Source organism: Crassostrea angulata, chromosome 10 (assembly GCF_025612915.1).
Source record: "Crassostrea angulata isolate pt1a10 chromosome 10, ASM2561291v2, whole genome shotgun sequence".
Classification (NCBI taxonomy): Eukaryota; Metazoa; Mollusca; class Bivalvia; order Ostreida; family Ostreidae; genus Magallana; species Magallana angulata.
This window is the reverse complement of record NC_069120.1, coordinates 45,209,070-45,353,248: the sequence shown is the minus strand read 5'-3', so window position 1 is coordinate 45,353,248 and position 144,179 is coordinate 45,209,070. Positions and strand designations below refer to the sequence as shown.

The following is a 144,179-nucleotide window of genomic DNA, read 5'->3' as shown; positions in this document are numbered from 1 at the left end:
GTTCGTAACTTAAACTCCATAGTAGGAACCATTTTTGAAATTTCATTCGTAGAAGTGAAAATTTTCAAATATGTTGATATTTTTTTTTCAAGAATTTAAATTCTTCCTTAAACTTAATGTCCTTCGTTTCGAATAGGAAACACTTTTCTTATGATGCACTATTATCTAAAAATAAGTTTTCGCCTTATCTATAACAAATTACGCCTCCTTATGAATTTAAAATTAAATATTCACAGAAAGTTAAAGTTAAAACTGAACAAAATGTAAGATCTTATGGTTTTTATACAAGATTTTTTTTACCGATGCGAAGAATGCAACAGATAGCATGCAGTCATTTCGATGACTTTTGCGACATGAGAGTAAATATACGATTAAAAACCACAACGTCAATATTTAAAAAAGAGTAAAATTTATTAAACAACCTTTGTATAAATGTTATTGCGTTACAAAGTTCTCATATAAAATAAAAGTCAGTATAAAAAATAAACTGAAAAAAGATCTTCATGATAAATCACATCATTTAAAATGCATTACTTGTAAAAAAAAAAAAACGGCTACAAAAAATACAAACACATTTTAAGCTCAATAAATAATCAGCACTTACACACATTCATGGAAATTTCACACATCTGAGTATTGTTGCCAAATAAAATGGCAATTTGAAAGACATTTGGTAGGAATGTACTGTTACCTAGGTCAGACCATTACATGGGAATTGGATCATCACTACCGTTAGATCCTGAGCCCGATCCAGACAGAGCCTCTGTTTTTCTGACACAGGTACAGCCTTCTTGCTTCATGTGGACGGCTGCTGCGTATTGGTACACCCCGTTAACACAGTTACCGGTCCTGGATAGAACTCTCACTGGCCTGTAGACGGGCTCGCAGCGAGTCAAGTCGCTGTGGCCGTTCTCCTCCAGGGGAACACAACCTGAGCACTTGCATCGAGCCTCAGTTATTATCTTTGGGTAGCGGGTGGAAAGGTGGGACGCTACGAGGAAATACGGACAAGTGGTTCTTTCGAACACAGAACTCTTGGGGTCAGTGGTGATGGCTTTGATGCTGGAAGGACAGATTCTGTTACCGTAAATAAGCTGTTCCTCTTCGTCTGAGGCCACTCCTCCAGCAGTTGAGGACTCGAGGTATTCCAGCATGTTTGACACTGTGGCGTTCGCCATGTATTGGGAGTACTGTTCAGCAAGATTCGTGGGCTCGGAACAAATGACGGCCGAGTCTGCTACCCCGGTCAGAAGGACAATCACGCTACACACCACCTGTAGAACAGATTTAAAAATCAAAGTCATTTTATTTGTAAGGCTACTTTTAATTATTTCTATAAATGTGTACTGTTTACACTGCTCAGTGTGTTTTAAGAATAAGTACAAAGATTCGAATCTAATTACATATGAATGTATTAATATTAATTCAATTAAATGCTGTAAAAAAAAAGTATGAATTTCACAAAAAAATAAACTTCTTTATATATTTTTCTGTCGATAAAAAATAAGATGATAAATAAAAACCAGTGAAGGAAAAACTAATTCATAAACTGTATTACACTGTGAAAAAATATTTATCTTGAAGTGAACACACAACTTACCAATGTCATTGCAAAAAGAAAAAAGTTGCCCATTGTGGTTTTTTTTTTATAACTTTGTCTTAATTTGTTTTAGCTTTAGATAGTTGAATTGCTTCTCGAAGAATGCTGCTTCAGAATCAAATTCTGCCATATTTATAGAGGGCCCAAATATTCTTGGACAGAAAGGGGAAAATTTCTTGCTTAGGATTATTTGCCACACATGTGTGTGCCGGAAGCTAACACCCCCAGTGGTTTGTTTACATTTTCTATATTTAGATTACAGCTACACAGGATTCCCGACATGCGATTGGTTAAGATTTAAATATCTTAAGTCCTCTAGCGAACAGACTACCGTACATTTACTATTCATTGACGATTTCTTTAAATTATTGGCTGCACTTAACTCAGACTTCTTATCAATTTACTTCCCAATATCTGGAAGTTGTTTAACGAATCAAGACAAACAATGACCAAGAAATTAAGTTTTGTCTACTTTAAAAAAAAAAGATGAAATTTATATACAAGTTATTCAGACTGAGTTATGATTTACAACTTATTTCAACGTATGCTTACATACACAATTATAATGAAATTGAATAATTATTTCATGTAGTATTGAAATCGTTTGGTCGATCGATTTTTTTTCGATAGATTGACTCTAGAGATTGAAGATATAATTTTTAAGTCACTCTATAAATATACACTGTAGATGATATTTACCTATGTCTTAATCTATTTTATCTAATTACCTTCTGATAATAAAATAGTCTTATTAGTATCCATATACATAGCCTCGCTTGGCCCTTCATCTCGGAGATACTATAAATGGTGTCCTTATGAAGCCAGAAGTTAGACTTCTTAATTATGATATTTATGTATCAAAATGCTTTTTAAACTATAATTTATGTTTTAATACAAAGTTATTTCACCAACCTTAGACACTTGATATCGGAAATGATTCCATTAGAAATTTTTAAATTCCATAGATCACGTAAGAAATTCCAAGCCACATAACGAATGCCTGTATGGGGTTGGAAGACCTTGTATTTGTATAGAGAATATATTCCCTATTCCGGACATAATGCTCTTGTGCTCCTTGAACACAGCTGTATAAGACAGGTGGTAGATTGCATGCGGAAAAACAATCAGTTTTATGACATGAAATCCACGGATAAATAAGTTGATGCTTGTTTGTGTCAGGCATAACTTTTCATTTCATGAATAAATGTCAATTTCATCAAGTAATCAATTATAGTGTGGTGTTTCAAATTTTATCTATCAAACTTCATGTTGAAAGTGTGTTGTTTTCGTTCGCTAATTTTTTTTCAATTGACTCATGTTTATTTTTTTATTTTTCAAGATGAAATATTTTGCTCTTTTGCACCGCGGTTTTGACCATCGTGGTTTAAAACAGAAGCGTCGGGGGGAGGGGGGGAGAGGGGGGGGGGGTCGTTATATTATCATGCACATTTGCAATGAAAAACTGTTACTAACATAGTTACACGTAGATACAGAGCAATGGATCGGTCTTTCATCATATGGAAATCAATCCCATTCATTAATATTAACATCGGATTATGACTGGATGACATAGGACTCTCCTCCGAGTGAATTGACAGTTCCGAGGAGTGCCGATTTCCTGTTTTCATACGGCCTCCATGTCATCGTTTCCTACGGTTAGCATACACCTTTTTGATGCGGCATTCACGTTCTAATTTTCCCCCACTAGTTCATAAATGTGCAGCCATTCAGAAGCTCGGCTCTTCAATGAGAGAAAGCCAAACAAACAGATAATTACGAGTCCTCGCCTCCATTTGTTCTCGTCTCGAGTTGCAAGAGATGACAATTGTACGTTCCTTGTCATAAGTAGCAGATCTTCACTTTATCCAGTGTCTGCTGTTTTTACGCCAAGTAGCCCCATCTTTAGTCTCCACATACGATTTAAGAGGGAAATATTTACCAGCAGAATTCTATTCAAGTTCATATCCTTATCCCGTGATTAATAAACTCACTGGTGTTTTTTTTTTAATTTTTATTCTATTTACCTCGTTTGATTCTGATTCATCTGATATTCATTGTATCACAATCAAAAACTAATTTGATATAATGATTGTTTGTTTTTCATTTACACGTTATATTTTGCTTTTACCTTATTTTCTTTCAACAATGGCTCAACGAAGGGTGAGAACCTTGTAAATTGCAAGAACTTGTGTTCGAACCCTTTGTATATTATATATACAATAAAATATGTTCAAACCAACGATGGCTCTCTTTTGATAGAAAAGATAAATATATACATATATTTACAATAATTGTGCCTTTAACAAAATTAAAGGTCTAATTTGTTTTTTCAGTATGAACCTAATAAATTCTTATTGTACATAACTATATAAAAATATTTTGGGAATAGAGCTGTTAATTCATATGAAATATTTTGGGAATAGAGCTTTGAATTTACTCTAGTCATCCTCATCTTCATATTATTTATTTCAAACTACATGTATATATATATAGTGATACGTTCTTTCTCAACCAGTTGAATTCTGTGCTGTTCAAGCGTTAGGTCCCAGTATTTACACGTTGACAAGTCCCATCCACGACTGTATACAAATATGCGACAGCTATAGAACATAATTTAAATCGAATTCATTTTCAATCAGATATTTACGGTCGCTTACAGAGTTAAAAATCAGAATGAGGAAGTAAACTGAACTCGAGACTTTTGTTTGACCTTGACCTGGTTTTGTATGTATTTGTTAACCGGATATGGTTTAGTTTTAAAATTAGCGATTGTTGGTCTCTTATCACAAATCAAACAGCCCCGTCTTTCCATTCCAATGATATTTAGATTCAATAGACCCCGATTATTTTTCTCCTACAATTTGAATATGTAAGGGTTTTTTTCTTTCTTTATTGATTTATTTCCGCAGTTACGATCTTTCATTCATCCATCCATGGAGATTTAATTGAAGGAAGTTATGTATGAGCTACGAAATGAATTCCCTGTTCGCTGACGATATACTCAGGTATATGGTCATGGAAATCCTGTCAGGTTTTAATTCCTTCTGGATTTTCTTTTACCTGATGTACCTAATATATTAACCCCCCCCCCCCCCTCCAACACAATGAATAGTAAGGATTTTTTTAAAAATTCCTTTGATGTATATCTGGTGTACATTGCTAAATATCTCTTAAAATGGTATTTCCAGAAAAGTGTCAAATTGTTTTCCTTATCTTTTCTTCTTTCTTTTGTTCATAAAAACAACAGCTCCGTTTATTCAAATGGAATTTATGAATTCTATTCTATGTAGTTTTAAAAGGATGGACCCTAGCATGAAATTACATTCAAGTTAGCGACGTGGAAATGATGGCTGCGGGTTTTTTTTTCTCCGCACACCTTTTCCATAAAGTTCAACAATAAATTGTTAATAACAGATAAAAGTATTTATCGTTGGTTGTAAGTATAACCATCGATTCAGTTAACAATATCGGCGATTCATGACATGGAAAGCGGCAGAATATAAAATGAATCAATTAAAGACAATTCTTTGATAGAGAAGACAAGAGGACAGACGACAAAAGGCATGGAGATGTCTGCAAAAGGAACCGAATTCAATCAGTTGCCAAATAGAGTATACATTTAAAGCCATAAAGCAAGCTTTTGATTTAAAATATCTTTGTAAAATTGGGTACCGCTTTATTCTTTAGTTAGTAAAGAATCATAGACTTTATAAAAAAAAAGAAAGCAGAATATCCTTAAAACTGACTGTTTTTATTACTCTAACAGTTGACATTTGTAAATGTCAGGATAACGATAATAATGGTGTATATACAAAGATTACGTGAGAAGGATTCGCTGAATTTACTATTCAGCTCACCCCAACTTTATCGCAAATGTCCTTATGGTATTGCAAAGGATGGTCCCGCATGGACAATTGTATAAATAATATACATGTTTATGTAATATTGTTGATCTGGCTAGAATTGATAGAAAAACATAAAACTTGATTGCGGTATTTATAAACTAGTTGACAGCTGACAGTTCATAAAAAACGCCGTACTCTGATTGGCTAATGTAGACAATTAAAGAAGATCAGCTAAATACTCAAAAATACTCAAAAATTAGAATTACAATTATATTATGACTAGACTATTATTTTTGGTACTGGCATAAAAATACCATATCACAATTTACATAAATGCTATTATTTACAATAATGCTGTAATGTGTGAAAAAAGATCGAAACTGTTGCGATATGTACACAACGTTTTATGGTTCCGATTCTAAGAGTATGTATACTTTGATTCATGATGTTGCAGTACACATCATAAAGCAGAATTCATTTTTTATATCATAAGAATGTTTAATGACTTTTTGGGGATTTTTGTCGGGAAAAGTTTTAATTGGGATTTGGGATTAGAGAATGTTGGCCAGGTTTTAGGACGGGGTACAAAAAGAGGTAATCTGTGTCAATTTAATTTTAGTCTAAATCTACAACTCTTTCTTTTTTTTATTCTATGTTTAGAATGATATTGTAAATGACATTGTATCACTTGAACAATCACATACTGGACAGGAAATAGATAGAAAAAAATACTTAACATTACACCCAAACTATACACGTACGAATAGATTAATAGACTTTATATTTTAAAGAATGGCAGGAATCAATATTGGAATATTTTACCTCCCAATAATTTCCTGATTATCCATTTGTCTTTAACTAATTAATAATTTTCAATTATCAATGAGCCCATGACTAATTAAAAATTGTTAATTAGTAAATGACACCTTTAATGATTGCGCACCATTTAAAAATATTGAGTATTTCTCAATTTGATATTTGAAGTATCTTATCATTTCTTTTGTTAGTGGTAAAGAACATTTATATTACTTAGAAAGTCTTTATTTAATCCAGTTTGTATGTAATCATATACTGTAGACGTACTTTTGTCCGCGTGGTATTAATTTACGCTATGAACGCGGGCACAAATTTTCCGCGGAATTTGTTCCCAGTGTACTTAAAGTGCATTTTGGAATGAAATTTTAAAATTGCATTACATGAATAGGGATAATTGGAGGTTACTACATTCTATACATGTAACACTTGCATATATACGTGTACCCAGTGTATATCGTTTTTATCTATTCAAACTGTCAAATTTGTATTGAGAATTCACTTAATAAAAAATTTAATCTAAAGAATTTGAATTTTCTGTAAATTTACTTGCATGAAATTTAAACTTCTCCCCGCTTGAGATAACGGCACGTGTCAGACGACAAATAGCCCCAAGCGGGTGTGTCTTTCAATGACCCAATTAACTATACGCTAAGACCCGTGTTTTTACTGCAATTTTTAGATCCCTTTGTGCTCTGACTTTTAAGTGATAAAACTGATCAACTCATAATTTAAACTACATGTGAAACCATGAATTGACAGTTGCTATTAATCAAATATGTGGCGTTTCACAAGACGATTTTAGCCAGCGTCGTAACATCTTGACGGCTAACTAATGACTACCGATCAGTCCACAACCGATAATTACTGTTCACAGTGAACAGTTCCTACAATTTAAGTCCAAAGTTGGACAAATTCTAGGTAATGAAAATCGCTCAGAACCAAATTTATTATAATTATTCAAATTATTTTTTTTTTCATTCAAAGAATCCGCGTAAATTTTTACCCGCGGATTAAATTGATATTGTGATTCCGCGGAATTATGACCCCGTGGAAAAAAATACGTCTACAGTAATCAAATTTGATTTTTTTTAATGCCTGAATAATAAAGTTAAATATCTAAGAGTTAATCAACAGTTCTTAATAAAGTGAAAACAAACTCTCTCTCTCTCTCTCTCTCTCTCTCTCTCTCTCTCTCTCTCTCTCTCTCTCTCTCTCTCAGCAGTTGGTTTGACCTAGATTGTTAAACAAACACCTTAAACATTCTAAAAGTCATATCAAAACGATTTCTTTTCCATTTAAAAAGTTAATAGATATGACACTTGGTCAATCAAATTATGTTGTTTGGTTGTCATGACAGCATAGAATATCGGACGCCCGATAAACTTGAGGTGTGAAGTTTGAGGGGATCCACCTGTGACGCCCCGAGAAAAAAGCCAAAACCTCCCCGGATATCTGGCCAGCACAAGCCAATAGTAACAGATTAAGAGCTTAAGTAGGGAAAAGTATTTCATTGAGAAACGTTTACATGTGCACAGTTCCAAAGAACAACAATTGAAAATCAATTAATCAAACATGTCGTTCTGGGTATATTTTAACACACACAGGGGTTTCGATTCTAAAAGGATAAGATCTATGATCTGACCAATTCTTTTACAAGTATTAAAATCCATATTATACATATATATATATATATATATATATATGTGTGTTGACTTATAAACATCTATTTAACAGTAGGAAATGTATAGCACAAGAGTTCTCCAACAGTGTTTTCAATTATATTGTTGTTCATATTGTTTTTGTACATTTTACTCTGTAGTAAAAATGATGATGAACTCACTATGGTCACAAAAATTAAATTTAAAAAATACCTTTTATTCTAAGGTATGTCTATAGATGGCGTCATGACAACGGATATATAGCGAACGTGTAACATATCGCTTTTTTTTAATCCACAAGTTACTATTTATTATTTAGCTTTACCGGATAAGACTTACAGTACTTCATGTCTGTAGGAGGGTCAAGTTCAGTATAAGTCAAAACTACTTCTTTCGATCGAAATGAGAATAAGTATATTAATAAATAAATAAGTATATCAGTTTTATTGTTCTTAACATTTATTACAATGTAAATTAAAATATGAAATATAACTAAAATATATATTTTTAATAAAGACAATTAAATTGATATTATTATATTTACACTCAGTATATATTTCCCCTTTTGATTTCAATGGAAGTCTGTGACGTTCAATTTTCCATAACACACCAAATCTTATCACGGCGTATGAGCACAAGTAAACGTTATCACGCGTTTTGAATAGATTAATTACTGTAAGATTAAACGAAACGTTCAAACTTTCCTAACTAATTTGATATGTACTAATGAAAAATAATCATATCTAGTCGTTAATAAAAAAGAGTTTTCTAGACCAAGTTTTTGGCACTATATTTTTAGCAGCAGAAGCGAACTAAATAACATGTTTTATGGCTGTTCAAGCTATATTTCATATCCCTGACAAAGAGCGTACATAATGGCGATACACAAATATTTCATACTATTGAACATCAATTTAAATTTAATTATAAACACTGAATTTTTATTTTTTGATATCGTCGGTCCTTTAATACGCAGGCCGTGCAGATAAATCATCATACCGCGCGGTATTCAATTCGTCAGAACGACCTATTGTGTTTATAGGACCGAAGATACCCCATAATAAGCATTCAATGCTTAAATCTATCTAATAATACAGCTTATATTATGACAGCTTGTAGAAAACGCATCTCTGCTTGGCGTATTTCATTTGTGTGGAACGCATGTCTAAGGTATGTCCAACTCCCGTATAACACATGAAATGTTTGTTACAAAAATGATAAATTTAAGTTGGATATGAAACGAAGATCGTATGTTATAACGCACTTTGAAAATATACCCAATTTGAAAAAAAAAAAATGTCAAAGTGCGTTAATTTTTGGGACCAAGTCAACGCATTTTGAAAAGAAAAATTTAAAGTGCGTTAATATCGTCGATATTAACGCACATCGAAAAAATATTATTCAGGGTGTAGTCAAAATAACATATAATATTTTATATACCAGGAATGAATGTTTAAACCTTATTGAGCTTAATGGGATATTTTTCAAAAAAAGAACCCAGTGCATTCTTAGCTAACTTGATACACAGTTTATCGATTTGAATTTTTTTTCTCATAAGCTTACGTAGTTTGACAAATTACATAAAGAACAACTCGGGAGATTTGAAATCTCCAAATATGACATAAACTGCATCGCCTAGCAACTACATTTTTCCTTTTGTTTGTGTATGCATGTAGCAAATTCATTTCTTAACTGGTACATTTGGCTTTGGCAGAAACAAAAATGATTTAATTTATCTATTGATAAATGAGATAATGTATAACATATTTCAGATACTTTATACAGACTTGGAAGCCTATCGTTATTCTTGCTTTGTATTGATTAACCTCCGATAGCTAGGGAATAATGTTCGTAAACGTCCTGTGTAAGTTGCATTTACATGTATGAAAGTTAGAAATGCATTACATGTACAAATAGGTTTGGCATGCGTTATATCAAGGCTACATGATTTCTTAGCAGCTTGCCAACGTGCATGATTGTGTCAACACACCGGGGAACAAATGACACTTCATAGATAACCTTTTGTGCACATTAAAGATACGGTTGACTTTTAAACTTTTGCTATCATTCATTGAATGATATTCATGCAAATATTTGATTCTCATGAAGATAAATCACATTATAGTAACACAGAACTTCAGCGTGCTCGTAACTAGTTTCAAAATTATCCAAATCTTGCGTATTCAACGATAACTAACGTCGTTTTCCTTTAATCCATGCTCGTATACGCTGATATAAAGCTTCATAATAAACTAGTAACCGCCGATGTCAAAAGAAGCAGTAAGTGTTATATACATATCATACACTTGCATTGACACCGACAGTAAAATAAATGTACTTGCATGTCCTTTACACTGTTTTTTTTATATTTATTTATCAAAATGTCATAATTAATCGAACAGTGAATAGCAAATGTTAATAATTATGTAAAATTAAAGACACTAACAATAAAAAGATATAATACAATATAGATAGCAAAGTATTCTTTTGGAAAGTAACATTTAAAATGACACATCACAGCCGCAAATTCAATAATTTGTACACTGTTTGACAATCTTGCATATTCTGTCAGGATATTTTGAATTTTGAATATGTGATCACAGTTGCACCCTGTAACCAAACCTTCCCGTGCATTGTCTTGGAAATACCCAAGGACCGAATGATAAAACCAGCAACGATTGGCTGATTTATAAACACCTGGCATTTCAAACATCATACATGTAGTATATTTTAGAACATTTATAAATGACATATAATGCATACGGAAGTCTACTTGGCATGTAAAATACAAAAGATGCATTAAATTAAAATGTTAAATCATTTCCTGGTACAGAATTCTTCTCCTTTTTTGTCCCTGTTAAAGACACAATGCATCGGCAAATTAGAATAGTTTAACATGCTGTTTAGTACAGGTATATATTTTAAACACTATGCTATCTAAAGGGTTAATAAACATCAAGAAATATTCAAGCATAACCACGGATTTTTGTATTCTAACATACACCGGGGGTAGAGAATGAGTATAATGTTTGCAACATAGCCAAGACGAAGAAACTATAGACAAAAGAAATTGTGTTCGTGAAAAAATAACGGAACGACTTATATATATTTACATGATATTATATTATAAAATATTACATACACGTATGACCTTCATCAGAAGTATTGATTGTATGCATGTACATATAGCCCCAGCCTCTCACTTTGACTTTTTCATAGTGTTAAGATCAAAGATATGACCAAAGTTAAACTTAACAACAGTTTGATGAACAGACAGACAGTTTGTTGATGTCTTGAAACATGCTGAATATTATTTTGAAAATAGCAACCAGCAAGACCATCCAGACACACGATATGTCTTTTATAATTCATGTCAATTTTATTACCTGCATTACAATTGTTGTCTATGTTACGTTCCTAAATAGAATGGTCAACATTTACTGAGCGATATGTTTTTTTTTTATTTTAAACAGGATTTACCTGGACACCCCAATGGTAATAGAGCTTTAAATCTTTTACCTGTAAGTTTTTTAATGAACCTTGGTTAAACCTGTAAGAAGTTTTTACAATGTGGGTATCTTACAGAGCGGAAGTAAGTATCAATTAGAATAAATCGTCCTATGGGAGGTCTACGGCTGCTAGGTGGGGTATGTTCGAAGCACAGACAGACATTTAGTCATTTCTTAACTTGCATTTTATGCTGCATGTACATGAATTAACAAACTGCGTGATTTTTTTTTAGCTTTACCGTATTTAGATCCTTTTAAAACAGAAAATAATTTTTAACGTAAATTGATATCACCCCTAAGATGAATAAAATTCTTTTTGTACATGTACAACAAAAATCCTATATACCCTTTTAAGTTAAACTAGTTTTTCATTAGGCGTTAAACCATTTCTTGTATATAAATTCAAATAAAACCTATGAAGTGAAATGTGCATAGTCCCATTGGTTGATCAAATACACGTGACCGATTCGCGTACTCTGTAATACATAGTCTGAATAGTCAACATTAATAAACTACTCCCTCACTTAAAACCAGAGGGTGCTGTGTGCAAGGAAAAACTGAAAATTTTGCTTGAAACTTAGTTTCATTCTATTTTTAATGTTCATTGCACCATTCTCGATAAAGAAATCTGCTAAATCTTCTAAACATTTTCCCTGAATTATGTGACCAGCTTCAGAACAACTTAGAGTAGTACTTAAAGCATTTTCCTGCTCTGTGAGACCGTAGCGTGAAGTGATATTTTAAAATTACTTTCATAACTTTTCAACATATACTAAACTGAGAATTTCTTTGAAATAGTTATAAACCATGAATTATCATTGTCTATCTTTATTCAAAGAAAACCAGGTCGGTTTATTTTATAAAATGAATCATATCAATATACACATACATAATATACACATTACACTTTTTTGCAATTCCAGTATTACAGGAAAATAGACTAGCTGAGATACGAAAGTTTTACAAATCAGGTTTAAAGACGTAAAGTAAGAAACATAGTGAAAACAGTACGAGAATAATTTGTTGATTAATAAAACCCACAGTTTTATAAAACAAAAAAAGAAACAACAAAAATTTATTTCAGATAATCCTCAACACGTGAATTTGCTAATTTATTACGTGTGCTATAATCATAACTCATTAGCTATTCCTTTACCCAAACCTAGTCTATATACGTTTTGATTATATAATGGCGTGGGTTTTTTTTTTTCAAATAAAAACGCTTTGTATAAAAATGAAATTGCAAATTGAAATTTCTTTGATGCCTATGCTCGATCTCAAGTATGGTAAAAATGTATATTGTTTATCAATACAGTTATGTATACATGTGAGAACCCATAACATTGAGCCATAGGCATGTTGCCTGTTGATATACATGTACAACTTTTGATGTAAATGTACTACCAATCAGACATACACCTGCCTCATTGGAGAAATTTTGATTACTGGGTTGAGATTTAAAATTATCTGAAATGACTTGAATTTTATATTGCACTTAAAAAAATCCTTTGAGAGTATAAATTCAAGATTTTCAGTATAACATGAAAATGCTAACAACGTGTTATATTTGTTATTCAATAATTTTGCGCCATCTATTTTTTGATAAAGACTGAGTTGGTTTGATCACATGGTCCAAGTCCGATTTAGACACACTGAAATTGCAGATGAATGTAGCACACTAATAAATCAATCGACGACTTCAATTGTGATGCAACATTTAGTCTTACGCTAATATCTAAACATTTAAATTTTCCTCCTTCTATACACCACTTAATGCTGTGAGGATCCTTCTCTTTCCACCTGTTGGGTTGATAATGGCATAAAGGCCCGATGGAGTGTGTGTAAAGTTATCTTATATCTATAATGTAGTGTATACAAATGTTACTTTACATTTAATAGACATATACATTTACTACTTTTGTTCAATATCATTTATTAGATACGGGCAATTCCCTGAACCAACTTCTAAAAAACAACAAGATTTTAGTTAAAATTCAATAAAGCTTATTTAAAATTCTATTTGCCATTTCAATAAATACATACACTCACACACCATGCCATCGTATGATTTAAAAGGCGTTCTTACATCGGGTAGACTGAGTACATGATGGAATTTCTACAGGAAGACAATTGTAATACAAGATTCCTTAACGAAAAGAAATAAAAAAAAATATTATGCAAGGTTTATCACCCGAGTTTTTACAGTGCGCAAGAGGCCACGCAGACAAGTGTGTTTTCCTTTTTTCGGTGGAAATACCTTGTATCCGGTTTTACTGGTCACAAAATTGAAAAAAATTGGGTAAACGTGTAGTCTTTTTTAATTCTGCAAGTCATGTTTAGCAAGATAGAAATTTTCCAAAAAAAAAATCTTCCCTAAAATAGATATTCACCATGATCGGAAAAAATAGTCACACAAAAGACTTGTGTGTGAAGAATAAAAGTCTTAGAAAATATATTTAAGAAATAATAATTTCACTAGCTTATCGATTTTATATTATTATAAATATAGGTTTTCAATGGGATCAAAAACATATACAATGTAAATGAGATATTGTTCACAGTCTCTATTATTCTGCGAGAACATGTATCTATACTACGGTACCTTTTATTTTTGTTAATGATTGCCATACCTACCGGTATTTCCAAAATATCTATAATAACTATGACAGCTTGGGTCTTGTACTATATATCAAGTTTGATACTCATATCGTGAAAAGGCTTTCAGTTTAAATCAATACTGACACGGAATTCGCTTTGATAATTCACTCTGTTTTACTTCGATAAGGAAATTTTAGCGTTATTTTTTAAGAACATTCCCTGTAATAAAGTTTTTAAGGATGGCTTTTTATGAAAACAAATTTTGAAACCAGTCATTTACATGTTTTCTTTTCAGTCTGTGATGGCTTCGCTAGACGGTTTGATGAACATCGTTACCTCTACCCCGTTGTTCGACACATTCCCTTCCGTAGACACGCGGAAGTGAGAGAATTTAATACTGTGACATTGACCCATTTTACCTATAGCCATGCCCTTTTCAGTCGGAGACTTTAAAAGTAGCTAAAAAGAACACACTTACAAAAGCGAAGCATAGCAGTTTTTGATTTATTAACATTGCCAAACAACGTGTTTCATCTATGAACGTTCTTGTTTTAAGCCTTTGCCTTGGAGATGTTTTTTCATGGGTCGATCAGACTACAATGATTGGCATATAGATTTACAGAGGGTTTTTACTTCCTGTTAGTCAATTCCAATGAAAAAAGAGGTGACAATCATTGTGTATTCATAAAACAATTACAAACTGTTTCATGTATTAGCAAACTTATAGGTTAATTCATATCAGGTAAAACTATTTAAAGTTGAAGTTCGGTCTATTAACGGGTTGTATTGATATAAATTGATATCGTAATCATACTTATTTATACTTATCTAATTGCAATATAAGAGAAACAATGTAAAAATTAATATTGCACGGGGGAAACTTACATTTTGCCGGGCACTTTATTTGATTCTATTTTTATTCTAGTTTTGTTATGTACATTCACCTTCAAGAAGTTTTTAGTTTCTATATTATTCATCATTCAAGTGATCCTTTCTTTAAATTATCAAGTTCGAAAAATGACTTGAAGTGCATTACTTTTTTAGATTCATTTGCTTTTCAATATTTCAAACGTACATTCAGCTAAGAGATTAATTGAACGAATTAACAATAATCACTTTTTTATCACAAATGACAAATGTCTGTATGCACTTTCATGCAAGGACACATTAATTGATACAAATACGTATCTGTGCGTGCGATAACATTACTATCAAGATAACTGTTTTGCAAGCATCACTTATTTCATAATATTGTTAAAGGTGTAATACTTTTTCAAACAAGTGAAGTGAGAGGGTGTACAAATTGAAATCAATTTTGCTGATAAAAAGGAACAAACATAGAAACAGCAATAATTTGCATTTTGTCAGGGAGTCGTGAACATGAAATGCCCTTTTACCACTAATAATGATTCACTATCTACGCATAAATCCGTATTGTTCGTAAACAGGTGTGGATCTACCTGTTACAACCTCGTCTCATCAAATCTTTGTTCTTATTTAGGGACTTAAGGACACAATATCAGATACCTGTATATTTATATATAAAATACAGAAATGTAACTTTGATAAGTAGTAAAAGAGGAACTATGGGTTCACGGCGTTCCTCTTCCCAGTATTAAACATACATGTATAACTAAATGTAATCTATATTATAATACAAAAGCGTCATGGTGTTATTTTTAGATTGACTGGCTTAGTTCTATTTTAAGAGATGAAAGAGGCAAATGTATTATCAACGTGTTGTATCTGCGGTTCATAAATTTTTATTTGCGTCGATATTCTGGGTTGGTTGAACTCGCGTGTTCATCCCGTCGTGGTGATGAAGTCGTGTAATGTGTATGGTTCATCAAAAATTAATAACAATAAAAAAAAATTCACACAGGCTTTCCCATGTGATTTAAATTCTCCATTTTAATAAACATTACGGAATTGAAATATTCAATAATCAATGTGCAAAATTGCAGTTTTATAAGTACATGTAAGTTCAATTCTCCTTTTTCATATTATTTCAAAAGATTAGAAATGCATTTTTTCATATGTATTCTATTTTGTAAAGTTTTACATGTTTATCAAATTCAATACATTTTTGACTCATGTAAAATATAATTTGTTTGATACGAACAATTGGCTACCGAAACCGATACAACAAGTTTTTTTAACATTCTATACAACTAGGAATAAATATTCATTTCCTATTTCATGCCAATGTGTAATACTATCCACTTTATACCGGTAGATTCTAATCTGGGTATATCTACTACCGAATAATTATTTAACAGGAAGACTTATGTGATACGTAAATCTTGACGAAAAAGACATGAACAAAGGGTATATTTAACTCCTTTCACTGCATGTTATAATTTTCAAAGATTGGTTGCTTTGTTTTGGTTTTTCGATTTTTTGAATATATTCAGGATGGGTTCTCGTTTGGGGTAATAGTATCTGGTATATGAAATATAAACAGAAAATTTTTCATAAGATGATAAAACATCATGAATTTCTCTTAATGGAATTTTTTGATGTGCTCTCTCTCTCTCTCTCTCTCTCTCTCTCTCTCTCTCTCTCTCTCTCTCTCTCTCTCTCTCTCTGTTTTGGTGTATTGGATCTATTTAGCGGTATGATTTGGAATTCACTAAAGATATCGGTATTTCCATATATCATCACAGGCGTGGTAACCAAAATTCAAGTTGAATCCTGTTTTGCAATCATACACTGCATGTCATGATGATTTCCAAAGTAGCATATACATCAGATGTATTCACAAAAAGTTTTAAAAAATCAACCCATCTCCACCCCTATCCCTATTCCCCACTTTCCAAATAATTGACATCGCCTTGCACATTTCCTACCGGTACAAATAAGGAGGTGAACAGAAATATGTACAGTGGCATTTGATAATCTTATTTATTATGAAGCAGAATTTATTCGAAAACTTGTACGTGAAAATAAATAAATCACTTGCTATAAATGGCCTTCAACTCAACATTCAGGTATATTGACGACGTATTATCAATAAACAATTACTTGATATATCGCAGCGAACTTGAAATAAAAGATACCACTGAGTCTGCGTCATCTGTTTCATATTGTGATATTTTACTGGAAATGGATATTGATGGTAACCTAACAACAAAACTTGAAGATAAACGCGATGACGTCAATTTTCTATTGTCAACTTTCCTTACTTATGCAGCAATATACCTTCATCACCTGCATATGGTGTTTTTGTCTCTCAGTTAATTCGATACACAGGGGCATGCTCTTCGTATGAACAGTTTCTAAGGCTAGGCAAGTTACTAACAAGTAAGTTGATAAAACAGGACTATCAACAGTTTTGTTTGAAGTCATTTTTTCGTAAGTTCTATGCCCGATACAACGACATTGTCAGCAAATACAATTTTCCACGGGGTTGCATGCTGACTGATGTTTTTCACACTAATTGTCAGACCATAATTAATCACCTAACTGTCTACGGAGTTTCCGTTTTTTCCCCGATTACGAATAAGAGCACACGGCGGATGTGACCGGTCAGCAGATGTTTGGGCTATTTGTCTGACGGTATTGATTTTCATCTAATAGCCTTTTAATTCTTTAAATTGGAGGAGGGGCCAAGAAATGCATTTCATAATGTTAATATAATACTTATGAAAAAAAGAATGCTATATAACGGTGTAGCAGGCAGGAATCTAAAATAAAATTTTACCGGGGTGTCAACATTTGCCTTTTTCACACAAATATTTTCTTTTTAAGCAATTCTTAAACTGAATCATCTTAAATTCTTTTAAGATACAAAATGCTAAGACAGCCGAAGGAATGTGGCTCTTTGCTAATATTACATGTGTTTAATTGCTTATATTTACATTCCAAATATTTTTTGCATGTAAAATGTCTGAAAAGACACTGCAGTTATAAGACCGTAATACACACAAGGTACTCAAAGGTTAGAATGACTAGTTTTATTATGACGTCACAAACGTTGAACGCTGTAAAATGCAACGTCACAAGCGAGAATCAAAGTTCACGCTTGTGGCTGTTAAAGTGGCTCTTCCATTAATTTGAACTTACCCTTAGGATAAAACAGAAATTTTGACGTATAAATCACATTTGCAGACAAGGCAAGATGTTAAAAAAATGTAAATATAAGCATTAAATCATTATTTTTTGAAAGATTTTGTATGCACACACCGCTGCAGTTATGAGACTATATCTTTCAAAAAATAATGATTCAATGCTTAAATGAACAGATCAATTCCTTTGGATACTCCCCTTCTTTGATATTAACAAAGGCAAAAGTCTGATCATAAAATATAAAAATAGAAAAAAGGATCGAAGAATTGAACAATTTATTATAATTAGCATAACTTACACATGTCCCCTAGTGCAAATAAAAAACAGCAATAATACGTACCGCTTGCATGTATAGGTATTTAACTTAATTGTAAAAAAATATTTCATTTTGTAACGGGTCACGTTTTTAAGCGTGTATCATATTGGAAAGATGTGCAAAAAGAGGACATTTCCTGTTTATATCAGATCAACTGGCAAAATTAATGTTGAAATAAAAAAAAAACCCAGGTTTAAACTGTTTTTTTAATGTGAGTTTTAACTGCATGTAAAATGATGTATTTTCTTTTACACTTCGTGATGGATGTTTACGAACTCAACTCGGGTAAGTACTCCTTTTAAATAATTACAAAACAATACCACTTATTTTATAACAAAATACTCGAAATCGAAAAAAAAGTACAGATGAAAAAATATATACCCCGGACCTTTTATGTTAGGCGGACCTTTCCTTATACGGACCGGACCTTTTTAGAGCAACGGCGGACCTTAAATGTTAACATTTATGGTCCGTCCCGGACCATTTTACGGGGCGGACCTTAAATCATACGACACCGGTCAGCAGAGGATGCCCACTCCTCCATAACAACTAATTCTACCTCTATCTTTTTAGAGGTCCGTGTTTCTCTGCTTTGAATTTGTATTTCGTTCTATGGATTTTTTGAAATGGTTGACAGTTTTTTATTGCCAATTTTTTATGGAAAAATTTAAATATCTGTTAGAACAGACACTATTACCTTTTCTAAGATTTTTTTTATGTGCGGATTCTTTCTTTTTCAATAGAAATAGATGAAAAAGCTGTTAATGTATGTTCCTCAAAAGAATAAATTTTATGGTGATTTGAAACTTTTAAAAGTGTTCTTTATAAGATTATTCATATTCAACTCTTTGTTAAAAATTCACTATGTATATTCATCAGAATTGAAAATCGATTGCAGAATTGCCAATCAAATGACCACAACTTCTTCCAACCAATTTCCCCATTATTCGGATCAAATTACACAAGATTCAGACATTATTCTTTTTTATCATTTTCTGTCGTAAATACCAAAAATAACGTGATAGGGATTTTTTCTGATTTTTTTTAATGGAAGAATATAAATGAGATTTATTTATCATGATTTTTTTTCCGGAAATTTTTTTAACAACAAGCAAGCAGTCGTAAAAAATTTTCCTGACCATATGTCGGTTAAAGTTTGCCTATGACAAGATTCGGATCCTCCGTTTGAAATCGATATTCTTTTTGATCGTGGTTACTTGAAAGAAGAATCCATGGATATTTCTATCCGGGAAAATATACAGCACAAACAAACAAACAAACAATTGCTTAGTAACCCAAAATTCACTCGGTAACATATTATTCACTATACCTATAAATATTACCTATGTATACAGCACAAACAAACAAACAATTGCTTAGTCCCCCAGAATTCACTCGCTAACATATTATTCACTATACCTATAGTTCCCTATGTATCACCTAACACGCTTCTTATAATAATAGAATAGTCCACCTCTAACAAATGTACAATACACTTTTATCCGTCGGAACACGGAAGTTTAACCAGCCTTTAATAACCTAAATGAAGTTCGAATGACCTTTCTTTTCTCATTTTGTATATCTGAGCGTGTTTAAATACCTTGCAATTGTGGAAAACGATGTCACAAATGACAAACAACTTGTGTAATGCATGAATTGAAGTTAATTTGAAGTTAATTGTGTGTTTTGTAGATTTATTAACTGTCAAACTTAGCTATATACAAATTCACCTGGTTGAAATTAATTTAATTTCTACCTATACCTCTATAATTATCGTGAACCGGTAAATTAAAAAAAAGGTAAACTGACCAAAGTCATGTTATAGTCGAACAACACCGGTAAAAAGCTTTGGAAAGCATACATAACCCCTACACGAACTATTCGCTACTTTGCGTTTCTTCATTCTTCAATCACTCTGATTTTTTTTCGGGGTGGGAGGGGGATTAAAAATTTCTAGGATTCCTATGTCATGCTAAGGTATTTCTTAAAATTAATCTTATGTTTGCTTGTTTTCTGAACAATTAGCAGGAACTTCATGTTTGTCCTTTTTTTGCGAATATAATTTTTAAAAAAGGAATACATTATGAGGACAATCTTACTACTAGACTTGCAGTTGTCATTTCGTCTATATTTACGCAGATTGTGAAATTCTAGCATGCTTTCTTCTTACGGGTATTCCCTGTCAAAGTGACGAGATAAATTTGTTGCGTATTTGACAATTGAATCAATTACGGGTATAAACGTAATAGGTAATTCTATAGATGGTTCTATACATGGTTTGATTTAGAGTCACGGTACACTTTGTAAATATTTGGATCTCTTACTGCTTAGTTCCCGTGTGTAACACTGCGCGGAATAAATTCTTTCCGTAGGAACAAGGAAGTGATCAGATATACATCCAGTGGATTTGACATACTGCATAAATGTATTTTGGCTAGAGTTTAAAAGCCATGTACATAGGTATCGTTTATCTCATTCTTTGTTTAAATCCTCTAATGTTTTCCATTTAGATTTCCGATCAATTAATATGTTAAAAGTTTAAAGTTTAGTCAAATGAAGACCTTTAACCGAATGCTATTAGGTTAATTGGGATGTGGAAATCAGAAATTCAAATTAAAAAAAATAAGAAAATGGTCCACTAAGGTCCTTTTGTGTATCAATGTCATCTTTTTAAAAAACATTCCCATTTATACCATAAAAAGACTACGGTATATAAGAAATCTAAATTCTTTTTAATTTTGCAACAAAAACATGCATGATCAGCTGTTTTATATGCAAGAATGCTTTTCCACGGCAGTGAAGTTTAAATTGATAAAGGAAAATACATATGCTTTAAATTTCAACGCGGAGGTCTAGTTGACTGTTAAGCTCTGTTTGCAAAAAAAGTATGCTGACTTATATCAATGTGTGGACCAATGAGCGCTCTGGTTAAAGGATTTTTAAATGTGTGTCACGGGTAGATTAGAGAGAATGATTGGCATACAGTATAACAAAGGGTAATCAATTCCTATAAGTCAAGGCTCCTGACAAATCAGATTATATGGATAATAAGAATCGGAATTGATCTGTTTGTTCTCGTCTAATGATTTGTGTCGATATTGAATTATGTACGAAAAAAAACGAAATTGTTTGTCTTCTTATTTTATGTTGAATTCACTTTTTTTTTATAATTCACTAAATAGCTTCAGGCAAACCAATGATTCGTCTTGATACCGAGTTAGTTAATATCAGTTAACAGCAAATCAAACTGCTAGTTTATACCATTTGGCACTTATACACCTCATTTACCTAAGAAATTATTTTTCCCCTCATTTATGTGACCAGTTTCATGACAACTTAGAGTAGTGCTTAACGCATTTTCCTGTTCTGTGATATCGTAGCGTGTCATGAAGTGTTATTTTAAAATTATTAACTTTTCAAACTATACTGAACTTGAAATTCCTTAAACATAGATATAGACATTAAATTATCATTGTCTATCTTAATTCATAGAAAAAAGGTCGGTTAATTACTAAAAAAAATTAGTCTATTAGCACATGTATACATTTACAAAAACTACACATTATAACACATTACACTTTTTGAAATTCCAGAGTTATAGTAAATTAGATTAACTGTCATACGAAAGTTTAATAAATCAAGTTTAAAGACGTGACATAAGAAATAGAGTGAAACAATATGAAATTACTTTGTTAATAAAAAAAAAACCATAGTTTTATATAATAAAAAAGATCCAGCAACGATTACTCTCCGGTAATCGTCAATACATGAATTTAGGAATTATGTATGTGTGTCACATTCATAACTCATTCATTTCTTTACACAAACCTATTCTATATATGTTTTGATTATATAATGGCATGTTTTTCAATTAACAACTCTTTGTATACAAATTGAAATTGCAAATTGAAATTTCTTTGATACCTATGCTCGATCTCAAGTATGGTAAAAATCAAAATGTATATTGTTTATCAATACAGTTATGGATATTTGAGAACCGATAACATTGAGCCAAAGGCATGTTCCCTATTGATATACAACGTTTGATGTAAATGTACTACAAATCAGTCATACAACTGCCTCATTGGAGAAATTTTGGATTTACCGGGTAAAGATTTAAAATCATTTAAAAATGACAAGAATTTTATATTGCACTTAAAAAAATCCTTTGAGATTATAAATTCAAGATTTTCAGTTTCACAGGAAAATGCTAACAACGTGTTATAATTGTTATTCAAAATTGTTGTGCCATCTATTTTTTTTATAAAGATTGAGTTGGTTTGATCACATGGTCCAAGTTCGTTTTAGACATACTGATGTTGCAAATGAATATACATGTAGTACACTAATAAATCAACGACAGCAATTAAGATACAACATGTAGTCTTACACTAATATCATTTATTTAAATAATTATATCTTCTCCCTTCTATACACCACTTAACCCTGTGAGGATCCTTCTCTTTCCACATGTTGGTTTGATAATGGCATTAAGGGCCGATGGAGTGTGTGTAAAGTTATCTTATATCTATAATGAAGGTGGCACGGGACAGTTTTTTTATACATTTCATTGTAGCCATGGGATGTGTGTCTTCGAAACTCTGTAACTAGAATTTGCTCAGTTCCCATTCGGCACAAATACCTTTTATTCACTCTTTATAAGGTCAATAACCAATTTCTGAAGAAAATCTCTAGTCAAAACCTGTAAAATTTTCTACATACTGGTTATAATGAGATTTTGATCCTTTCATATTTTGCTAATTTTTCATGATTATTCAGCTTTTTAGACCCCCCAGTCAATTCCCTGCAAAGGGTTGACCTTCCGTACCGTGTGCATGTTGCACAATCACATGTCAAAACTTACCGGTGTATAGTTTACAATGTCCCATTCACCTACTTTTCGTGTTATTTACCCTCCCGTACGAAAGTGCAATTTTACTGTGTAAAGTCTATGTGTTGCATATTATTTTCAACAAGAGACATCCCTCTAACTAATAATAATCATTAAAAATCATTTCATAAATTTTAGCAACACTCATAAGCTTTCAAGTACAGCAATTCTCAATTTTACAAAAATATCCGAAACTGCCCCTTGCTACCGAAGGAGAGTGCTTACAAATGTAACTCTATTTAAATTTAATAGACATCTACATTTACTACTTGTGTTCAATATCATTTATCAGATACGGGCAATTCCCTGAACCAACTTCTCAAAAACAACAAGATTTTAGTTAAAATTCAAAAAAGCTTATTTAAAATTCCATTTTCTATTTCAATAAAAACACACACTCACACAACATGCCGTCAGATGATTTAAAAGACGTTCTTACATACGGTAAACCGAGTACATGATGGAATTTCTACAGGAAGACAATTGTAATATGAGATTTCTTAAGGGAAAAGAAATAAATCATGCATTGTTCTTCAAGTTATATTCACCCGAGTGCGCAAGAAGCCACACCGACAAGTGTGTTTTCCATTTTTCGGTGGAAATACCTTGTATCCGGTTTTACTGGTCACAAAATTGCGAAAATTAGGTAAACGTGTAATCTTTTTTTTTTATTTGTGCAAGTCATGTTTAGCAATATAGAAATTTTTCCAAAGAAATCTTCCCTATAATAGATGTTCAACATGATCGGAAAAAATAGTTACACAAAGACTCGTTTGTGAAGAATAAAAGTGTTGTACTATGTGCTTACTTACAAAAATATATTTAAAAATAATGATTGGACTTTCACAAGCTTATCGATAAGATTTTATCTTACTATAAATAGGTTTTCAATGGGATCAAAATGCATGTACAATGTAAATGGTATTTTTGTTAGCAGTCTCTCTTATTGTTTGAGAACATGTATCTATACTACGGTACCTTTTATTTTTTGTTAATGATTGCCATACCTACCGGTATTTCCAAAATATCTATAATAGGTGTGACATCTTGAGCATTGAACTATAAATTAAATTCAGTACTCTTATCGCGAAAAGGCGTTTAATTTAAATCAATACTAACACGGAATTCACTTTGACCATTCACTCTATTTTACTTCGATAAGGAAATTTTAGCGTTATTTTTTTAAGAGCATTCCCTGTAAGAAAGTTTTTAGGGATGGCTTTTTATGGAAACAAATTTGAAATAAATCATTAACAGCTTTTCTTTTTAGTCTGTGATGGCTTTGCTAGACGGTTTGATGAACATCGTTACCTCTACCCCGTTGTTCGACATATTCCCTTCCGTAGAAACGCGGAAGTGAAAGAATTAAATACTGTGACATTGACCCACTTTACCTATAGCCATGCCCTTTTCAGTCGGAGAGTTTAAAAGTAGCTAAAAGAACACACATGCATCTTACAAAGGGGAAGCATAGCAGTTTTTTATTTATTGACACTGCCAAAAATATGCAGACCTATACGTGTTTGATCTACGAGCGTTCTTGTTTAAAGCCTTTGCCTTGGAAATGTTTTTTCATGGCTGGATCAGACTACAATGAATGGCATATAGATTTACAGAGGGTTCTTACTTCCTGTAAGTCAATTCCAATGAAAAAGAGGTGACAATCATTGTGTAATCATAAAAAAAGAATGTGTTTGCTATTTTTGTCAAAGGGACTGTCTTAGCGCCAACAGTGGCTTATTACTTTAATTATATTTTTGCAAAATATTAAAATTACAACTTCCTTCTTTTATTTACAAATATACAAATATGTGATATTTTCTCAACTCTTTTTTTTCTATTAAAGTTTTTCGTAATGTTTTGTTTTAAAAAAAACAACAAAATATACAATTAGATTGCTACGGAACTTCTAAAGAATTACAAACTGTTTCATGTATAAGTAAACATAATAGGTTGATTCAAATCAGATAAAACCATTTAAAGTTAATGTTCGGTCTGTTGACGGGTTATATACATGTACTGATTAACATAAGTTGATATCGTAATCATACTTTTCTATACTTATATAATTGCTATAAGAGAGACAATGTAAAAATATAATTTTGCACGGGGAAAACTTACCTTTTGCTGGACACTTTATTTGACTCTATTTTTATTTTAGTTTTGTTATGTACATTCACCTTCGAGAAGTTTGTAGTTTCTATATTATTCATCATTTAAGTGATCCTTTCTTTGATTGATATGATGAGAGGTGTATTCTGTGACTTCGGAATATGACTTCAACTGCATGACTTTCTTTTGACATTGGTTTCCACCATTTCAAACGTACATTCAGCTGAGAAATTTATTGAACGAATTAACAATGTTTATTTGTTTATCATATAACAAACGGTCAGTTAAATCTATCAAATGACAAATTTCGGTATGCACTTGCATGCAAGGACACATTGAAACAAATACGAACACATGCGTGCGTTAACATTTATATCAAGAAAACTGTTTTTCAAGCATCACTTATTTCATAATATTGTTAAAGGTGTAATACTTTTTCAAACAAGTGAAGTGAGAGGGTGTACAAATTGAAATCAATTTTGCTGATAAAAAGGAACAAAAATAGAAACAGCAATAATTTGCATAGTGCCAGGGAGTCGTGAACGTGAAATGCCGTTTTACCACTAATAATGATTCACTATCTACGCATATATATATATTTATATATATGTTTGTATTGTTCGTAAACAGTAGTGGTTTTACCTGTTACAACTTCTCATTAAATCTTTTGTTTTTATTTATGAACATAGGGACTAAATATCAGATACATGTATATTTATATATCAAATACAGAAATGTACCTTTGATAAATGGTTCAAGAGATACTATGGGCTCAATGCGTGCCCCTCCCCTCTAGTATACATACATGTACAACTAAATGTAATGTTATATTGTAATACAAAAGCGTCATGGTGTTATTTTAAGATAATCTGGCTTCGTTCTATCTAAGAGATGAAAGGGTAAATGCATCATCATCGTGTTGTATCTGCAATCCCTTACTTTTAATTTGCGTCAATATTCTGGGTTGGTTTATCTCATGGTCTCAACCCGTTTTGGTGATGAAGTCATGTAACGTGTTTGATTAACCAATACACTAATGAGGGCAGAACAATCACACAGGTATTGCCCATTTGAGTTAAAGTATCGATTTTAAAGATCATAACGAAATCTAGCGATTCCATAATCTAGGTTGCATCAAAGTACCAATGTACAAAATTACAACTAAGTTCAATTCTCATTTTTCAGATTTAAAAATCGTATTTTAAAATAAATTATGTATATCATATTGTAATTTTCTACATGTCTATTAAATTCAATACATTTCTAACTCATGTAAAATATAATTCGTTTGATACTAACAATTGGCTTATTCGACTGAAACAACAACCTTTCTTTAACATTCTATCAAACTAAGAACAAGTTAATTTTCTTATTAATAAATCAACATATCAGGCCACTGTATACTTATTCACTTATTATACATAATACGTCGGATAAATCTGCTTCAAAATGAATTTTTCACTAGATGACTTAATATTATCACGAATTGTTTTGATTAGGGGTACTAGTACATGTATTTGGCATTAAAAATGTAAACAGAAACTTTTTCATTAAATGATAAAATATGCTAATTTTCTCTGTAAAATGACATTTCTCTCTTTCTTTCTCTCTCTCTCTCTCTCTCTCATGCTCTCTCTTTCTCTCTTTGGTGTTAAATATTAAATAGTCTATTCCGCGATATGTTTTGGAATTTACAATACATATTGGTATTTCCATATATCATCATCAAGCCAAGAGAACAAGACGAAAGGATGACATTAGTTCATCACTATGGTACGACAATTTGCCTGTATGTAATGTATATGTATATCAATATTTATTTATATCTATGGGCATGTATTTCTATACATGTCAGTTTGTTTCTAAGTCCACATTTTTTTACCCATTAAGAAACGAATAGAGAATCCATTGATATTTCTCTCCGGGAAAAACTACAGCACAAACAAACAAACAAACAGTCGCTAAGTCCCCCACATATCACTCGGCAACATATTATTCACTATACCTATATATATATTACCTATGTATCACCTAACACGCTTCTTACAATAACAGACATAGTTCACCTCTAACAAATGTACAATACACTTTTCTCCGTGGGAACACGGAAGTTTAATCAGCCTAAAATAACCTAAAGGAAGTTTTCAAATGGCCTTTCTTTTCTCGTTTTGTATATCTGAACTTGTTTAAATACCTTGCAATTGTGGAAAACGATGTAACGAATGACAAAAAATTTGTGCAATGCATGAATTGAAGTTTATTTGAGTAAATTGCGTATTTCGTACATTTATTAACTGTTACATCTCAGCTATATACAAAATCACCTGGTTGAATTTCATTTAATTTCTACCTATACCATCTATACTGATAGTGAAACAGTTTATTTTAAAAAAGTAAACTGACCAAAGTCATGTTATAGTCGTATAACACAGGTGGAAAGCTCTTGAAAGCATGCATAACCCCTACACGAACTATTCGCTACTTTAATTTGCGTTTCTTTTCTTTTTTACTCTCAAGAAACATATTAAATAAATTCAATACAGTTTTTTAAATATTCTTTCTTTCACGCATGCTCACTCTCTCACACTCAATCTAATTGGTAGAGTCTGCTTAAATTGGAAAAATAACCAAAGAAATAAACCAAAACAAAACAACAACAAAAAACTGAAGAAAAGGAAAAAAAAATAACACAAAAAAACCCATAAGGTAAATATAAAAGGGGAAGAATATTAGAACGGATGAAAGCATATAAATTGGTAATTAATAAACAAAGTGTTAATTAAGACAAATAACATGGTTATGATTGAATCATAGTGTCAAAGATAGATAACCAGGGTTGCCAGGTAGTGCCAACTTGATGCATTTCAAAATTTTTACAAGCTATATATTTTTCATCCTTGTATTTGTTGAATAAATAAGATAAAAGACCAGAGAGGCATGGCAGTTTGCCTTTTTTTAAACAAGTAAACAAATATTGCTTCGAACATAGAATAATTAAATTAATAACTTTGTTGTTTTTAGACATTGGAAGTTCACCTAACAAAATATTAACTGCATTAAAACCAAGTCTTAAAGAAGTAGCATGGTAAATATGCAAGCTTAGGTTGCTCCATATTGTGGATACTGTTTCACAGTTTATGAAGACATGCTGAATTGTCTCAGCTTCATGTTTACAAAATGAGCAACAGTCAGAGGACACCACCTTAATTTTCTTTAAGTAATTATTCACAGGTAGAATTCTATGAGGTAATCTAAATTGTAACCATTGTAGCTGAGTGTCTTTGGTTGTTTTAAAGCATACATTAAAAGCATCATTAACACATATTTTGGCTCCATATTGAACTAACTCTGGTTCCCACTTGGATGTGGAAGTAGGAATTATATTACAAGAGTCTATACACTACATTAGTACATTTATTATGCAACAACAAAGATTTATGATATATTGGAATATATGGAGTAATAAATCCTTGGTATGAATTTTTTGTAAGAAAAGGTTTAAGATATCTTGTTATGGCACTTACTACACTGTTATACTGCATAATACAGACATTCATATTAAATCTATGTTGAAAAATATCATGTGGTAAAAGATTTCCATCCACATCAAGAAAATTACTGATTATTTTGACACCCTTTTCATACCAGCTTTTTATAAATAGTGTTTTCATACCCACTTTAATATTTGTGTTATACCAAACAGGAATACTAGGGAGGTTTTCTTTGACGAAACTCCCATTAAAAGATTTTATAACACAGAGAAAGGCATTGAAAACATCTTGCCAGAAAACATTATTTTTTGGAATTACACATTCAGATATGAATGCATCACCAAAATCAAGTAATTTGTTAACAATTTGTACACCATTAATAGCTTCAAAAATATCTATCCATGATTTTTTTTTTTTATCTTTAATCAACTTTTTCAACCATAAGTATTTCAATGACATAATAAATTTGTTCATTTCTAACATTTTTAACCCTCCTTGTTGATAGTCTTGAGTTATAACTGAACGCTTTATTTTGTCACACTTTGCATTCCAAAAAAATCCAAAAATGTCTTTATTGAGAAATAAAATTGTTTCCCTTCTGGGTGTCGGCAATTATATAAATAAGTGGTTAACTTTTGGAATGATTAAGGACTTTACTACAGTCACACGACCAATTGGAGTTAGAATTTTTCTATTCCAGTGTTGTATCATACTTTTTATTTTAGGAATCTGCATAGAGTAGTTTAGGTCAGTAATTTGTTCTAAATTTGCGTTTCTTCATTCTTCAATCACTCTGCTCTTGGGGGGGGGGGGGGGGTAAATTAAAAAATGTTTCCGAGTCCTATGTTATACAAAGGTTTTTCTTAAAATAAATTTCATGTTTGCTCGTAGTTGACAAATTAGATGGAATTTCAGGTTTGTCCTTTTTGCGACTATAATTAATGATAATAAATAAATTAAGAATACAATCTTATTTACGCAGATTGGGAAATTCTAGCATGGGTATTCCCTGTAAAAGTGACGAAATAAATAGTTTGAGAATTTGACAATTGAATCTATATATGGTTTGATTCAGAGTCACGGTACACTTTGTAAATATTTGGGTCTCCTACTGCTTAGTTCCCGTGTGTAACACTGGGCGGAATAAATTCTTTCCGTAGGAACAAGGAAGTGATCAGATATACATCCAGTGGCTTTGACATACTGCATGAATGTGTTTTGGCTAGTGTTTAAAAGCCATGTACCCTGCCGTCATGATTTACCAGGATAGAAAAGAAAGTTTTTTAATTTTTACAAGCATACATATCGTTTATCTCATTCTTGGTTTAAATTCTGAAATCTTTTTTTTTTTCATTCAAATAATCGATATATTGATATTTTAAAAGTTTAAAGTTTAGTCAAATGAAGACCTTTAACAGTATACTAATTAGGTTATTGGAGTGTGGAAATCGGAAGCTTAAATTATACAAAAGAAATTAAGTTCAAGAAAATGGTTTACTGAGGGACTTTCTGTGTATCAAAGTCATCATTAAAACATTACCGTTTATACCTTAAAAAGACTACCTGGTATATAGGAAATCGAAATTCTTTTTGCATCAAGAGCACGCATGATAAGCTGTTTTAAATTCAAGAATGCCTTTCCCTGGTGGAACAGTTTAAATTAATAAAGGAAAATTACACATGCATTTTAATTTCACCGAGGAGGTCTAGGTGCCTCCGATTTGCTCTGCTTGCAAAATCCGTATTCTGACCTATATCCATGAGTGGACCAATGAACGCTCTGGTTTTAGGATTTATAGTGGAATTGTGTGTCACGGGTAGATCAAAGAGCAATGATTGACATATAGTATTACAAATGGTACTGAATTCTTATAAGTTAAAGCGCCTGACAAATGCTTCAATGCATTACAAGAATCAGAATTGATCTGTTTGTTCTCGTCTAAACCGAATTATGCACGATTGAAAACAAGCTGGTTGTTTTCTTCATATGTGTTTAATTCGCTTTCATTTTTATTATCCTCAAAACGGCTTTATGCAAACCAATGATTCTCCTTTATACCAAGTTAGCATAATATGGGTAACAGCAAATCAAACTGCAAGTACATGTATGTATACCATTTGGCAGTCATCCGTCTCATTTAACCTAAGACATAAATGACATTGAAATTCTTAAATGGTATCGATATGGATCATAACTTTTCTATCAACAATGAGAGACTTAATTTTGGTCCACAACAAACTGCGAAGTATTTATCATATGAAAAATGTAATGCAAACATTTTCTTCTATATATTCCTTTAAAATTATTGAAATTCGTGTACAAAAAAACTGACAAAACATTGATTAAAAAATATACCCGATGTTCTTCACAGCTATTATTATGTATGATCATTGTCTAAAATGATATTTAACATTAACGATACAAATATTTTTAATAAATACAAGATCATTAGACTGCATTAAGATAGTTTATGTAAGCATGAAGATGCTTTATCTTGTCATGCATAGATAAATCAATCCTGATGTAAGCATAGAAAACCAAACCCGAACACATTATTTGGTCATCATTTATCTATTATACAGTGAACAGATTACATGGAATATTAGTCCTTGAAAGTTTGATTAAAATTATATCCGTAAGTTTTGTAAGTTTCATTTTGTTTACTATCTTAAACATCATCATGATCTCCGATTGCATTCTTTTACGTTTTAGAGAAAACATCACAATACTCAAACGATTCAAATCAGTACTGCTAAACGCTACTTGTATATCATCATAAGTGTACTCGCGATAATCTCAACACCCTTAGCTATTTCGAATTTAGGCTTTGTCCTTTTATCAATAGCCATAACTAGTTCGTATTTATTGTCCAAAGATAAGGGTTTTTTTCCGTGGGGTTTCCATATTGCGTCGAGCCTCAATACATCCGTATACGTAAAAACAAAAAATTCAACAGTGAATAAAGTTTACTTTTTAAAAGAAGTATAAAAACACACATGATGAGAACTTATCAATTCACGTCTTTGTATATCAACCGGTCAGTCTGGCATAATTACTGTCACCAACCGTGACGACAGCCGCCAGGGAGTACTTCAATATAACCGTTATAAAAACAACTAATTATCACCTATGGGGATCGATCAGTGGCTTCAATATAAGCGATATTTCAAAATAACCGATTTCATTATATCCGTTATATCAATGCAAAGAAAACGAGAGACAAAAACTGGGGATTTATTTCTATTTCAAAATAAGCGGAATTTCAAAATAAGCTATTTCAATATAAGTGGGGTAAGCTGTATGATGAAATGCAAGTAAATTTGTAAATGTACAAAATGTGTCTGTAATTGTGCAAGGTATTTCACGGTCTTCTAGTACTTTGAATATTTTTAAAACAATTCAAGTATTTGAATGCTAGGTTACATTTCAATACGGTATGTAACTGCCTTGGCTTTTCTTGGCTACATTCAGACGTAGCATGTTGTACGTTTGATTTTACTCATGGGGGATTATCGATCAATTAAAGGTTATTTATTTGTTTCTCATGTAATGGTGATGTCCTAGGAACCAAATATGATCTTTGACCTTTAAAAAATATTGTTGGCAAAGAGAAAGACAAAATCTTACAAAACAGATAGAGATTATGACGTTAAAAATGCATTGTAAATGTTACTGTCTCTCAAGTGACAAAAAAGTATACAGTGACCTGCCTAAACAATGACTTCAACTTAATGGGCCCTGTCCTTTCTTTCTTCTTTATCTGTAAGTCAAAGTTTGTCATACCTGTTCTAGCTGAGTTTAAGAAATACAAAAATAATTGCAGAACAGAACACATAAGAAATTATTTTCTGTAGATCTCAATACTTCATGAAGTATTTTATATATGTAAATATTGCTAGCAATTTGGTTATGTTTTACATGACAACTGTTTACTGTCGAGACTTTCATTCACTTTACGGGTATATACATTATCCGCTTTGTGTTGTCCTGAAGTTGTGAAATATGTAAATGTGCAGATATATGTACACTGAATCAAATTTGCCCGTAATGTGTGTATCACAATCTGTATTGTTCTCATTGGATAAATTTGAATTGTCAAGCCTGCAACCATTGGCTGGTAGTAATATTAGTAACATCTGACACAGAGCAATAACGTGGAATAAGCACACCGCAATGCTAATTTTAGAATGAATGATAAGACAGGTTAATAAAATTAGGCCTCTTGCGGAAGTATTAGCGTCCACATGATAAACGTTACATGTTTAGTTGGTTTGTGCAATATTCTTCTTACCCAGATCGGGCCGGAATATATACCAGTTTTGAAGCTATCGACTAAAATGTCTTAGTCATAATATCACGTGTTGTATAATGCAGAGGCAGTATCTGCAATACTTTGTATCTTATATCAAGTAAACCTTACAGTTATAATTAGAGTTTTGTGTAATGTTAGTAGAGAAATAGAAATAGTTGCATGAAAACCGATGTCATTGCTATCGTTGTTAATTGACTTTAGATATGATATGACATCATTAATTAAAACTATTCACATTTATGGACCAAGTTTCTTCACATGAATATCTATACGGATATGTCAGATCTTATTTGCAAATACTTATTTTGAGTCCTTTACACATAAACGATACAGGTATCCATTGATGATTTAATCAGGAAATGGTATTACACAATCTAACAAACAAACAAAATATGTTGTATGGCTTATTCGCTGTTGTTATGTATAAAGTTTATTACTTTAGAGTTTATACGCTTCTTTCATTTAAAAATGCAATGTGTAAACCCGGATGTTTTATCTAAAATTACCTGAATATCTTTCTTTTTATGTAAATGTATTTAAATGTATATATTAATTTTTTAATTTTTTAAAAATATATATACATGAATGAAACAAGCGATAAATTTGTGCAGTGTATGAAAGGTTTAGGTTAAGTAAGTATGTTATACTTATTTGAAAACGCATATTTGGTCTTTGTACACATTGTATATATATTTAAAGTATTAAAAGTAAGCTACACATTTTTGTTTTCGTGTACTGAATGGAATTATATATGACCAAAGGAACGTTATTTAAATGAACATCATCCATGTTTGCATTTATTGTAATTATGCAATTGAAACTTCAAACATTTTAGATGAATGTTATTATTAAAGCTTAGAGGTATAAGTTTATAAACGTATATCTCTAAGTTGCAAGAACATTGAAGTAAGGTCAGTAACATAAGTTATTTAACGCAAATAAGTCTATACCTGGCTACAGGGTTTATATGCATTCGAAGGTAGTACAGTATTTCCAAACAACTCTTGATTTCTTTAGATACATGCTACATGTTAAATATTTCTCTTTTTTTGGGGGGGGGGGGGGGGGTTATCGGGTATCATAATAAAATGTATCGATGTATATTAGGTCGTAACGGCCAAGACATATGATAGCCCCTCTGTGCAGTTTGACTTTTCTATTGCAGTACCTTAAATCGTTAAAAATCATATTGAACCAATGGTTTTGGTAGTATTTAGCAATATCATTTAAAAACCTATAATCCAATTTTTATTTTAAGATTTGACTATATAATATGGGTATACTGTATACATAATGGGATTTCTGCAGGAAGAAAATTGTGAATGTGTAGCAACTATTGACAGGATACATCTCTGTTGATTTACTCATCTAATGCCTTACCTTATATAGTAAAAATCATAACGAAATAGTCAAAAAGAGGGTATCTTATAATATTAGTCTTAATGAGGTTGGGTTATCAAAAAATCAACTTAAAAATCTTAATTTAACTTTCAAATGCGATTGTTTGGACCATAAACTATTATTTTGTTTTGAAAAGAATCCATGTTTTCTAGATATAGATTTTAAAGATTGTTCTATATCTTTATACAGAGATCGTTTAGAGAGGGTAAATATAGCTTTAAAATGGGCAAGACCATCTATCCCTCTTAACCTTAGAATCCAATTCAAGTGTATGGTTTTAAAAAATATAAATTCTGACCGTGGACAAAAGTGTTAAAAAAATAAACATTGACCGTTGTTTGGCCAACTGATGAAATCCAGAAGATTCGAGTAATTCTTTTAATAATTAAGAATAAAATTAATTTCCTGTTTTAATGAATAAATATCTTCTTGTCGTATTTCTTTTACTATTACATGTACACCTGGTATACCTTACACATAATGGAATTTCTGCAGGAAGAGAAATGTGATTTGACATGATGGTAGCTAAAAATTAAGGAAAGGATTTCACAGAAAGTGAGAACTCAATATACAACCATTGGCATTCCTTCCATGTGATTGGGTTTTTTTATTTCTCCGTATTTTATATCTGTTGTTCTTCGAATACTTGGACTACTGTTTGTGTGTTTAAATTTCATTTTTATTTTGTATTTTTCTATATATTTATTATTTAAACCTGTCATTTCTTTTTAATGTTTGTCTTTGAATTCTATATACCGGTATTTCTACAATTTGTAGTTGTAAACCTGCATATATTTTCATTCCTCTAGTTTTAAACTATATTTTTCCTTTTCTTGATTTCAATCATAGGTCTGTAAGTTAGTCTGTTCGTGTTACATGAATATGAAGTCCGATAACGGAAATTATGGGAGGTGTTATTTGAACTTTACAGCTGTGAATATGTAGTTAGCACATACTGAAAGAAATACCCCGGGGGAGGGGTGTTAAAATCTTTTGGGATGAAAGGAGTGGATTAAAATTAAAGTGTCTTTCCGATGTCAAATTTTTCATGCGTCATCAAGCTTTTTCGAAAGATCGGTCTTGTAAGTGTTCGTTATTTACCCCATTAGTTGAAATTCCATTGTTGGTCTTTTTGCAAAAAACATCAAAATAGCAAAAGCAAAAAAAACCGCAATGAATTAAGAAAATAACCCTGCTACAGAACTTGCAATTAATTCTTAATTCCGTTGATTATTTCTAGTATGTGTTTATACGGGTATTCCCTGTGAAAGTAAAAGAATTAATCTTTTAAGTTATAATGTTCTTTTGTGTATATTTATTGACCAATTGAATCAAATACGGATACAAAAGTTCTGACATTGCTTCTATAGATGTTTTGATGTACAGTGTAAATATTTTGTTAACCCAAGTTTAGTTCTTGTGAGCAATATTGCCCGAAATCAATTTCTTCCGTTGGAACAAGGAAGAGACCAGACCTGAGGGCCATAAAGCTTATACGAGCTCACTTTTGATCACAGCCTCACTTTTACAAAAGGTACATATAGTGGAAAAGTGAGACTGAAATCAAAACTGAGCTTTATTAAGTTGTATTGTCCCAGGGCCAGGGCGGTGGTTAAGATTGCAGCAGCTACCTAACCTCAGTAGCCGGTATGATCTTGAACTACATGCTAGCTTAGCAGTAATATTTTTAATTCATTCAGTGCGTTCAATAGGACAAAGATATAAAACCTTACAGCTAGGGTAGCATCTACGATATTTAACCCAGCCGAGATAAACATCCAGTGGCTTTGACATAATAAATACATGTGCCTTGACTTGGATTTATATGCGTTTTCTCTAATGTCGCGATTTACCTGGATTTACCTGGATTTACCTGTCACGCCCCGGAAACATGCATTAATAATCAACAGATAGTTTTTTGTATTACATGTATCAATAAACTATTTTGATAGATTAAAGTTTAACAAAATAAGACCTTTAACTTTTTGCTGTTTGGTTTTTTTTATATCACCACTTCAAATTTTACAATGTTTATAAGGAGGTAGTTGGTTCAAGGTTTTTATCGTTATCTTCAAAACCTTACTGTTTATAACTTAAACATGACTTCAGGCACATAAGAAAATGCATTTTATATGGATCAAGGACATGCTTATCTGTTTTAAATGCAAGCATATTATGTCAAGCAGAGAAGTTTAAAATAATGGGGTAAAAATTCCAACGCGGGGTTCTGGTTGCCTCTGATTTGCTCAGTTTGTAAAAATCGAATGCCAGCCTATATGTAGGTGTTGACCAATGAACGTTCTTGTTATAGAGGAACTTGATGTGGAAATGTTACTCAAGGGTAGATAAGACTGCAATGATTGGCTTAAAGTGTTTATAAATGAATGCATTTTCATATTTATTTCATAATTTATTGTTATCTTAAAATTGCTTACAATCGTACTAAAGGTTAACATTCCTACGTTCCATTTTGTTAAAATATCATGATGTGTAGAACAAAGATTTTCACTTTACGCGGGAAAATGCAATAGCTAAGATATCAATAGCTCGTATATAAGCTTTATACGTGCCGTTGAATAATACGATACGTTTAAAAATCTAATATAAAGAAAAAGGGCTGCAATGGTTGTTTATTTTTCCTTTAATTTTATCGTAAAATTTGGATACACTGACAGGTTCTTTTGGCACAAAAAAATAAATCCAAGGATTATAAAATTTGACAAAAAACTTAAAAAAAAGAAAATGTTATCCATTATTAAATTTAGTTTTAAAGGTTCATATAGGATTATCATAAAAGCACGCTATGGCACTATAAAAATATGCAGCAGATTTTGTTTATGGCAGAATTAGATTTATGTGTTTTCCTTTATATCCCCTTATATACATGTAGTTAGTTAGTTTTTAAAATAAAATTAATACAAATAGAACATTGATTCCAGATCCGCTTACTCATTATTACGTAAATCGCTTTTGATGAAGAATATGAAGCTTTACTTAAGTTGTGTTTACTTACGTAAGTTTACAATATGTGCTTTCGTTGTTGAATAATAGAGAGTCCAAATTAAACTAATCTAGAAAGTATGTACTATTTTTAACAGCGTATTCTAATATATTAAATGAAACCGGTGCTGTAACTTCCCAAATATTCAATTTCTACTAATTTTGAATGTTTTGGATGTGGAATAATTAGTGGAATGTAATGCATTGTACTAATGTAAGAATATATAAAAGAACAATTTTTATAAAGGAAAGTTTTAGTTAGGGAAATCTAAATATATTCATCAAAAATATTGCATGATTATATCAATTCTTCTCTTCTGATATCAATTGGGCTATAGAACAATTTCGCTTAAAATATTCTTAAATGACTACATTTTCTTAAATAAAGATATTTGGTATCAGAGAGCATTAGCGTATGTTCGTTGATGAAATGAACAAATCTATGTAATTGTTAAATGATAAACTAAATTCCTTCATGTCGACACCGAAATATACCGAAGCGCTTGTGCTTTGGTCCAAACACTGTTTCACTTTCGGTTTGCCAGAGTAACAGCATAGGAGAGTTGATTAAAATCAACTCCCAAAAATTATAAATATAAGCATTGAAACATTATTTTCTTTACAGATATAGACTCATATCTGCAACGGTATGTGCATACAAATAGAGGATCTCTTGCTTGTCGGAGATTAACGGAGACAGCTGGGCGTCTGGTTGAACGAGACTGGAGTTTAATATCAATAGTGATTGGATCCATACAATTTTTAGAATTGTTTCGATTACTAATACATAGTTTAAAGTTTATCTTTAAATATTACACAACATGATTCATATGGAGTTTCTCTAAATTCTTCTCTGAAAATTCTAATTAAAATTCATATTATAAAAAAGTGCGTAATTTGAATACGGACTAGAAACTAATTGCCACGCAAGATAAGTTGATTTTAAAATAAATGATAATCGATAAAATCAACTCCCGTCAGTACTTCAGTACTTTGACTTTTACTTCTTGCCATGTCTGCAAATGTGATTTATTACAACTTCAATATACCCTTGTAGTACACAATTTTTAATCAGATTTCCTTGGTTTCACGTGCAAGTGGTTCAAAATATCAGAAATCTAACAGTTACTTTAAATCGCATCATAAATTCCCATTCTATCCTTTACAAAGATTGATATTTGATGTTTGCATAAACGACATATTGTAAACGAAATCCTTTATAAAGTGTGATATACCTCTTTAAAACTCATTTTTGGAGGGGGTCGCGGGGATCTTACATTTGAAGAACTTTTTCAACGTCGTATATTTTTTATTTGTTTCCCTTTTGGGGGTTTTTCCATTATTAGTCTTATGTTTGGTTGTATCTAGATCCATTAGCAAAAAATCCAGTTCTGTTCTCTTTTTGCAAAAAATAACCATAAAAAAGTAATAAATAAAAATAAATTGGAAGAAGAATCATACTACGAGACTTGCACAGTCCTGTTTTATGTATATTTAAAGATGGAGAAATTTTAGCATTGTTTTTCATCCGGGTATTCCCAGTGAAAGTAAAAAAAAAAACTTTTAAAATAGTGGCAAATTTTAGGGCATATTTATTTAATAATTGAATCAATTATGCATTTAAAAGATCCAGAATCTGTTCTATAGATGGATTGATATTGAGTGTAAAAACGTGTTTTTTGCTCATCAGCAGCTTAGTACTCGTGAGCAACACAAATCAGTTCCTTCCGAAGGTCTGGAACCCGGAAGCTTTCAGATATACTGGCTTTGACATACCTGTGCCTTGACTTGGGTTTAAATGCTATGTACTTTAATGGCTCTATTTACCTGGGTGAAGCACGTTATCATAGCAAGCATATATCTTTGGTTGGTTTAAATCTAATACTATCACTTTTATTTTTATCAACTATTAACTACATGTAATAGATCATTCGTTCGGATGTTGGAAAAAGAGATGCCTTTTTCCTTAGACGATAAGGTTTTTTGAGTATGAAATACATAATTATATTTTGTGAACAAGAATAATGCTTTATTAGGGCCTTTTGTATAATTAACATAATCATTTAAATAATTTTACCGTTTAAATTTGTATTGATTGTTTGATAAAAGGAAACAGCATTCAAATTGACTCAAGGACATGCACGCTAATCTGTTTTAAATGCAGACATATTTACCAGGCTGTGGGATTTAAATGGATGATGGTAAAATACAGTTAATATAACCCAATTACAATGCGAAAGTCTATTTGCCTGCATGATTTGCTCACTTTGCAAAATTCCAGTTGTTCACTTGTAGACCAATGCTATGGACGTGTTCGACACGGCTAAATCAGAGTGCAATGATTGGCATAAAGTATTACAACGGTTGTAAATATCACTTTTTCTAAGACAAAGCCCCTGACAAATGAGCCTAACTTACATGATAAATAATTTTTAAAAAATTACAGCATAATAAACGCTTACTTACTTACTAACTTAATTACTTACTTACTTACTTACTTACTTACTTACTTACGTACTTGTATCTGGGTATCGGGTGTATATGCTTTCAAATGTTGTCCAATATTTCAAGCTAAGTCTTGATTTTTAAATTAAACCTTCATACAATTCCCTTGATAGTTTCTTTTGTCCTCGAGAAGCAATTTCTGATTTTGTTGTTTGATTGATTAACTTGTTTGTCCATTCGAGGTGCAGTCAAACCACGCCTTTTTATTTGTTCAAACATTACAGCTTGACAATTTTTACAAGGTGATGCATTTATGATTTCGTTATTTTGCGACAACTTTTTAGACTTAACTGGTTTGGTTGGGTCACACGGCTAATGTATCCTAGTTAAAGTGTACTTGAGTTAATTTTATGTATGGTTCACCGATAAAACAATGAATACTAACTGGAGTGTTTTGCTACCAAAAACTGTGTAAGTTCCTGTTGGTTTGACGCATATATTGCCTTACCCTTTATTGCAAAAATCATATAAAAACAGTCGCAATTAATTAAGGTATTTTACAATATTAGTTCAATTCAATTCTTTATTCACTCAAGACCAGTTCACTGGTATTTGAGGTTCAAAATCAGTATATACAAATGTACACGAATACAGTCAAGGATCACATGTACAGTAGAAGTAATAATGACAAAAAAGGTTAAAATCACAATACAATAAATTGTTAAAGTTGGTTTCTGGAAGAACAGACTTTGAAAATTTTCTTAATAAATATTGACAAGTGTTTTAGTTTTTCTACATTAAAAGTATTCATGAGCTCGTTAAATTTTATGATATTTGGGTTTTCATAATATCTCTTGGGTAAAAACATTTTTCTGTCGTTTACAAAATGTGTACATTCTAAAACATAATGAAATTCATCCCCAATACTATTAGAATCACACATTGTACATTTTCTGAAATGTTTTTCAATATTATGCCATCTACCTGTTTCAATGGGGAATCGATGATTACATGTTCGTAATTTTGTAAACGTGATCCGTAGATCTGTAGGTAAAATCAACAAGTACTTTTCTAAACTGAGGTTTGTTTTAAAAATTCTATAATTAATAGATTTTGGTGAGTTATCTACTATACTTCTCCAATCTTGTACAAACTGATTTTGTAATATTTCCTTAACTATTGACTTAAGCCAGTTATAACTACATAGTGTTTGATTTTCCCATATATATATGACAACCCGCACGAGTTGAGTATATCATGTATACATTTTATCCATGGATGTATAAAAGATCCATTTTTGTAACATCTATAAAAATAACAATAGATTACATTAGTGGGCTGTCAAAACTTTTGCCCAGTACATTATCATTTTAATTTTAACAAAAAGTGACAACGGATACCTTCCAGTTTCTCCATACACCATACAATTTGGAATGTTAGATTTAAAGTTAAGAATAAATTTCAAAACTTTTAAATGTACCTTTTTCAATAATATCTAAATTTTCGTAACCCCACACTTCGCACGAGTAAAGTAAAATTGGATTAATGACCTTGTCAAATAGGTCTAACTGACAATTAATTGGTAGGCTAAAATAACGTATTTTTCGTAAAACACCATATACCTAATGCCTTTGACGCTTGTTCTACTAAATGCTTTTTAGCATTATTAAATTGTCCACTTCTTGATAAAACAATACCCAAATAGCAAAATGATTTTACGTTTTCAATAGTTACTCCTTTATACAAACATTTTCCATCTATCCCACTTTTAAGAACTTTCGTCCATAGTCCATCTCGCCAAACTGTATCAAAAGCTTGCTTGAAATCAATGAAAGCACAGAATAGTTTCCTCTTATTGTTTAGTGCAAATTTACAAAGAAAATCAATAACAAATATATTATCTGATGTACAATAACCCTTTCTAAAACCAGTTTGCGCTTCATTGATTAAGTGTATTTCGTTAGCAAAGGTGTTTAAACGGTCACATATTATACTAGTAAAAAGTTTTCCTAAACAACTGAGTAATGTAATAGGTCTTAACTAGTTCAAAATATATGGCTTAAAGAGCTTAATTGTTATAGGGGACAAATGTGTTAAAATCTAAATGTAATAGTTGTTTGGCTAATTGGTTAAAACAACAAAACTACAGAAAAAAATGTGTTAAATATAAGGAATAAATTCCATTTCCTATTTCAATTAATGAATATCTCCGTGTAGTATTTCTTATTATTTATATTCACCGCGTAAACCAATGACTTACTGCAATTTTTACAAAAAGCGGAATGTGATGTGACATGTTGATAACAAAAGATAAAGATTTGTAGCTGAGGTATCACCTTTTTTGGCAGTAATTTAATTATCTATTCAAGTATTTAGATTTTTATTCTTCAAAGATTGGCATTTTTTATTACTTTTATGTGTTTAACTTCTATTTCTATTTTTCATTTTCGGATATTTTATGTGTCATTCTTCATATGGTATTTATAAAGGTCATGTGATTGTGTGATCTTATTTAGATCAATTGGCTAAAATTCCACATATAACCTCTTTTGGCAAAAATAAACACGTTAATAACACTGAGAAATAAGACCAAACAACTGAATGAAATAAGCAAACAAGAAAACAATTTTACTACGGAACTTGCAGTTGTCATTTCAACGGTGTTCTAACACAGATTGGGAAATTTAAGCATGTTTTTACGGGTATTCCCAGTAACAGTACAAATATAACCTTCATTTAAAAAAGTTAATTGTGGCTCTTTGCCTATATAATTATTTAACAATTAATCAATTACGCATATAAAAGTTCTGGCACCCCTTCTATAGATAAATTAATATTGAGTTTATTTAAACATGTAATTTGTTCCACCCCAGTTTAGTTCCCGTATGCAACACTGTCAGGAATCAATCCCTTCCGTAGGAACAAGGAAGAGACCAGGTATACATCCGGTGGCTTTAACATATTTGTGCCTTGACTTGGGTTTAAATGTTTTGTACTCTAATGTCGCGATTTACCTGGGTAAAACATGTTATCATAGCATGCATATCTCTTCGATTGGTTTAAATGTAAAATAACTTTTAATTTTGATCAACTATTATGTTAAGGACATGTTAACATGTTAATCTGTTTTTAAATGTAAGCATATTTTTGCAGGCAGTGAGGTGTTAATAAAGATAAAATACACACACACTTTAATTGCACTGCGGGAGCCTTGTTACCTCTAAATTTCTTCACATTGCAAAAATCGTTTTACTGGTAGTAAAACTGTTAATTTTAATATTCATAGTGCATAAAAAAAATGAAGATGTTATGTGATCCACTTTAAAACAATTAACTTTCATAAAACAACTGTATCAAAGAAAACAACTTCTAATAAAATTGTACTTACACTCTAACTCTAAGAACAATGGCTAAAATAATCCGTTCTATTTGTCCTTCTTCTGTTCACTGAATACTGTAGCGAACATTCACATGTGTGTTTTGTTCAGGAGTGGTCAGTGTGAGGTGCGAGAGGTTGCAAACATCTTGCATAATAGTAATTAACTGAGCTGATCTTGATGTCTGTTTCCACCACTGACCTACTTAGCACTTTAAGACCATGATGCTAAATATAGAATATACAAAACTGTATATATTTTAAATAAATTTTTTTATTTGTATAATGTGTTCATTCGTACGTTACATATATGATATATCGTTGCTTAAGAATATCAAAGATTTGTACAATTTGGGCAAATACCTATGTAAATGCTCAAAATTACGATAAAAATATAATTATTGTTTTTGTTTTGAGATTATATAATTATATAATTATGTGTATATATACTCTTCATTATCCTGTTTACTTTTATCATGCACATATTGTACACCGCTATATATGTACGCTGCTATGTGCACACGCAGTCTAATTTAAGATTGTTATGTTTTTAAAAAAATGTCTACATGTTTGTTAACTTTACATATGTATATATGTTAAACCTATGAGTCGTATGGTTCTTGTTAATAAACAATACAATACATAGTAATTATAAGTGCTGATTTGAGATATACTCTTAATTAATCCAATATGTATAATTAACAAAACAGCACTAATCTTCCCAACAAATCTTCACAATCTTCCAGCATTAAGAAAGCGAAGGGAGCGCTGTTTCAATGGAAATGTTTTGATTAAACCCACGGTATCCCTTTTTTCACGTGCACGTGTGGAGTAACACAAATAAAAATTATGTCCCAGAAGCTCTAGTATAATTTTGAGCGAAAATAATTACAATTATTATAACTGCAAATTATTTGAAATGTAAATCCCTCTCTTCCTAGATCAAGCATGTATTTTATCATCGATTTATGTTAATACTAACGCCTAATTAATGAATATGATACTCATCATAGCAATGGACCAACACTGAGCCAACTTTGCAAATTCAACACATGTTGACCTACAGATTTACTTACAAAACTAACATGCTCTGAACTAATTGAATTAATTAGCAATGTTTTATGCTAAATATAATAAATAACTTGGTTGGATTGACATTGGGCCAACCACAAATACCCACAAATATATACTGGGGGTTTTTTATGCCAACATATACTACAATATACAAACGTCGGGTCAACATCAAATACCCAAATACCCACCGTTCATACCAACATATCAATAATTGAACCAACGTCGGACCAACATTACATACTAGTACTCAACACAAAGTGGCTAATTTTCATGTCAACATTAGTTCGTTGGACCAACGTTGGGCCAACATTATATGTCCAACAAGGTATTGGCCACGATTCATGCCAACATTTACTACAATGGACCAACATTGCATACCCAACACCGATGGACAAGCTTTCTTGCCAACATATCATCCGTTGGACCATTTTATTAATGTTGGGCCAACGTTCAAACTCCGACGTCAACAGTCGACCAACCATTCAACCAACAACCAACGTCGGCCCGACGCAGTCTTTCTATCTTGGATGTCGACTGATAAAAATAGGGTACTCTATTTTGAGACAAAGTTACTACATCCGTGTGCAAGATTCAACCTATTTCTCAGCAAATGGTTGTAGAGAGCACACCAATGAACCTCTCTCTATTTTTTTTCTTTAGGATTTTAAATCTTCAAAATAGGTTTGTAGCTGCGCTGTTCTACAGCTGTTCTAGGTGATCGAAAAGACATTGTTTTGTTCTTGTATGCGTATTTTGTATACAAAATTACATGTATAACCTCATATGTATTGCTTTGTTATCTTTTGGCAACAGTTTAGGCCAGAGTTGGGCAGAAATAAGCCAGTTCAAGGAATATTTCAATTTTTTATTCTCAAATGTACAAGATGGCCGCACGTCCCCCTTAATTAAAGGGAGAGTTTTGTATAAAGATATAGTAAAAGATTCGAATTCTAAAGCAGAAATATAAATATAAGGGTTTTTTTATTGAGAAAAATTTAAATTTTATTAATTTAGAGTTATATACTTTAGGAAATATGAGCCAAAATACTTAATGAGGGAAAATTTCGCCTCGTTCGTCCTCATTGACAGTGACTCTAGTTAATACTGGACAAGAACAAAGTCTTCTAGACCTACGTAAAAAAAAAAGGGCCGAAATATACAATTGGCTTTGTTTGAGAATAAAATAATTCTGTATACAGTATGCATCACACTGCTTTATGCCGCTATTTATATACATTGTATAAAGACAGGTGAAATAGTATCTTCCTTTTTTTCAAAATTCTCTGATGGATTTGGCCACAGCCTACATATTGACAAGGTAAAGTGTGGATGGCTGCCATATATTGCAGTCCTGTAAGAAGGGCGGATGGCCGTGGCCATTTTGAGATATATCGTTAATCGGTCCAACTGTTCATTTTGTTTATTTATACTGTCCAACTGGAAAAAATACTTGAAAGGTGAAAAAATTGTTTGTTTTTGCTTTTTAATTATAAACTCTTTATTTTTCGAGGGGGATTAGCTCCTGAATCTTCAAAAATCAACAGACTAAGTACAAAAACACTCTTGATATCCATAAAGCATTTTATGAAATAGCGTTCGTTTCAACAGTCATATTTGAACCAAGTATACAAAGAAAGAGAGACAACTCCTGTATTACGACTCTTTACACGAGACTTGTAGTCATTCAAGTATAAGAAATTTAAATAAATGACTGTTGCATTTTAAACTGTCGTTCAATCAGTTCTTTTAATGATCTTTTTTCTATAGTTCATTTATTTAATAACTTTCCTTCTTTTAAAATCATTTCTTAAAATGAACTCTTTCTGTTGTTCGTCGTTTTTTCTTCTTAATTAAGGAGGCAGGGTGGTCAACAAAATTAACCATCAGATCCAACAAAATTTCTTTAAAATTGATTTGCTATGTTATTATTATTTTGTAACGAAAATGTCCATCAATTTTAACTTTGTTTGAATGTTTTCCTATATTTTTATATAGAGCTCTTTTTCATTATGAGATTTATTTGGTCTGAAAATGGCCATAACCATCCATCCCTCTTAATATTTCAAGATGTTAAATTTGAACTCTTTCTGCTTTTCATTCTTTTATTGTTTACTTTGCATGCCTATCTCCATAAACAGTTGTTGACTTTGATGAATAAAAGAGTAGGTACATGTAAGTGACCACGAATGTGCTAGCGTGACCAACACTCTACATTACACACTTGTGTACAAAATTTCACAGCTTAATAAAAAAATAGCTGTCTTCTACAATTTCATTAAGTCACACATTTTTGGATAATGTAACTGCTATAGCTGTAACACACACACACACACATGACATAGATATTTTATAAGTATTTATAATCGTATTCATAGTCGTTTGTTCAATCATCTATTCACTCCTTCTGTTTTTCTTCTTTAATGAATCTGCCCTCTTTCTCTGTAGGCGCTCCATATTAGCTTTGGCCAACCTTTGAATAAAAACAACAACTTTTATTGAGATACTTCTTCATTAAAAAAAAAAATTCAGCCTTATCTTCACAATTTAAATGCTGATCATACATGGGTTTTTTTTACAGTTGAAAGGAATGTTCCAATTTTAATCTAATAAACTGCAAGTAAATATTTGTATCAGGTATCGGTAAATAAAATCAATGGAGATGCAAAATTTCAGTAATTTTACATAAAACAATATTCACAACTTTTCACAAAGGACATAAATTTATTTTTGTTATCTATCAAAATTTGACCTAACACTTTTTTCAATATGTGAAATTTATTTTATGATCTAATTCCAGTTTTGTTAAAAACTGTCCAATTACATGTCTTGCAAAGCAACAATATGATTATATTAAGAAGGGAAGGATGTCAAACAAAAATCACAGGTGGCATTTTTCGACTGGAAATTGGACCCTCTTTCAGAGCAATGCATGTTTATTTTATGAAATGCATAACCTTTTTAACTCACCTTTTTGCAACTACTTTTTTGTATTCCTCTGTCATTTCCACAGGTTTCTTAGCTGAATTATATATCATTTCCCGTACTTTGTCAAGACAATCAGCCTGGTTCAACATTTGTGTTCTTGTTTTCTCTGATGTTACAACTAAGTCACCATCCTTTGTTATTCTACCTTTCTCCTACAAACAAAAGTTCTCACACCATCACTTTATTATCTATATTACAGTAATCAAATTATTCAGGGAAACATTTGCCCTTTTATTTTTGCCCCTTTTGTCCTCATTGGCAGAGGGCAAATTAACATGTCTCAAATTATCTCTCCTTTAACAGAACTATATCTGGGCAAATACAAGACGGGGCATAACTGTTTGCAAGTGAAGAAGGGGAGAAAAAAAGGTGGGATAAAAATAACACAGCTGTATACAGAATAAAGGATTTTCAGTGTGTTAGATTGTACAGAAATGAAAAAATTTGCTGATTATCTAAATCTAATGTAGATTTTAGAGTAGCAAGTAAAATTCTAAAGGTTGATAACTATTAATATTACAATCTTTTCAAAAGGTGCTTACCATCTGTCAACATATTCTGAACTACTCACATTTTCAATTAGATTTTTCTTGATCCATTCTGGTATCCATGTGGCACTCTCAACATGAAAACGTACTTCTACCTTTGAGCTAACTGAAAAAAATTAATCTGATACTCAGTGTTTTAAGTTTCAAACAGTAGGAACTCAGCAAATATTCCAAACTGTAATCTATAATAATTTGTTTTGGGGTTTTTTCTGCAACCTCCAAAACACAGTCTACCTGTATTTGTCTTCTTTCATTCATTAATGTTCAAATTTAAGTAAGGATAACTAAATTTTTTTCAGAGTTTTGTAAAAACTTAAAATAACCATTTGTTTGTCAGTTAGTTGGGAGGTGGCCTTATTAGGTGTTCTTCGCAGTTATTGTATGAGCTTAATCTCATTTATTTCAATGCAAACATATCCGAATAGAATAAACTTGTGCCATACCTTTATTTACATTCTGTCCACCTGGACCACTCCCTCTTACAGCTTTTATTGAAATATCATCTGTAAAATCATATTGAAAATATAACCATTTTTTGTCCACAAAAAAAGAAAATCAAAAAGAGATTTAACAATGCAAAAGTGTTTAAAACTTGATAATAGTACATGTAATCTCAAGAGGTTTGTGATGGCAACTGAATTTTATTCAACTCATTGTGTGTTTTCTATCCCCCCACCAAGGTTTAACTGAATTCATATATACCATCACAAATGATTGCAAATCTTAAATATGAAACATTCAACAGCACATAATTCTAGGCAATATTAAAATTTATACTCAGAAGTCAGAACTAAAACAAAAGTTGCTTAAAACACAAAATTGATTTAATTCCTCAAATGAACTTCCAATATATGCTATCAAATATAACAATACACAACATAACATGCAAACCTTTAAAAAGCAATCTTAAATTCTGTAGTCTAGAAATATTTCTTTGCACTTTTTATCCTTAATCAAACTGTAAATACAACAGTTTCTAAAATCTGCATGTCTACTTTTGTCAATTTCTGAAACAATATAAGAACTGATCTTTGCTTCAATGATATCTAAACCATGTAAAACTATTAAAAATTCACCAAAAAGCAGTTTCAATTAATATGATTTAATAAAAAACAATATATTTTCATGGGAATGAATGGAGTTCTAAATATTTGTTAATGCCCATGTGGTATTCTAAGAAGTGAATAGACATAAAAGACTCAAGAGTAGTATCCCTTATGAAATCCTTACTATCTTGCGAGAATTAGTCCAAGGTTTGCACTGCTAAATAATTTATATATTAAATTAAGAATTTAATGTAAAGTCTTTAATATGATGAAAAAGAAGTCCTTGATAGGTATGTCATAATAAATTTACTGAAGTGATTAATTTGACACACATTCATAAGGTAACAACTCATCAACCTCAAAGGATATGCCCCTGCTATGACATGGTACTTTTAAGAAGGTATGTTCTAATATCTTCAATTTTCAATGAATGCTGATTAACAACACTTTAATTACCTAAAGGTATATATCCTGTAAATTCCTCTTCTGTGTCATTATTATATGTATGCTGAAAGAGAGAAAACGTATTGACAAAAATAATTCGATAAGCAGAAAAGTGGCAACCTGTTTCATCTTAGGGGCAATTAATTTTCAGGGGTGTCATGAATACATATTTCATGGCTGGTTCTTATAAATGCCATCAACGCAACAAACAATATCTTAGTTTAAAAATTATAACCCATTGCGTGGATTTTGGGTGGTTTTTTTAACATCGTTAATGCACTTTCCGAATTTACTCAGTTAACTCGGTTCCATCTTTACCTTAAACTCGACTTTCCGTAGAAAATTCGGATCACTGTTCGGGTAAATGTTTTCTATCGAATATTTGCTTTTATATGTAGATGAACAAAGGCGGACAAAACTGTGGTAATTAGCTGATACATGAAGTTTTGTAAGACATGACCTGAACCGTCGTAGTGCCATATTTTTTTCGTTAACTCTCTTGTAAAAGGAAATTAGAAAAGGTACATTTTATGTGCATCAATTTACCCGAATAGGCCCAAATGAAACCAAAATGAACCTAATTGGAATTCAAATGGACATCCAAATGAAATTGGCCAAAATGAAATAAGCATGTCCATTAAAATAAAATCAAATGATAGTTTGCTGTATTCATTGGATTTTAAAAACATAACAATTTTCGAAAATTTGGCTGGAGTGGAGAAATATTATCCCTTGGAATTTTTCAGATGCCATTGGATGGTCTCAGTTCCATATTAATTTCATGAATTCTAGATCCTTCTTATCATTTACGCAGGGTTATAAAACATCTATTGCGCCCGTGTTGATGAAATGTATTCTCAATATTCATTGGCGGGTCCGGGGGGGGGGGGGGGGGGGGGTAATTATCTCAAATAAATGCTTTTAAAATTGCTTATTTAAAGAATTTCATACTGCATCCCATAATTTTGTTCTTATATGAAAAAAACCCTATTGATTTTTTATCGAAATAAAGTACATCTGGTGTTTACTATACTGAGTAAACATGTGAAAAATTAAAGAAAAAATACATAAAATTCAGTAGTATCGCTAAAAACACAGATTTATAATAACATCTACAATGTATTTCCTTCTCTATTCCTTTAAAAAAAATGATTATAGTTCATACAGTTTTGAACTGACAAGCTATTAAGTATACAAGTACAGGCGTTCGTTTTACTTTAAAAAGCCTATTAATTTCAAATGCATTGTTTAGTTATTTAACTAAAGTAATTATAATATGAGTTTTACTTCGTTTCATACGAAAAGTACAAAGAAAATTACATGACCCGCTTATGCGGGTTATGCTATTTTTCTGGAATGCTAGCTACCTTCATACCCACATGAAACACAAAAGAAAGCCTCTTTTTTTTTACAAGAATCGGAAATTCTGCTACAAAAATACCGTGTAAAGGGTTTATATGTAAACCATTATGAAAATTCCCAGCTTTTCAAAACTTTTCTAAATATGATCGCATCAGTACTAGTGCCGGATGATTTAGCGCACCCAGTACAGAGGTCACTTCAAGTTCCCTGAAACGACAATTGCTTTTACCATTGTATTACACACGTACCATCTTTTCAGCAGATAAATTTATCCCCATTATTTTGTCATATCCTATCATTTAGACCTTTATTTAAGAAGGCAATCGATAGAAATCAAAATCGATAAATAGTTCAGAATTTGAAAACATCAAAGACATAAAAAAAATTACCAAAATATCCATTTTTATAATAGTTTGTCGTAATTAGATTGAGTTATTTTTTGTTTCTTAGTGTTTCTTTTCTATTTAGCATAGACGCACTTTCTCGTTGCTGGAGAGGCTAGATATTATGCAAACCTCCCTTACCTACATATAATTTAACCAAAACGGCAAAACGCTCAATAATGCAGTGCACTCTGCTTTTGAAATAGATGTACATGTGAAATAGATAGTGATTAGATAAATGTAGATTAAATACAGTTGTATACGCACGGAAAACGTTCAAAAAGTCCTTGTTTATTGATAAATGATGAATTTTGCACATATCGGTTTTCATCAAATGGACCCCCCCCCCCCCCCCCCCTTTTCAAAATTGATGCATCCGTCTCTGATATTATTGTTATTTTGTGCGTAAGGTTTTCTGATCCGGACTCCGAAATTGTAGCTTGAGACGATGAAATAAATAGTGACAATAAAATATTACCTAATTTGCCTACATGTAGCTGGCGTCTTGTGTCGACGGCGTCATTATTTTCATAATTTTTCACAGAACCACTGAGCTGTTTCAACCAAACTTGGTACAGACGGCTGAATGAAGTTGAAGGGCTTTTTATAGATATATTTACAATTTTTTAAAAATCATAATACAAAGAGCACTAGAACATGTAGTTATCATGTAATCTTGTTCTCCGTGAAATTTTACGTAGAATAAACCCCAGCAAGGTCTGCAAAGAGGACTATATTATCAAACGACAGGGGTTCTGAACCACCCTGTGTTACGGCTTGCACACAATTAAAAATTTCAAGTAGGGAGCTACATTATAAACATAGATTATAAACATGCAGAAAAAGTTGACCTACGAAAAATTAGGCCTTAACTATCTTTTTTAAATGAAGAGATGCAGGGGTAGGTGGGGATGTGTTAAACCCCTGTATATCATGTACATGTACAGATACAGATGTAATGCATAAATGCATGCAGTGGTCTGTGTTGGTCTCATCCTCGTGCGCGGATCCAGAAATTTTACCCCGTGGGTGTCCAGGAGATATATGTAGTTTTGTTTGCCAGGGTGGTCCAAGGCCTATTTTTGGTAACATTTTAAAGTGAATTTTATAAGTCTTATTTTTCTTGGGGGGGGGGGGGGGGGGGGGGGGGTTGGGGGGGGGGGGTTGACCCCTCCGACCCAATCAATTTCAAATTAACTCATGTTCTGTGTTCTAAAGGGCTTATCCTTGTCTCAGAGCTGGCGTCCCACTTAATCAACATAAATCTACCTGTATTTTACCTGTATTTTTTCAATATGTTGGCTAAGTGGGAAGACACCTAGCGTTCTAGACTGTAGCGTGGAGACCAGTTCCTGAAGTTTATTGATGGAAGGCATCGTTGGAAACCCACGGTCAGTCGCGCTTCTCTTATTGTTACCCTATGGACGGAAGGGGCTAAAAAAGTTCCGTCTACCACACTCATGTTGTCTCAATGTAACAAAAAATAAGGACCCTCCATACACTTATACAGGTATATGAAAAAAGGTTTCGAACTTTAATAAGACATATTGCATATTAAAGGGTATATAACATAGAGTTTGTCATGTTACACAGTACGTGCCATTTTTACGAAGAAAAATATTCAAATACAACAGAGACAGCAAAGTACGATAAGTAAAATTGCTTTTGTTTTTTAAAGTGGAGAAATTTCATGAAATAAAGTTTTAAATTACTTAATTTTTCATGTTTAGGATCAATTACAAATTATGTCATATACTGTAAATTGAAGATTTTTTAATCTTGCATGAAATGGCAGATCAATCTAACTGCATAAAATTTCCTTGATCTTAATCATGTTAACAAATCCTTAAAGGATTGGACAATCAGTATGCAAATAAAAAAAAATCAATATCACAGGGGGATGGTAACACCCCATGCTCATTGGGATGATGGCACTTGATATAAAAACATAGGATATGTTACTGAATCTGTCGTCTATATAGAATAAAACACAACATGAGCAGGAAATTTTTTCAAACTTTTGAAATCATCACCAAGCTGTGATGTTTAAGGACACCCAGACTGGTACATTTATAAATGTATACATCCCTGGCTGCAATATGATACACTCAAATGTCACAGACTACAGCACATTTTTCACTCTGCACACCTCTGCCGATTCCTATCTCGTCTCATCATATTAGTATCTTATCTCATCATATATGATGCAGGTTACGGAATCGGCCGAGGTTTGCCGAATGCACATTTTTTTATCATCCATCAGGAATGACTGCATATGTATCGATTCCATGCAATAAAATCATTAAACAGACAAGAGAACAGTTCAATAAATTTTAACTTGTTTAATAAATTCAGAACAAGCAATATATTGCTATCTATCCATTGTCATCTTGCAGATAACATCATGAACATACATGTATATATGATACATACAGTTTGTCTTCAGAAAACAAATGTATTTCTTAACATTGTGTAAACCTACATGTAAAATTGTTTGGTTATTAGAACTGCAATACATGGGGATGTGTATGCCCAATAATTATACTGACAAATGGACAAATGAATATGGGCTGAATATTTGAAGTAGTAAGATTCTTAACATACAGAAAGTCCATTTAAAAAACAAGACTACAAGGTCTTTCTTGCTGTAATTTTATATACAATTTTAGCATACAATGATAAAATGAGTTTTTATGGTAACTTTCTTTTTCAAAGTCTAAATACTTTATAATGTATCTTATCACCAGAACAAAGTCTCAGAATTAAACAAAATCCATTCCTTGGGTAAATTTAGATTCTTTGAATACATCAATGAAAAAATGAAAATAAAATGCATGCAAAAAGATAAATAATAATTGTCTACAATAAAAGCTTGAATTCTACAGTTTATAATTGTTTTCACCTTTTGTGTTTTTCCCCATTTACCTACAATCATGTGAATATTTAAATTCTTGCCTTAATTTTGACTAAATAAACTCACCAATCCTGTTATACAAAAGCAAACAATTTCCCTGTTTGCGCTAAGCCTATTATTAAATGCCCACAAACTATGTAAATTATGTGTAACCCTCCATTCTTACCAATGGAGTTTTCATTGGTCATTGTTGACAGTCAGAATTAAAATACCCAAACCCTCTAAAATATTAGTGCAGGACTTATTCCTATTATCATAAAAATAATAATAATGGATTGGAATTACATCTATTTTTTGCTTTCAGTGACTGGATATCAAACTTTGTATAAATTTCAAAATTGTATAACTATAAAGTTATCAAATTATAGTGTTTATCTATGAAAAATACTTGAAAATGTTTATCCATCCTTGTTTTTTTTTTTTAGATTATAAAACTTATTTTCTAAGAAAAAATCTATTAACAAATAATTGCTTTAAATTTGGACTGGAGCAATAGATAGTCATACATAAAACTTAAATGTAGAAAATTCACACTACAGACATTTAAATCCTGTACTGATGAGAGGATTTTTTGGAATGTGGAAAAAAATCAAAACAACAAATTCAAAAGGAAAACAAAACATGATTTAGAGGTAGAACCTTGGGGTCAATACGTGGAATTGAAAATATGGCCATGTTGTACAAACAGTGACTGAACACCATATGTAGGCTGCTTATCCCTGAAGGCAAAATTGGAACAGATTGATACAAGACAGTCACCCTCACTGATACAAGGCAGTCATGATTACGGGGCCACTTGTCAGATTATGACGCTGGTAATGTTCACTACACTAACAAGCACCTGCTCAAAGGCGGTGACATTTTGGCAGTCAGCTCTGGTCAGTGGTAATCAACTTGTCTCAGAACAGGACTCTAATGAATTTTTTAACACAGGAATTAACTGAATTGTGATTGATCAATGCTTCCTAAATGTATATATAAATCTCATAAATATCAAAGCACTTTCATACATATACTGATATAGTTGAAGCCATTTGTGTTTTTTTCCCCTTTTACATATATATCAATGTGAAAACAAAATAACAGTGTTTATACTAATGAAAAATATAGATATATGTAAATATAATAATATACTAATAGATAACAATTTTTACACTTTGGTATCTTCATGCATGGGTAGACTAAATATTGATATTAGTAAAAATAAAACAGCAAAATAAACATCAAGTCATAACACAAATAAAATATATCTCAAAAGAATATGTAATACAACCCTTTTTTATGCAAAATTGCCTTAATTTAAAAAAGTGGACAGAAAAGAATCATTAAAATATTCTCTGATACATAACTTATGACTCTCACAGCACACAGAAAAAATTCCACAAAGGTGTTAAATCATTTTTTTCTTTTATGACTTTTCCTTTTCACTATAAGATCATACATAGCATCCATTGCCTCTGTCAGTCCCTCCCCAGTTATAGCACAGGCCCCTATTATAGACCACATCTGTCCTGGGTGGAGATCCCTCAGTCCTAGTAATGTCTCTATCTCATGGAGAGACAGAGAGTGTTGTAAATCCTGTTTGTTAGCTATCACTAATAAAGGAAGTTTCTGATTGTCCGGAGCTTTGAGTAAGCGGATAAGTTCTAACTTGGCCTCCTCAAGCCTTTCTTTATCTTCACTGTCCACTACGAATATAATTCCATCAGAAGAACGCGTGTACTGATTCCACAATGGTCTTTTGTTGTCTTGTCCTCCTACATCCCATATCTTAAAAGTTATTCCCTTCGCACTACCCTCCTTTACCTTGATTGTCTCACAGTTGTAACTAATTGTCGGGGTGGCGTTTGTGTATTGCTCGAATTTCATGTGATACAAGATAGTAGTTTTACCGGAGGAATCCAGACCCAGCATTGTTAGTTGCACAGATGAGGAACTCCCCATTCCTCAAAAAACAAGCCACACACACAGATCACGGCCCATCTCGCCCGGGCTGTTGACTTAGGGTACACATAATCAATTTTAACACGCGGAGCTGGTAATTACCCCATTCTTATAGTACTCGCCGGTCGTAAATAAACACATCCCGAGTCCATCCTAAATGACTAAGTTTTTGACACCTGTCCAATTTTCACACCTATAAGGGGTGGACGGATTAAAGATCAAACTGCCGAGTAAAGATCAAGCTGTCAAGTAATGCTCGTTAACACTGTTCAAAAACCGGTAAACAATCCCAAAAGAAGAAGATTTTTGCTACAAAACAAAAGAAAAGTGCATTGAAAGTATTTCGTACGCTTCAAGGTATCCATTTCCGGTTCACATTGCAGTGCTGCCATCTATATATTTACCTGGCGCATTTATTTTTAGACTTCAATGTACTATTCAGTTTTTGCATCGATTTTAACATGATGGTAGCGTGGCCGAGCGGTCTAAGGCGCTGGTTTAAGGCACCAGTCTCCTCGGAGGCGTGGGTTCGAATCCCACCGCTGCCAATTATTTTTTTTATATCAATACCACACACGATGAACGCTGAGATGCCACTAGTATGGCAGTTTTATCCCACTCAGTGAAAACTAACTATTTTCAAAGAATTGTTAGAAAAGCACTTATTAAATCACTGATTCTATCTGGATAACTCATTTATAACTTGAATAGAATTTCTAGGTATAATTCTGGAAGCTATGTTTAATAAGTTATAGTTTTAAAACGGAAGATGCCTGTTTTGCTCTCTTGTAAGATTCGTATTAAATAAAAGTCAATTCAACCAAAGATATATGATGCAATTTTTTGACATCATAAAAGCACGTTTTTCTCCCAAACATTTTTGGGGGAAAAACGATATAACTTTTTATTTGAGTCACAAAATTTACAAGCTTAATTTTAGCCAAATATATTTGAAGTTGCCCTTGAAGGCGGGAGTAGATTATAGATGAATCTGAATTGGTGCCATTTTACTCAAAACAATGCAGAATAAGCAGGGACCTTATTCACAAAGCCTCCGTAAATTTCGCATCAGGGCAATCCTTTCAACAAACAAAATACGTGTTTTCCATTAAAAGTTGATATTTACATTTTCAACTGTATTTGTCTGTGATAACATTACAAATCATGGCAATTTTGAACCCCAAAGCCCAAAAATTTCATAAAAGATGAGCGACACAAAAATGGTATGTCTTTTAAAAAGCATAACAGATCAAGGGTATTGGCTGCGCCGCGTACATTAAATAAGATGGGGGAACAAGATAGCGCAAATGCCCATTTGATTTGGTCGTAAAAAACCAATTTCAAATTAATTTTTTCCAAACAAATATAATAGTATACAAATATTTAATGCTTTAGCAGTCAATAGACCAGAATATTTTTCCCGAGGTGCAGGGAACAGCTCAGTATGATCTATTGCCCGAGGCCTACAAGGGAAACAATTTTGGTCTATTGACTGTTCAAGCGTTAAATAATTGTTTTATTACCTAATTCCTTTTTTAGTTTTCGGGGTTTACAATTTGCATATTGCATATGGTTTTCGTGCCATTATGCAATATATACTAAGATTTTTTTTTCATCTTTTACATGCACAAAACCTGTTGCATGCATTACAACATCTCAATTTAATATTAGTTTACACAAAGAAGGGGGAATCTTCAACCCATTAGATTTTAAATACATGTAGTATTTTACCTTATATGATGCTTTAAAACTATTGATTTTTTGAAACTCCATTTTGATAACATTGAATTTGGTTTCACCAATTACTAAAAACAGCGTTTATGTAAAGGAATATACGTTCCATGAGAACTATCAAAAGGATGTAACATTAACATACCAGCGTTCTGAAATACGTTGCCGGTCCTATAGATCGCAGTCTATTGACCGGCGGTCCAATAGATCGAAGTCTATTGACCGGCGGTCTAATAGATCGCAGTCTATTGACCGGCAGTTCAAAATAGACGCAAATATTTAACATGTCATAAAACAACAAAACCCCTTTGATTAGGTAATAAATGATGTTATATTACAAGTTTACAAAAGCACAATTTCTAACTATATTCAGTTTTGAATATTTTAACAAACGATAAGAAAACTAAATAAGTTTTGGTGATATCGAACCCACAACCTAAATTAAAACCCTACTTGGGCCCCTTTTGTTTTTGATTTATGTCAATGCTGTTGCACAAAATATGTTGTCCTTTTGTAGATTATACGCAGATGATAATTCAATCCAGTATGCGGATAAAAACTTAAGAAATGTACAAAATGTGTTAAATCATGACCTTAGAATATTAGAAAAATGGTCTAATGATTGGTTACTTCAATTTAATCCCAATAAAACCAAAGTTGTATTTTTTACCAAATCAAAACGTAATGTAACACCAGAACTGTCAGTTAGATATTGTTTCTTGTCATAAACATCTAGGCCTAACGCTCTCTGATGATTTGAAGTAGTCTGTGTACATCAGTGATATAGTGAACATCGCTTGTAAAAATTAGGACTACTTAAGAAACTTAAATTTACTTTAGGCAGAGACAAACTATCAAAATTATATATAACCTTTGTAACCCCAATATTAGAATATGCTTCTGTTGTATGGGATGGTTGTTCTTCCGCAGAAATTTAAAAGTTAGAAAAAGTACAGCTACACGCTGCAAGAATTGTTACGGGACTTCCAATTTTGGTCTTAAGGGAATCACTGTATTTTGAAACGAGTTGGGATTCTCTATCTAAAAGAAGGGAAATAGCTAAACTAACGATTATGTACAAAATTCATTGCAATCTTGTACCACATTATTTAGTAATACCAAAGCCCATTGAGCTCAATTTCGTAGGTAAAAAAAAAATAATTCGCGAATAAACGCGAAACTTTCGCGAATAAACGCGTAACTTTCGCAAATAAACGCGAAACGTTCGCGATATAACGCGTAACTTTCGCGATATAACGCGTTATTTTGCGAATAAACGCGAAAGTTTCGCGAATAAACGCGAAAGTTTCGCGATATAACGCGTTACTTTCGCGAATAAACGCGAAATTTTCGCGAATAAACGCGTAACTATCGCGATGTAACGCGTTACTTTCGCGAATAAACGCGAAACTTAAGTATAAATATTGTTATTTCATAGAACCCCTATGAAGAATAATTACTGAAAACAAATATATTAATTTAAATAAAACAAAATAATATTATATAAAGATGTAAATGAATTAGATTTAACCTTATACAAATTAACATAAATTCAAACGTAGGAAATCTTTAAAATCCTAGAACTGATTTTCAAAGGACATGATGCATTGCGCTTCTCACATTCTAATGGGCGCTGTATTATTGAAAATGGGGCAGCAACATATTTTAATTAAAGCTGCTTGGTCCGATTTTATATCAAATTTTATGCACTCTTTTAAACGATGGCTATGCTTAGTATATGTAATAATAATAGACATTGCAGTAGTTTTACCCGTCATTTATGCCAAATTTCAATGAAGAAAAATACGTACAAAATTTGCTAACAAAACAAACGACATTAAAAGGTACCGCGTTATTTCGCCTCGATCATGTTAAATTTCACCCCTGACGACGAGACGGGTATGGTTGTATTACGAATTTGACACCGCTTTAAATAAGGGTCGAAATGATCAGACAAATTACAAATAAACATGTGTACGTTTTGTTCGCTAATATTTCTAAAGTCTGCTTTCTTTACAATCGATGCATAGCATGCGGATTGAATAACCCCAATCATTCGGGGGACGAAACCAAGCGGTTTCCTTTTCTAAACATTCCCGTGATGCATTTTGGTTTGTTTTTTCGTTTGCCCAAAGAGAAATTATTTTTATTTACTTTCAATATTTCTAACTTAGAAAGGAGACTGATTCTGCTGGTGTAAATAGGAGAAAGTCCATAACTTTCTAAGATAAATGATTTGTATGAAAAAAAATGTGATACTGTAATTACAAAAAAATCGGACCAAGCAGCTTTAAAGGATATCATCGTTTAATACGTTATGATATATGTTATATCGCCGCGACATAAATTACCGTCTATAGTCTGTCCCAAGATATTTTTGCTGCATATTTGAACGATTTTTAATAAAAATACACATACCTGTGACTGAAGTGCAATTAAAATCGATGGAAGGGAAAATTCCCAAGATAACTTCATTCACACATTATCATTTTTCCCTCGTAAAAATTCACAGGAACTGAAACAGATTTCCTACGGAGATTTATAATGGGGAATGTTGACATCTTTTCTCCATTCGGAAATACTCGGGACCCCTCGCGCAATTTTTTAACGTTATCATCCGGGCGTCTTCATCTCCTTGGCAATGGAAAAACCTCGTAGACTTTTTATTTTTAGCCGTGTACTGATACCCGACAAGCTAGAGGGGGCGTTTCAAAGGGGAAATCTTGGGATTTTTTCATTCTATTGAATGAACATCGTCTGAACCAAGAGGTATTTATAAATATTGAATAATTTAAGAAAATATGCGGCAAAAATATCTTGGGACAGACTATAGTTTAATATCAGAAAGATAAGTCAAGCTGTGAATTGAAATTTTTAAGCTTTTGTTCAAATCTAGATGACGTAAATTCGTCCTCAAAATTTATCTCATATGTCATTGAAAAATTGATACTAAGATTTTAAAGGTAATTCATATCAATTTTATAAGAAAAATTTATTATAATAATAAGTATTTTATGATATAAAACTTGAAATGTGTTTGTTTTCAATCGGCTTTCTTCATAAAGGCTTTGTATGAAATGACAATATTTATATAATGGTTTCACGTTAATTCGCGAAAGCTACGCGTTAATTCGCGAAAGTTACGCGTTCATTCGCGAAAGTTACGCGTTTATTCGCGAAACTAAAGCGTTATATCACGAAAGTTTCGTGTTTATTCGCGAAACTAACGCGTTATATCGCGAAAGTTTCGCGTTTATTCGCTAAACTAAGGCGTTATATCGCGAAAGTTACGCGTTTATTCGCGAAAGTTACGCGTTTATTCGCGAATGTTACGCGTTTATTCGCGAAAGTTACGCGTTATATCGCGAAAGTTTCGCGTTTATTCGCGAAAAAATATTTTTTTTACCTACGAAAATGAGCTCAATGGGCTTTCGTATAGTAATATTCCTAACATTTATAGGAAAGATAATTCTCGCTGCAGTACTCGGTATGAAGACAATTATATACCTCCCAGAGTTAAGTATGATATATATAAAAATCATTTATTCCAGATGCTATAGGCAAATGAAACTCACTAAATTCGGATATAAAAAAATCAACATCCATCCGCCAGTTTCAAAGAAGCATCTCTAATAATAGCAGTGATTCAAAAGTTCCTAAATATTTTCTTCATTGTAAAAGAGTAGCTAACATCATTCATACAAAATTAAGACACAATTGTTTACTAAATTATGATTAACACAGAAGAGATATTGTTGATTCTCCAAATTGCATATGTGGAAAGACAGGAAGATGTATATCATTTTTTATTTGTTTGCAAACTATTTTCTAATGCAAGGAATACCTTATTTAATGAGCTATTCCAAATACAAAATTTAGGTATTATAGATTCGCATACTTTACTATGGGGTAATGACAACCTAGATTATAAAACTAATGTTAGAATTTTCACAGCTGTGCAGAACTTTATAATCAATTCTCGCAGATTTATACAAGTATACTAGTTTGTTCTTTTCCATTTTTTTAAAATATATATGTATATACCATGTTTTATGACAATTGCAAATTACTTGTATTAGGGTGAGAACCTAGTAAGTTGCAAGAACTTGTGTTCGAACCCTTTGTATATTATATATACAATAAAATATGTTCAAACTAAAAACCCTAGCTCTATAATGTTACCTAATGTCTGGTCCTCTAACCACTGAGCCATTTCAGTCACAACAAACTCCATTGTTAACTTCAACCACGAATTCACGGACTTGTAGAAGTAATTTTTTAAAACATTCAATTGTTGGGATACAAAATGACATTTTTAAAGTACAGTGGGTCAACTCTCCACGTTTTTTGTTGATCGGAATCGGTTTCATTTCCTTTAAACCTTATTTAAAGATTATGACAAAACTATGGAGCCCAGACCCATTCTATAAAAGAAAAGGCATTGAAGTTCACTATTTGGAGGTTTTGACAAGCATACGCCAGTTTAAATCAAACTATTCTGAATATTTAACATATTTAAAGGCTATAAGTCGATGTTATGGTAAATATACATTGTTTTCAATAATTTAGAAAGAAATTATGAGATTTGTTCATATTTTAATTTTATAGTATCTTATCTATCCCCATATAAGTAGTTTACACGCCTTATTCACCCATCTTCTTTATTTTAAATTTTGAATCTTCCAGCATTTCTGTCATGGTCCAGCTAATTCCCGTTCGTTTGTTTTTTATGGTTTCTTCCATGATCCAGTCAATGCAGAATTTGAAGAGAAGGGGGGGGGGGGGGGGGGGGGGGCAGTGGCGTCGGAAGCAAATTGAAAGTGGGGGAGGGGGGCTAGACTAATTCTCAGAAATCTTGACAAAACCTAATTCCCAAAATCATGAAAATCCTAATCCGTGGGGGGGGGGCTTACTTTGCAAAAAGTGGCTAAGCCCCCCCCCCTCCTAGCCCCCCCCCCCCGTTCCGACGCCTAGGGGGGGGGGGGGCAGACATCCCTGTTTCACGCCTGCCTTCAATTTAAGCTCATCTGATAGGTTTGTTCCCAAGATAACTCTGGCATTTAAGTCTGTGTACAGCATCTTGATAATAGAGATTAGTTTACATGGTATTCCACAATGACTGAGGATTCTTTCTATGGCTGGTCTATTAACACTTTCAAAAGCTTTGGTTAAGTCAATGAAATTGATGTAAAGTGGGGAGTTCCATTTATTACTCTGCTCTAGTACTTGTTTGAGAGTGAAAAACTGATCGGCATACGATCTTCACATCCTAAAACCAGCTTGTTCTGTGCGCAGTAATGGATCTATATCTGTGGTTCTGTCGGCCAGTATTACTCTGCTTATGACTGACAGTAGCATTATGCCCCTATAATAGTTAATTGCTGTTTGAGAGGTCTCCTTTTTTGGTAACTTTACTATAAGGCCTGTTTTCCAGAAAGTTGGTGCATGAGTGCTTCTTCAGATTACCCTATCTCAGTGTGTAAAATGTTTGTGAAGATTATGACTTATGAGTGTCCAAACATCCTCGGTCTTATGAAGCTCTGCACTAATCTTGTCGATGCCTGCTGCTTTTCCATTTTCAAGCTTTGCTATGGCCATTTTAACCTACTCTTTACTTGGTGGATCTGTACTTTTATCCGAAATGTTTCCAGTTGGTGTTATTTCTGTTTCATTTACTGGATCTTACATATTAAACACCTCTTCAGAATGATTTTCCAGCGTTTTAGGATGTATTCCGGACCTCTTCTGATAAAAAATGTTCCCGCTAGGCAATGCATTTAATATTTCAGGTTCAGCTATATATTTTACTCCTGTTATTTCGTACTTTTGGTCTTAAATATGTAGCAAAGAGAGATATAATTAAGTTATTTTACGTTATTTATGAGCCAGTTGATGCATCGTTGACTTGTGTATACTTAGTGAATTATTTCTTCTAAGCTGTTTCTAGAAACAGTGCTTCTCATTTTTATTTATTTATTTATTTATTTATTTATTTATTTATTTATTATTACTTAATCTTATGAATTATTTTTACACAGTGCTTATCAGCTGTCCAGATCTTATATCAAAGCATCGATGCGCGTCAAATCACTAAATATCCGATGTCAGTGCTTATATTTAACATTTTTAGCACATGAGCAAAAGCATTTCGACAGTAAGCAGCTGACAGTAAGCAATAAGCAGATGGAAGTAAGGCTAAAGCAGTCAGCAGCTGACAGTTGGCTGTCGTATATATGGAATCCTATAAAAACTTTAGTATTTTTTTTACATGTCTTCCTGTTTCTAAAATATTCAAACTAAATATCATATGCACCTAACGTTATATATCACTGAAATATAAATTACGAAATGAATACATTTTCAAATTTCTATCATTTATACAGATGAATAAACATTGATGTTTTCGTAAATAAAGACTTGCGGTTAAAAATTTCTTGAGGAAATAAACAGACAAAAGTCAAAATGCACTTGCACAGAACCGGCACCGATCGGGATCGGAAATCAGGAATTACAAAACCCAGACACGAGTTTATCAAAAATATAGAAAATTTAGAAAGACCTTGGATTCCATGATTTGTTAGCGATTGGTAGGTTGTATGAAAATCGTTATACATGCTAGTCCGTAAGAAATTCCTAGCGAGTGTTAAAGATTTTATTCTTTTACATACTTGACAGTCCATAGATTTATTTGCGAAGATAGTGACTGTGATGTCAACACATTCAGATACTGAATATTATGTATTTTTTTTTTATATGAGCATTTATTTATATGGGATTCCCTAATCTCAAAAAGCAAATCATTTGAATTAATTTCATCCCATTTGCTTTCATAACAGTGGGAAAATTCTTAAAATGGTATCTCTCTTTAAACATGTTAAAAGTGTTAAAAGCAAATTCAGATTGAACAATGTTGAAACGGGAAATAATATCTCTTCTGCAAGTGTAAATTGAAGCAAATCACAGGGTGAGGTATGCATCTGTGACGTGTAAATACAGGTAAAAATGTTTGTGTAAGGCATACTGTAAAGCAAATACATTTTCTTAACATGCTTAATGTAAGATTACACAAGTTATCAAATCAATCCACTAGTTTCGGTATACCAAAGTCATGAAAGTAATGACAGAAGTATGAACTTTTAAAATGCAGAAAAATGACAAAAATTTTAATGTTATTTTGGTTTATTATTCAGGTTTTAAACTAAAATTCAATTAAGAAAAAAGATACATTTTAATTCATATCATTATCTTGTAAACTGTACTTGAAGACAGTTTATCCCCTGATCATAAATTTGAATCTCTCTGTATGGAAATTCTGATCTGTTTATTTAGAAGTTTGATAATTTTTTATCTCAAAAATATTATACATACATGTATGTGACTATATCTTACCTCCAGCTAAATTGTAAAAAAAATCATTGGCTAACAGCAGTCACATGGAGACTATGTATATTCCATACATAGTCAGTAGAAAATATTACCCCCTTCAAGCATTATGACGTCATTTTTAGAGCATTATGACGTCAGGTTTTGTACTCAAATTAAAACTTTTAATATTATCATAAAAGCTTTTTTTCCGTTGTTTTATTTACTTTTCATCATTAAAAAAAGACAGTCGGTAAGATATAATTGTTACATGGTTTGTAGTTGACCTAATATGGTTAATACATGGTCAGTAAATTCCATATGGAATTTACTGACCATGTATAAACCATGTCAACTACAAACCATGTAACTAATACACTGTAATGTCAGATACCTTTGAATATTTACATGTATGTGTTGATACTATGTTGTCTTATATAAGTGTATGTAATTCACTGATGATCCTACATGTACCATAGCTGATATAATAGAAGCACCTATGATTTCAACCTTTTCATTTTAAGGATTTTTTAAAATCATTTTAGTTTCAGCTTTCCATAATGAAGTTGTTTGGAAGGCAGAGCTTTTTCCATGGGAAATCTCTAATGGAACTAACAGCTCAACTGAAGAATCCAAAAGGCAGGGTTGTCACGCGGTTAGCTTTTGAAAGATACCCAGAAAAGAGCTACTACATTTTGTCCCATGTTGAGCATGGATATCATAAAGGAGTAAGCAGAATCTCTGTTATTTTTGTAATGTTTGAACGTAGTGTATAGGTTGACACTGTACTTTAATGAAGTGCTTGCTACTCATAGTCATACATTAGCTTGTAGAATATAGCTGATAAAAACATGTTGAGTTAGACAAAGTGTGTAAAAAATGAATACTAGTACATGTATATATTTTCTCTTTGGCAACCTTTGACAGTTATTTCAGTTGCACATGTATAGATTCATTGTAAACCTATTATGCTATTTTTGTTTGTAGAATCTGACAGGCTATGCGTGGGGCACAAGAGTGTTTCGAGGGTACACGTTTCCTGGAGTCAGAAGAATTGATTCTGGAGGAAAAAGGGATTGGCATTTGATTCCAAAAGAGGATGAAGAAGAATTCTGTAAAATTGACAAAGTTTACAAACCAAATTTTACTCCAGAGAAAATTGATACCCAATTACCTCCCTTGATGGAAATTGTGCTAAAAAGGAACTTGAAGCAAAGAAATGTGGCCTTTGAGGGCACCCCAAATTTAGAAGGGTTTTATGACTTCAATTCTAAGGATGAAACAAAAAGGGGTTTGTACTTTAATTCACTCAAAGATAGTGAATCACAGTCTGTGTAAATGATGTTGCATTTAAAAAGGATTGTGTGAGATATTTTTAGTATGGAGTATGTGTGTGTTGTTTACAAACTTTATGAGTAATCTGTTATACTGTAAGAGTTGTCTCTCTTTACATGTCATTGTATTACTAAAAGTATCGTAAGAAATAAAATAAACATTTAAAATATCAGACTATTTATTTATTGTGTATAAGGGGGTATGATACACCGCCATATTATGACGTACTTCCTATTGAAATAAACATAGAATCAAATATTATTTTATTATTTTTTTCTCTCACATAATTGATACATTACAGCATAGTGCAATGGGTTAGAGCATTAACTACGAATCTGTAAATCATGAGTTTAAATCTAGCTTGGATTTTTATAATTTTAACCTTTCCAAATATTTTTATAAAAAACATATTTTTTGGTGAAATATTTTAAAATTTGAAAATTTCAAAACGGTGGAAATGTTTTGAATATACTTTTATCCACATCATTATCGACAGGTGTCCTGTACCACCGCGATTTGAATTAAATAAGAGAGACTATATTTTTACCACGAGCAATCCTAGTAATTCTGAGTTGGCGTATAAGTTGACCGATAGTCTTTAATTTCTTAGCATTGGTTCAAAGACCCAAGATGTTTTGAGTGAAATTGTATATGACATTGTATGGGAAGGAATACTTGATACAGTAGATTGTTCGTTGCTCTCCTTATTTTAGTCAGAAAACAAACGATGCGGAAAAATCAAATTGCTGCATGGTTTTTGCGGTATTTTATGGTATAACATTAATACAAGTTTACTGTTGGAGGAAAACGCCGTTATATGGTTCACGCATGTGCGGATCAAGGGGAGGGCGTCCGGACCCGACACCCATTCCCGAAAACCAATACTTCTTAATTTCATATAGTAAAGTTGCCAAAGATATGCATCAGACACCTCCTATCAAACACAATCATCCCTCAGACCCCACCTGAGAAATGCATTAGCGCATGCCTGAAAGGACCAGTCTCAGACGGACCGGGACAGTCTTTCTTAAATCATTAAGAATTTCATCAATTTATAAAATCTATTAATATGAAACAAAACAAAATATAAAACAAAGCAAAAAATGTTGAATATAAATGACCAAATTTTGGTTTTTTTCTGCGGCACGGCACCAAGGAACACCATGGACGTTTTTTTAAGTCTTCCTTTTTGACCTACGAAATCTCTGGATTCCAAATCTTACGAGGGCTTCTGGACCCTTCAGGGCTTCGAATGGCTGCTAGGACCTAAATACGATGGGCCCAGACCTGATTAATCAACTGCCCCCTGTTAAAATCATGCATCCGCCCCTGCATTAACTTTGGCTTTTTTTTTTGCGGGGATAGTCGGATAAACATTTGCAATTAAACGGGATGTATGATCTAGCTTTAAAAGTAACCGAATTGATGAATAGAGGGGGGGGGGGTGTTTGGTTTTTTGGGGAAGGGGGGTTGTGTGTTCATCTTCTTAATTAGTGAGATATAATGAATAATGCAGATGCTTATTTTCCAGTCACCTCTCATTAACCACCTTAACACGCACTCGTTACCTCTTTGTGCAGTTTTATTCTCAACTGTTTTATTATTATGAACTGAACATATTTATAAACCGACCCCTGCCCTAAATAAAATAAATATTTAATTAACGGATGTCAGGTATGGGAAATCCGCAACAGTAAATAGCAGCGTGTCGTCATGGTGATACCACAGGGATCAGGACGCCATTGCCTTGTACTGGGCGTTTCACAGAGTCAACATTAATTTTGTCATGATAAAACACTAATTTATTTTAATTATTTTGTTAAAATCCCTTTCATGCACACGGCGTAAGGGTGCGTTCAGTTCACGGACCGGGAGCATCCCATGTTTTGGGCTGAACCTGTCGTGGCAGTATATAGTTTATTAATTTCATTGTTGTTGATGCTAACAATTTGAAAGAAAAAGGCGTTTTATAAACACCCATTGAAGACGTGTTTGTTAGCGTGATTTATTTGGGGTTTTGAGTTCATTTTTTCTGACGTCATTTGATGCATATACCCAAGGAAAAACCGGACAATCCACTTCTGTTTTTTGTAACACAAGACCTTGATGTCGTCATTTAGGTTTAAAAGTCACATACTGATGCTCCGTTTTTCTCTTCCAATTGATAAGTTCTAAGAATAAATCAAATGAGTAATTTGTAATTACGCAACCGCTGCAATCGTTTTAATACTTTCCGATGATCTTTTAATATACAGCATACAAACTAGTTGACATGTTTTCTGTAATTTACATTCAAGACATAAAGTCCCTATTACTGTCAGAGCACATTGTATATTACGGTTGTTCGTCTTTGCCTGGGGGTCATTTTATACGAACCGACGACGTTCGTCTGCTGCAGAATTGTTTAAACTTTCATTAGATCAGTGTATTCATTAACACAATGCGCGTGCTACAAATTTTAATTGGACTTTCTTTGCGAACCTTATAAAATCGGACGACAGGGAAGAACCTTGTTTGTTCGGAAAGTTCCACTCTGTTTCCTAATGTTTTGAGGGTAATCCGGAACATGTTTTGTTCTTATTTTCTCCAAAGTCTTCCGCATTTACGTGCTAGTTAGGAGAGGTTGTTAATTGGCCATAAACGGTGTAGGAAAAGAAATGTACCGAATCATCGCTCTTCCCATAGGAGGCGCTTTCAGTCTTTGACAGTTCCGCTCACAGGGTTAAGAGGAACTTGTGGCAGCTCCCTGCTGCAGCAACCGAGAGAACCTGCTACTGTGCCCGTGAAACAGCGACTGACACTGTGTGATAAATATTACATGATAAACACCTAAACCAAAAGCACTTCAGATGGATTACAGCGTGGGGAATAAAAGAAGAAATTTCACTGCGCTTTGATCACTTACTTCTGATAGGCCAACATGGCCACAAGACTTTTTATCTATTGTTGGAATGTTTTGTCAACCGTTTTTTGGATTTTAATGGCGCTCTGTGACTTTTCCTTTTGTTTTCCATCGAATAATGTGAGTATTTTAGAAAGCTTTTTGAAGAAAAAAAAATTTATCCTAAAAAGTATATACTTCTATTCTAGTTCAGACATTGAATTTGGCCTTTGGAGAGGTTTATAGTTCGTACATTGTTTTAGCGTTATAATAGAATAACCCTAAAAGTTCCCTTGTGATGAATGATATCTGTCATTAATATGCTTTTAGTAGATAGATATAAACAATGTATTTTTTGCCCTGTAATACCAATTGGTCATTTGCCGTGGCGAGGGAATGCATTATCCCAGCCATTACCGCCAATGAACATAGGTCGGCTACACCGAGTTCTTGACCGTCAGAGACGCATGGGGTCCGGCGTCCGTAGACTGACCGTCATTTGTGACTGTCTCCACCGAACACACTGCTGTTCTACAGATCATGCTTCTATATAGACACAGCCCCCCCCCCCCCCCCAACCAAAAATAAATGTAATCTTTTTTAAAATTTCATGGCTTTCATTCTGTTACCTATGTTCAAGGTAATCTTTAATCACCACAAAACCTAAGGGGCTTTTTTTGTTTTATTTTTTTCTTTGTTTCAATTCTGAATTATTATACTATAGTATTTGTCTTTTTATCAGTGGTTGCTCATACTTTGGGATTATACAAATGTTTGACATTATTACAAATGTCATGAAAGGGGCATTTGTTAGTTTTTTAGACCATTGTGAATATATCAGAATGCCTAATTATCCTAGGCCAAGCTCTTTGCAAAAATCAACAGTACTTAGCATCTTTTGATCATAATCGGAATGCACGATGCCTTTTTCATCTAAACAACAAAAAATAATTGAATTTATTAGAGAAACTAATTAATGCAAAGAGAAACTAGTAAATATCAAATCACCGTCCAAAGAGTTCGAAAAAAATAACGTGTTCTTTCCGAGGACGCATTATACGTTTGAAGTCCTTTAAGAATACCAAATAATTACAAAACATGCTTTGCATAAATATTTGCAATCTGCGCAACACAGCGCATTCTATATGTACACTAAAATGTCATTGTTTCTTAAAATATTCGCAGGAATGAAAAAGGATCCCATCGTCTTTTGAGTCTTTTGAGAAATTGCTTTATAAGAAAATGAGGACCTGATATAAGCACATAATATAACCGAATAAAGTAGATAACTATTCAGAGAGAGTTCTACGCTAAACCATTTCAAAAATTATATGAGCATAATGATATTATGCAGAAAAACATATTACACATTTTATTTATTGTCTATATTTCAACTTTTCCTGAAATTGAAGCTTTGGGTCGAGTTGTTAATTTGCAAATGACCTTATTCGGACCAGTTCTGAGGTAAAATTTTGTCTCGACAATTCTTGAACTGTAAATCTGCGGTCACTTTTAACGCAAACGGCCCTTGATGATGAAATTTATTATTTGATGAAAAGCCGAAAACTATAGCGTAATTTGCCTTTTTAAGAAAGAAAATGCGAAATGTATTTTAATATACGTGTACAATGATTCAATTAATTCACTGATGACCAATTAAAAACCCGAATGATATCGGTATAAAGAAGGAGAGAGCTGAGCGCATGGTGTATTCACTGTATTTAAATGACCGGTGGGTTGGGTTTGTTTTACTGAAGTCAAGGACTAAGAAATGAAGCATTATATAAATTTTTCAAGGCAAACGACATTTACTGATTTAATTTTATATTAAGATAACAACTTGTACATCTGAAGACGTACTACTGCTCGCATCATCAGGTCGCTGAACTTGAAAAAAAAAACCTTGTACATGTTTAAACGTTTCTCCATGCCCCATGGCATCAAGAACAAGAAACATTGTTAACCATTTCAGATGCCGTGGACGAATGGGATTTATTATTTGATGAAAACCCAAAGCTATAGCGTAATTTGCCTTTTTTTAAGAAAGATAATGCGAAATGTATTGATATTACTATTCAGGTAGTAAGATAAGGATTAAGGACCATGTCAAACACCAGTTAATTTGCAAATGCCAAAAATGTGACAACGGCTCTTGTTCCCGCATCGTTAAATAGCAATATTCAAAACAAAGCTAATGTCTTATATGTATTTTTAAAATAAAAGATTATGATAATGTCATTTTCTATAATAAAACAAGCATTACAAAGGCAATTTAATGATTTCCTGTGGTTTAAAAAAAACGAAGAACTTGTACCATGCAGTCTGTTCAGGTAGACTTTACAAATAAAGTTTATCGATGGGTTTCCACGAATTGTTTATACGGACATGTTGTAAATTTTGAACTTACTAGGTAGTAATAAATACATAAGTTGCTTGTTGTAAAATTTGTATTTACTGCCACCCGAGAAGTTCAACATTTAAATTTACAACATGACAGTACTAATAGATCCAAAAACGCTTTCCTCCTTTTACTCAGGCGAAAGTGTATCGATGATCAATGGTATAGATGTAGATATATAGATATATACCAATATTTATCCCAGGGTAACGTCCTTTCACTACGTGGTCATCCATTCAACGCGTGGTACAGCGCTCTCTTCGGAAGGTTTCGGATGCTTTACTTCAATCCTATCACACAATGCCGGATTATGTTGCTAGTGCCAGCGTGGAACTTTTGCAACTGTATCAGGCGCTCTTTCCAAAAACCCGTAAATATTATTTGATATTCCTTTTCACCGCGAGTTTTGATTTGTGTATGTGTAGAACCTTAAAGGTGGTGTATTTATCTTTATTTTTAAATATCAAAATGTACATAACAGTTTCTGCGTGAGAAATTACTATGTATACGCGAAATCAAAAGTATTGTAGCACTTAGTATAAATCATCCATGAATTTAATTTCCTTAGGATAAAAGTTATTTCCTACAGGAAATTTAAATAAATACCGATAGTTTTCTTATAGCAAAATTTTTTTTTGTACTGTATTTCACGACATAAGATTTTTTTGTTCAAATCTTATTGGAATTAAATTTTCTGTATGAAGTCATTTAACTCCGATACAAAGTTTTATCTTCTAGATTCCATATTTTATTTCTTCGAATACATGTATCTCACATGGCAGGTAGATACGTAAATACTAAATAACTAAGTGGTTATAACCTCCTTAAAGAAATGGTCTCTTACATGAAATATTATGTTTTTGTAACTGCTTCTGAGACGAGTACAATAATGTAACCTTGGCACTGACATAATCATCCCGCACCGTTACAGGCACCTGTCTCTGTGAGAGAAGTTTATACTAAAATGATTTATTTTTCGTTGAAACTTATTTTTATTCATAGGCAATAATTTGATTTCCCTTAGTGACGTTTCATGTCAAAGATTATTCCTGATATGATCTGTGTTATGGATGTCGGTTGAAACAGGAAAAAAACCCATAATTCAGCCACCAGAAACCCCGTATAAAAAAAAATGTGTTTTTCAAGGTAATTGAGGCTTCTTTGCAAGCTAAGGGTTTCTGATCCGGACCGCCCCTTGGCTTGCAAAGATGAGGAAGAGTGGGTGTTTGTGGTAGCCTTATACTTGTTTGTACGCATTTTTTTATGTCATTCTGCAAAAGAGTGATTTACAGAGGCTGTGGTGCAGAAATAACCGACCTCAAACCAGCGTGGAGATGAGCTTTATTACAACCATTTGTTTTGGCGTTCAGAAACTTTTAGTTGATTAAGTTTAGGGGTTCTCCGTGCATCTTAGCTATTAATTGCCTCATTAAGAATGATTAAAAACCCGTTCATGCTTTGTGGTTGTCGCAAAGGTTTTTCTTCTCACACGACTTGGTAACTTGTGAGGAGGAGATCCTACAGTTGAAACATATTTTACGCAGCAGAACAATGCTTGGTGGTCAGCACATCAAAGGAGAAATGAATATTCATGTCTTGTGGGTTATCTATATCGCTATGATATGTTTAATAAAATCAGCTTCGTATGGCAACATCATGACCAAAAGTTGAATGGTTGCGATTGTTTGTTGCTGTTTTTGTTTGTTGTTGTTTGTTTGTTGTGTTACATTCAGCGTTAATTGGCTTGCGTATGTTGTGGCGTCTGCTAAAGTTGCATTTTTATAGGAATCTGACGTCAGCGCCTTTTCCTTGTTTACTTGGGATAGACCCCTGCATAAGATGAGATATTTTACTTTGCCCTCTACTACAAAATGTGGTTAACAAATTAATTGATTATTTTTCTTAGAATCGTTACGATCTGCATGTGCGACATGAAACCGTTTCAAAGGGGGATTTTTAGTGAGGGGTATCACGGGACTGAGACAGAAAGCTAACGTTTATGTATACGATGTTTGTTAGTAGTTTTACAACTAACATGCTCTCTTCTAAAACAATCAATTAAGGGTTAAAAGCACAAAATAGAATTGAAAAGTATTTGAAATCTGAAGAAATACATTGTATAGCCAAGATTGTCGTATACAAAAGTTTAATACAGAAACTGCAGTTTCATTCTTACTAGGTTATCGTTAGCTGCAGGTCTGTAGCTACAGACCTGAAGATAATTTACTGGGTAATGTGTATCACAAGTTGCGTATCAGTTTTTCAATGAAAAATTATACACATAAGACAGTCATTTTATTCGGCTACCTTAAGGTAGAGAATTAGAGAAATACTATGATAAAGTGAATTTTCTGCGAACTGTTGGTGAAATGTGCGACATTTTTATTATTTTCAATGTCATAATAAACATTTAGCGCATATAAATACCATTGCATTACACGGCTTTTATGACTACTTGAAATTCATTTCTACAATTTGGATTCGGAAAAAAGGCTTTGTCTATAAATCTGAGCAGCAAATGTTGATTCTTTTAAATTTGACACATGACAAATTGTGTACAGACGAGATGGAATTTATTTTTGTCGAGAATCTGACAAATTGGGATGTTAATTTCATTTTTTGTTTCATTTCCGTCATGTGCAATATCGATGACGTAAAGGGACAATTAATGAAAGGTTGCTTATTCTGACAAAACTCACAACAGTCGGAAATTATATTCTTCCATCAAATAAGTAGATTCTATTATGAACAGGCATGATAATCGGGATTACCCTTTATTATTTGAATATCATGTACATGTACAAATACAAATGTCATCAGCAAACAGTTACAGCTTCCAATTATTTACTGGTAACTGCCAACTTCATGCATGCAGTCCATCAATTTAAAGGTGAAGAAAAATATATTCTAGCATATTTTTCTGTAACCGAGTCTTGATGATTAGTAAGAGTCGATACCATATACAATGTATAACAGAACGTGTTCATTGTGACCACATTTTTAGTTACTTCTATTTATAGTTTTCAGGTCACGTGATCTATAAATGCAAGAAACAACGAAGTGATTTTCAGCTGTCATGTACCTCGACTTATCTAATTTATCATGAAATTCTTTTATTTTTCGAAAACTTCTCGAAAGATTTACTAGGTTATTTTTATTTAATGATATAACCTTTAAGTTATCTGATATGCATGTGTAGTATCTGCAGTAAACCAAACATGAAATTAGTCATTCTTATATCATATTTTATATAACAGCATTGAAAGGAAAAAATCATGATGAGTCTATAGAGGTAACATGGCAAGCAGGGGTGTTTTAGGGGGTTATAATTCCATCTATGTGTACACTGAAGTCATACCAAGGGCAAGAAACTAAATATAATTAAAACTAGTACTGAAGAAAATGTAATGTTTTCTATTTGGATTAACCTTGATCTGGATAAATGATTAATATATCTAGCTTTTATTTCAACCATCTTATCAAAGAGTGATTAAAACTCAAGATTGGAACTGTCGTTTACAAGCTACAAATGTAAATATTTAATTTCATTTATTAAAGTTGAAGTTATTATTAATTATATATGCTAATTGCACAAATATTATAGAAAATGATAAACGTTCTAAATTTTGCTAACCAATAGTTTCGATGAATTATTTAAGTCATTTATTCTTAACCACTTATCTGATAAATCATGCTATATAATGATTGGTTCTTTATAATGGACTACAACTTATGAGCTATACTTGTACACCAACTAGAGAAGAAATTGAATTGTATATTCCCATGCTTTGTATTAAAACTTTATATCTTCATATACATAACAGACACGATGGTTGATTTGTGCTAATTAATGACAAATGGTAATTGCCCTTCTATCTTTAAATTCTATTGGTAAAATGAAAGTAACCTGCCTTGACCAATGCCGTCTCAAATATGTAAATTCTACAAACTATGGGCTTTAATGAACTTGAATAATTCTTCACTGCAATTTTTATAGCTGTGTTTTAAAAATAAGACTATAGTATATTGGTTCACCAGGAGGAAACTGTTTTTCCTGTAAATCACTTTGAAGGACAATGGTATCCAACGCGGATACACTTGATCCAGTGGTTCTTATTTTTGGTTAACCCTTTTACCAGCATGATTAGCCCCGTCAGTGTCAGTTTGTCATCTGAATTATTTTGATGGAACTTCTACATTCTTTAGATTCCCATAACAATATGCTAATGATCAAACTCTTTAAGTCAAAACCTCAGAAGATATGACGTCAATGGAAGCAAAAACATTGACACTAAAGGTATATACCAAGGGTCATTAGCATATCAAGATCAAAGATATCATAAAACTATGCCATTTAATGATTATTTATGTACTACGAGAGGATCTTTTTCAATATGCTTAGGATCCTGTTTGAAAGTTTGTTCCTCGTCGCTCTCCCTTTCAATAAAAAGTTAAATTCTGAATATGACTTTAACAGGTAATTACCTGAAATTTCAGGATTTGGTTTTGTTTTATTTAACTTTTTATGGTTTTGTGGCTTGTACACGAGTTAACATAATTATTTGTGAGTTAATTAAAAAAGTTATTCAGTATTGCATAATTAAAGAAAAACGTTTGATGGTCACTGGCCAAGATTTGCTATTATTCTTCAAAACTGGAATGTGCATGTACATCATTGAGAAAAGGTGTATGTGTTCATCAGCGAGAATACAAATGTATGCAATCATTAAAGATAACAATATAATAATATCACAAACATGGAGTTTTGAACATTTGTTTATCTTTTACATCACAACAGGTAGGACAACAGCCAATTCTAACAGACCACGTGATGTGTCGCCAACCATTGGGAATGACCTACGATCTGAATGCACCCTTTGTGAATTTCACGCTTACGTCGACGGAGGGTAACGCTTCTGATGCCGGACTGTACGGCCCCGAGACCTGGGCGGCCTCAAAGATCGGAGACCACACTTACGTTCAAGTAAGCTTCACGCCAAGATGTCAGAACTTGATTTGTGGAAATCTAATTATTGAACCATTTTCACGTAACTCACAAATTTTGTTGCACAAATGATTTACAAACCAAAAAGCAAATTAAGCAATAATTACCCAAGCACTTTAATGCTCTGGACTATATACGAAATGTCGCATACTAGGTGGGTCTTTTTTAAACTTGCACGAATTTAGCTGAGATGTGGGTACTATAATCGGCGTGCGGGCCACGTTTTACACCCACGTATAACGGGACGCTTTAATAAATTAACCAACATAAATCGCAACCAGCAGCCCCAAGTTGTAAAGTCTCGACATCTCCATTCATAACGAGGCGTCAGGTGTCGTTATCGTCACATATAGGACACAAATCAGACATGACGTCATTATCATCTGCTTGACCCCGAACATCTTATTTATTCTGCAAATCTTTTTCTAGCTAAAAGATATATGGATTAAATTTTCCGTGAAGATTGCATTGTATGTGCACTAGAAAGTTCTTTTATGGTGATCTGCTACTAAAATTAAGAAGTAGGAGACATCACAAAATTGCATTAACAAATTAGGTACATTTGTTAAAATGTAAAACTGTTGTATAATAATTAGACCGCATCTTGGATTTAAGTCGGGACAGTACATCATTAGACTTTCGTACTCGAGTGCATATATATTTTAACACATATCGCGGATAATTTTTTTTCGTTATTTTATGAAAACAATTTTCAAAACTTGCTTTCCTGCTTTTTGTATACATATTTTTAAATGTGGGTTTTTTCGGTCTACACCTATCATCTTTTCACAATCTTGATACAAAAGAAGCTAATCACGAAAGTACTAGTACTTGTATCGTGTCTGTTTCAAATTTCATTTCTTTATGTAACTTAGTACATGCAAACAATATTCAACATTAAATATAACATTAGATTTAACTCGATCCTCCGACCGTCATTCAGTTAATTAAACATTTTAGATTCTTAGATCGATGTCAAAGACACAGTATTTTCCCATGATTTATTAATTTTGTCAATTAGAAAGTGGTCTAGTGAATCCGGCCTGTGAATAGAACTGGATTATTTATAAGTAAATTAAGTCATAATAACCGACTTCCAAACAAAAGACCGTTTCATCTCGTTGACTTAATTAAATTAATAGTTCTCTAATTGACCTCATTCGTACGTGAAAAATTCAAATAGAACTATGGAAATCCATCCAGACTAATTTACTGCCCTCTTTGCAGGAATTGTAACTTGTAACTCCATTTGTTTGCTATTTTGCTTTTTATCATAGAGAGGTGCATGCCGAGGAAAAGTCAAAGACAGATTCGGTTTAAAATCTGTTAGTCTGTAGCTTATTTGGTCATGGCTGACGTAAATAAAAGAACAGCGAGTATGCCCCACTTTTAATGTAACACCAACCCGTTATAAAAGTTAATTTAAACATATTTTATTGAATACATTCAATAGGATTGGACAACAGACATATAGCCTTTGCATAATATAATATGTCAAGTTACATAAATGTTATAAGTATTTAGAATAATACACATATAGAGATCTATATGTAGCTATAATCATATATTTGAATAATAACATAAGTATATTATTAGTGAATTGTAAAGCTATAACAATTTAAAAGTATATAAATTATAATATTCTTATCTAGTTATACACATTAAATTAATAATGGTTTGAGTACAGTATTATAATTGAATTAGATATGAAAATACATGAATTATGCTTAAATACAATAAGACGTAATAAACATCTTAAAAAATAAATAATAGTAAAAAAAAAAAAAGAAAGAAAAGAAAGATATACAGTCAATAGATTATTTTATTGTCCCAGCCTTAATAAAATTAAGAATAAAACCCGAAAATCAATGAAACCTACGATTTAAGTGTGTAAAAGAATATGGAAATCATAATCCTCTACAACCTGCAAATCAAAACATAAAACTATAAAAATAATATTTTGATTAGCCCTATGAAACCAACCAGACACTGCTAATTGGTAAAGAATTTATCATTAAGACTGTTTTCATCATAATATCTAAAAAAAAAAATTGAAAGTTTTTTTTTTTTAATTTGTGTTAATATATAATAAAGAAGATGTACATGTATTACGTACGAACGATTTTTTTATAACATTGGGTATTTTCCTAATTTTTCAATCTCTTGCTGACGGTAGATACTAATGCAATGAGCAAAAGTAGTCAACCTCCCTCTCTGTAATCTGAATGATATCAGTAGTCTTAACACGTCGTTACCTAAACGTCATCATTGTATTACTTTTGATATGCATTTACAGATAAATATGGCGGAACCCGTCATGGTCACAGGAATGTTTATTCAAGGGGACCCTGAAACTGATCAGTGGGTGTCGTCATTCCACGTGACGTACAGCGTTGATTGCATAACTTATTATCCAGTGTTTGACGTCGGCATAAACCAAGTAAGACCAACTTTATTAATTACTTAATTACTGACACGGCCTTTAATGAAGAGAACAATTCTGAGAGTGCACTGATGTACGTGCATATGAATCATGCTTCCATTGTTAATTGTTTATGTGAGGACATGCAAATAGCAACAAAATTGTGCGTACATGCTGCAACCAACGAACTGAATATGAAACTTTTTCTTTTCATGTCTTTAACTTACACTTTCAAAAAAAAAATCGTACCCCCAGAATATGTATAAATAAGATGAAGGGAGAGAATCAAATAATTTTGTTTGTTTTAAAACTTTAAAGATGGATGTTTAAAAAAATATCTGACCTTCAAATGCGTACAAAACTACTCTGTCAAAAGCGTTGTTTGGAACTGTAGTATAACATGTAAAGGTGCCTTCACGGAGGCGTCTTCGTCGACACAACAAGAACCTAGGCGATCCATCTTCAAGACAGAATGCAATTCAAAATAAACTTGAATTTAACATGTTTAATGTAATTTTAAAGTTCATGGCACATCTATTAGAATTCACGTTTTCGCTGCACACTTCACGGTCTGTTAACAACTGCTGTTCTATTTATAGAATTTTGCCGGAAACCTGGACCCTTACTCAGTGGCTGTGATAGAGTTTCCTAACATTTTTGTTGCAAGATGCATGCGAGTAATTCCGACCGAACGCCATCGAAATGCATCGGCGCTAAGAATGGAAGTCATCGGATGTTGTACGTCTTTCTATAAAAAAAAATTATGAGCAAAACTTAAGAAGAAATAAACCCAATCTAGATGTATTTCTGCCAACACCATCTCAAATTCTCCTTTCTCTATTGTAGTGGCCAACACGTGCATAGGCACACATCCGGTGGACTGGAACGTGGACCCCGTCAAAGACAACATGGAGGTCAGGTTCCCGTCCGAGAAAATCATCACAGCCCTCACCATTCAGCCCAATTTCCCCTCCGATAGCAAGTTTGCTGTGTCCTACAGTCGATCATGCGCTGATTATCACAATGTCCAGGAACAGGGTGTTGTCAAGGTAACTTGAATCTTTAACAGTATATACTCTTAATGAAATTGTATTATACACACAGTACCCTATCTGTTTCTGTGTTTTTGATAATGTTCCATGAAAGAATTACCCTGAACTATTAGCTATTCATAATTACACTTGAATTTGTTATTTCTTTTCAGGAGTTTACGTCTATCAGCAATGACGCCATTTTTATTGATCTGTCTCAAAAGCCCCTTCGTGCATCTTGCTTACGTATCACAGCTCTCGACGCTAATATTCGTGACGTCACGGACGTTGAAGTTCAAGTTAATGGATGCGGTAAGAATAAACAATAACCACATGCTTGCACTGATTTTAATTTTTGGTGGTATTCTGTACTCATAATCTTTATTCTTTTTCATCAGGATTTTATGAATATGAGGCCCCATTAGAAAGCTGTGGCAGAAATCGCTATCAGAGCGTTCGAAGAGAAAAGCGTGTGATCGGGGGCTATCACGCCTCCCCCGGGGAGTGGCCTTGGCTTGTATCTCTCCACTTCATGCCCTACAACATATTCACAAACCTCTCTCGCTTACACCACCTTTGCGGGGCTACACTTATACATCCTCAGTGGGTACTGTCTGCTGCACACTGCTTCAGGTACTTTACACCTCCACCTCTATAACCCGACATCTCTTATTCGGATTAAACAGACATCGCTATCAGTCACTTCCAATACAGTACGCAAAAAACCAATTTTCTATTATACAACGCAATTACAACTCGGAAACTTTGAAACTCCTTTTTGATTTCTTTTACGGGTCTAGCGAGGAGGTTGGCGAAGGTTTGTCCCTGGCCCGGAACTGGAAGGCCGTGGTCGGCGAACACAATCAGCTGGGGATGGACGGAACAGAGCAGGTGTTAAACGTTGTCAGCATTCACAAACACCGACAGTTCTTTATCAAAGGTATGTACCCCCAATACGACCAACTGATAATACATATGCAATGTGACAATCTTACAATTTTACGTTTTACACAGAATCCACCAATTTGATAAAAAAAAAAACACTTTGTAAGTTGAATTACACTATTTAAGCCCATAACATGTTGGTCGGAATATTATAAAAGTGTATAGTATAGTATGTGACAAGGATTCCAACACGGAATGTTAAAAAGCACTGCATAATGCAGGTTTTGATTTTCGCGAATAAAATTATTCTCGGCCAGACAGTTTGATACGGAAAGAAGAACGTCAGTACAAGAAAAAAATGTTGTCTATATGTAAATAAAAAGTTTTTTAATTTAACACCTAACTGTAAAGTAGACATAATTAACAGCAACCTCATACTCCACGCTTTGCGTTACAGCGGATTACCCCATCCTCCAGGATATTGCCTTACTTAAACTGGAGCGACCCGCTGTATTGTCAGACTACGTCAATGTTATCTGTTTGGACGTGGACAACTCCTTTCCCCCCGGGACCCCGTGTGTGGCGGCTGGGTGGGGTCAAAACAAACTTGGTAAGCATGATTTGCCATCTTATTGATTAAACCTAACGAATGATTGGTCAGTGTATAACTCTTTGCTTGTTTAAGGTGGAATAACACATCATCACAAAATGGCTGACCGCTGATCGAAACGAAGTATCGTTTTATTAAAATTAATTATTTATTATTTAGCTCTATGGACTGAAGCAGATAACTTTCTCCATAGCAGACTGGATAAAGTGTCGGACTTGTGATCCGTTTATCCCGAGTTCGAATCCCATAGGAGCTTTTGTTGTCACTTACTGGAATAATTATTTTCGATATTCATTTTTTATCCCCAAACTGCAAACTTTTCGCTTATTTGACATTTGTACAGTATATTAATTATTATATCTTTCATTATCAAAAAATGTCCTGTTAATTTGAGTGACTTTTTCCAGTTGTGTTATTCCACCTTAATTACAAGCTGAAAAAGCTTAGCGTCTTGGGCTTGATCATTTCAATGGTTTGTCCATTAACACTAAAGCTGTAAATCCTTTAGCTCTGTGACTTTCTAAATTTCTAAAGCCTTTCACCCTGTGTGTGCACGTGCATGCTTGTTAAGTACTATAATGAGTCACATAATATACCAAGTCTTCAAGTAATTTGGCTTCTATTTAAAAGAAGAAATATTGAAAATATTGCTAATTCAAATGCGACAGTATTATTACCTGTTTTGTACGATAATATGATGCGCTTACATGAAATTTGGTTTAACATGATATATATAGTGTTACACACGTATCACAAGTAAAAACTGATTTTTTTTCAATTAAAAATTCATAAATTTTGGAAGATCTTTTTTTTTATCATCATTACAAGTTTACACCAGATTTGCGATGTTGATTTATAATATTTCAAATTAATGCAAATAAATTCAGCAAAATCAAGGGGATGATTTCATATCTTACGAATTATAACTAAAGCAATGTCACTGAAGCGTATAAGGAAGGAACCTTATGAAACCCCCTTTTGTTTACTTTTCAAAACATCCTTTCATATTTTATTAACAGACGCAGCTATCAGAGGTAATATGATTGTTTGTGAAACACGTATATACAGTGAATCAATGTTTAAATGTTACTAATAAAATCACCAGTTTTACATACGTCTGCTTCATTGGCTGAGAGGAAGACCACAGAAACAGACATGTAGCCCATCAAAAAACAAGCAAACCAGTCCAAGGCAATTGTTGTCTGCTTTTAAAAAGAAACACATTGTTAATCAGAAATTACAGTCGGACATATTTCGGAAGAGGAAATGTAAACGATTTTATCGAATAGATTTTTAAAGTACAAGAAAAGGTGACATTCATTCAAATAAATCAAATTTCTTTTGTATGTTCTCCTAAACATGGTTTTTGCACTGTCTACCTGTCAACTTTGCACGGGCAACAAATGTAAACTAGTGCCATATTTGCTGGTTCTTTGAAGCTAGATCACGACTTGGTTTTATTTCTTTTCTCGTGTGTCCGCCTATAAATGCCTTGGCCACACATTAGCTGCAGCGCTGTAGGTGTACAGATTGTCAAAGCACTTCATCAAACATTGTGTAAAACAAACCTCTATGGGTTCAAGGACCACGGATCTAGAGAGAAATACAACCGGATAAAAACGGAGATTGAATTCCGAATTTATCAAGAAATTAACATAGCATGAAGATATTTCACTAATGTGTATTTTATGGCACACTGCTTTTATTTTGACTGGAATTAATGGCATATAATTATGACCAACACATTTTGTTATCTTAATGTTCATTTGATTTTGCGGAAAGAGCGTAAATGTTCTTTATCCAAGTTATGAAATATAATACAACAGTTTTACGACTTCTATTTTTGATATGGCAACTGCAGGTATTTAATTTGTCATAAAATGTTGAACAAATGTTGTTTATCGGCATATTCCGTTCAATCATGCGCAATACTACTGCACCAGAACATTATTCAAACACGCATAATAAAAAATAATTATCTGTCGCTCGCTTCATAAATGATGGAACATGGGCAATATTTTGCAAATAATGTATGATCAATTTCTGCTTACAATTAATCATGTTAGTACACTCTTTAGAAATATTTTCACGGAATTTTTCATGCCACAAAAATGAGGTTTTTTCAATACTTTGCTCTCTATCTCTCTTATATTCAAACCCCTTTCTACGTGGGACTTTTGAAAGATGTTTATCAGCTTCTATAGGCTACAAGTCGATAGTATAATGAAAACTGAAGATAGATTTTGAAAGTGTTTTTCACCATGCGTGGTAGAGATATCGAGTCTTACATTGTACATAATACATTTTTCAAATAAAATCCCCAGGCATACGTCTAAGTCATGAAAACAGATCATTGTTTTACAATTTCTAAATAATTAACTTCCTTTTCAGTTGGAACAGGCGTCAAGCTTCCTTTACACGCAGAAATACCCATAATTCACCCGCAGGACTGTGACGATCGTTACCGACGCCTTCCGGCGGACCACTTCGCCAAGGCCTCGGTGTCGATACAAGACTCGGTCCTCTGTGCAGCCACAGAGCAAGGCGGAAAAGACTCCTGCTGGGTAGGTACCATCTTAAGGGGCAATGTTCCACTGATAAGAGAGATAAATCTCTATAGGATAACTATCAAAATTAACGTGATGTTTTTTATCAAATTTTGCGCAGCGATGTACATTTTGCTGATTTCGTTTTGAATATTGCGCATTTTTAAAAATTGGACATTTTCTAAAGAAACCCAGTTTATATCGATTGTTTTGTCCTTAAATTGAAAGTCGTAATAAACCAGTGTGTTACTTTGTATTTGTAATTCCTTTTCCAACTTTAAGCTTTTACCTTTGTTAATTGGTAGATAAACGTCAGGTGAAAGGTTAAGGTTGTTTGATGGACAAGAGAATGATCTTATAGGTGTATGTAGTATGTACCTTAATATAGAAGTATGGCCATGTTATGCTAATTATTGGATTTTTCTATTTATTCAGGGAGATTCCGGGGGGCCTCTCGTCTGTCGTCGAGGCGATCACTGGACACAAGTAGGAATCGTTTCTATTGGTTTAGACTGTGGTGACGTCAACTTTCCCGGAATATACAGCAAGGTTTCCTTCTACGTCGACTGGATCACCAAAACTATTCGGCAGTTCTCGGACAACAACATTCTTCCTACATGGCTAGTAGACCATCGCAACCATGTGGTCTAATCGATTAAATCAAACAGAACTCAATAAAATGCAAAACAAATCATGAAAACAAATGATTTCGATTACTAAAGCCATTTTATATATCGAGTTTATACAAATTCTTCGTACATATTCTTTTTATAGTATTAAATTCACGTTTTATGACCAATACGAAGTTTTTTCTTCCCTTCATTCTTCATGATTTTATAAAAGGAAGTGTTCGAATGATACATGATCAAAAGAAGGAAGTGTTCGATTGAGCAGCAAATATGGACTGCATACAAACGCTATGGAAGACACAAAAGGATCGTGAAATTCCGGTTAAGGTGCTTCATCTGTGTTGGTTCAAAGCCGGAGGATCTCTGTAGATTACATATTTTCATGCTTTAACTTTGTACACAATATGGCGGACTACTTGCATGTTCTACCTCTGTTGTTGACGTTTGTCCCCCTTTATTTTTCTTTCTTGTCTCACTATATATAACACAGGCCAGACTGGCACGCTTTGATCGAGCGTCAACCCGAGGCTTGGACACTTGAATTGTGATTTTATTATTATTTTCTTCTTTTTTACAACTCTAATGTGCCTCTAGTCTTATCATGTGCCTTACATGTATAGCTTACATGTAAATATTTTGAATTAAATTATTTGATCAGCCTTTAAAGTCCTCTCGTTTTCTGGTATTACAAAGTTTAAGATTTCTTTATGTGTACAATTATACATTAGATTGATGCTTTTGAATCTTAAGCATTAATTGTTTTCTAGTGCGTAAAGTCTCTCAGTTTCTAAAAGCGCTTATGCCTTGAGAGCAATTTTGTTATTCAATGCAACAGACATTTAAGACAATATTTAAATATTTATAATTTTAAGCAGTTTTTCATCTTTCAACACTCTACTATTTGACAGTAAACACACAGTTCCTCAAATTAAGCCAACAAAACCACAAACTTAAATTCCCCTGCAGTTTCAGTGATGTAATATTATAGCTGTGGAATACAGTAAATGAACACAATCGCATATAATGCAAAAACTGGGTCGCTTCAAATTTGTTGAATATTTAACTTTTTTCATAAGAACACCTGTTGTTCCCAAAAGTGACAAGATTGTTGAACAAAACAATTAATTATAATTAAGGTATAAAGGCCTTTATTGGTTGAAAGAACAGGCATAAATAAAAGCGCACTAATATTGAGTTTTCTCTGTGTTCACATGCATAAATCTCTCTCTCTCTCTCTCTCTCTCTCTCTCTCTCTCTCTCTCTGTTTTCTGTCGAAAGCGCATTATCAAAACGCAAGTAATGTATGCATACGACAGTACAAGGTCGGAATATTTGCACATCAACATAGCCTGCCATACATAAATAAAGGAAGAAAATGCATGTTGCTTCAAGTTTTTTTCGATGGGTTTCAAATACTTACCAAATTGGAACCCTGATTATATCTTGCACAAATACCTCCATATGCATAACCAAGAAATTGCAAAATGGGGCACAATTTTGCAAAATGCAAGTAAATGTCAACTATACAATTTTTTGCTAGAGAATAGTCGGTGTAGTTGTTAGTACGGGGAGGATGGGGGGAGGGGGGGGGGGGGGGTAATCTGGAGTGCGAATACTATACCGGCATTTCCTTAACGGACGGAGCAGTGGTGATTTATCACCACTGAGACGGAAATGGACATACAAATTAATATCTCCAATTAGATGTGAACAGTAAACTATGCATAATGAATTGGTGGGAAAATTTCACATTAACATTTGTGTTGATATGTAGAATATCACAAATACCAAAAGTTCATAAATCCATTAATAACGAGAGGCCATGAGGATTTCAATTCTCTGTATATTGACGTCTTTAGGCAATCCATGTCAAATTATTTGCTTGTGGATGTAACCTTTTTGTTTGATTAGGTTCTTCCAAATATTTGTGGTAAACCAGGCAATATGCTTAAAATTCACTTGTTCCTGTGAAGATCAATTAGAGATCTTTAGAGTAATTCATTTCACATTTTGTCATTAATTGAACTTTTTAAAGTAGATAGCAAAGCATACATTATCATTGTGCCTCAAAAGTTGAAAAGTTGCGCATATTTCAGATTTATTATATGCAATCGATTTTTCTAAATGCTAAAGATAGAAACCTAAATTGCATATTGACAGCAGCCAAAGAGTTATTTGAACAAAGTTAAACAAATTGCTGTTAATTCATCGGTACTGTCTGCCGGCACCATGAATTGCTTTGGAAATATGTCACAAGTAAAAAAAGTATGAGGAAAAACAAAACGGTATTGAACAAATTCACCTGCCCCCGTTGCTCTATTTGGTGAAACCTGTAGTGCAGGAATCTAAATTCAGCACATTTGATTCTTTTTCCATTCTATGTCACAGGTTGATATATTCTCTGACACCTGTATTGATTTCTCAGTCTTTAATGTCGCAGATTTTGAATGATAGGTATTCAAAATAACAGATCAGCAGACACAATTCATTATTAGGCTTTAATTTCCAAAAAATATATCACAGACAAATAGAAAAGTATTAATTGTCAACCATTTGCTCAATTTTTCTCTCTCACGCACTTAAGGAAAAATGCCTCTGTTTTGCAATATCGGTGGGTATTGTAAAGTATGTTATAAAGGCATCTATACCGTATATTAGGGTATTTTTTACAAAAGATATAGGTTTGTTTTGTGCAAGAGCAAATACTTATAATTAAGAAGTCATTTCAATTGACTTAAAGAAACCACATATCATTTCACTATTAGAACGAGTTGAATTATTTCATTTGTTAAAAGAATTACGTAGTTTTGAGTTTGGTGAGTGGTTATAATCATCTGATATTCTGATTCGTGTCACTTCAGTTCTGAGGTAAGTGGCAATACCGGTAATTCACAAAGAACAATTATTGGAATCAACATACACTGTATGTACAAGTAAACCGTATGAGTACATGTCCGTTATTGATATCAACAGCATATAAACAAAGCAGTTTACAAGGGCATCAATTAACAGGCACTATACTGATTTCAAAACATGCACCAATGATTGAAGGCCACACTGAAGACGATTGATTTCCTTAAAAGGATTAACAAAACGTGCTTGTTTAAAATCATCATTGCAGAATTAATTTGATATATTCATGCGGAATGCTTAAAATTTCTCTTTGCGGCTTGCTGTCCCTTTCAAGGTGTTTTGAATTTAGGAGATGTTCTCAAAAAGTCGAAATTATAAGTTGTCGGTAAGCCCATGTGGGTTTGGTTGAATTCGGATGTCCAAGAGAAGGGAGGTAATCCTGTTCCACGAGTTGGGCCATTAATAATGTCCGCTTCAAAGTTTAATGCCATTTTGTAGTCAGAGACCTGCGACATTAAAAACAACCTTTGTGTAACCTTTATAATCAGCATGTCAAAAACAATGAAAAGATAGATAAATATATATCTCCGTTTTGATAAAGCTTTGATGGTTTGAAACTTGACATTTTACAAACTACTGAATAAATTTGCATACGTGAGAGAAAATGGTTAAAATGCAAAACATTTTGTCCACATTTAGAGCGTTTTTGCATACCTTGGTGTCATAGCAACCACTTGGTTTGGGGTCGGCATCTCTTAGATCTCCACGGCAACAGATGGTGTTACAGGAATTTCCCTCAGAATATGGATCGTTCTTGAAATCTACAAGCACCATTTATCATTCAAAATGTAAACAAATTCATCTCTGGCTTGTTACGAGAAAAAAGAATTATAAATATGTACTCATAATGCTTCGCATAAATGTATCATTAATTTTAGAATTATAATTTCAAGGACATAATCACTTTAACTCTATTTTTCGTGTTATTAGAACAATTTAAACTAGTGCTGAAGTATCTACTGCTGAGATATCGCTAAGGAAGGTTTTCATGCACGTAATATCTTCCGTGAAATATGCTACAATTGCGTTCTTGAAAAGCATTTAAGATTTCTCGTAAGAGATTCATTAGTTAAATACTTGAGAATTTTTAAAAAGGCTACTTTTCCTTTTTTCAAAGGGGTGGAAGTGGAGATGGAAGGGGGGGGGGGGGGGACATTAACATATTTAAAGTAACAAATATACCAAGTATTTGCTTCATTTTGTTGGGTTCTCAGGTAAAGTAATCTACTTATCATTACAATACAATTTCTTAAAAATATCTGTTTTCTTAATATGCCAGTCCACATCTGGCTACTTGGTTCACTGGCATTCCAATGTTGGAACACCTATTGCCTGCTGCAGATGCATGCTGTAATAGATTTGTTGTTTTTAATTAATCATATTTTGACATACTTTCCGTTTTAATGGCACAGAAAATGAATTTATAACAGACAACAAACTTCACATAACAAAGCCATATTTCAAAGTGGCTGACGCACACTGCACTTGTTGTGCATGTACCTTAAACTTTAGTGCACCTTAAACTTTACTGACACATTTGAACTTGCACATTTAGTCATTTTATACTCTATATACTGTTGAGTACCTTAATGAAGTACATCATTCAGTTAACCTAAAATTTAAGTCATGTGCACTTTGAAAACATCATTCAGAAATGCAAAGAATATGCTCTCTCTCCTCCAGCAGCTTATATATATGTTCAAGCATATAATCTTGTCATGTCTTTGCAATTTATTTGTACTGTAGTGCTGTAGTCAACTGACTGAGAAAATCTGTGATGTTTAAATGCCTCTAAATGCGACACCTATTCACTGCGTATGAATTTACAAGTAATTTACATAAGTAGTTCTCAAACAGTGAATTCTATGTTATCGGTGAAAAAATATAATTTATAAATGGTGTCAAAACACCATGTTTTACAGTTATTCAACCAAAAAGTTGACGACGTCGTGGTGTCAATAACTGCCGTCAGGTGAGCAGACAAATTATCATAACGCGCTAACGCGCGTTATTCAATTTGTCTGCTCACCTGACGGCAGTTATTGACACCACGACGTCAAAAATAAATCATTCAATGCTATAGTGAAATGAAATTAAGAAGGAGTGTTGCACTAGATAGAACCAGTTGAAACTGGATGAAAGTGGATATGCAAGTTAAATAATGTTTATAGCAATCAAATTTGGAAATGTGCCCAAAGTCAAATGGATATTAGACCTTCCATCTATGATACAAAATATCTTATGCACTTTCACCTACTTTTTGTGACTGATAAGAAAAATACGAATATAAATAATAAAAAGGGGCGCCTGTAAAGTGCGAAATGAAATCGAAACGAAACGAAACGAAATCGAACGAAACGAAACCATTCGAAACGAAACGAAATCAATCGAAACGAAACGAAATCAAACGAAACGAAACCAAAAATCGAAACGAAACGAAACAGAATTTAAACAAAACTAATATCAATTTTGACTACATAAAAGTGAAAATAAATTCATTGAAATAAATTTTTGAACCATAAAATATAACTACCTGTATGTTTCAGATTGGCGCTGTAAATTTTTAAGCCGATTATCCGGAATTTGCAAAAATTATTTAATTATGTAAGTAAGTGGGGACATTCCTATACCTTTTAATGTTTGTAATTTGTTTCATTAAAAGATAAAAATGATATTCAGACGTTTTGAGAGAGAGAGAGAGAGAGTGAGAGAGAGAGAGAGAGAGATGCCTTGAAACTTATCAGCGACATCACATAGCAAAGTATATACGCAAGTTTGGGAGATAGAGAGAGAGAGAAAGAAAGAAAGAGAGAGATAGTGATATGAGGATGATACTGAGAAGGGGACATTCTAACATCAATTTTCTTTCTATCGATTTGAAATATTGTAAAAACGAAACAATCGAATACAATGTGATTTAGAGCATACTGGTTGGTTACCAGTTTCTAACATATAATAAGAATTGTTGTAATATGTATAGCATGAATTTGGACGTCGTAATTTGACAAAATTAACTTGCAATATAAAGATGATTATACTGTAAACGTATTATAAAACTGTCTTTACCCCTTTGGCTATGTATACTATTTTGCGTTTTTGGCGGAAAACGGCGTCCGCAAAATCAAGAACATTGCCAAATGTAAAACATATAAGTAGATAAAAAGGTAAATTCAGAAATGCGCTAAATCAAATCCATGCTAACTTGTTGAAAAATTATATTCCGCCAAATATTGTACACCCTAAATATAGTGCTTTTACAGTATTTACGGAGACATTCCAACTACACGATTTTTTTTATATCGATATGAAATATTGTAAAAATGATTCAAATACATCGTGCGTGCGTGTGAAAGGGAGAGAAAGAGGAGATCATTTTTGATTTAAGGTATAAAACTTCTTAATATTGCACTTTAATTTTGTCAAATTACGACGTCCAAATTCATGCTATACATGTACATATTTCAACAATTCTTATTATATGTTAGAAACTGGTAACCAACCAGTATGCTATAAATCACATTGTATTCGATCGTTTTATTTTTTACAATATTTCAAATCGATAGAAAGAAAATTGTTGTTAGAATGTCCCCTTCAGTATCATCATCATATCACTATCTCTCTCTTCCAAAACTTGCGTATATACTTTTCTATGTGATGTTGCTGATAAGTTTTAAGGCATCTCTCTCTCTCTCTCTCTCTCTCTCTCTCTCTCTCTCTCTCTCTCTCTCTCTCTCTCAACGTCTGAATATCATTAAATGAAACAAATTAGAAACATTAAAAGGTATATGAATGTACATCGCTTATTTACATAATTATATAATTTTGCAAATTTCGGATAAACGGCTTAAAAATTTACAGCGGTAATCTGAAACATACAGGTAGTTATATTTTCTGGTTCAAAAATTTATTTCAATGAATTTATTTTCACTTTTATGTAGTCAAAATTGATATTAGTTTTGTTTAAATTCCGTTTCGTTTCGTTTCGATTTTTGGTTTCGTTTCGTTTGATTTCGTTTCGTTTCGATTGGTTTCGTTTCGTTTCAAATGGTTTCGTTTCGTTTCGTTCGATTTCGTTTCGTTTCGTTTCGATTTCGTTTCGCACTTTACAGGCGCCCAATAAAAAGAGGCCCCTAGGCTACATCCTCACATAAGCAACATCATTTTTTTTTATAAAATATTGCAGTACAGCAGCATGTAAAATAGTCATAGTATAAAATTCTTCAACTTTTCTTAACTAGCTAATGCTTTCATATCAATTTAAAAGAAATATTGCCTCTATCTGCTTAAGAATTGTTGGCTCAAATGCGCGGATCCAGAAAATTTTTCAGGGGGGGGGGGGGGGGGTCCGACGGTTATTTCAGTTTGGCGGGGGGGGGGGGGGGGGGGGGGGGTCTGAGGCATATTTTTGTTATTTTTATCATGTAATTTAATGAAATTTGAATTTTACATGGGGGTCTGGAGCCTCTAGATCCGCGCATGCTACAATAGTTTACGTAAAATCAGACCACCCTTTCCCCTTAGTAACCCCTTTTCTGACATGACATCAAGGAATTATGGTTTAAATCAATATTCTTTGTAACATCTTGCTTCTCTCTTAATTTCATAATCTATAAACTCCATTTTCATTTTATTTTTCTCTACATCTGTACAGCTGTACATTTTTTTTTATATAAAATTGGACCCTCTTCTCTCTCTCTCTCTCTCTCTCTCTCTCTCTCTCTCTCTCTCTCTCTCTCTCTCTCTCTCTCTCTATGAGAGTCTCTCTCTCATTATTGTTCAAATCGTTTAAATGATATGGCAAAATGTAAAAATTTTGAGTAGCAGCTTGCTTTCATGATTGTATAACAAGTTAAAGCCTTCAATTTTTTTCCCAATATTTTCATGTAATATACCAGTACCCAATCAAATCAAATTATAATGACCAAAAGTGGTATTTGTATCATATAAATCAAAAACATCCTCATAATAGCTTCATTACATATTAATTTCACAAATTACATAATATATAAGTTTATATTTGTTTTTGTATCATATAAATCAAAAACATCCTCATAATAGCTTCATTACATATTAATTTCACAAATTACATAATATATAAGTTTATATTTGTTTTAAAACAATTTTGCTCCACATATTTCAACATATAATTGGAATTGGAACACCCCCCCCCCCCCCCCCATCATTAGCACCCCAAAAAGAAATAACAAATGACAAAGTTTAAAAAATCAGTACACTACACAATCATTAATAGCTAATGCTTATATCTTCTATAAATTATTTTACAAAAAATAAATCATTCATTTTACATTTTCACCAAAAAGAAAATTCCTTATATTCTCTATGTAAAATTGGAACTCTTAGCCCAGGTGAGCTAAAAAGCGTTCAAATACCGGGTACATGTACAATGTACTTTGTTATAACATAACATGTACATGTACATGTGCTTTGTATGACTTAATTTCAAGGTTGAACGCATCAAAAGACATCAATCATGGTGCTGAATTTAAAATTTATCTAGTGACCCGTGAGCTGTATTCTTATGCAAATATTCTAATATTAAAGTGTTTCGCTGTAACATTTACAAAAGATTGCGAGTTTCAAAGCAGAGTTTTACCATTATATCTCATGATGTGCTTCATGGTGTCAAGATCCACTACTTTGCCCTCGTCACGTCGAAAAATCTTGGCCCTCGGTGCGAGTTGGTAGGAGAAATCTGTCCCCATCTTGGCTACTACCTCAGGGTAACCACTCATGTTGTAGACTTTTTCAAAGTAAGGGACATTATATGAAGGCCAGTAGCCTACAAAAAAAAGATGTACAATCTACAGGTAAATGCTCTATGAAAAATTGGGTTCTCTTTCATTCAAGGGTTTTTAGGTAGCTGTTCTAAAAGAGACACAACTCTTGCAGGACTGTCTTTTTATTTTATTTTTTTTTGCGAAGACTTATGAATTAAAATATAACTGATATATTGAGGAAAACATGAATACAAAAACACCTTTTAATTTAGTTAGATCTTTCATCTTTCATAAATTGGAATTTCATAGAAATGTTCAGAGATCAATTTGTCCACCCAAGGTTATTTAATTCACTCATACGGAAAATGTTCATTTGTGTTTACCTGTTCTTAGAATGGGAGTCATATCACCAGCCTCTACAAGGGAAGGAATCTGTTCAACTACCCATAATGCACCATCCTCAATGGCTGATTTCAGATGAATTTTCTTCAGATCAATTACCATATACTGGTTGTTATAGGTTCCTGAAAATAACAATTATTAATCAAAAACATGTAGTACAAGTTTTGAGTATTGCCTAATGGCCCATATGCCATTCAGATAATAATTTATAAACAATGATGAAGAATGAAACTGCTTCAAAAAGGGAGAATACTATTACTTATTAGGTTTGTTACTGGCTGACTGCAGAAAAATATTGGGTTGATCAATCTCATAGACTCAATGAGATCGCATGATCAACCCAATATAAATCTGTAGTCAGTCAGTAACAAACCTAATAAGTGTTTTGTTATCCAAGGATTATCAAGTAACATATTCATTCACAAATAGCGATGATCTACACAAAGCCATTATATATTAATTATAACCAGATGCCTAACATCTCGTCCAATTTAACTCATTTAAACTCTTCAAAATTATCAATCTAACCTTTCAAATACTCTTTAAAAATCTTTGCTTCATCCATGTTTATACTTTCAATGTTTTGTTGTTTTTCAATTCTAAATGTTTTCTCTTTTTCCTCTGCAGAGATTTGAGCAAATTTCAATGCTGCCATTTTGTTCTGCTCCAGACACAACAATGTGACATCAACATCAACTACCCTAATTTTAAAGAATTTCAAAGGGCAACTACTTCAAATATTTTAAGAACTTTCGGCATGTGGTTTCTTTATTAAATAATATGAAATGTCAAAATGAGTAGGCGAAGCGTCGACCAAAGACGGCCATATTGCCTAATATTAATTATCACTGAACTAACATAGAGATATATGAGGCAGTCACATGCTATGTTTAAACCAAAAAAAGTGTGTCATTTCAGTTCAAGGGAAAACAAAAGTATTACAAAATTGCCAAACAGGAGAGGTTCTTAAATGCATGTATTATCCATGTTCTGCAACAATGATCTTTAATAGGGAAATAAAGCTGATGTGGAAATATGGAAATTAATGCTTAAAATAAATAATCAAAGACAAAGAGACGGTATACCTGAGTTATATCTAGTCATGATCTTGGACCATTCCTCTCCTCCATTAGCCATCATGTTGGCCACACGAACACGCTGCCAGGCAAACAGCGACTGCGGCTTGACAAAGTTGTACAGCTTTTTGTTGAAGACGTTGTTTGTAGTCTGCAGCATAACCATGTTACTGCTCATCTGATAAAAATCATCCAAGGACTCCAAAAATCCTGGGATAGAAAAATAATGACAGAAAGAATACTCATTCCGCTTGATATTTGATTCAATTCATTTAGTTATGTATATAAAATAATTCAACTGTAATTGGCATTATTGCAAAAAGAATTTGTTCAACCCTTTGCACAATGAAATTATGTGTTACTACATGTATTCCCCTAAAGGTCTTGTCTCTTCATACATAATATAATTTTATATGAGTTAAAAACAAAAGAACCAAATCATTTTACAAAGTTCTAATAGCTATGGAATTTCTGTTTTAAATACAGTTTACTTTTCTTACTCTTAATCATTCTTAATTATTAGGGAAGGAAAGTAAAACGATTATCCTTATAATTATCAGATTTATTTGATGTTTTTTGCATATTCATCGACACATTACATACAGAATTAAATTGTTTGAAGTGCAAATCAAAGCATATGCAGCTCTTACCCGGATAGCTTGAGAATGAGATTCGTTTTGATGAGGTTGCCGGATCACTGACATTAAAGTTGTAATGCTTGTAAATTCTCATAGTGGCTTGATACACAAACCAGCTTGAGTGGGACATAAAAACATCTTCATAAGCACCAAGCACCTGCATAATAAAAATCAAAAGAGAGGTATTACTGGTAGTTTTAAGTTTTAAGCTTCATATTGTATTGCTGTCTATGTAAAAGCATATGGACACTTGTAAGTGCTCATCAATTATCCTTTTCCTTATGAAATATTTTGAGAAAAGTTTGCGATGGCCTGTGGGTCCACATCAGCTCTGCTGAATAGACTTTTGATTACACTTTATTAGATGATAGCTAAATGATGCAATATGGTTTTTTCTACCAATGTCAAAAAAGGATGGTACATTATCCATACAATTAGGTGGGTATATAGACCTACCCAAATGGGCAACAACCATTTAAACACTAACAACTGGTTTCCTGATTTCCGGTTTTTTTTAACCTTAAGTCTCTTTTCTTAATCTTAACATCAAGCACATGCAGACAACTGCTTCACTGACTTCTGAAGTTTTTTCACCTAAAGAGACTCACCTTGATGAGCGCTGAGCACATGCCTCTGTCCTGTACATATGACAGTACTTGGCTGTGAGTCATTTGAGTCCAGTCTGCACTCGAGGCTGGGTCAATCACGCTGAGCAAGTCAAGCAGGTCTCCTACACCATTCAGGACTTGGAAAGCAAATACATCCAGATCCTGCAAATCAAAGTAGCATGTACTGGTACCAGTATCTTTATACCCATCTTGTTATTTAATAGATTATAAAGAAACAAAATGTCCATGGGCCATATCACCCAACTGAGCAACAATAGCTCATGCAAGCTAAAAATGGTTACTGTATTTCCAGCACACAAGTACATGCAGTGATTATCATGCATGTGAGCAGTGCTTGCCATTTTGCCACAGATTTATAGATTACATCCAGACTGATCCAGAAAATTAAATCAACATGTACCTAATGCTCTCTTTTTTAGCATTGTTATTGTATTCAAGAGAAAATTATGTGACAAAAAATAGATGATGCTTAATTTCTTTATTCTTAACCCTACCATTTTTGCTACAGACTTATAGCCCGCTACAAGACCATCAAACTGGGCCATGATAAGTCCCACATGTCGCCACATTGGATCACTTTTATTTTTTATGATCATATTTCTCATCCAAGAGTTCTGTTGATCAAACCAAATCTTAAGTTTCTTCAATATATCTGCATCCCTTTTTCTAAAGAAAAAATCCTGGACATTTTGGTAATGTTGCCAAATTCTCCTACAATAAATCATCAAACTGTCAGTCTCTGTGAATAATATAGATTGTACATATATATAGACATAATTATAAGGATTTTTCTTTTCCCCTGTGTTATTTTTAACTAATAAAACTTGTATAACTACTTTTGCCTGAATCAAAATTCACACAGACACCATTTTGTTACAGCATACTGTATTGTAATATAGACAAATATTGCTTTCCATGAAGTTTTTAACAAGCATCGATATCCTCTGACATATAAATCCAGCACTCTATGAGCGAGCTAATGGATTAATTAACCTACCAGTAGCCAAAGCTAGTAGGAATGCAATATCATAACTAAACTCTACGACAGAATGTTGGCTTTATAAATTTAGTTTATAACCTCCAGTTTAAATTCAGTCACTGATAATAGGCACAAAAGGAGGATGAAATGCAAAGGGAAGATGAAATGGAGCTGAAAATTTTCCCTTTTTGAAAACAATTTATATTGTCCCACATGCTAACGCATGCCTGATCAATTAATACAATGGGATGACACAATGCAGGGATCTTTCTACTGTAATGTTTTTTATATATATATATATATATATATATATATATATATATATATATATATATATATATATATATATATATATATATATATATATATATATATGATAAATTCACTCAATAATCCTAAAAAGCATACTTACTCTGCAGTGAAAACTCCTTCCAGATAGCCTGCACCATACATAACATCTAGGTCAGCATCATCTCCCTGTCCACCCACAATGTCCAGGATCCCCCACCCTGTCTGTGTCAGCGTGTCATTGTAAGTGCCGCATGCTGTCGCCTTAAAGTCCAAAACATTTGGCTTATATTTACATGCTTGATTTTTACATGTTACGGTTCCATAATTGTATTCACCTGCAAAGAGGAAGAAATATCATACATCTTTTATGCATCATCGTGTTCATCAATTCACTTAACGTTAAACTATTATAATTTAATTCTGGTTATAACGCGGCATTTGATTGGATAGAAAAATTTAATTAAAGGACTATATATGATAAGGGCCTAAAATGGCCCCCTAAAATGAACATCATCATTTTACTATCATTCTTTGTTTTCTTAGTACAGATATATATGTGATGTGTTTACATAATATTCATTTTGGTTCAAGTGCCCACAATTTAGAAATACGATATTGTAAAGACAACCTTTTACCGCCATTTTGCATTTTTAGCGTAAAACAGCTTGTTTTCAAGCAGTTTTTCCTTCCGAAAACATAGAGCGCATTCTTGAACAAATAAAATATTTTAATCAGACATGTATCTAGCCAAGACTAATAAATGACAAAAAAATTTTCCTTGTTCAAGCATGCGCTCTATATTTCCCATTCGTAAAAAGATAAGAAAAATGTCAATTTTTGGCTGATTTTGATTGAATTATAAAAATGGCGTCACTTCTGACGTCATATAATGCCAGTGAGTGCAAATAAATCAAATAAATAAATGAAAAATATATTTTATATCAACTCTTCTAAAGAATTAGTTAACATTTTATTGTACCCGAAACACTTAAAAAATAGCGAATTATGAGGGCCAAATTTAACTCTTATCATATATAGTTCTTTGTATAACCTGGTTTGCACGTCACAATGCACCAACGTCAAAAACGTACTAATCCGCTTGACATTACGTTTGAATTTTGAACAGATTAATATCATTTTTAAAAGTAAAACGAACTCAATTTGTACAGCAAAATACAGAAAATTAAATTATAAGGAATGAACTCAATATCTACTAAAGTTATACGAGTGTAACCTGGGTTGGAGCAATTTATGCTTTTTTATAATCTGCTTCGATTAGAAAGCGTAAATTGCCCAAACCCAGGTTATACTCGTATAACGTGGGTAAACATAATTGAGTTCATTCCTTAATTATCAAGTTTGTTCCTAAAGTTATCATTTTAACGTTACGTGTATAAAATATTCATTTAACGAAAAGTTACGGGTTCTTACCTGTGGCAAAGTAAAGAAATTGTAATAAAAGCAAAACTCTTAAACTTCTTTCAATCATTTTCTTAAATGTGAAAGTAGGGTTGGTGTAACACAAGTCATGTGTACACATCATGTGACTTCCAATAACATCACAAGACATAAATTAACTTGTTCTACAAATAAATAGACGTGAAATATTTTCACATATGGGCAAATAATAAAACTACAGAATAAGTACTGAAGAAAATGAAGATGGTCGATTTGAATGGAAATTAATGGGACTAAAGTATACCGAAATTATTTAGTGTGAATAAAAAAAAAAGTTAAGTTAATCAGTTTTTGAAACTATCCCTTTTCGATGTGTGATACTTGTGACGTCACACGTTCATTCGATGCTCGACGCGCCTCTGTTTCGGCTTTTGTGTGTGTTGTTCCCGCGAAAGGGAAGTGGACGAAAGATCAGTGATCAAAGATGAAATCGAAAAAGCGACCGAGGGAGAATACTCCCGTCCTGGACGCTCAGACTGAAGCAGTCGATCGGGAACAGTTCTTGAAGGCATTTGAAAGTAAATTTTATTTTGTTATATACTGGTGTGAATTAAAAGTTCGTTTAATTGATGTTGGCTGCTTTCATTTTGAAACTTGATTGTTTTACATTAAAGCACACGATAAAACTCTCATACAAGATACTACAGTCTGATCACAAACCCCAGTTACATTGATCGCTATTAGTCCATTGCATTGTGTATTTCATGTCCTTAAATGGTACGTGTTCACTGTCGACAATTTGAAAAAAGTAATGGAAAGTTACCTTATTTTTAAGTGCTGTGAGAAAAAACAATCCATAACTACTCTTGTGAACTTGATTGCTTTGTGTATATAGTTGGTACTTTGTGCCTAAAGTGTTATAATACAACTAACGTAAAGAAATACTACCTAAAATTTTCGTGAATATTTTCCTTTTGTTTCATTCAACGCAACATTACATCTGTAAAATTTTAATGGACCCCGGGCAATAACCAAACTCTTTAAACACTGTGGTAGATAAACCCTTCTATTATACAATTTGTTGTAGATTTGAATTCATTTTTTATTGTCATTACTTTCAGAGCCAACTCAGATTTATCGCTATTTAAGAACAAGGCATCAGATTTCAGTGAGTATTGAATGCATGCACTATTGGGAGGAATGGTTTCACTTATAATTTTTTGTTTATAGTTCTAAGTTTATAATTTTGAAAGGCTCCTATCAAAATCATTCTCACACTGAGAAACATGCACTATAATTATGGGTGAGTATATAGGTATACACAAACAAATAAGCCTACACATAGTCAAAATATATTTTGCCTTTTTCAGCCTATTATGCTTCACAGAACATTAACTTACATGAAACAAAGAAGATCTGTGAGCAATTCTGAAAGGTATGTCAATGTTATAAAGCAGAACCTTCAAGTTCCTTCAAGTCCTCTTCTACCAGGCATACCTATTTCAGTTGGCTACCGAGTAATTAACACAATTTAATTAAAAATTCTTACTTTAAAAGATTTGGGAGGTGGATGGAGGGTAAGGGTTTGGTTTTTTTTATTATGAGATTATTTTGTCTCTCTCCTTCTCTTGTGTTGTTTAATCACTACTTTAAAACTTTGTTTTAACAGGAAAAGCTTTGATGTGAATTCAATGCTCAAGACAGTCACAGAGCAAGAGAAGCAAAAGTCTTCATCAAAAGCAGAGAAGTATGTACCTGATTACCTTATTGTCATTATGATAACACAATATTTTACTTGTCTTCTCTTGAATAAGTTTTTACAGTTGTTTTAAGATACAATATAAAGTTGGACATGTATGTATTTGTTTAGTATTTATCTTACCTTTTCCACAGATCAAAATCCCTAAATTTGAAAATTACTGGATACATTTGTGAAAATGGTAAGTCAAAGTGATTAATTTAATTCAGTTTAGTTTATTGACTGTAGTATTATCATCACATGGATTAACAATTTCTATACTGGGATCAATACCACAGTATAATTTATTATTAAAAATATCCAAATATTGAAATAGAAGATTGTCACACACAGGACTAAGTACAGAACTCTTCATTTTCAGCTAATAATTTACAAGCATACCATAAACGTTTTTCCTTAGGGATAATTGGTTTATAATATCTACCTGTTTCAATAAATAGTTAATGTCCACTTCTTCCTTATCATATTAGCTGGGATCCAACATGTTTTTTCAAAGGAAAACTTTAAGTAATCTTGCAATTTGGTAGATTTTAATATTTTACTGTAGAATTAAAGTTTTCCTGACTTAGAAGATGAGATTTTGTTCAGTTGTTCAAAGATCATAACAACAAATGTTTAACTTAACTTAAACATGTCAAGTGTAGTTTTTGTTGAATATTAAAAATCTTGCTTTGCCATTTAAGAACAAATAAAGAACACATTTTGTTAAGGCCTGGAAAAGAGGTTTTGGTTGTATAAACCAGTAATTGGGGCTGCTGAAAGGCCTGATTCCCTATTCAAAATAAGTATCCCTTTTCAACAACTAAAATTTAAATTTCATAAAATATTTAAGTTGATATTTTCTTCAAAAGAATTATTTATTTATTAAGAATAAAATGGCCAGAAAAATATGAAATATGTAATTATCCAAGAAGCAGTATGCCTTAATAAATGAACATATTGAAAATTTGATGAGTTATTAATGTGTGTTGATTAAAAGAAAATAAAACTTCGTTAAGTTTTCCAATTGTAATGGCCTTGCCCCATTCCGAAACAGTGGAGTGAGAGCTTAATTAAAACACATTTAACAGAGAGTAATCATTTTTTGCCAGGAAACTTTCTCTATTAGCTATGTCTTAGTGTATTACAGAGACCAATAACAGATTTGATTTAAACATTTTTGTCCTGTTTTACAGAGAGTAATGACAGGGTTGATGTGGATGTGTTCCTTCTACAAGTATGTTCCAAGCGGCGAGGGGGATCAATGACCTCTGTGTCAAAGACCTTGCTGAAGACTGTCAGCATTCCAGTGAACCCCACGCGGGAGGGCATTAATGAGCCCCTGGTCATTAGTCACGAGTGCTTCAATAACGGTCACATTTTACCAATCAAACCTCTCATTCTATGTCTCTGTGTAAACACGTCTCCAATCAATGGCGGGGCGGCTAATGGGCAGTGCAATGGCAGAACCTCATCTGATGGTATTTACTGTAGATTGGTCTAAGATGTCAGGTGTTTTAAATTTATAGATTTATCTATAAATATAGATCTTTATATAGGTGACAATAAATTTGTCATGAAAAAGTTGATAAAGTTTATATTAACTATATGAAAGCTGAAAATTTATAAATAATTAAATATGAACACATTAAAGAGATAAAATTATCTGTTTTCTTTATGATATTTATTAAAAATGAAATTAAAGATATCTACTTGAATACAGTTGCTAAGCTATTAGGTCACATAAAATTGATATTTAGATTCTCGTCCTGATTTGTATAAAATATGGGACGGTTGTACAGATTTTATTTTTTATTTTTTTAAAAACATTTTTTTTCACTTTTAAATTGTTAATGCTAATATGAATACACAAACCCATTTGTAATCTTAAGTTAATCTTGAGTTAATTCCATTCAATTCCAACTTAACTGTTAATGCACAAAGACATTTGTAAAAATTAATGTGGCCCAATGATGTAAAATTTGTCCTATTGCAGATGAACAACCAAGTAAAAAGAAGAGAAATGGTCAGTATGTACCAGATGATATAGAGAGGCCTATTTTTAGCACAGAAGTTGTGATATTGGACAGGAACAAGAAATGTCACCTATCAAGTGGAGACTATGAGTTTGTTCTCCATGAACAAGGAGCCGACTTTAAAAACGCTTCCTGGGAGACAGTCATGAATGGCAAGGTACAATCCACCTCTGATAATGGTCGCAAATTGGGTGAAAATTGAACAGAGATGAAAACTTAGAACTATTTTATCAGGAGCTTGGATTTTGGGTAGTTGTGTCAGACAGCAATGTGACGAAGGCCTGTCTATTTCATTGCTGGTCACTCAGCCATGGCTCTTTGAAATCAACAAGATTTGTGTGGCATTTGAGCTAAAACTAGCAATTTGCGTATATTTCACTTGCAACCAGTGTCATTTAAAATTGTTTTGATGCAAGAAAAAGGTAGTTACGTCCTGTCGAAAGTCCAAGGTCTTCTTAAAATGGTTCTATCTGTGTGAAATTTAACTTTATTGCCAAATCAGGGTCCAAATGTATGAGTCTAACAAACAATGCACAGGAAGTAGTATAGCCAGATGATCAAAACTCTTTATGCCAGGGAAAAGACATTTTCTTTTAAAGTTTGTACAGGTACAGTCTAGCCCCAGATCTTCTTTCAAAGAAAAGTTATTGTTGTACACCGCAATTTTACAGTATAATGTGTATCGACTTGAACCATTCTCAGAACATCTTGATTTCAAATTAGTAAATTATGTTTAAACTACTTTTGAAATGGATTTTGCTGCATCTGTTCAATTTCATTTGCTGTATATCGCAGTACTTTAGTCCATGTAAATGATTTTTTCTTTATTTCTGTTGTTGTAGCATGTCCAAGCCTTTGAGGTTTTTAACTTTCATCCCACTCTGAAGTGTTCAATAGACTGGACTGTCAATGGCAAGGTGGACGGTTCAACCAACTCAGGGGTCACCGATAATCATACCCAGTATCTCACAGAAAAGCATCTCATGCAAGTTCCCCTCAGCTCAGGGACCATCTCAAAAGAGGAGGAACAATCTACTCCCAAGAAAAGGCAGCGTGTATTTTATCAGTTTCTCTACAACAACAGTACCAGACATCAAAATGAGGCCAGGGATGACCTTCATTGTCCTTGGTGTGCTATCAACTGTGTCCATTTGTACGGCCTACTCAAGCATCTCAGACTATGTCATGCTCGATTTAATTTTATTTATGTGGTAAGTAATTGGAAAAAAATTTACTGTAAAATAAAAATTCATTTGAGGAAGTTTTGTTTTATTGAAGTACATGTACATTAATACTAAAACAGCTTTTGAACACATTGTACTCAACCTACATCATTCTTACACATTGAATAATTTAAATTGCAATTTAAATACACGCTGATTTTTTGGGATGTAGACTGTTCTTTTTCTTTTGAGATGTGTAGAATTTAAAATGGAACACATGGTTGTATAATGGAGAAAAATGCATGTCGTGTATGAGTTTTGAAAATACACGTCATGAAGCATGTACTGATATTAACATAAATGAAATCTCTTAGAACATTTTCATGTAAAGTTTGTGTTTTTCATGTACAGTAAAGGGGCCTTTCTTTCAGCCACATCCCAAAGGTGTAAGGATTGACGTCACCATCAATGAACGTTATGATGGATCCTATGCTGGTAACCCTCAGAATCTCTACAGCAATGTTGATATTGGTTATGCATTTAGACGCAATGGGCCAGTCCGCAGAACGCCAGTCACGCAAGTGCTTGTTTACAGGTAATCTAAAACTGATTGAGAAACAATAATATTGCAAGCAGTTTGATTGTCAACTTTTTAGTATTCCTCTAATCAGGGTTTATTAACATTCTTTATTCTAAAAAATTTTGCTTCAATTACATTACTGTTGTTACAAAATGAGACTCGATTATAAATGTGAAGTGCAAATCAATATACAAGTACCTTGCCAGTACCTTGCATGCGAAATTTGACAGGAAATCCTTTTTTACGATTTTGTACGAAAATAATTGTCAAACGTCTTTTATCTACCGTTCGTTGACCTTAACAGTTTATTTTGAATGTTAATGATAATGAGGTTTATTGTATGTATTGTAGACCAAAGAGACCCGCACAGTCTTTCACCGAGTTTATGGAGGCAGAGAATGATATACAGATCAACAGACAATTCATGCAAGGCCATAACAGGTGAGTGATGTTGAAGATAGGATAGTTAGAAATTAAATCAGAGAGATGTAACAGGTGAGGGATGAGAGAGATAGGATAGTTGTTCCAAAATGGGTTGGGGAGTCATAGGATATGATTGAGATGAAATAGAAAGAAAAGAAGGGATTCAATTATTGACAGGGTGTGAAGGCGATAACATGTTGGTTAGTAGAAATGGGATACAGATATTGACTTGGTGTGAGGGCAATAACAGGTGAATGATGTAAAAAAAAAAAAGATTCATTTATTGACAGGTTGTAGAGGGCAAAACAGGTTAGTGAGTAGAAATAAGATACAGCTATTGACTTGGTGTGAGAGCCATAACAAGCAAAGGATGTGGAAGAATATTCAGATTTTAAGTGGGTGAGAGAGCTATAGCAAGGGTGTGAGATAAACAAAAAAAACAAAGAAATATACCCGGTGGTAACTGATTGGGTGTGAGGGCCAAAATAGTTGAGTGATGTGGAAGATTATGTAAATATTGACTGGATCACAGAGCTATAACAGGTGTGTAAGATGAAAAAAATGTATTAAATTGATACACTTATTGACTGGATATGAGGGCCATAATATATTTAGGTGAGTGAGTAGAAGAAGGATGCATTATTGTTATGGGTTAGAGGGCCAAAGCATGTTAGTCAACTTAGTGAGTGACTGAGCAGAAATAGTTATTGATTGGATGTTAGGGAAGCAAGTAGATAGATTTTGACTGGGCCTTACGTCCTCGATCTCACTGAAGATACTTTTCAGGTCATATTGGATAAGTATTATATTTTATTTGATATAAGTTGAGAACCCTGGTTTGATTTCAGGTTATACTACCACACCTTGACCTCAGAAGTGATCAGACCACAGGAGATAGACGTGGATAGTGAGGAAGAAACAGACCCATTGTGGCTCAGGCAGAAAACTGTCAATGTAAGAGAAAAGCAAGAAAATTATCTTATTGGGAAAAAATCAAGCAGTCTACCATCTCACCAACCTCTCCCCACATCAGACACATACACCCAATTGTATCAGTTTTGATACATGTAGATCTTTATTAGCTCACCTGAGCCAAAGGCTCAAGTGAGCTTTTCTGATCACAATTTGTCCGTTGTCTGTCGTTGTCGTTGTCGTCGTTGTCGTTGTTATCTTTTCACATTTTCATCTTCTTCTCAAGAACCACTGGGCAGATTTCAACCAAATTTGGCACAAAGCATCACTAGGTGAAGGGGATTCAAGTTTGTTCAAATTAAGGGCCACGCTCTCTTTAAAGGGGAGATAATTGAGAATTATTGAAAATTTGTTGGTATTTTTCAAAAATCTTCTTCTCAAAAATTATTTGGCCTGAAAAACTAAAACTTGTGTGGAGACATCCTCAGGTAGTGTAGATTCAAGTTTGTTCAAATCATGGTCCCCGGGGGTAGGGAGGGGCCACAATTGGGGGATCAAGTTTTACATAGGAATATATAGAGAAAATCTTTAAAAATCTTCTTCTCAAAAACTATTGGGCCAGAAAAGATCAAATTAAAATGGGAGCATCCACAGGTAGTGTAGATTCAAATTTGTTCAATCATGGTCCCCGGGGGTAGGGTGGGGCCACAATTGGGGGATCAAGTTTTACATAGGATTATATAGAGAAAATTTTTTAAAATCTTCTCCTCAAAAACTATTAGGCCAGGAAAGCTCAAATTTGAGTGGAAGCATCCTCAGATAGTGTAGATTCAAGTTCGTTCAAATCATGGTCCCCAGGGGTAGGGTGGGGCCACAATAGGGGGATGAATTTTTACATAGGAATATATAGAGAAAATCTTAAAAAATCTTCTTCTCAAAAACTATTAAACTCGAAAAGCTCAAATTATAATGGAATCATCTTCAGGTAGTGTAGATTCAAGCTTGTACAAATCATGGTCCCCGGGGATAGGGTGGGGGCCAAAATTGGGGGATCAAGTTTTACATAGGAATATATAGAGAAAATCTATAAAAATCTTCTTCTCAAAAACAATTTGGCCAGAAAAGATCAAATTAAAATGGAAGCATCCTCAGGTAGTGTAGATTCAAGTTTGTTCAAATCATGGTCCCTGGGGGTAGGGCGGGGCCACAATGGGGGATACATTTTTATACATAGAGAAAATCTCTAAAAAATCTTCTTCTCAAAACTATTAGGCCAGGAAAGCCCAAATCTGAGTTTGATGAAACCATGATACCCTAGAAAAAAGTGGGGCCACAAAATGGGGGGGGGGGGGGTATATAGGAATAGAGAAAAATCTTCTTACAGGTACAACAACAAAAGGGGCTTGGTATTTACCAAAAGAAAGAGGTGGATAAAAATTGGCAGATTTTCAATTTTTTTTAGCAAGATCTACTGTACTTAGTTGTCAAGATATTTTGATACTGTAATGCTAATTTGATCAGAATTAAGGCAATTGTTGCTCAGGTGAGCGATGTGGCCCCTGGGCCTCTTGTTTCATATCCCCCCCCCCCCCCCCCCCCAAAAAAAAATAAAAAAATTGGCGACAAGTTTCCCTGTAAGCAGTGCTGTACAATATGCATGTACTGGTAAGTGATATTATTCTGTTATCCGACAGAATAATACTTTATAAAGTCTATCATTAAATTGAGTAAGCCAACCAAGTATTATAGATCTTGTATTGCTGTATAGCCAATTGCTAAGTTAATTCCCTTGAGCAAGTAGTCATTTTACTCATTTCCCCTGCATTTGACAACATTTCAATTATAATAGATATCTTGCAAATACATGTATTTATCGCATGTGTTTGATATATGGTTTACCAATATTTGAACAGATGATTGATGAGTTTACCGATGTTAATGAGGGAGAGAAAGAGTTGATGAAACTGTGGAATCTCCATGTCATGAAATACAAGTAAGATCTGCTTAAATAAAGTAAGATTGCCTGTGTTTCCATCTGTAAACAATGTAAGCACATGAAGTTCATTTTTTCAACAATGTTTAAGAATTAACAAAACTCAAGTTTGAATCATTAGATTTGGTATTTTAAATCTGCATATTACAGTTCTCATTTATAAACATCTTTTTTTAACAGTACCCTTGCATAAGTATATTTAGAGAGTTACCTGTGTTATCAGGTGTTTGTACATTATCCTCCTGTCTTTGTAGTTTTATTGCGGATTGCCAGATCCCCGAGGCCTGCTACACTTTTGTCAATGAGCATGGAGAAGCAATGGTCAAGAAAAACCTGGCCAAAAACTTCCTGATCCACATGGTTAATTTGTTTGACTTTAGCTTAATCCGGCCGGATGTCGTCCACAAGACGATGCGGATGTTGGATGAAGTGGAGGACTGCATCCAACGGTCTTGAGATTTTTTTAAAAGGAATATTGTCTGCCAGAGATATTGACTTGTGTACTTGTATTTATTATTAGCATGCACCCACAGGTTCTAAGTGGGCTGAGATGTGCAAGATTTTTATTAACAGTCATGAATAAGTATGTGAATCTGAAATCCATCTCACAAATAGTTGTTTATTAACAAATTCCATTATATGTTGAGATGGTTCTTACTTTTCCGTCCGCTAAAATTACATGAAGCAGAACATCTTTTAATTATCATTTTTACTAAATGGCCACACATTTCTGTATGTACATATTAAAACATAGTTTTCTAGGTTGATTATTATGCCATATTGAATCAAACTACCTATGGGCATTTAGAAGAACCAATGTACGGATAATTTTTCTATTTACATATATTTTGGTTTGATTTTTAAAAGAAGTTGTGTTATTTATTCATGCAGTTCAGAAAACATGTACTGGTAAACATTCCACTCTGTATGTCATGTCAAGGACATGCATGGTTTCATTTATTTTTTAAAAGAAAGTGGAAATGATGGTAACATGCATGTTCAATTTTGAAGCATCTAAGAATCTATTACACTGTGAAAATTCTGTTCCCTATTCCAATATTTGATATTCAGAGATTTATATTGATAAAAGTGACGAGACCCTAGTGTAAAGGCTTAGTTAGGTTTTCTATGATGTTCAGTCTTTAAAACTCAATATATTTACCGTTAATGATTATTTTTCAGTGAGTATCTTGGTATTTCAAAGAACGTATCTCGGTTTTTATTTCATTTTGCTGCCACACCCCACTTTGTTTTTTTACACGTAATTAGAATTAGATTTGAATATACTGGTATTAACAGTCAAAACTCAAAAGTGGTATTGTATACATTTCTATTTTCATACATTTGAATCAGTGTACAGTATATCAATATGTATTACACTTTAACAATACATTTATTTGATATATTTAGTACTTATGAATTTTTTTTACGATTTAGCTAAGGTTTGCAGAAGTTTACCCTGTTGAAATTTACTGTATGAATCATTTACTGTATGAATCCACAAGCAATGCATGTATAAACCTTAGGTTTTTGACCACAAACATGTTTTAAATTGGAATTAATAAACATCATGTTTGTACATTTATAATATTATTAAATCATATTCTTAACTGAACAGAAAATGTAACTATCCTTTGAATTTGTCTCAGTTCAAGTTTTTGAGTGCAATAATTATGTACATGTACATGTGAATACAATATATATAAAATAAAAACCTAATGTTCTTTAATTCTAAGATTTTAAAGATAATATCAAATTGTAATTTACAAAATTAGAATTATTTCTCCAACTGTAATGACAGTCTGTTTAAAAATTGAAAAAGAAGCGGTTGATGTTATTATCATTTTATGTTTTAAATGAATTCAAAAATAGCCTGGTCATGTTTTCAAGATCTTTCAAGATCTCTGCCAGGCTTCAAATCAATGTATTTGTGCAGTAAAAAAAAAAGCTTTGTGTGATGTATTCATGTTAAGTGATGTACAATGTACATTTACTGTAAGTCTTTATAAGGGCAACTCTATTAATTTGATATTTTCCTATGACAACTGAATTTTTTCAACCATAGTCAAGTTTGGTACCACTGTATTATTGCCTTAGGAGTGGTTCTCAACAGAAAGAAAAGTATTCCAGAACCTGGCACATGCATGTTACACAGGCTTAAAAGTGATGATCTGTTGTGTGTATGTTACAGTTGTATTTTTTGGTATTTTGAGCACCCATTCGCTCCATAACATCACTCAGGGCTCTCTTCCCTATGCAGAAAATCAGGGAAAACCAATCAGGTATTGTCAACGTGTCCATTAAAAGCTCAATTGTTAATGAATGCACCTCCATTCCTTATTCAAAAGATCTTTTCTTAGTGCATTACGGTACTTATTGGAACCAAGTGGTGTATATTGTGTATGCATACATAATTGTATTTAAAAGAGCTGCAAATCTGATCATACATTATATTCAGGTGTGAAAATTAGTTACCTTACATGACATATTTTTTTTAAATACATGTACCGTGTAGTAAAAGTTGAGAAGAATTTTCAGATGCAATATTTTTTCAGCTGGATGAAAGTTTTAGATCATCTAAATAAGAAAATCCAATCAGTAAATATTGTTTTATTTTTACCATAGTGTTTATCATTCAGAACTACCGTACTTGATAACTATACACATTGCAATCAGTTTGTATTTGTGTACTGTGTGAAGCCACTACCATTGGGTTTGTTTATGCTTGTTGTTGAAGTGCCTTTTGTTTTAGAAAAAAAAATGTTTATACTTGTGTTTTAAGGAAAGCTGTGTTTCTTAAAACTTGACACAGCAACTATTGTCAGTTCTATGTGATGTTATAAGCTGTTGCTATTTATAGATATAAATCAGATATACAATTTTTTCAAATATTGAGCATGTTTAACTTCTGTAAAAGTTGTGCTGTCTTGAGAACTGTTAGATTTCATGTATAGTTTTATTTAACATATGGAATTCATTTTTGCATGATGTGAAAGATGTGTGCTGGAAGAAATCCCACTCCCTTGAGGGATTTGTTATTAATTTGTGCATTAGTATGAATTTTTGTGCAGATAAATTTACTGTCAATAAAAAGTATAATTCTCTACTTTCTAACATTTTTTAACTATAAAGCTATTTTGTTGTTTTGTGACAGTTTTACTTTTGAAATTTAACAATACATGAGATTCTTCTTAATCTTAATATGTTTGTCTATGTAAAAATTTTAACCCCCCAACCCACCTTTCCTGCATAAATCCGTAACAAACTTTAAAACAACATTGAGGATCCTTCCGGGCCCACAAGGGTCATAGCTTGATAAACCTTAAATCTAATGCAGTAAAGGAAGTTTATGTAAATTCTTGAGACGATTTTCAAAATTAACCACCATATCAGTTAAGCTTTGACAAGTTACCAATGTACAAATGATTTGGAACATAATATTCGAGATCGGATGTAAACTTTTTCTTCCGAAATAAACAAAATTGCATGGGGTAGGGGTCCAATGATTTATTTTTTTTAGAAATGTATGTTTATTTTGCAAGTTAAGGAGGCTGGATGGTCATCAAATTATAAGATGATTTGCTATCTATGTATACACTATTATTCAGTAAATAACAAATCTCTATAGATGTACATGTATTTTACATGTAAATTTCGGTATTTTCCTATATTTTTATAAAGAGCTCTTCCTCCAAAGGAGACATATTCCCTCAAAAAATGGTTAGAAATGTAGTTTCCATTGTATGTTTTATGAAACTGTTTCTTAGAATAACAAATTTCTTTACATGTATAATGCAATTCTTTTGATCATCAGTTGAAATCAGGCGGAGTGGAGTACGTGCTATAAGGAAAACTGGAGAGGTTGTGAACATAGGAAAAGCGATATCTATACGATACATATCGTCGGTATCGACGCCAAGGTAAAACAGCAGTACTGTATAATGACGTATAAATTATGGTATTTTACGATTATAAAATAATATATAAAGAAATGCCTAGTACAAAATGAGAGATGGCTTTAAAATAGCTTCAGCTGGGTGCATATGCAAAACGATATCGACGATAATGACGTAAAGAATGGAGAACTCAATTGTGAAATGTCTAATTAGACATTAAAATATGCGAAATCAAAGTCTTCATAATTATGGTGTTAAACGATGGTGAAATGTATAAAATGCTCAACACAGATAAAAACAGATATGCATTTGACCTTAAAGTTTATGATATCAAAGTTAGTGAATCGTCGATATGAACGACATATATCAATACTATACATGTACACATTGTCTTGGAGATAATATCTCAAATTAAGAAATTATGCTGCATCCTTTTTCTTTAGCAAATACGTAGCACCGAAAGAAAAGTTTCTCGGTGTGAGATGATATACAATAAATTTAAGTAAATACTATAGTATCGTTATTATCGGAGAAAATGTTGTAGTTCTTTAGTGCATTATAGCATTGAATGATTTATTTTTTACGTCGTCGTGTCAATAGCTGCCGTCAGGTGAGCAGACAAATTGAATAACGCGCGTTAGCGCGTTATGATAATTTGTTTGCTCACCTGACGGCAGTTATTGACACGACGACGTCAAAAATAAATCATTTAATGCTTATATTTACATTCCCTTACTGAAGAAATCAATTGTTTACTTAAATAAATCGATATAAAGTGCAGATAACGGAGGGAGTGATTAAGTAACAGCAAGAACAGCTGTTTTGCAAAACCGGTTCAAACTGGTTTCACATAGACTGTTGAGATGTGATCGACGTGCATGAAAATATAATCCATGATAAATGACTCTTGAAATGTTGTTTTTAACAATGAAGTCAACTTTTTTGTTGAATAATTATAAAACATGGTGTTTTGACAACATTCATGCAATGCATTTTTAACAGATAACATAGGAATCACTGTTTGAGAACTACTTATGTAAATTACTCGTAAATTCATACGCAGTGAATAGGTGTTGCATTTAGAGGCATTTAAACATCACGGAATTTAATGGAAAAACACAGTAGAATGTAAATATATGGTATTGATTGTAAATTTGTAAGGAAACATTAAGATGATAATTTTTTAATTCTCTGTATTGGTAATATACTTAATCCTCTGACCTAATTTATGGGTTATTCGGAAATTATTGAGACATTTTCTCTTATTCTTTTTGGAAAAAAGATAAACCCTTGAAATTTCACCAAAACGTAAATCAGGATAGAGTTTATCAATATGAAAATATGGAATGCCTCAACTGCCTTATGTAGATAGTCTTCATAATATGATGATACTTTAACATTACATGATGGTACTTCAACATTACATATTGTTACACTTTCATGTTAAATACTGAAATCTGATTGGTTAAGACGCAGTTATTAATATTTTCTATTACCCTGAGCGTTAGCAACGCACTTAGCAACGGGTAACATTAAAAAATGTTACATGCGCGAAAATTATGCGCGTACGGTTCGCTGTAGAATTCACGTTATTCCTATATAAAAGCAGTAAAATTTTCTTAAAAATTAAGACATTCAGTATAACAAAACAAATAGTGCCTGTTTGGGAGGATAACAGTTGAAATTGACACCCCTCGAAAACCATTATCAACCTCCGCTTCGCGTCGGTTGACAGTGGTTTTCTCGGGGTGTCTATTTCAACTGTTACCCTCCCAAACAGGCACTATTTATATACTGATATTTCAACATTACATGATGGTACTTAAACATTACATGCTGATACTTCAACAATACGTGATGATACTTTAACATTACGTGATGGTACTTTAACATTACGTGCTGATACTTTAACAGCGTCGGTTGACAATGGTTTTCTCGGGGTGTCAATTTCAACTGTTATCCTCCCAAACAGGCACTATTTATTTTGTTATACTGAATGTCTTAATTTTTAAGAAAATTTTACTGCTTAAGTTTACATAGGAATAACGTGAATTCTACAGCGAACCGTACGCGCATAATTTTCGCGCATGTAACAATTCGTATTGTTATACTTTCATGTTAAATACTGAAATCTGATTGGTTTAGACGCATTAAAAATTGTTACATGCGCGAAAATTATGCGCGTACGGTTCGCCGTAGAATTCACGTTATTCCAATGTAAAAGCATTAAAATTTTCTTAAAAATTAAGACATTCAGTATAACAAAATAAATAGTGCCTGTTTGGTAGGATAACAGTTGAAATTGACACCCTGAGAAAACCATTGTCAACCGACGCGAAGCGGAGGTTGACAATGGTTTTCTCAGGGTGTCAATTTCAACTGTTATCCTCCCAAACAGGCACTATTTCTATAATGTTAAAGTATCAGCATGTAATGTTGAAGTATCAGCACGTAATGTTAAAGTACCATCATGTAATGTTAAAGTATCAGCATGCATGTAATGTTGAAGTATCATCATATTATGAAGATTATCTACATAAGGCAGTTGAGGCGTTCCATATGAAAAGTTTCTTGGCCATGGCATGATTAGATCATTCCTGGTTAGCGGATCAATTTGCCTTCGTCCAGTGACCCGGTGTAACGAAGAATTTTGACCCGGGTTGAAAATTGACCCGGGGGTCATTTTTCAACGTTGAATATTGAGACCAAAGGTGTTGAATAAAGACCCTAATCCGTTGAAAATTGACCCGCATCGTGGAATTTTGATCATGAGACCGGTTCAAAATTCAACAGCAAAGAAGCACAAATTAACGAATCAATGTTTATAACTTGAGTTTATTTAATTAAAAAATATCAGTTTTTATATATTTATTCTTTAGATTTACATGTTCACATGTTTCAACGGGGGGGGGGGGGGGGGGGGGGTGTTAAAATGATAATTATTTTTTGAATTTACATAGTATCCCTTTAAATATGTACATGTAATAACTATTTTATTCTTAATTAACTTTCGCGTATAATTGCTGTGTGTGATATCTATATATTTTTAAAGAAATATATGTTTTTAAATAATATTAGTATACATGGTTACACGTTAAAATATTCAATTCAGTAAAACTCTTTTTTTTTTCATTTGCTGGAGAAGCGTATAAATATAAATAATTTTAAAAAAATTACAATACGTCATATTATTTAATTTTGGTTTTACGTTCACCCAGTAAATTGAAACTTTGATATTGTTCATTGTAAATTTTCTGAGTGGATGTAAATAAAAAAAATTACAGTATGTCATATTGAGATTTTTGTGTTTGCACTCACTCAGTTTGTTAAAACTGTGACTATCTGAATGTTGTATTCACACCCATCCAGCCAATAACAGTTTACAAAATGATGATATGCTAACATGATTGTACTCTTTCATGAATAAATGCTGTAGTAACTATATCTTGAAAGCTGATTTTTGGTGTTTTGTTTGTTCCGTTAGAATAACTTTTGATGTAACTAAATATCATCAAATCGCTAATTTTTCTAGGCATTAACAATTCTGCTTCATGGAATCTGTAGCAAGTTAGCAACCTAATTTTTGTACAGGATGACAATAGAATTTTGATTTAAAGTTTCTACATTGCTTTGATCACAAAAATTTACCATAAATTTACTAACAGTAATTGTTTTCGTCAATAAATTGGTAAATTGCATTTTTTTAATAGAAATAAGTAGTAGAAGATCATACAGCACCGTTGGAGTAGATGATTGACCTTCCTACCACAGCCACCTACATTATTAATTTAATTCAAACGTGTTAAATGTGTATATTATGTGTATATAAGACATGAAGTACTTGAATATTAAATAATTATCTTAATATTTATCATATATGATTGTATGACATATTGTTGGTAGACATGTTCACTCACACCTATATTAACAAACATATCACCTTCATTTATACCTGCAGAGATACAAACATACATTGTAAGAATGAGATTTTCATGATCCAGCCCGTTTAAAAAGAACAGTAAATAAAAGGGAACTGTATATTATGTAAATATACAGGTATAATACTTTAAATAGGTTTAAACAGTGTACCTTAAGAGAATCAAAAACGCTTTGGAGATCTAACATGGGAAACAATTTTACAATTTTATCTATATGAAAAATCAGAACTACCATAAAGTATATACTGTAGTTCATATAAAATGGTACACTAATGTCAATAACTTGTTTAAAAAGTTCGTCTCTTTGTTGAGTGTATCTTGGATTTCCAGGGGGAAAATCACATTTCCTTCAGATTCAGACCCACAGTATAAACATCGACTCACATCAGAAAAAAAATTCTTAAATAAGTAAGTTTTACTAGCTTTATTCCGTAATTGACGTAAAATAATATTTCCTATTGTCTTAACTGAAAGGTTTGTAAGCTCTAGGTATATTTTGTTTTTTAAGTTTTGACTTAAAAGAAAGATAAAGATGATGAAATTTTTTTTTCTGCATGAAGATTATTCCATAATTTACATGTAGACGGAGCAAAGCTATTGTAATAAGTATATAGTGGTAGATAGTAAAAAAGCTAATTCGATCTATGATTATATGCATGTTCAGTAAGAAAATATGATTGAATTCAATCTAACATAATTTGTGGTGATAAACCATTTATATTCTTGTAGAATATAATTAGTTTATGGTTATCCCTTCGAGATTGCAAGGTTTCCAAATTAAGCTCACTATATAAAATGATTTTAGAAGAATTAACTCTGATCCCTGTCACTGTCCTGGTTGCTTCAATTTGTACATGTTTAAGCAATTCGGATTTTTCCTTGATACAGCTGCTCCAAACAACATATCTATCAGTTGTATACTTTTCGCATACCTTTTCATGTATATACCATTAATATAATTACGTATTGTAGATCAACAATCCTCCGACTGTATATTGAGATGCAAACCTACTTTTTTTTTTAAATTGATAGCATTTTTGTTGTAGAGGGTATATGTTTTTAATTTTGAGAAAATATATTACGTCAGTTGTCTGTGTTTCTAATTTACAGGTAAATAATAGAATTGAAAACTCATATAGAAATAAATTGCATTTTTAAGAAGAACCATGACTGTATATGCAGAAAATTGGATGGTGCTTCAATAAAGTTAATCAGACAAGTTTATGAAAAATAATTTTTAAGTCGTAAAAAATTAAAAACATGTGTAAATATGTATATGCTGTATATATACGTATAAAAAAAACAGTATATATGAAAAAGGATAAAAATATGACAACCAATCATTTATTATTTTGTCAGTGAAATATTCTGACTTCTTCAAATTAAGCATACGTATCTGACATTATATCCTTTTGTCTTGATATAAATATATATACCCTTTACCCAATAAAGCAGTATAGAGGTTATATATTTTCAATTATTAGAAAAATATACAACGTCAGGTGCCTGTCGAATAGAGCTCTGTTGAATTGCCTTAAACGTGACGATAACGGGCAATATGTTTGTTAGATATATTTATCAGAGATTGTGACAAGTTTAAACTTTAAACTCTGTCACATGAGGGAATGAAAACCATGTCATCTATGTCAAAAAGTATTCTAGCCCTACTCGCCTGCTCCATTCCGAAGCAAACGGTCATCTTCTTAGCTTTTATACATAGTATTGTAATAATAAATGGATATCATATTTTCAATCTAAAAACTAAATGATTAAATGGACTTATCAGCCTAAAAGAAATTAGCCACGTCCGCATATGTATCGGACAGTATATACATTTTAAAACTGAAACTTTCAAATATGTGCATGATTGTACATTTAAACCGTGTAGAGTAAGTTCCAGTTCAGATCAAAACTCTGAGGTTTGGGTCAATTCTCAACAGGATCAATATTCAACGGGTCGAGGTCATCAGAGTTTAGAAAAATCTTTCTCATACCGTTGAAAAATGACCCCGGGTATAAATTTCACGATTTTGGTCTCAATTTTCAACGTTGAAAAATGACCCCCGGGTCAATATTCAACGTTGAAAAATGACCCCCGGGTCAATTTTCAACCCGGGTCAATATTCTTCGTTACACCGGCGCAACTGCAAACTTTTCGCAACGTCTTTTAATGCTTCTCATTGTTCCTGTGTTTTAAACACCTTACAAACAACCCTCGTAAGTAAAAGAAAATATTTATACAATCATTATTTATTTGGTCCAACGTAATTTAATTTTAGTTTTACATCAGCGGATATTTTACTAAAAATCATGTGAAGTCGTCCACGATCCTTTTAGCAACTTATATATATTTTGTCTCATAAATTTTGGATGGTTTATTTTTTTTTGTTAATAAAAGATTGATTTTGATTACACAGATTTGCTGAATAGATTTGAATCGGAACAAAATAAGACAGAGAATAATTTGAAACAGGCGCGGGGCCTTGAAGTTATTGTAAATATATTGTGTTGCTTTTATTCTAATAAAGTTATTGATGATTAAGTGTAACATATGTTTTGGGACACGTACAGGGCCTGTATGTGCATGTATAAAAAGTATATATATATACAAGCAGCAGAGACATACATCACATTATGTTTCTGGATGCACATATATTTACAACAACTTCAAGTGCCCGTGGAAACAGGTACTATAGTGTTGGATGGTAATTTTTTTCCAAGTAATTATAAATATCTCTCTCTCTCTCTCTCTCTCTCTCTCTCTCTCTTTTACAGGGGTGTTTTTTTAATGCATTTTCGGCGTACGCGCCAGGGTCAATGTACATGATTGAGCATTAATTGATAAAAAAAATTATATTCTATTATCGGTGCACAAGGATCTAGGAAGTGTTCTAAGGGTCGTTGATATAATCATGCTGATGGCACAGTCACTGCAGAAGCTTATGGGGCGCCGTTTTAATATTTTTGAGGTATTTTCTGATATCAGAAAATGATTTTTTGATATCAAGAATTCGAATTTCTGATATCAGGAAATGATTTTTTGATATCAGAAATTCGAATTCTTGATATCAGAAAATACGATCCATTTTCTGATATCAAAAAATCGATTTTCTGATATCAAAAAATCATTTTCTGATATCAGAAATTCGATTTTTTGATATCAGAAAATGATTTTTGATATCAGAAATTGAAACTGATTATTTGATATCAAGAATTATATTTTCTGATATCAGAAATTCAAAGAAAATGGCGAATAAATTTCACCAATTTAATGAATACTCCCTTGACCCAAAATTAAATTGCCGAACTACAGAGCCAGATTTGCATTTAAATATTTGTTGTCTTTTATTTATTTTAATCTAAAATTTAATAAGTGTTCTTGATAATTCTGGTCTTATGTATTGAAAGCGCTAACTGGACGCCTGTATAACTCTTTATATTATGCGAGGCCATCCTTTTTCAATATTCACAGCAAATCGCAAAGAAAGCAGTGTTGATCATTGTATATGTGGTAAAACTTGCCAGAATGAAACCAGGTTTAAAATAAGGCATTCATTATCATTCTTAAGAGACATCTACAGGCTTGAAACACATTTTTTTACAAATTACAAAAGTTGCATTACAGGGAGCATTCATTAAGTTGATAGTAATTTTATGTAAGTCTTATTTTCTGATATCAAAAAATAGATTTTCTGATATCAGAAAATGTAAATGATTTTTTGATATCAAAAAATGATTTTGTGATATCAAGAATTCGATTTTTTGATATCAAAAAATGATTTTGTGATATCAAGAATTCAATTTTTTGATATCAAAAAATCAACTTTAATTCTTGATATCAAAAAATCTATTTTGTGATATCAGAAAATCATTTTTTGATATCAAGAATTCGAATTTGTGATATCAAAAAATGATTTTCTGATATCACAAAATAGATTTTTTGATATCAAGAATTAATTTTTGATATCAAGAATTATTTTTTGATATCAAAAATTCGAATTATTGATATCAAATATTTATTTTTTGATATCAGAAAATACCTCAAAAATATTAAAACGGCGCCTCATAGAAGCTTACTTTCGTTTTACAGCAAGTCCCGTAACTCCGTATCGTATTGTATAACGTAAATCTTGTGACAATGAAGGAAGATGCTAAGCTGGTCTTCATTTTTGCTTCAATTTGTGTGGCATTATCAGTGAAATATGAACCAAACTGGAAATCAATAGATTCTAGGCCACTGCCCGACTGGTATGACAAGTCCAAAATAGGAATCTTTCTTCACTGGGGCGTTTTTTCTGTACCAGCTTTTGAAAACGCTTGGTTTTGGTATGAATGGAAAACTGCAAAAGACCCCGCCGTGCTGAAGTTTATGAAAGATAATTATCCTCCTGGCTTTACTTACGCAGATTTTGCTCCGCAATTCCACGCCACTTTCTATGATCCTGATAAATGGGCGGATGTCTTTGAGGCGTCAGGAGCCAAGTAAGATCTCTCTCTCTCTCTCTCTCTCTCTCTCTCTCTCTCTCTCTCTCTCTCTCTCAGTACATCTTGTCAACATACATTCTTTTGTTACATTGTTTGTTATTTACATATAATATGTGGTCAGCATTAGCAAAGCATTCACCCTATATAAGAATTTACTGGCCACATATAAACTTTACTAGGAGAACTACAATTTTTACAAACTATATATGTATCAAATATATCTTTCCAACTGCCTTTGTTCAGCTGTTGTTTGGATGTCATTAACATTTAAATAAAATAAAACAAATAATCTTTAAGGTTTTGTTAAGATATATATATGTACTTAAATCTTGCACTGGGCATTAGAACAGACATCATTGCTCTTTAATAATATGAAGTCATAATACTCAAAGATGTCCCTTGTACTGACCATGTATGGGATGTACGTAAGTGGTCTCAAGTGACTACTGTTATTGTTCAAATCAGTAACTTAAGAATTAGGCTCAATGGTCCTGGCCATTTTTATACAATCGTAAACTTCTTGAGAAGAAGAGATCTATACAAAGATATAGGAAAACATTGAAAAAGCTGAGATATTTGGAGTTTTTCTTTATTAAAGGAGGTAAGATATTGGTTTATGCTTATTTACCGTACTATTGACATGTTATTTTATGCGTAGATATGTAGTATTGGTGACCAAGCACCACGAGGGCTTTACTCTCTGGCCCTCTGCTGCCTCCTGGAACTGGAACGCCTATGATGTTGGACCACACAGAGACCTTGTCGGTAGGTTCCATCAGACAATTATTAAACATGTTATAAGCATTTCACACACAAAAATACTTATTAAGTTTGTTAATGGCTTTCTATGAGAATTTGTTGGGTTGGTTAAGTCCACAGAGATACTTATCAGGGGAGGTGAAGTGATGCTTATCAACCGGACACGTGGACAGTCAGTAACAAACATCTACAGGATCTAGAGGGCAATCACATGGCCAGTTTTATCCGTTGGCAGAGCTACATTATAGTACAAAACAAATTTTTACTGTAGAAAACGACTTGATCTTTCAAAGAATGCTTACCCACTAATCTTCAGTATAGCTGGGCTAAAAAAAAGTTTTTAAAAAGGGAGAATCATCACTGTTAGCTGGAGAGACCTAACTTAGGGTACACATACAACAACTTGACGTCTAAAAACTCTTTTAGCTAGCTTCATTACATTGTCGCAAGCCACAGGCTTTGTGTCAATTCTATTTCACAAAACCCACGGCTTGCAGCGATGGCTTCATCAGTTGGCATTTTTTAAAATAATTATCTTTTACAATAGGTCCCCTTGCTGATTCCATAAGAAACAGGACAGACATCCACTTTGGAGTGTACCATTCTCTGTTTGAGTTCTACAACCCGCTGTATCTCCAGGATGTGGCCAACAATTATACCACACAGAACTATGTCAGGGTAAGAGTCAAAAGACCTTTGATCAATTTACTCTATCATGGGTAAGAAAAAGACATCAACTGAAAGGATGTCTCTTCAAAAAATATCATGGGAAGAAGGTATTCATGTCGCAGTGATTTTTGCATCGTAATCACCCATTTTTTAAGTATTTTACCCTCGAATTCCCTAATATCTCGAGTTTTTTCTTAAACAGTCCCATCTAGTTCGGAATAATGTTGATTGACTGTATTTCCATTTTAAGAGCAGTAAATATTAACATATCAACAACAAAAAATTACAGTATACTGTGTATTTATCAACATTCTTCAAAAACCAGTTATTATAGATCATTGTCGAGTTGATTCCCAGAACTCGATGTTTATTGAAGCGCAATTTCTACCGGTAATAACACATACCAGTAGTATTGATTGGATGTCATTGTCCACAAATTTATGTATCCTTAAAACTGATTTTCATTAAATGCACAAAAATTAATTCCCAAAAATGTTTTCAAAAGTACAGTACTCTGTATAGAACTTTGAAATTTATAAGGAAATAATTTTTTGTTTAATTTGAACTTGTTTTCTTTAGAACAAGGCCCTACCAGAGCTGTATGAACTGGTCAACAGATACAAGCCTGATGTCGTGTGGTCTGATGGAGACTGGAATGAAGACAGTACCTACTGGAATGCCACTGAGTTTCTGGCCTGGCTGTATAATGAAAGGTAATTACCGGTATATATACCCTCTAATTATACAGGTAAAAGGTCATGGTAATATGCATATGATTATGCTGGCTAAACTATCACAGGTATTATAATAATACCGTAATAGTTATTGGAATATTTCATATTTAATTTGCCATTTTGGATTGCATTTTGGAGGCATATTTTGATGCTGTTATTTTAAGAATAACTGATGGCTTTCCACCATTTCATTTCAGTCCCGTGAAGGATACAGTGGTTGTGAATGACCGGTGGGGTAAGGATGCCAGATGTCACCATGGAGGATTCTGGAACTGTAATGACAGGTATATGCCAGGTAAGAACATCTACGAAAATCTGTTTACACCTGCATATTAAGTATAGCCAAGAACTTGTTTGTTATCATGGCCAGACATATTTTTGCTGCGGCTAGAAACATAACAATGAAAAGAAAAAAAAACCCAGAACAAAACAAGTTAATTTTAACTTATGGTTTTACAATATATCATGTTCTTATTAAAAAAAAAATGATATTTTTCAAAATACTGTAGATTCTTTATTTTATTTGTGTATTTTTAATGTAGCCATTCTGTTATTTGATATCAAATTTGGAGAAATAGCCGAACTTTTGTTTTAATTTCGTAGAGTTATAATTGTCATAATTGTAAGAAAAATAACAGTGAAATTTTAAAACCACTGAGGCGTGCTTCTCAGGATTTTATTGAAAAAGTGGTTATTTATGCTGCTTGTAAAGTACACATTTTTTAGAGTCAAACAATACGCATGGGTATTAAATACGTGGATGTGTCATTTACCACACAAAAGTTTTGTTTTTTTTACCATATGCGCCGGGGTATTTTACACAGTTTTAAGCTTACAGCGTAACTAAAAATGTCAATTTCCCCCACGCGTAAATAACGACTTTTACAGTATGTGGAAACTAATTCTTTGTGTAAAATACATGTAATGATGCTTCAGTATTCCCCTTTTATTCCTGTAAAAATTTAAATATGCTCTTATACACAGGAAAGATAATAAAACATAAATGGGAGAACTGTATGACAGTAGACAAGAGAGCATGGACCCACAGGAGAAAGATCCAGATTGAAGATGTGATGTCCATCGAAGAATTGTTGGCCAAAATAGCAGAAACTGTGAGGTAGTACATGTATTAAGTGCATGGTCTGCGGATATAGATCACTGGGAAAATTTATGTATTCTCTCTTTGTTAATTAGAGAATTAACATATCAAATTATGAAATTAATGTGTATTACATACTGCATTACGATTACTAGTAGAGAGATAAAAGATGAATTTTTATTTTTATTCTACCGGTAATCATTTAGATTTGTAAAATTTGTATTTGCACATTTTTATTTGCACATTTTTAACACTCTTACTGTAACTTTACTATAAATACATGCACATTAGAATCATTACGGTATACTGCTAATAATAGTATTGTTACCTGTACTTTTGTGTTGCCCTTCATTCCAATATTTAATTCCTTTTAACATAAACTGTTTACATGCCTTCATAAGCGATATAGAATTTGAATTGCTTTACAAAACAAGAAGATTTATTATGTAAAACAAAAGAATAATAAAGATTTATCATTTTTACCACTTTTAAATGCTAATAAATGATTTTTTAAAGTTCTTCCAATATCATGTATTATGACATGCTTTATTCTCTTTTTCTGTCATATATAAACATCACTCTATTTATTTACCTTTTTTTTTTATTTGTTCAAAGTAAAGGAGGTAACATCCTGATCAATGTGGGTCCCACGGCTGACGGAGTTATCATCCCTGTTTTTGAGGAGCGGCTCAAACAAATGGGTCAATGGCTCAAGGTCAATGGAGAAGCCATCTATGAGACGCAGCCCTGGTCCCAACACACAGATAATATAACTTTCCAAGGAGTATGGTATGTATAAAAGATCAATTATGATGCCTTTATTTGAGATTCTGATATAGAACATTAAAATATTTCAAGACTTTATTAGTGTAAAGATAAGCATAAGGGATTAGAGATTTATATGTACCTCCATGAGAAAAAGTGATTTTCATTTTCCACCACTTATATTTATATTTTATGATTTAATGTGTTCAATGATTCTGACATGTACAGTAAAAGTGTAAACCTTTGATGATGCCAATTAGAATATTAATATTTAAACCTTAAAAATATCAGTAAAAAATATCATTATCCGTGTAGTGTAATAATTTCATGGTTTTATGGGCACTGAGGAAATGAATTTTAAAGTTTTACCTACCTATAGCACAAAAAAGTACTGGTAAGTGACATTGTTGTGCTTTCATGACAACTATATTTTTGGTGTTTATATTGTAGGTACACCATCAGGCCACAAGAAAAGGCTGTCTATGCCATCCTAACATTTTGGCCGGAGAACAACCAGATCATCCTAGGGGCACCTGTCACAACCACTAAAACCAGAATCACTATGATAGGGGTCGAAACTCCTCTGAAATGGTCCCTCTACAGGAACAAAATCTTGATCATCGAACTACCAATCTTACCTGTGAATAAGATGCCTTGTCAGTGGGCATGGGTCATCAAAATGGAAAACCTCAAAAATTATTGACATTAATATATAAACCTATTTTTGTAAAACAAGAAAGGTTTCTTTTTTTGGGGGGGGGGGGGGGGGGGGGTTCTAAAAATTCAAGGTTAAAGTATGCTTTGCTACCAAACATATTCCTATAATGTGTTTTTTTTCTGTTTTCAACATGTGCAGTACATTCCAAATTGTGATACTAGGTATGCTATGTGAATCTCACATGTTTTACCCCTCAGGTTTCTATCTGACTGTTTATTTGAGAAAGTCGGTCATGTGATCAAATCCTGTAGAAAATTGGATATATACCAACCAAGTTCATATCCCAGTGAAATTTGTAACGTTGCTGTTTAATACATTTGAGAAAGGCAAATCGTTTAGAATCATTAATATAACAGTGTTTTAATGTTTACAGTAATGCAACGGTCAAGTGATAAGCGCGAGCGGTAAACATCGTGAAGTCATTAAAAAGTTCACACAGAATTTAACATTTTCTCTTTTCTATACATTCATCTAAGGAAGCATATTTGCCAAAAGTAAATATTCTTAATTGTGATATTCTGTGTGAAGTCCCACATGCTTTTCCCATTAATTTCGTACGTGTAAATACTAAATTGTGATATTCTGTGTAAAGTTTCACTTGCTTTTCCCATTTCGTACGTGTAAATACTGAATTGTGATATTCTGTGTAAAGTTTCACTTGCTTTTCCCATTAATTTCGTACGTGTAAATACTAAATTGTGATATTCTGTGTGAAGTCCCACATGCTTTTCCCATTGATTCCCTACATGTACATACAGAATTGTGATATTCTGTGTGAATCTTGCATTCCTGTTCTAAACAAAATTTGTTCATTGAATAGCAATTGTTCTGCAATACGCATAATATTAAGTTATTTACAATTCACTCTTTCATACATTATAAAATCCTCATTGTTTCTATTAATATTTTATCTATAGATCTGATAAAGATTTCATTCTTAGACAGATAATGATATAGGATTGCACCTTTTTTGTTTATTGTGTTCTGAGGATAAGAATTCTTTGCATTTTCATGTACATATAAGTATTTTTAGGATTTTGTTGCTGTGTATACTATTGATTAGAATATGTACAACTATTAAGATAAATAAATATAGTTACCAATCAGACATAGTTGGTACAGTGTATTATTAATCATTATGTTTTAAAATATCTGATTCATTAAAAATTTGCTAATTTTAGATGACTTTATATTGATCAATAATGAATATACATCATATCGTCCAAGTGAACAAACTTGTTTTAAAACTTTCTATATTTGTATTTTGGCATTACAGGTTTTTATGTGATCATTAATCTTAAGCCACAGTCCGGAATCTGCATAGCTGTCTCCTGGTTTGTGATGTCTTTATAATAGTAAATTATGTTTCCTTTTATCCATCATGGTAGAATATCTTATATTATATATCTATTATATATATGCCTTGCCTTTTAATTGAATCAGTGAATAGGAATCATTGAACGTTCATGTCTTGCGTGTGTAGCACCAAATTTAGTGTTCTTATAACCCATTCACCCCCAAAAATTTGATAAATAAAAAAACAATAAAGGAGGGGTGGGGGGTTAAATCCGCAGAAAAACAAAATACAAAAGACATTTTTAAAAAATCAACAATTAAAAAATGATATAATCTGGACCAGATCTTTTTTTGTCCTTGTCCATCAATAACATTTACAGTTTTTGTACATGCATAATAATAATTCTTTATAGATGTACATGTATATATATTTTAATAAGTTATTTTAGTGACGTGTGATTTTATGATTTACAAAGTATTGCATGCAGGCAATAGGTAGGAATAAAAAAGGAAGACTTTTGTAACTTATATATAGATATATATGCTGATTTTTTGTTCCTATTTTTAATCTGCCAATGCTCTGAACAACATCACATTTGGAACTGTTTAGAACCATTTTAACAAGAGCTTGAACTTTGGGTAGTTGTAACAGCAATCTGACATAGGCCTGTCTATTTCATTGCTGGCCATTCAACCATGGCTCTTTGAAATCAACATGATTTGTCTGGCTTTTGTGCTAAGACTACGCAATTGGTGAATATTTCACTTGAAACTGCATCATTTTTAACTTGACAGTGTTTTGACACAAGGAATAGATAGTTACGCCCCACTGAAAGTCCAGGGTCTTGTTAAAATGGTTCTACACATGTATATAATTTTTGTTTTCATGGTAATATAATAATAACTTACCTAAAGATTACTAGGATTCTGTACATTTGTATTTTACATTTGTATTTTGTGATATATTGATAATAAAGTTATCTAGTATTTGATTTATTTCAAGGTATTATTTTTTTAGCTCACCTGATCCAAAGGCTCAAGTGAGCTTTCTGATCACAATTTGTCTGTTGTCTGTCGTCGTCGTTGTTGTAAACTTTTCAGATTTTCATCTTCTTCTCAAGAACCACTGGGCAGATTTCAACCAAACTTGGCACAAAGCACCACTAGGTGAAGGGGATTCAAGTTTGTTCAAATGAAGGGCCACGCCCTTTTTAAAGGGGAGATAATTGAGAATTATTGAAAATTTGTTGGTATTTTTCAAAAATCTTCTCAAAAACTCTTTGGCCTGAAAAGCTCAAACTTGTGTGGAGGCATCCTCAGGTAGTGTAGATTCAAGTTTGTTCAAATCATGGTCCCCGGGGGTAGGGAGGGAACACAAATGGGGGATCAAGTTTTACATAGTAATATATAGAGAAAATCTTTAAAAATCTTCTTCTCAAAAACTATTAGGCCAGAAAAGCTCAAATTTGAGTGGAAGCATCCTCAGATAGTGTAGATTCAAGTTTGTTCAAATCATGGTCCCAGGGGGTAGGGTGGGGCCATAATTGGGGAATCAAGTTTTACATAGGAATATATAGAGAAAATCTTTAAAAATTTTCTTCTCAAAAACTATTAGGCCAGAAAAGCTCAAATTAAGGTCAGACGACACGTTCCTCGAGAATCTTTTGTGTATCTTCTCGTAATAAAGAGTTTCAATAAAAAATATTCCATTTTATAATTACTTTAAAAATGATCAAAATTTACTTGGGTTTGGTTATGTGTCTAGATGGTCGAGTGGTTAGGACCGTGGCCGCACCCTGCCAGAAGTGTATAGGTTCTAGAGGTCGTGAGTTCAAAGCCCCGCCCCGGCGGAGATAAAGTTCTAATATTGTGAATTTTGCTGTGCTGTAGATGTATTTATTTTTATATCAGCAATTCAAGTATATTTTCAAGAAGATTATATAGGAAATTGCATACTCTAGTATTTTGCAGAAATGCCTGGTAAGGTACCCTAATTTTTTGCAAGAAAGCTTGTCGAAGTACAAATGTAGTAGTAAACCATTAACAAATTCCTGGAAAAAGTTATCTAAAATTGAGGAACGTGTCGTCTGACCTTAAAATGGAAGCATCCTCAGGTAGTGTAGATTCAAGTTTGTTCAAATCATAGTCCCCGGGAGTAGGGTGGGGCCACAATTGGGGGATAAATTTGTATACAGGAATATATAGAGAAAATCTTTAAAAAAAAATTCTTTTAAAAACTATTTGGCCAAGAAAGCTCAAATTGGCGTGTGACCATCCTCAGATAATGTAGATTCAAGTTTATTCAAATTATGGTCCCTGGGGGAGGGCGGGGCCACAATGGAAAATAAATTTTTATATATAGAGAAAATCTTTAAAAATCTTTTTCTCAAAACTATTAGGCCAGGAAAGCCCAAATTTGAGTGGAAGCATCCCCAGATCGTATAGAGCTTTGTTTAAATAATAGTCCAGGGGTAGGGTGAGGCCACAATGGGGGATGAATTTTTACATAGGAATATATAGAGAAAATCTTTAAAAATCTTCTTTTTAAAGACTATTTGGCCAGAAAAGCTTAAACTTGTGTAGAGGCATCCTCGGGTAGTGTAAATTCAAGTTTGCAAAATCAGTCCCTAGAGGTAGGGCGGGGCCATGATGGCGGTTTTGATTTTTACATAGGAATATAAATTATAGAGAAAATCTCTAAAAGTATTCTGGGAAAGTTTTCGGTCCAAAACTCAGTACTTAGTGTGAAAGCACAGGTTATGCAGATTTAAGATTGATGAAACTATGATTCCTTAGAGAAAAGTGGGGCCACAAAATGGGGGGGGGGGGGGGTATATAGGAATAGAGAAAAATCTTCTTACAGGTACAACAACAAAAGGGGCTTGGTATTTACCAAAAAAAAGAGGTGGATAAAAATTGGCAGATTTTCATTTTTTTTAGCAAGGTCTACTGTACTTAGTTGTCAAGATATTTTGATACTGTAATGCTAATTTGATCAGAATTAAGGCAATTGTTGCTCAGGTGAGCGATGTGGCCCCTGGGCCTCTTGTTTTTTCTTCTTCTTTTTTGGTAGGGGGTGGGGTAAAACATCTGCAAACGTTAACGTGATCATATATGTATCAGAAGTGTAAAGTAAAGAACACCGAAAACAACCATTTAATTTGTGATTGCAAAACATAGTTTATCTGATAAATATGATATCAATATTATGAAACAATGATTAACAACTCTTAACTATTGTTTACAAATATAAATTATAGTTTACAGAGGTGAATCTATATTTATCATTAAAATCTATGGTGAACGTTTATTAACTTAGATATTAGCATTCGTACATTACAATCAGATATGGTTTTAACATATTGTAACTATAGTTAACAAACAGTTAGCTATAGTTTATGGCTCGTAAACTATAGTTACCAGTCGATAAACCTAGTTATTAACTTAAGTTCGTTCATGTGAATTTGGCGTGCCATAGATGGATGGAGTTAAGAGGGGGCAGATGATACAGAGCTGTTTTGTCTGTTCAAAAATGTATTTAAAAAATACATGCATTGGTGAGTGGTCAAATACATGTAATTCAAAGGAAACGTTGAACAAGAATTTTTATAACAAATATTCTAGGTGGTTGTGACATTACGTTATCTGTTTGTTACCATTTCCTTGCATAATACAACGGCAATTTTAAGGATTTTATACGTTTACTCAGGGGCGCAAAAAATCCACTATTAGATCGAGAAACTACTTATATTAAGTTATTTTTATTAATTGTTTGATGGATTCTGTCAAAATAGGTTTTTAAATTAATCTCAACCCTGGGCAAACGTAATCCTTATTAATGATTACGTTTAGTCGGGTTTGAGATTTTTGGTTGCACGTAAAATATCATTGATTTTAGGACGATTTTTTGAGGAGGCTTGATTGTAATAAGATAAATTTTAGTGTAACAATTGTACGTCATTAAGAGGACCAAAGAAAACTCTTTCTCAGGGCCACAATTCTGTATGCCGGTTTTAGTTCGAGAACAAAAATTATGATCCTTATGTATAGGCAAAATAGGGTGAGGTATGAAAAGTATTCATTAAATAACTAAAACAATTATTCTTGTCTGAAAAAGGGTAACAAAGGTGACGAGGATAACAGAGCTTTGTACCTATATGCATGTTTGTTCTTTGTTACCTGTTTAAAAGAAGACACCATACATAATTTTAAGCACTGTTAAATTAATTTAGAGAGGGTGACTTTATTACTAATCTGGTTTCATTTGTAACCGGTTCACAGATTTGCCGTACTAGGACATTACTGCGTTCTCGCCATACTTGCCTATAACAATCATGGAAGTTGTCAATAAAAAGTTATCATCTACTCGTTTTAAAATAGCTGAAAAAATTGATCAATAACAGATTAATTTGAAATGAATTCTACTAAAAAGGGTATCAGAGTCCGTCGTCCGTCCTTTCTTCTTTCCGTCTGTAAACTTTTCACATTTTTACTTCTTCTCTAGAACCACTGGGTCCAAAACTAGACTTGATACAATTAAGGCATCCTTATGGAAATGGGATTCTTCATTGTTAAAATAAAGATAGGGCACAACCCTCTTATAAAGGGGAGATTATTGCGAAACAGTGAAAATAGGGTGCATGTCTTTAAAGAATCTTCTTCTCAAGAACTACAATGCTATAATTTTTTAAGATTACTATGCAGTTCTTCTTAAATAATGTAGATTTTAAATTGTTGAAATTGTAAACCCGTAACTAATAGTGGCGGCTCCAAAGGTGTTCAAAGTTTTACGTAGAAATATATTGCGAAAATGTTTTTAAAACAAATCTCAAAAATACAGTGCTATAATAACTATGCAAGCATTTTTAGAAAGAGTAGATTTTATTTGTGTAAATTGTGATCCTAGACTTATACAAGTACGGCTGTCCCAAGAGGGATTCAATGTTTAGCTTTGAAATATACTGTGAGTATTGGGAAAATATTCAAAAACTAAAATAAAATGATACAATGAACTGTTGTTCAGGTGAGCGATGTAGCCCATGGACCTCTTGTTTTCAATTCTTGTCAAATAATTTTACACAATATGCAAATGCGCATCTGTTATTTGATTTTAAAAAGATAAAACAATACGCGTTTTTGCGACTCTTTTATCATTTTTTTTTTTGGCTTATCATGTCTATTCATTGTAAACATGTTTGTCTAAATTAAATGAAGTCGTGTACAAGAAATAGTGGGTTTTAGTGGATGTCTTCATTGCATTATACAGAAATACATGTTAGATAAGCAGTTTTTATCATTTTTTTGTCTTCTGGAACAAGTATTAAAAATTGCATGCACTATCCGACAACTGAGCCTCTGTAATATACATGTATGTAGTAGCTATGTATACATATATCGAGATCCAAGCACCTGTGCTTGTTATATTGCTTTAAATACCATGGTGTTTTTACTTTCAAATATAAAGAATGAACTTTATGAAAGTAATTAGTTGTGCGGATGTAATTCACCCTTAAGAATATCTTCGAATCCACGTTCAAGATTTGTTCAGTTCTTTTGAGAATTATGAGTGTTTAGATAATATTCTCAAAATACGCAAGAAAAGCGTCTTTTGCGATATACATTAAAAGACCCCCCCCCCCCCCCCCCCCCCCCCGATGCTAGGTGCCTGAATATCTGCATTTTATCAGGATTTTTATATACGCAATTAATTAGTTAACAGGATTGGTCTGTCACTCTGTGTCTGTCCGTCTGCTCGTCTCTCTCTCTCTCTCTCTCTCTCTCTCTCTCTCTCTCTCTCTCAGTATTTCACTTTTATTCGTAATTTTTGGAAGGTGAAAGATGTCATGTGGTTCATGGGTTTAAAGTACATGTAGTTAAATTAGATAAAATGCTTGAAAACACAAACTGTCCATATCAACCAAATATTATTACCTTTATGAAGAGATTTGCAAGTAAAGGGGTTATCTTGTTTAAGCGATTTTTGTCGATAAAATTATAGTTATATTACCTCACATGCATGCACATGCTTTGAAATTCCACATCGACAACTGATACTTTCAGGTATTATATACATCGTATATGTCACAGCTTCACGGGATTTGATCACTTTTTAACTTGATTTTTATTTCTTAAATCAACTTAATGATTTTAAAAATATATAAAACTGTGTTGTGTTGCTGCATGGTGTTTTATTTTCGCACAAAATACAAAACGTGAATGTTTGTCAGTTCTGCAAAGATGTTATCGTTTTGTTCAATATTATCAACAAGAGCTTGTTTCATACAGGCCTGTGAATATTATATAGGCATCTCCAAAAAAATAATAAATGCTAAATTTTTTTATTTTTTTTTTAATATTATGCTTCATTGCTTAATATTATCCAGAAATAACCCCCCCCCCTCCCCCCAAAAATGAAATAAAATAAGTTGGTCACGGTAGTAAGGGGAGTCGCTACTATTAAGCATGTTGAAACAGAAGAAAAATCTAAAAACTCATTTTATCCACCAATTATTTAAGATAAAGTTTAAAATCAATAAATTAATTAGCCTACAATAGAGAAAATAGGAGCGGATCAAGGATCTGATTTAAATCAGATTGAAAGAGTCAGCTAAATTTAAAAACCGTGTGATAAAATTTTCGTTTCATAAACAAACTCACGTGGGTGTCATGTGATTTGAAATAGCCCGCTGCAAAATCCTCATTGTCCTGTTCAGTAGGGTAGACCATGTAAGCAACGCGTATAGTGAATTGAACTATTGATAGAGGAAACTGGTCAGCCGTAAGCCATTGTGATGATGAAGTTTGTAGTTTTAGTGCTATTGCTCCAGATTTATATTGTAAGCTCTGTCAGGTACCAGCCAAACTGGGATTCTCTGGACACGAGACCACTACCCGAGTGGTACGATAAGTCCAAAATTGGAATTTTCCTACACTGGGGAGTGTTTTCGGTTCCTGCCGTTCAGAGTGCTTGGTTTTGGTATCAATGGAAAACTCAAAAAATCAAAAATGTTGTGAAATTTATGGAAGATAATTACCCTCCAGATTTCACTTATGCAGATTTTGCCTCACAGTTCCATGCTACATTCTACAATCCTGACCAGTGGGCAGATCTCTTCGAGGCATCTGGGGCGAAGTATGTTAATATTTTTAATATCTTAACTTTACAGAAATAATCAAATCTTCTTATAAAACACAAAGAGGTCAGGTGCAGTCTATACTTAAAAATTACGACATTTTGCCAATAAACAACGAAATTAATGCATGTACCAGAGTAAAGTTCTGCTTACAACTTTGATCAGTCTGTTGATACATGTATTTCAACACATGTGAGTTGATGTCTGTAAGCTTTAATGAAATATTACCTGATAAGAAATCATTGTTAAATAAATTAAAAACCTACTTTCATTTTTGATAAACCAGCCAGAAATAGCAAAAAATGAGAGTTTATAAGGTGGTGGACATGTACACGCTTCAAAAGCTGATCTAAGTCAGTTGGAATTTGCATCTAAATAACAATTGCAATAAAATAATGTTAAATGATTACGTACATGTAAAGATATTCTCTTTTGAGAAGTGGACAGGCATAGCCTACATCGAAGTGGATGTAGGCTATGCCTGTTCACTTCTCAAAAGAGAATTATGATTATGTGAAGAGTGAATTATATCTATTGTCAATATTGGGAACATTTTTATGACAGGCTTAATTAGTACACAGCCTCACTCCTACCAGCACTATAGCTAGTGGATTAGAATGACACTTCAATCTCAGTGATAGAGCACTGCATTTTGTTTAACTAAAGCACCCTTGCGAATGTGTTCGGAACGTTTTCTTTATCGATGCTAAGTATGTAATAAATCCAGAGGTGCTCAAACGAAAGTTCACGAGACTTAGATATTCTGAGATTTTTTCAGTTCCTGTAAAATTTCGAGCGGAAGAATGAGTGTTTGTATAATATTCTCAAAATACGTACCATAATTATAAGTACTGGTCATGTTTCATATCATATCCTACTTTGATTTATTTCAAAACATGAAAATCTATTAAGATATATATCTTATTTCATCCGATGATCTAGCAGTTATTAAACTAAATGATGGAGTTAGAGTCAATCTAATTAAAATTAGACGTTCTGAATCCGCTACCGCTTCTCAAGTTTGAGAAGCGGTAGCGGATTCAGAACGTCTAATTTTAATAATTTTAATTAGATTGAGTTAGAGTTAGAGTTAATATTCGTGTTCAACCACGCTACACATGGTTTAAAATATAAACATTGGGTTGCTTAATGAAATCATAGCCCTGTTTGATGCATTTGGTGTGCTTTAAAAAAAAGGAATGCGTGCCTATTTTGAATAAAAACTTAGTATATCGAATAGTACAGTCTGTTTCACTATTGATGCTATTACTAGGTCAGGCGCGAATTGAAAATTAATCCAGGATCTCTACTAAGCATGTTAATTGTTGCACCAGCAGAAAAACCTATATTTAATTTCTATTGTCACATTTATTTCTAAAACTCATATTATCCACCAATTAATTAAGATAAAGTTTAAAATCAACAAACATTAAGATTTCATATTTGACTACAAGTATCTAGATTCTAGGAAATAGACTATAAACACGTGGCACGATTTTTACTGAGAAACTGAAAGGCATATGTGGTCTAAATTTAAATGACAATAACATTCGCAGGGGTGTAAAGGGTCTGAAGGTTGATAACCCTCATATATGGTCATTCCCTTAATCTGTGATTTAATTATTTTCACCTTTGAATGAATTTCAAAAGGGGTTTTAAAATGCTCTTATGATTTAAGCTCTCCTTAATGCCCAATTAAAGGTCTTTTTAATACCCAAAACATTGATACTTGATATCATGCTACTACTAGACTAGGTTTGAATTATATATAATATATATGGGTGTATATTGTTCTTTATTTACATGGCAAGTTCAAGGTCCTTTGATGAGTAAACACATGTATCACAGTATATAAATATATATATATATATGTATAACAGTATGCAACTCAACTCCATGCATCACAAACTAAATATAAGATAATATATGTCAATTTATTTCCCTCAAGAGATGTAGTTGCATTTTGATATTAATTTGTAATTAGTTTATGTGTTATAGTAAAGATAAATGACCAATCAACTGCATATCAATATATAGAAATATATGTGTCTAGTCTGGACCCCAACAGCTTTTCAAAGGAACATAAAATCCTGGGACTCATGGTTATTGAATATGTTGCATTCTCGCTGATTTTGATTGCTACATTCATTGTGCATACTGTAAATGTATTACATTTGGCTGTGCATTCTATTTAGCCTTTTGGTGGGAAACTGCGTTCGCTAAATCAAAAACATCACAAAATGTAAATACATAAGTAGATAAATTAAGGTTCCTTCAGAAATTTTATATATCAAATCCACGCTAACTTTTTGAAAAATCATATTCCGACAAATATCCTACACACCAAATATAGTACATTTACAGTATTTTTGAACCTATAAAAGCCAGCATATATCCCAATTTACTTCAAAACGCTGTTAAAACCATTTTAACAAGACCTTGGACTTTCAGTAGGATGTAACTATATCTTTTTTGTGCATCAAAACAAGGTCAAAATGACTCTGGTTTCAAGTGAAATATACACAGATTGCATAGATTTAGCTCCAATGCCAGACAAATCTTGTTGATTTCAAAGAGCCATGGCTATGTGGCCAGCAATAGACAGGCCTACATCACATTGCTGTTTGACACTACTACCTATAAAGTCCAAGCTCTTGTTAAAATGGTTCTAATTCCATGGATGTTTTAAATTATGTGATATGGTTTTGATTTTTGCAGATACGTAGTATTGGTAACCAAGCACCACGAGGGCTTCACTCTCTGGCCCTCTACCGTCTCATGGAACTGGAACGCCTATGATGTTGGACCACACAGAGACCTTGTCGGTATGTCCAAGATAAGTCTTTTATGATTTAGCTTTGCATTAATCTTCATAGCATAGTAGGCTAGCTAGTATCGTATTACTCTTATATAATAGTGTGGCACCAGAATTTTAGGACCAAAAGTAGACCACACAAAATATTAATTAATATTGTCAGTTGAACAGATTAAGTAATATAGAATTCTGAATTTCATAAACATTGTACATTCAGTTGTTTAATGTCATCAATTTCCTAGAGATGCTTACCCAACCAGAATGTAGAAAAATTAATCTCTGCATTGTTGGTCTCCATTTATCCTGCAAAGTTTCATATATTAAAAAATCATCTTTGAACATTATAAACAGGTGCCCTTGCTGATTCTATAAGAAACAGGACAGACATCCATTTTGGAGTGTACCATTCTCTGTTTGAGTTCTACAACCCAATCTATCTCCAGGATGTGGCCAACAATTACACCACACAGGACTATGTCAGGGTAAGAGTCTATATAGTCAGAAGACCTTTGATCAATTTACTCTCTCATGAGTAGACTCAAGACTATGTTAGGGTAGGTAGTAGAATAATAAATGTATTAATTACTATTATTATAATGAATGTGAAGGAGGAATAAATTAGGAGAATTCTAGGTTGCATGTACAATTTTTTTCTCCGATATACTGTATAAAAGTAATTTTCGCCCTTCTACACTTGCAAACAGTTTCGCCCCGTCTTGAATTCGCCCAGACACAGTTGTGTTTAAAGAAAAATAATTGAAGACATGAAGAATTCACCCAGTCTTAAATTCACTTGCTAACAACGAGGGCTAAAGGGGCAAAAATAAAATGGGGGTGAATATTTCCCTGTATACAGTAATAATTATATAATAATACTGTCACATTAGTTATACTGTGCATATATATTAAATACAGCTTATTGTGAACCCTTTTATCTGATCAAATATGCATAACTTTGTAGAGTTGTATTTACTGTGTTACAGAACAAGGCTCTACCAGAGCTGTATGAGCTGATAAACCGATACAAGCCTGATGTACTGTGGTCAGATGGAAGCTGGAATGAAAACAGTACCTACTGGAATTCTACCGAGTTTCTGGCCTGGCTGTTCAATGACAGGTAATTGCTTGCAAAGTTTCTTAATCTTATTACTGAATAGCTGCTGGCAGGTTGATAGCTCCTTGTCTGAAAAATCTTTAGATGGACGACCTGGGAGTTACAATGCCTCCTATAGTAAAAAAAACTGCAATTTTAAATTGCCATTTAATTCCTTGGGCAATTTACTTTATTTTTATTTTCTCTTTACTTGCCTCTGATGAAAAAGAATTGCACATTGTTAAAATAAAAAGAAAAATACACCGCATCTTTTTTTCATGAAATGAAAAGAAAAAATCAATACATATGTACCACCCAACCGCATCTGTTTTTGAAAATGTTGGCCTGAGAACCAAGAGATTAATTTTTGATGACCTAAATCATGTTTGATGTGTTCACTGTGACTTAATTGGACAGGTTGTAAAGCACCTGTTCAATGGTTAATGTGATTGTCTTGTAGCCCGGTGAAGGACACAGTGGTCACTAATGACCGTTGGGGGAAGGACGCTATCTGTAAACATGGAAGCTTCTGGAACTGTCAGGACAAGTTTAAACCAGGTAACGAGATAAAGATGCAACTTTTTTACTGTAGATTCCTAATAATTACTATTAAGTCTAGGTATTAATACTTGCTTATTAATAAGGAATCTACTGAATTTATGTAATTATTTTCCTGACCTTGACCTCCCTATGACCTTGACTTCATTCTTATAATCAAACCTTTGACTTATAAAAATAGAGTCATAGATAAACTAATCACTGTACCATGTTTTTGTTAATACAGACTTGCACACAACATGGAATTTGCATTTTTTGTAAAACATTTAATTAAATCATTTGGATCACTAATAATTCTACATCCTTATAGCGAGCGCAGCTCGCCGGCACGCAACGCTGGCGAGCGAAGCGAGCTCTAAGAACCAGTGTGCGCTGGAAAAAGAACGAGCTAAACCTACAGTTCATCAAACAAATTCTTTTGTCTACGTCCCATAATGCTCTCTAATGTTTTCACCCGTGGTGCTATGCCAAAAATGGCCGACTTTTGACTCGTAATTTACAGTGACTTAAAGTTTGAAGACACGTTTTGTGTACCGCATTTGCTATGGCGAGACTCAAAAGATTTGTTACATGCTTCCATACCTCCGTATTGAGTCGAGAAACGTAAACAAAGACGAACAAAGTCATAGATGACGTCACAGTGCACTCGCGCTATATTTCCCGCGATAAATTTAGAGGTGGATCAAACATCTGTAATGCTTGTACTAGCCATTCCAGAATAGACTGCGATACCTGCCTCATTGACGGATGATTTGTTTTTAATTTTTTTTAATATAGAGATTTTATGTATATATATATATATTAGAAAGAGCCATACTTTATTGTCATAACGATCCATTTTTAAGCTAATTGTGCATGCATGAGTAGGGAGGAAATAAACAATAGGACATTTTGAAAGAAATAAAAAGGAATAAAATGAAAAAATAAACAGTTAAAAAAATTATGTAGATATTGCATATAGTCTGACCATTAAATTTTAAAGTGGGAAATTACACACCTACAAACAGGTACCGGGCTCTCTCTCTCTCTCTCTCTCTCTCTCTCTCTCTCTCTCTCTCTCTGGGAAGGGGGTTGCGCTGTATGTATCATAACCATTAAAATTAGTACACTTGGCATACTTATTGTAGAGCAATACTCTCTCAAAAATTCTTTGACGTTCGTTGATACCTAAATAAAACTAAGTTGACAATGATGCAAGGTATGTGTAATTCTTGCTGCGCTCGCCAGAACGGTAGCACCGTAAAACATATTAGATACACATTGAATTCATGAATATAGGTGCACATCAGGAAAAGAGTAAAAGATACAATTTTAATGGATAATATCCTTAAATGCAGGCAAAATTATTAAGCACAAGTGGGAGAGCTGTATGACGATAGACAAGAGGGCTTGGACTCATCGGCGCCAGATACAGATTGAGGACGTTCTTACAATAGAGGAACTGCTGGCGGAGATTGCAGAAACTGTCAGGTAAGTGACCTCATAAATGTAGATAGATAGATTAACTTTTATTTGGTTCAATTCTTTAGAATAAAAGGGATTTTTTTATGAAAATGTTAATCAGAGGTAAATTGCCTGTCACAGCGACAAAGTAAACGTACCGATTCTCAGAATACTGAAGTTCGTTTGTATAGAAGACATTCTCTTTAAGTGTTTGAAAGATTTTCATGATGTGATTCTTTTAACTGTACTATAGTTATGGAGGTAACATCTTGATCAATGTGGGACCTACAGCTGACGGAGTTATCATCCCTGTTTTTGAGGAAAGACTTCGACAAATGGGACAGTGGCTCAAGGTCAATGGAGAGGCTATCTATGAAACAAGGCCCTGGTTCGAAGCAAAAGATAATATAACGTTTCCTGGAGTTTGGTGAGTCAGTATTTTAGGTCACTTGATTTCCTTAGGTGACATATTGCAATTGGTCTTTGTCCGTCGTTGTGCATCATCCTTCGAGCATTAATAATTTTATATTTTAAGCTTCTTCTTATAAGGCTTATTCTTGCCATTTTTGGGTGTGAAGCATCTCTATGGTAAGAGGAATCTAAATTATGAAGCTCATAGCTACCCCACCACCCCTGGGGCCTCATAAGCAGGGCCAAATATGCAAAAAAGGCCAAATTTTCAAAAATCTTCTTCTGTACTCCCACAAATATTGAACAAAATCTATAATTAAATGCATGGTTATGATATCCATGAAGGTCTCAACCAAAATTATGAAATTCATGGCCCCAAGGTTGGGCATTCAGACCCAAGGGTGGGGCTGATATGGCCATATAGTAAAATGTATTAAAGCTTAGATAATCTTCTATACACTCATATATATTGGAGAAAAACTAAATGCATGGTAATAAAGTCTATTGAGCCCTCTTTCAAAATTTTAAAATTCATAACCCCTGGACCAGGGGCTCAGGCCCTAGGGTTGGGCCAATATGGCCATATAGTGAAAATGTATGAAATCTTAAAAAATCTTCTTCTGTACTACCAGATATATTTGTGAAAAACCAAATGCAAGGTTATGAAGTCCACGAAGTCCTCTACCTAACTTATGAAATAAAAATAGAAATAAAAAATAAAAATAGAAGTAAAGGCTTTTTAGGGGGAAGGAGGTGAGAAATATGGCCATTTATTGAACATGTATTTTTAGCTCACTTAGAGATTAAGTCGGGGGGAGGGGGGGGGGGGGGGGGCTTTATGCTTTACCCCTGATATCAGCATCCAGACTTGGTTATAGTTTTTGAAGCAGGCTCTGTATCTAAGTTATTACTTGTCCTATCTACACCAAACTTGCATGAATGGTGCATCTGGACCCTACTTATAAACTTGAAAGAATTGGTTGCAGAATCTTGGTTTTGAATTTCAGATGCTGGGGGAGGTTAAAGTTTTAGGAGCAGGTGCCCTTTGATGACTATTTATATATAAATTTATTAATGGTCCTAACTTCACCACACTTGCATGAATGGTGGTGTCTTTTGATACTGATGCTCTTGACAGGCTTTCTTAAATGCTGAATCTGAGCCATAAATTTCAGATGCTGAATGAGGTTAATGTTTTTGAGCAGGTTAAAATTTTTGAAGCAGGTGCCCTTTGATGACTATATCTTAGTTATTACTGGTCCCATCTTCATCACACTTACGATACTGATGTACTTGACAGGCTTGAGTAATGAAACAGAGTCATAGGTTTTGAATGCTGGATGAGGTTAAAGTTTTTAGAGCAAGTGCCCTTTGAGAAACAAATCTTAGTTATTATTACCGTATATCAGGTTTTTTCCGCGTCATGTTTTTTCTGCGAATCAGAGCCTAAAACGGTATATAAAATTTACGCGAATCAAATTTTCACTATTTCAAAGTCACATTGAAAATATAATTTACGATTGTTTAATTTCTGTGAGGTTAGAGGGGTAAATTATCTAAATAGTCGCTCTTTCGGACAATGAAACCAAATACACCATTTCCTTAGTGTGAATAATTACCGATAATTATTTTCAGAGACGCAAACAGTCATAGATAAAAAGATCATGTACCGTTACATATTCCAGTAGCTCAGGCATAATAAGACATCGGTTTACGCAAGGAAAGTGACTGTTTTAATTAGCTTGTCAATAGATTATTAAATAAACAACGAGGCTTACAAATCTAATATCTGGCACTTGTTCTCCGATCCCGCAATTTGTACCTCTAACTAAACTAACTAAACATAGTTCACCGTACTTTTACCTACCTGTTTACATTAGCAGGAAAGAGAACTCTATTACAAAAACAAAACTTTGTATCAAATTTACGCTGATTTATTTTCCACGATTCAGAAATCGTCGCGAACAAAGCGGAAATTGGATACACGCGGAAAAAACCTGATATACGGTATTTCAATCTTAACCAAATTTAAAAGCATAATGCATCTTGTGAAATTGATGCACTCCCCAGCCTTGGATGCTGAATTGAGTCCTAGGTTTTGGAGGCTGGAGGAAGTTTAGGTTTTTGGAGCTGGTCACATGTTTATGTAATAAATAGTACTTATTCACACATGCATGGTTGATTGAAGTATGTAAATGAATCATAGAGGTAGCTAATTCAGATGGGGAGAGTGATCTTGATTATCTTCTAGATGCTTAGACAGGTTTAAGATTTTAGAACAACTCAAATTGTGTAAGGGTTTTTGGAGCTGGTTACAAAATGAGGTAAATTCGGGTTCTGTTCATATCCTATTATCTAGTCAGAATTAACAATGCAATAATGGCAAGGAGATTGATTATTTCAGGTACACCACAAAGAAGCAAGGAAATAGTACAGCAGTGTACGGTATTGTCACATTCTGGCCCCAAGACAACAAGATTCTCCTTGGTGTCCCAGTTACCACGGCAACTACCAGGGTCACAATGCTTGGTGTTAAGGAGCCATTGAAATGGTCTGTGTTCAAGAATGTGGCCATGCAAATTGAGTTCCCTGTTCTTTCATATAACCAGATGCCATGCAAGTGGGCATGGGTTATCAAAATGGAGAATCTTAAAAATCAATAAGAATGGATGTATATTTTAAGTGTGGGCTTTTTCAAAAATTTGGCAAACAACTTTGTCTCTTTCTCAGTTTATATGCATTTTTTTAACTGGATGCTGTGAATGTGATTGTTATACTTTTGTGTGTAAATCCTTGTTTTTGTATTCAGAGATCCATGTATATTTTTTATACTCCTACATTAAGGTTTTTCTGTAGAACATACTATAGTTCTTGAGTCATTATTGTATTCCTAGGATCTTACATCTGGGTTTTGTTTAAATCATTTCCTTACAAGCACATTATATAGATTATATAGATTTTTTTCTATGCACATTGTTTATTTTTTGATTGTTAATGAGATTACTACATTTATTTAACATTCAGGGTCGTGATGATATGTTTTATGATATAAACAAAGAAAATATTTCTATAGATTATATAGATTTTTGCCCATTGTTTATTTTTTGTTTGTGAATGAGATTACTAAATGACATTGTTTATAACATACAGGGTCATGATGATGTGTTTGATGTCTTCAACAAAGAAAATCTTTCTAGTACGCCTGTACGAACCAGTGCCCCTAGAGCACAACAGCACTGAGATTACTGTAGAATCTTTATTTTGCGAGAGTACATTATTCCGCAATCCCATCGTATTGTATCAAATTGCGGGAACATAAAATTGCAAATGCAGAACTTTTATCCTAATTTCTTGAAGTTTTCAACTCTCATAAAAAAATAGGGAGATTTTAAATTCCAAAAGGGGTACTTCCGTGATTTCATGCGGATATTAATTTCTCACGTTTAATTAGGAATCTTCAGTATTAATAAGGTAGCTTGGTGGTCAACAAATTACCTCTCATTTTAATGATATTATTTAACCATACACTGTAGATTTTAATTAAGTAAAGACAAAAATCAAATATTTTTTTATTAAAAATGTGAAAGTTTTTCTACTTTATTTTTATACAGATTGATTGAGCTTTTCATCTAATGGAGATAAATTCCAGTATGGTCTTTTAATAATGGCCACGACCATCCAATCCTGTTAAAGTATACTGTCACAATAAATGATAATAATCATCACAAAATGTAATATCACTGATACACTCTACTTAACACTGATTTAACAATATCATTTATTTTTGGACGCATTTGATAACCTTTATCTATTTAAACACTTTACAAGAGAAAATGGAGTTTCTTTGATTTGCATCAGTCAGGTCTGAAATGAATGATAGTGTATAGTGAATGACTACCAGAGGATGTATAGACTCAAAGGTAAATCAATATGTAATATAATGTACATGTATTTCTTAAGACATATACCTGTACATGGGTGAGTTTGGACCTGGAATCACTTTAGTGTGTGAAAGTTTATGTATATATATTCAGTACGATATATCTTTCTATAATTTCTTGCTAGCTTTTAGGTGCCTAAATTGCAGGCAAAGGTCCTAGGCCTGCGCGTGGCTGAAACTGAAGTGTATAAGTCCATTTTCTAGGAAATCCTGAAAAGATGAGACCGAGGTATACAATATTCTCCCCAAACAAACATAATAGATTTAGCTGGAAACCATGGCCTCTTCCATTTGGTTTGTGATGTCTTCTAGTGTCTGAGGTTGGCGTCAGTTTCCATCCTTTTGGTTAATCTACAAACATCCACAATTAGCTCTGAGGCTGGCAATGCTGATTTCAATTCTTCCACCGTGCTTTTGACTGCAGTAATTTAAATTAAAGACGATGTATGTTGCAAAGAAAGTTGGGAGGAGGAGAACACCTGCCCCCCTCGATACTACTTGCCTGGAGAAGTGAGAAATTATTTTATGGATAAATAGGGAACAT

General features: G+C 32.9%; 9 protein-coding genes and 1 non-coding gene across 11 annotated transcripts; 6 read left to right on the top strand and 4 right to left on the bottom strand.

Moving 5' to 3' along the window:
- Positions 1 to 392: 392 nt before the first annotated feature.
- LOC128166706 (interleukin 17-like protein) lies at positions 393 to 1,754 on the bottom strand. The gene is made up of 2 exons (XM_052832025.1): positions 1,601 to 1,754; positions 393 to 1,274 (listed from the first exon to the last, which is right to left on the bottom strand). Exons 1-2 carry the CDS (start codon positions 1,631 to 1,633, stop codon positions 705 to 707), a joined length of 603 nt encoding a protein of 200 aa, XP_052687985.1. The 5' UTR covers positions 1,634 to 1,754; the 3' UTR covers positions 393 to 704.
- A 45,017-nt stretch (positions 1,755 to 46,771) lies between these two features.
- On the bottom strand, positions 46,772 to 50,038 carry LOC128166627 (peptidyl-tRNA hydrolase ICT1, mitochondrial-like). Its single transcript, XM_052831914.1, has 6 exons — positions 49,855 to 50,038; positions 49,549 to 49,600; positions 48,490 to 48,549; positions 48,070 to 48,152; positions 47,481 to 47,650; positions 46,772 to 46,983 (listed from the first exon to the last, which is right to left on the bottom strand). Exons 1-6 carry the CDS (start codon positions 50,014 to 50,016, stop codon positions 46,905 to 46,907), a joined length of 606 nt encoding a protein of 201 aa, XP_052687874.1. The 5' UTR covers positions 50,017 to 50,038; the 3' UTR covers positions 46,772 to 46,904.
- A 3,570-nt stretch (positions 50,039 to 53,608) lies between these two features.
- On the bottom strand, positions 53,609 to 56,516 carry LOC128166628 (ADP-ribosylation factor-like protein 4C). The gene has a single exon (XM_052831915.1). The coding sequence runs from the start codon at positions 56,137 to 56,139 to the stop codon at positions 55,591 to 55,593; it is 549 nt and encodes a 182-aa protein (XP_052687875.1). The 5' UTR covers positions 56,140 to 56,516; the 3' UTR covers positions 53,609 to 55,590.
- An 89-nt stretch (positions 56,517 to 56,605) lies between these two features.
- On the top strand, positions 56,606 to 56,687 carry Trnal-aag (transfer RNA leucine (anticodon AAG)). The gene has a single exon. It is a non-coding gene; the product is annotated as a tRNA-Leu (tRNA).
- A 7,660-nt stretch (positions 56,688 to 64,347) lies between these two features.
- Positions 64,348 to 66,739, top strand: LOC128166757 (28S ribosomal protein S34, mitochondrial-like). Its single transcript, XM_052832115.1, has 3 exons — positions 64,348 to 64,457; positions 65,778 to 65,960; positions 66,220 to 66,739. Exons 2-3 carry the CDS (start codon positions 65,793 to 65,795, stop codon positions 66,568 to 66,570), a joined length of 519 nt encoding a protein of 172 aa, XP_052688075.1. The 5' UTR covers positions 64,348 to 64,457; positions 65,778 to 65,792; the 3' UTR covers positions 66,571 to 66,739.
- A 2,225-nt stretch (positions 66,740 to 68,964) lies between these two features.
- Positions 68,965 to 85,634, top strand: LOC128167886 (uncharacterized). Of its 2 annotated transcripts, XM_052833854.1 has the most exons (12): positions 68,965 to 69,589; positions 76,645 to 76,830; positions 79,148 to 79,291; positions 79,873 to 80,011; positions 80,120 to 80,322; positions 80,478 to 80,616; positions 80,703 to 80,937; positions 81,105 to 81,244; positions 81,647 to 81,799; positions 82,819 to 82,833; positions 84,191 to 84,363; positions 84,781 to 85,634. In XM_052833854.1, exons 1-12 carry the CDS (start codon positions 69,488 to 69,490, stop codon positions 84,994 to 84,996), a joined length of 1,845 nt encoding a protein of 614 aa, XP_052689814.1. In that variant the 5' UTR covers positions 68,965 to 69,487; the 3' UTR covers positions 84,997 to 85,634. The 2 variants fall into 2 exon arrangements, with proteins under 2 accessions (XP_052689814.1, XP_052689815.1); XM_052833855.1 differs by lacking the exon at positions 82,819 to 82,833 and having other exon boundaries at positions 68,968 to 69,589.
- A 1,824-nt stretch (positions 85,635 to 87,458) lies between these two features.
- On the bottom strand, positions 87,459 to 99,162 carry LOC128167373 (phospholipase B-like 1). The gene is made up of 10 exons (XM_052833065.1): positions 99,072 to 99,162; positions 97,762 to 97,975; positions 96,865 to 97,081; positions 96,350 to 96,511; positions 95,754 to 95,898; positions 95,113 to 95,313; positions 94,009 to 94,149; positions 93,502 to 93,687; positions 88,542 to 88,648; positions 87,459 to 88,333 (listed from the first exon to the last, which is right to left on the bottom strand). Exons 1-10 carry the CDS (start codon positions 99,127 to 99,129, stop codon positions 88,157 to 88,159), a joined length of 1,608 nt encoding a protein of 535 aa, XP_052689025.1. The 5' UTR covers positions 99,130 to 99,162; the 3' UTR covers positions 87,459 to 88,156.
- A 263-nt stretch (positions 99,163 to 99,425) lies between these two features.
- On the top strand, positions 99,426 to 110,987 carry LOC128166474 (polycomb protein suz12-like). The gene is made up of 13 exons (XM_052831655.1): positions 99,426 to 99,616; positions 100,160 to 100,206; positions 100,409 to 100,473; positions 100,708 to 100,785; positions 100,932 to 100,978; positions 101,973 to 102,257; positions 102,773 to 102,969; positions 103,655 to 104,023; positions 104,407 to 104,570; positions 104,907 to 104,996; positions 105,827 to 105,932; positions 107,804 to 107,883; positions 108,138 to 110,987. The coding sequence occupies exons 1-13, from the start codon at positions 99,523 to 99,525 to the stop codon at positions 108,337 to 108,339; spliced, it is 1,824 nt and encodes a 607-aa protein (XP_052687615.1). The 5' UTR covers positions 99,426 to 99,522; the 3' UTR covers positions 108,340 to 110,987.
- Positions 110,988 to 119,806: 8,819 nt separating this feature from the next.
- On the top strand, positions 119,807 to 127,234 carry LOC128167601 (alpha-L-fucosidase-like). Its single transcript, XM_052833398.1, has 8 exons — positions 119,807 to 120,199; positions 120,861 to 120,967; positions 121,509 to 121,639; positions 122,210 to 122,343; positions 122,562 to 122,659; positions 123,349 to 123,481; positions 124,079 to 124,252; positions 124,679 to 127,234. Exons 1-8 carry the CDS (start codon positions 119,856 to 119,858, stop codon positions 124,929 to 124,931), a joined length of 1,374 nt encoding a protein of 457 aa, XP_052689358.1. The 5' UTR covers positions 119,807 to 119,855; the 3' UTR covers positions 124,932 to 127,234.
- A 5,670-nt stretch (positions 127,235 to 132,904) lies between these two features.
- On the top strand, positions 132,905 to 143,425 carry LOC128167600 (alpha-L-fucosidase-like). Its single transcript, XM_052833397.1, has 8 exons — positions 132,905 to 133,374; positions 136,094 to 136,200; positions 136,542 to 136,672; positions 137,174 to 137,307; positions 137,744 to 137,841; positions 139,179 to 139,311; positions 139,538 to 139,711; positions 142,100 to 143,425. Exons 1-8 carry the CDS (start codon positions 133,034 to 133,036, stop codon positions 142,356 to 142,358), a joined length of 1,377 nt encoding a protein of 458 aa, XP_052689357.1. The 5' UTR covers positions 132,905 to 133,033; the 3' UTR covers positions 142,359 to 143,425.
- The last annotated feature ends 754 nt before the right edge of the window (positions 143,426 to 144,179 follow it).

Coding starts and splice junctions, on each gene's coding strand:
- LOC128166627 (XM_052831914.1), bottom strand. CDS start 50,016: ATGGCACTACGACGGTTCAGGTCATGTCTTACAAAACTTCATGTATCA. Junction 48,153..48,489: donor TGGACAGAATGTAAATAAAG/GTATGGCACAAG, acceptor AATTTTTTTCAG/TTAGCTCAAAGGTAGAAGTA. Junction 46,984..47,480: donor AAAAAAGTAGTTGCAAAAAG/GTGAGTTAAAAA, acceptor TTTTATTCAAAG/GTTGGCCAAAGCTAATATGG.
- LOC128167373 (XM_052833065.1), bottom strand. CDS start 99,129: ATGATTGAAAGAAGTTTAAGAGTTTTGCTTTTATTACAATTTCTTTAC. Junction 94,150..95,112: donor CATGACTAGATATAACTCAG/GTATACCGTCTC, acceptor TGTTATTTTCAG/GAACCTATAACAACCAGTAT. Junction 88,649..93,501: donor GCACATCATGAGATATAATG/GTAAAACTCTGC, acceptor TGGTGCTTGTAG/ATTTCAAGAACGATCCATAT.
- LOC128167601 (XM_052833398.1), top strand. CDS start 119,856: ATGAAGGAAGATGCTAAGCTGGTCTTCATTTTTGCTTCAATTTGTGTG. Junction 120,968..121,508: donor ACCACACAGAGACCTTGTCG/GTAGGTTCCATC, acceptor CTTTTACAATAG/GTCCCCTTGCTGATTCCATA. Junction 122,344..122,561: donor GCCTGGCTGTATAATGAAAG/GTAATTACCGGT, acceptor ATTTCATTTCAG/TCCCGTGAAGGATACAGTGG.
- LOC128166474 (XM_052831655.1), top strand. CDS start 99,523: ATGAAATCGAAAAAGCGACCGAGGGAGAATACTCCCGTCCTGGACGCT. Junction 100,979..101,972: donor TGGATACATTTGTGAAAATG/GTAAGTCAAAGT, acceptor CCTGTTTTACAG/AGAGTAATGACAGGGTTGAT. Junction 104,024..104,406: donor GATTTAATTTTATTTATGTG/GTAAGTAATTGG, acceptor CCTTTCTTTCAG/CCACATCCCAAAGGTGTAAG.
- LOC128166628 (XM_052831915.1), bottom strand. CDS start 56,139: ATGGGGAGTTCCTCATCTGTGCAACTAACAATGCTGGGTCTGGATTCC.
- LOC128166757 (XM_052832115.1), top strand. CDS start 65,793: ATGAAGTTGTTTGGAAGGCAGAGCTTTTTCCATGGGAAATCTCTAATG. Junction 65,961..66,219: donor AGCATGGATATCATAAAGGA/GTAAGCAGAATC, acceptor TTTTGTTTGTAG/AATCTGACAGGCTATGCGTG.
- LOC128166706 (XM_052832025.1), bottom strand. CDS start 1,633: ATGGGCAACTTTTTTCTTTTTGCAATGACATTG. Junction 1,275..1,600: donor TTCTTTTTGCAATGACATTG/GTAAGTTGTGTG, acceptor TCTGTTCTACAG/GTGGTGTGTAGCGTGATTGT.
- LOC128167600 (XM_052833397.1), top strand. CDS start 133,034: ATGATGAAGTTTGTAGTTTTAGTGCTATTGCTCCAGATTTATATTGTA. Junction 139,312..139,537: donor GAGATTGCAGAAACTGTCAG/GTAAGTGACCTC, acceptor ACTGTACTATAG/TTATGGAGGTAACATCTTGA. Junction 139,712..142,099: donor ATAACGTTTCCTGGAGTTTG/GTGAGTCAGTAT, acceptor TGATTATTTCAG/GTACACCACAAAGAAGCAAG.
- LOC128167886 (XM_052833854.1), top strand. CDS start 69,488: ATGGCCACAAGACTTTTTATCTATTGTTGGAATGTTTTGTCAACCGTT. Junction 76,831..79,147: donor GAGACCACACTTACGTTCAA/GTAAGCTTCACG, acceptor ATGCATTTACAG/ATAAATATGGCGGAACCCGT. Junction 80,012..80,119: donor AATGGAAGTCATCGGATGTT/GTACGTCTTTCT, acceptor TCTCTATTGTAG/TGGCCAACACGTGCATAGGC.